General features: G+C 38.2%; 6 protein-coding genes across 9 annotated transcripts; 3 read left to right on the forward strand and 3 right to left on the reverse strand.

The window, feature by feature from the left end:
- Nucleotides 1–194: 194 nt before the first annotated feature.
- Nucleotides 195–5,196, forward strand: LOC140934590 (peroxidasin homolog). Its single transcript, XM_073384191.1, has 4 exons — nt 195–270; nt 2,010–2,263; nt 3,559–3,670; nt 4,076–5,196. Exons 1-4 carry the CDS (start codon nt 195–197, stop codon nt 5,194–5,196), a joined length of 1,563 nt encoding a protein of 520 aa, XP_073240292.1.
- A 10,417-nt stretch (nt 5,197–15,613) lies between these two features.
- LOC140933420 (uncharacterized) lies at nt 15,614–30,821 on the forward strand. Its single transcript, XM_073382970.1, has 8 exons — nt 15,614–17,691; nt 21,733–22,020; nt 22,553–22,597; nt 24,679–24,736; nt 24,848–24,910; nt 25,388–25,525; nt 26,135–26,272; nt 29,777–30,821. Exons 1-8 carry the CDS (start codon nt 15,711–15,713, stop codon nt 30,330–30,332), a joined length of 3,267 nt encoding a protein of 1,088 aa, XP_073239071.1. The 5' UTR covers nt 15,614–15,710; the 3' UTR covers nt 30,333–30,821.
- Nucleotides 30,822–32,159: 1,338 nt separating this feature from the next.
- On the reverse strand, nt 32,160–36,131 carry LOC140935489 (nucleolar protein 16-like). The gene is made up of 5 exons (XM_073385031.1): nt 36,005–36,131; nt 35,461–35,575; nt 34,526–34,589; nt 33,606–33,712; nt 32,160–32,383 (listed from the first exon to the last, which is right to left on the reverse strand). The coding sequence occupies exons 1-5, from the start codon at nt 36,106–36,108 to the stop codon at nt 32,264–32,266; spliced, it is 510 nt and encodes a 169-aa protein (XP_073241132.1). The 5' UTR covers nt 36,109–36,131; the 3' UTR covers nt 32,160–32,263.
- An 89-nt stretch (nt 36,132–36,220) lies between these two features.
- LOC140933421 (nuclear pore complex protein Nup107-like) lies at nt 36,221–67,559 on the forward strand. Its single transcript, XM_073382971.1, has 42 exons — nt 36,221–36,403; nt 37,630–37,715; nt 38,975–39,032; nt 39,595–39,640; nt 40,308–40,439; nt 41,267–41,316; nt 41,564–41,644; nt 41,897–41,974; nt 42,870–42,954; nt 43,978–44,069; nt 44,231–44,295; nt 45,140–45,217; nt 45,799–45,853; nt 46,068–46,139; nt 46,823–46,917; nt 47,166–47,235; nt 47,517–47,567; nt 48,318–48,380; nt 48,671–48,761; nt 49,817–49,902; nt 50,698–50,757; nt 51,936–52,013; nt 52,653–52,720; nt 52,823–52,871; nt 53,795–53,864; nt 53,972–54,042; nt 54,571–54,615; nt 55,352–55,396; nt 55,531–55,627; nt 55,766–55,819; nt 56,303–56,355; nt 56,745–56,801; nt 59,145–59,247; nt 59,722–59,810; nt 60,831–60,902; nt 61,394–61,447; nt 62,104–62,178; nt 62,409–62,453; nt 63,083–63,151; nt 64,093–64,215; nt 65,045–65,095; nt 65,962–67,559. The coding sequence occupies exons 1-42, from the start codon at nt 36,302–36,304 to the stop codon at nt 66,073–66,075; spliced, it is 3,078 nt and encodes a 1,025-aa protein (XP_073239072.1). The 5' UTR covers nt 36,221–36,301; the 3' UTR covers nt 66,076–67,559.
- A 1,718-nt stretch (nt 67,560–69,277) lies between these two features.
- Nucleotides 69,278–81,719, reverse strand: LOC140933422 (alpha-1A adrenergic receptor-like). Of its 2 annotated transcripts, XM_073382972.1 has the most exons (3): nt 81,513–81,719; nt 76,067–76,138; nt 69,278–71,847 (listed from the first exon to the last, which is right to left on the reverse strand). In XM_073382972.1, the coding sequence occupies exon 3, from the start codon at nt 71,843–71,845 to the stop codon at nt 70,760–70,762; it is 1,086 nt and encodes a 361-aa protein (XP_073239073.1). In that variant the 5' UTR covers nt 71,846–71,847; nt 76,067–76,138; nt 81,513–81,719; the 3' UTR covers nt 69,278–70,759. The 2 variants fall into 2 exon arrangements, with proteins under 2 accessions (XP_073239073.1, XP_073239074.1); XM_073382973.1 differs by lacking the exon at nt 81,513–81,719 and having other exon boundaries at nt 76,067–76,660.
- A 22,937-nt stretch (nt 81,720–104,656) lies between these two features.
- On the reverse strand, nt 104,657–121,328 carry LOC140933423 (histamine H2 receptor-like). Of its 3 annotated transcripts, XM_073382976.1 has the most exons (4): nt 121,253–121,328; nt 119,635–119,822; nt 114,225–114,334; nt 104,657–106,493 (listed from the first exon to the last, which is right to left on the reverse strand). In XM_073382976.1, exon 4 carries the CDS (start codon nt 106,471–106,473, stop codon nt 105,403–105,405), a length of 1,071 nt encoding a protein of 356 aa, XP_073239077.1. In that variant the 5' UTR covers nt 106,474–106,493; nt 114,225–114,334; nt 119,635–119,822; nt 121,253–121,328; the 3' UTR covers nt 104,657–105,402. The 3 variants fall into 3 exon arrangements, with proteins under 3 accessions (XP_073239077.1, XP_073239076.1, XP_073239075.1); XM_073382975.1 differs by lacking the exon at nt 121,253–121,328 and having other exon boundaries at nt 119,635–119,928; XM_073382974.1 differs by lacking the exons at nt 114,225–114,334; nt 119,635–119,822; nt 121,253–121,328 and adding an exon at nt 110,466–110,813.
- Between the last annotated feature and the right edge of the window lie 568 nt (nt 121,329–121,896).

Consider the following 121,896-nt stretch of genomic DNA (forward strand, 5'->3'; position numbering starts at 1 on the left):
CAAATTAATACTCTTTTTTTTTTACATAAGAATGCTGTTTTTTCCAGCCCAGGCTGAATATTCGTATTTTTCTATCAAAGGCAGCATTGCTAATCGCTTGACGTTGCCAGGTTACTCTTATGTCGAAACCTCACTTTAATTAATTAGCTCTGATACTGGTGAAATAACGGCTGAGATAAAGGATACATATAGATATGGGATTCGCAGTAGCAAAGTTGTTAGTTGTGATTCTTGCTTATAAATTCATGCTTTTTTGCAAAGGGCAGGATGGTAAGTTTTGTTGAATGATGCACTTGTGGCTGAAATTTTGCTAGTTTTATTCTGTTGAATTCCTCATTAGGTTGTTGTGGTTTTATCTCTACTAGGGCTTGTAATACAGTGTTCGTTGGCCGGACTGAAAATTGGCCAACAAAAATTTGCTTTTGGGGGCAGGGCGAGAATTAAATAGTTGAAAACTTAAAATCTTAAAACGTTTAATAAACAAAGTGGTTCTTCAAAAGATATCTTGTTTATTCAAATTTTGCGATTTTCTCTGACAGATGATCACTTTTAAAAAGCTAGTTTCGAAAGAAGGGCGTTTCGACCGTCAAACTGTCACGGCCGTTTTTTTTTTTTACAATATTGTGGAAAGTTGCAAATTAAAATGCGCCCAATATAATGTATATGTTTTACAGATAAACACAGCGTAACATTGCGGTTGACAGCATCAACAACTACCAGACGTCGCATTTTTCAAAATTTTGAGATCCTAATAAAGATGATTGCGCTGCCTACAGTTGAACAAAGATCTTTAAACAAAGATCTTAGAGCCCGAAACGTAGCAGCAGTCAGAGTGCTCCGTTCAGGGCAAAATTATTTGACTAACTAGAGTATAGGCGTTGTATTTAAGATATATTTTACATTTTATTCAACCTTATGTTATCTTAAATAATGCATGTACTAACTTATGTCTACGATCCACTCAAAGCCATATTTGTTTAACAATAAACATGTGTTTCGCCTGAATCTACATTAGTTATTTTAAGTGCCTTCTTCTATCTTTTTCAAAATATCGATCATCGACTATCAACGTTATTCGGGCCCCCGTGTGGACGCCTTTTATTTTTGAAACTCTTGGGGCCTCTCAAATTTGCGCCAAACTTCCTGAACGTGAAAAAACATAGAATCGTGAATTAATCAGTTTTTTAAAAGGGCGACTCAGGGGCTGCGTAACACTAATACTACCACTACTACTAATAGTAGTCATCACGGCGCGCGCTTAAATGGCTTTTTTCACTGCTAGAAAAGCAAATCTTGGAATTTCTTGTCTTTCTATTTAAAACTGAGAACCCTCTATATCACGAATTTTGTTAAAGTTATGATTAATTGGTAACAGAACTTCGCGTCGTCCAATTCGTAATGGTAACAGGACTGAGTGGAGTCCAATTCAGTCTGTAATCATACGAGTGATTAACAAAATCGGACGACCGCGTAGCGGGAGTCCGATTTGTTCAATTACGAGTGTGATTACAGACCTTATTACATCCACTTTGAAATCACTGGCTATCCGTGCAATCTGATTGGCTCTCAGCGGTGTGATTTATTCCTAAATCGCACCATTTTTTGCTCTATATCGCATCTGTTCCAAATCGCGTCATTCTAAATCGCATCATTTCTGTTTTAAATCGCACCATTTTTGTTCTATATCGCATCATTTCTGTTTGGAATACAAAATGAGATATAAAAGCCTTTTTGTTTCGGCTTTTTAACAAACCGGCTACTTGATCGATGAAATGTTAGTACTGACTAAATCTTGCGATTTCGAAATGGAAGTAATAAAGTGGTAATTGAACTTCGTGTCGTGCAATTTTGGTCTGAAATCATACTTGTGATTTCAAATCGAACTCGCGCTGCACGCTCGTTCGATTTTGAAATCACGCGTATGATTTCAGACCAAATTGCACTCCACTCAGTTCAATTACCATTATTTAACGTATCTTAAGTATGGTAGTTTCTTGTGCTTTTAACAGAAAGCTGTCCTCGAGTGCTGGAGTACAGTGGTTCAATGGAAGGCCGCACTCTTGTAGGTCACGTGTTCAAAGGAGTTGAAATCACATCCCCAGATGTTTGCGAGATAAATTGTTTTTTGGAAGCTGACTGCGTGTCTTTTAATGTTATACATCGAGAAGATGGAAAGTACTGGTGTGAACTAAGTAATTCTGATCACACAGCACACCCTGATGATCTTGTGTATGGAGTCAACACCAACTATCAGCCATACCTGGTGAGAGCAGAGAATAATCTGCTTGGCGTAATAAATGAAATTTTTAACAACCGGTGCGGGAAGATAAAATGAAAGATATACAAATTCGCAGAAAGCAGAAGCATATCTGATCATATGACCTCGAAGCGTCCATCTTCCTCTTACTTGTTGAAAACAAGTTTTTTCAGCCGTCCAATCAGAAGCAAGGAAATCTTTATGCCCAAATATGGAATAAGAGGGTTATATGATTTTGGACTCAGAAAATTAAAATAAAGTGCGAATTTTAGAAACTAGATAAGGGGAGAATCGATTGCATTTATTAGCTTTAACATATTTTCAAGGCGGAAGACTTGGTTTTTTAATATCTTTAAACTGAGATGAACGGATCCGAAGCGCCTAAATATGCAGTCTGTGCCAGATAGTGGGGACGTCGTCAAAACAAGGTCAAGCAAAATTAAGACACGCGTTTGTGAACTGGTGAAGAGGGCGGATCCCCTTTTCCCAGTCCACGCGCTTTTTACAATCTCTGCACTATTATCTTGGACCCTGAAATAGACCTCTTTAACTTGTAGATTTTGTTTTCGCAATGCAAGTCGTGTGATGATACTCTAGAGAACTGTTTCTTTCAAATTTCGTCTTATTCTCCTGCATACGTTCGCTTAATTTATGAAGAGACAAAGGATCAAATTCCCTTGGGGCCTTATTCGGGAAAACAAAACGGACAAGCTAAAGAGGTCTATAGCTGAAGTATCATGCTGAAAACAGTTCAATCCCTCAAATGCGTTCACTAGTCCTAATACATCTTAAATGCCATCCGACTGATTTGTCAGTCACACCTATCCAGTTTACCAACTGAACTAGGCACCGATACTGACATAATTTGTTTCCCTTGTAACCGGTGGCCTTTGAATGACTTAAGCGACCGATAATCCCTATACATTTATACCCTTCCACTACCCAAAAAGGATGGACCAGTTACAAAACAGAACAGTTTTTACTCAATCCTTGGCTATTCTATGTTCAGTCATGGGCGTCAGTTATATTTGTTCATGTCATTCTGCAACATTTTCTTTAACGCATCTTTTCCTTTCTGCATCTCATCCTCTTTATAAATAATGAGTGGTTATTTAAGTTTGCTTCGCAAGAAACAAGGGTCCACTCTGACCCTAATATGCATGTGAACTGAGGCAAGGCATTGCGCGCTCTGTGGACCTATTTGTTGCTGGGGTAACTGAGTAGCGGGTGATTGGTTCACTTCTCTAAATATATAACTTAAATAGTTCACCGCTAACGTGATTGAATCTTCCTTTTTGTAGAACCCGTGTGCAAGCAATCCCTGTCCTCTAAACAGTCGTTGTCAAATAGGCTTCACTGAGAAAGGTTACCGCTGTCTGTGCTCTGCTGGATTCACTGGCTCAGACTGCAAAGGTTGTTGCCTTTTAATGAGTTTGTGCCCCTTGAAACTGGGCTTATTAAAAAGTTCCAATCAAAAGAACTCCTTGTTGTTGATTCGAATTTTTCAATAGCTTGGTGGTCTGTCTGAGTATGGGGTCTTTGACTCTTTTACGGGACCATCCTTATGGCATTTTTCTTTTGTCTTTAATCATGTTCTTTAAACTGCCATTAAATTTAGATAAATAAATAAATAAATGAGTAAACATAAACAGATTAGCATGTTAAGAGTGAACCGCAGAGTTTAGGTAGTAGAACAATATATGTTGAGACACTGTTGTGACATGTTGACACATTGTTGTGAAAAAGACTGTGTCGAGACTGACCAGAGCTTAAAGACAATATTTAACTTAGCTTCTTGGTCTATTTTTGTCTCCGCAGAAATTCCAGTTGTTATCGCGTCTCCAACGGTTATTTCTACACGAGCAGGACAACACGTGACTTTCACGTGCAGTGCGACTGGTTCATTGCCCCCTATTATTACATGGAGTAAGTCTCAAGGAAGTCTGCCTGCTTCAAGAACTCTTACCACGGAAGAACAACTAACTATACTCAATGTTACGATAGGTGACAGTGGTTTCTATGTGTGCAATGCTACGGGTGCTACATGGACAAATTCCTCCTCAGTCGAACTTAAAGTGTTTTGTAGTCTTGTCAACATAATTAAACCATCTTCTTCTGTTACCCTGTTTGCTGGTCAAGCTTTGAAATTTTTATGTCCTACTTCAAGTGGAACGGAGTTGTGGATGTACGATGGAAGTACTTCATTACCTCAGGACGTAGTTATCGAGACACCAGGCATATTACTCATTCCTTCACTTAGGAAAGATCACGTGGGTAACTACTCTTGTCTATCCGGAGATTCCCTTCATTGGAATGTAAGTCTTCGTGTTAAATTTCCAGAAACATGCAGCATAGTAAAGCAGAGCATTTGTGATGCCAGCGGTGATTACGTCATAGATCCTGATGGTGAAGTAGGCGAAGCTCCATTCACCGTTTATTGTAACATGACCGACAAGGGAGGGGTTGGGGTAACCGTTGTCAGCCATGACAGCGAGGATACGATCCATGTAATAGGATTCGATGGTCGGGGTAGTTACAGACGCGACATTCACTACATCAGTGCCAGTCTCTCCCAGATCGAGGGTCTGACGCAGGTCTCCACAAATTGTCAGCAATTCATCAAATACGAGTGCAAGGGAGCCGTGATGAGATTAGATAGAAATGATAAATATGCTTGGTGGGTGTCACGTGACGGTGTGGCTATGACGTATTGGGGTGGAGCTACCAACGGTTGCGCATGCGGGATGACCAATTCCTGTGCTAACCCATCGTGGTCGTGTAACTGTGATAAAAATGACAAAGTCTGGCGAGAAGACAGCGGTATTCTCGAAAACAAATTGGATCTTCCTGTCTCACAGCTAAGGTTTGGAGACGCTGGAGAGCCTGGCGAGGAAGGATATCACACTCTTGGGAAATTAGAATGTTATGGAATGAATTAAAAGCAGACTCACTGGCTGGGAAAACCGAAATCCCGAAAATGGAATGAACTAGCCTGTGTGCAGGCTCACCGTGCGATTTTGGTGGCGGAGCCGTCATTCCGCGAGGAGAATAGATTCCAGTGCCAAACATTTTCCCCGAACTGGCGCTGAGTGAGCCTGCTAGCCGGCTGGGAATGAACTAATGGTTGACAATTTACATATCAGAGAGAAAAATTTATTGAAATATTATAAATGCTATGAATCATTTACTTATATTAAGCCAGGGATTTAGCTGAATTTTTAAAGAATTTTCCTGGTCTAAACATTGCCTTAAGACCCAGTTACATTATCCCAATATGACAGTCCTAGACAATGTGTAAGAAAACAAAAGCAATTCCTTCTAGGGACTCGGCCTGGACACTGATCTTTAGCCAATGCTCACACTTTAGCAGAAGTTATAAGTTTTGTATTATCTCTTTTCGTTGAACCATTCAGAAAGTTTGAAATTTTGTGACCAACACCAGTTAGTCTTTTCATTTGGTAGTCAAGAGTAGAATTCTACCTAAAAACGACCCCTGCGTTCAAACAAACCGCCTCGTTAATACTACTTCTAGTTCTCTAGGCCGCAACAGAGACATTACGGACTTGTTCCCAGTCTCTTTCTGTATTCGTGCTGTAATTTACGGGAAGGATGTAGTGAGTTCGCGGTGCATCAAGGGAAGAAAGGAAGAAAACGCGAAACATCGTCATTTTTTCTCTCCAGTCCATCCCAAGCGCTTTTGCGCGCGTCTATGCTCCTTTCCATTTTCTTTTGCAAGAATAAAGAAGCGAGTCGAGTCGACAAGTCTGATCACGTCCATCCTTTTTCGGCCCAAAATATAGGAACATAGACTTAAGATTGGAAATAAAATTGGCCAGCACAATAACTTACTGGTACACAAGGAGGGAAGAGGTCTTGTTAACAATTTTGATTTAATTCTCAGTTTTGGACCACTTTATCAGAAAAGCACTCTAAAGGCCTCAGAGTAGCAAAAACAATAAATATTACAGATTTGAATATTTTCTAATTAATTCTTCTTTTTAAGACCTTCCATCTACTGTGTTTATGATCAACTGCCAAACTCAGTTATCAGCAACGACATGTTTTTTCGTTTAACTTTCTGTGAAAATAAGTTTCTATCTTGTAGACAGTGTGTCTCATTCTTAGAACAAAAATTATAGTGTTTTCTTTCTTCATTTGCATTGTGGAGCGGTTTGCATAAAAAAAGTCTTTTAGATGCTTTAGCCAGGCACGAAAATGTTAAGAACAGGTGTCTTAAATCGCTTTAAGGAGATGTAAATTATACATAAAATATAAAATATCTGATCAGGGATCAGTGATGTATAAAAGTTATCTTCTGTTATCTTATTGTTATCTCAATTAGTATTGAATATTCTTGATACTACATCATCATGCATAGCTAGATGACTGTTGAGATGACTGGCGCAATTGTGTTGACACTAACTTGCCTACAATCGTTGTATTGAGCATACCACGAAAGCAAACCGAATAGGATATTTGGCCATTGTGGACCTATGTGCGGAAGGTATAGCAACTGAGTAACAAGCGGTTCGCAACTCATGACGAGCAACGACAAGGCAAGACGCTTTATTCTGTTGGCGAAATTCACAGGTCGCAAGGCCAGTAACGAGGAAAAGCTTGCCAAACTTTTGCAAAATTCGTCCTATAGAAAAGAACTAGAGGGACTACATCGCAAGGATTCATTGCGTCATAAAAATCAAGCAATCTCAAATATACTGTTTCAAATTCTTCAAGTACAAGAAGTTGGAAGTACAAAAGAGTATGACCTAAGCGGAAGCATTTTTAAGGTTCATGTTGTAGAGGATACAGAACTATGAAAGAATATTAACAGCATCAGTTCAGCGTAAATTCTTCATTTACCCACAAAACTCAGTGTCAATTTCAGATCCTATAACGTTGTGATTGTCATGTAGCTTGTTATCAACCTATTAGTAGCAATTCTAAAACTGTTAATGGACAAGATCACCTTGAAAACCGCTATTTCCGTTACCTAGTTCTGCTATTATCCATAAAGAAAGTGATAACAGTAAAAGGAAGCTTTCAGCGAACATGTATACATATCTTCGACTTCCAAGCACTGTCCTTTTAATCGGCGAGGGCAGCAAAAATCATAAGCTATAAACTTTAACTCTCTAAATCCAAAGTCAAGTGTCTGGTCAAGTGCTAACTTACACAAGGCATCTAAGAATACTGTAAAAACTGTAAGTATATCATGCAACTGTTCATTTCACGGGGAAAAAAAAAACATTACTGTGCGCAGTGTGTTGCAAGAATTATACAGGAATTAGTCGTTATAAATTAAAAAGGCCATTGAAGCATAAGCATTAGTATTTTGTTTACCACCATAAGTAATTGAACTGTATAAAGCCGGATGCCATAAAGTGAATATGTCTAAAAGAATAATTTCCAATTATAATCTGTAGAGGTTATTTAACGGTGTTCAATTCAGAAGCTGTGGGTGGATTAAGTAAATATTCCAGAAGAAATAAATTATCAGATCTCCACAAATTGGCAACATGTTTTCCATTCTTAATGATTGATTGAGCATTGAGGCGTTTTCACACTGATGCCCATTAGACATCATCGTTTATGTCTTTGTCATAATAAACAAAGGCAAAATGATAAATCAAACAGACGTTTACAGATCCAAGACAAGTAGAATTATAACAACAGACCACTATTTTAACCACCATTTCATTCGTTATCAAGGGCGTTGTATCATTATATCGATGCGAAAGCGGCAACATGTCACCCTCTCCACTGTTTAGTTGTTATAAGCGCCATGTTAATTGCTGTTGATTGTCAATACATCAATGATACTTTCGTCATCAATCATGGATACGTTCGTCAACAACGTCAACTTACACATGAGTGAGCCACAGGTTACATTAAAAACCCGCGACTAAGAACCTGTTAGGCTAAGATTTGCCACGGTTAGGTCCACTCTATACAGGAACTTGTTTAGACAAGAACTTAGATAAGAACTTGTTTAAACAAGTTCTTATCTTTTAAAATCTACAAAAAATTTTGTACACTTGGGCAAATTTCTCTTTGAGACATGTGCTTTATTACTTCAACTGCAATTGTAATGGTATACAGGTTTTAGCTAAGGAATGGGTTGAATACAACTAAATACTCTTAGCTACAATGTATTCCTTCTTCAGGAGATAAGAACCTACTTAGAAACCTACATAGCCTTAAGTTATGCTAATTGACATTTATGTAAGAGCCTCTTTAGGCCAACTTGGAAAAATGCAGGTTCTTAGTCGCGGGTTTTTACTGTATCTTTGTTCAACTCAGAAAAAAAGACCCTATTTCTCAAAGCATTACCTAAACTGAACACATAACAGGCAAATAATACAAGAAAAAAGTTTACACAATAAGCTATTCGTGATGGTGAATGGAAAAAGGTTGATTCATGCAAGTTGATTAATGGAACAGAGAAGTTTCACAATTGTTCGTTCTAACACTCACCTTTTGTTAAAATTTGAAAAAGGTGGTCACGAGACCAAGGAGTTCAACAAAAGGACCCCCATGGATGCAAATGAGTCAAATGACAAAACTGACACACATTTTAATCCTATATGAAGTAATGGGCTTTTTTGCAACTAAATGGTCACGTGGCACAAAAAAGCCTTGATTGGATGCAAGTAATTGACGCAGTGGGGCAAGAAAAAAAAAATGCTAATATTTTTCTTCCTATTCAACAATGGAGGTCAAAAGAACTTTGAACCGCTCGAAAAAGCAGTCCCAAGTAATTGTAAATTGTAAATTTTTTTCATTGGCTTTAGGTTCGTCGCTTCGTTCCCTCACTCCTCCCCAGCAAAGTTTCACCCAAAAAAGGACTCATTTTCAACCATTTTGCTCAAAATTCAATGTTGTTTGGTTTGGAGGGGGGAGGTTCCAAGACACTTTTGACACTCATTGGGGGTTCCTTTTCGTCGTTTGCATTCCAGCAAGATGTTTTTGAACCACTGGGGCATCTTATCCTCCTTCCGATTTCTTATTTCTAACTAACTACGTGAACAAAAGCAAGACTAACCTTGGCCCACTAAATGATTAAAAGATCAGACAAATAAATCTTAAAAGTAACTTTCAAAATACTTCACAACACCCATCATATTCGTACTTCCCTTATTTATTTGTTCCCCGATCGTCGTCCTTTTCGTTACCTAGTCCTACTCACTCCCAGCCTCGTACCCAGGCCAGTTCGCGCCATCCGAGTGACCAGAGGCAACCAGAGGCACCAGAGGGGGCTTGGAACCTTAACAGGTGACGTCACATCCGAAATCACTGAGGACGACTGGGAACGAGGCTGATCCACTCCCACATCCCACGACAGATGGGCATTAGGGATGGTCAGAGAATGCAACGTTCCTTGGGGCTAAGTTTAGGAAAAAGGTTCTTTGGGATGGAGTCTGTCGTTTTACTCCTTATCCGGGAAAACTAGAATGTCTAACTTACTTTCTTCTGGAAACAAAGGCAGGACCTTCTTCTCAGTTGTCTTAAGACCCTATACTACTAATAGTTGACACTACAGCTTTCCCCGCTGTGTATATTGTTGGTCAATAGCATTCTTGGTCGTTGTGTAGCTCTTTGAAATACTGTCTACCGATTCATAATGAAGATTTTCACACATTCTCCATACAATAAGTGAGATAAAAACAGGAAACTCGCAAGGTTCTATACACTGATTCAGTTCGATTTACACAGCTTTGATCAAAACATGTACATTCTCTGTTTAGAGAAAAGTCTATTCTAAACCATAAGAAAAGATTTAATTAGAATTTGGAGTTTTTCGCTATTTCTCTTTCACTTTTTACATATGTACAGTTCATTTTATTTGCCAGAAAGTAAGCCTTAGAAATTCAAAGATTTGATCAATTCACGCCCACGCCTTCTAGTCTTTTTTTTAAAAATTCAGAAGAGCAGGGAATAAGTCAGCACAGAATTTAATTGTCGGCTAATTTCTGTATTCGTCCAGCGTTCTGTTAGTGATAAGCTGGCCGTTGATTCACTCGTCTTGCTTGTTTGTGGACTGAGTCTTATTCCCCCAAAGAAAGAGAAAGAGTGTCTGGCAAATTATTTCCAATCAAAGATTTGTGAACTCGTTTTTGGCAAACTCTCCAAGTGTTTAAGTTATACGCACCTTATAACTTCATCTGCGCTTAACAAGTGACTTTTGATCCCTAACTTTCAAAACAGCTGCTCCACAGAACGTTACTGGTAACACGTAACGCAAAGGAGTATCGAAGTATGACTGTACAATAAATGTCACAAAATGGTCCCTTCGGGACTTTGTGTCTTTACGTTATTCTTGTTTCGGTATAACACGAAATTCATGCGTGATATAATCACGACTAATGACATGACGTAACAATCGTTGATTAGTAAGATCATTAATTACTACTAGTTGCGAAACTTGAGAGACACCAACGGGTACGTGAATCTTATTCTTATTTACGGTTTTCTTTAACATTTCTTGACTGATTGTAGTTCCTGTTGATATCTCTACGTAGATTTCGAATTTCTTTATATCTTCTGTATTTCTGTACATTTTGGACGAAATAAACCATGTGCAGTATTTGAAACCTTGGCGACTCGCAGCTAGCAGTACAATCCTAACCATTTCGTTCTAGCGGGCACGAACAATAGAAACGTCATCATTACCCAACGATTCCATGCGGTCCCTGTTCAAGCAAATCGAGATTTTTTTCTGGCATACTGACTGTATATTTCAACTGTAATTACTCTCCTAAATATACGCGCGAGCTACCAGAGTGCCTCCTCGGGATTTCGCTTTCTGGGCGAAATCCCTTCGGGGGCAACTAAAAGCTGGTTGTGGCTGAATGAATGAATGAATAAATGAAAGATATAAATTTATTAATTTAGTATTCATCAACTCTGCCAAGAGCCAGCTCGAACTGCCTACGTGCTGTTCATAATTATAACTCTTCCATTATTATGTGTCTGATTTTAAACGGCAGCCAGCCAAACATATGCTGAAGTACGTTTTGCACGGCGTCGAGCTTTTTGCACTTTCTCAGATTTTTTATTCTCCTTTTACTATTATGTGCGTATATAACGTTTATGGTGGAATTACAAGGTTAGCGATTGTTGTTTTGCTATCGACCAAAATGAAATCCTCTTAAATCAATTTTTGCAGCCGCAAAGGTTAGGAGGTAATGGACAAAGTTAGCTTAAAACGGTAAGACAAAACAAAGCTCTGACAAAGTCATCGTGCTACTGAATTATGAATCACTGAACACTTTCTGACTTTTATCATGTTTTATGAGGACCGCACCTGCTGCCATTGTTCATCAACCAATCAACACCGACTCTAACCGTGCAATTTTTATGCACAGAAAGTAATTGACATTAATGAAGTTTAACATAACAAAAGTCAGTTTGTTTGTACCATGGAAACCTTCTCATGGTGAATTATAAGTAAAATGTCGGGTTTTTCTAATGCTAGCCAAAGTGATGGATGTTTCCAGCAGTGGTTTGCTTGTAAGTTCCTCTGTTTGTTTAAATTTTTTGATAGCTTTCTAGGTGTTAGTCACTTAAGAGTCTTTAAAGCCTTTTTACGATGAGAACCCGGCAATTTTGCGTTTTACCGAACGCAAGACTACGCAGAGGCTGTGTCCACTTCATATATCTTGATCCATTGTCTTTTAGGCTAAAACCTGCATGCAGGAGATACCTATTTTTACCCATTGTTCAAAGACGTTATATGTTATAAATGCTGGATATATTTTATACCATGTTTTCCCGAAGGTTAGTCACTTAGCAAATTTATTACTTATTGATTTCGCAAGCTCTTTAAGTGAATCGAAACAATTATAATTTCTTTAGATGAGCTATCTTATAATAAATCTACAAGTTCTCTCAGAGTTTTTTTTAGAAGTTACTTAGACTGACACAATCTATTTCAAGTGACAGAAAGTTATTTGACGTATTCCCATTACAATTCATCACAATAAAAACGCACGAAACATTTCCAGACAAGAAACATTAACATCCCATTGCTTTTTTAAAATTTTAAAATTTTCAAGAACTATCGTTTCTCAAATATCTTTGCGCACTGAGCTATGTAAACCAGTTAACTAAACGCGGCTGGCCAAAAATAATATATATTTTTACTTTACTTTACGTTGTTTGCATTAGCAAATGTAAACACGCTTTTCCAAGATAAATTTACCATTTGCACACGGGGGGAAAGTCAGTTTATTAATATACTTTTCAAGAGAGGCAGCCAGATTTCGATTTCGATTCAGTTTCTGACACTTCGCCTCACATGGTCAAATTGTAACAAGAGACAATTTTTTCTTCTATTTAGATAAGCCGAATGCTAAAAAAACTTCACAGTACAAGTGGAGTTTCCTATTTATTTAAAAGATATGTGTTTTATCTGTTTATGTACAATGCCAATTTACTAAGCCTGTTGTTAACTCTCGTTCAAGAGGCTTACTGAACGCTGGAAACCAAAAATTTGGCAGGTTTATAGCTAAAAAAGAACCTGCCAGGTGTTCGATATCACTTTATGCATTATTATTGCTAAAATGTATTCAGCAAATTACACGTCAATTTTAGTTGCACCAATAATATAAGTTTTTTATTTCAGTCTAAGTGCTTTTGCTATTAAATTACCCGGTTACTTTGTGTTCTTATCTAATGGTTATAAGCTATCTTACACTCTACTTAGTCATGATAATAACTTGAAATGTGACGGGCAAGATCATTTGTATTCTGAACACGCGAAGAATTTGTCTCTTTTGGTTAACTTCTGAGGAGGAAAGCAATATTTTGACCGGTATGAATTTCATTCTAACGGAAAGACGACATTCAGTCACGTAAGCTGGATATAATGCTTTTAATGCATTTGTGAAGATAAGCAATAACTTAGTATGGAAATGTTTGTGGCATATTGTTCTAATTTCCCTCGCCTCAAACGTACACAAACACATAAAAACTAAATAAAAGATATTCTGCGACCTCATGGCCGTTATTAAGGGATTAGTAAATAAAGCCGAGTTCAAGAGAAGTTCAAATAATATAGATTAAATAAACAGGAAGCTAAGTTACTCATTTTTTAATAATGGCGTCATGAGGTTCCCGAAACGTGGGAACATTATATCATTCTTTAGTTTTTATTTGTTTATGAATCTAAAAATCTTCTTAAAAATTAGACAGTATTTCTGCAGACTCATCGATAACAAAACTGTTGCTTTCAACTTAGTTTTAGTTCCTGCGGATTAAAAGGTAACTTGACAACTCTGTTTATGAAGTGAAGAGTCGAGAGAGAAAATAAGGCCCGGTTCAGATGCCGAACTTTTCATGAGCCGAACCTAATAATACATTGAATTGAGTACATGAAACGTTCGGCGTCTGAATCAATTAGGAACGCCTGTTTCAATTCGGAACGGCTCAGCCGTTCTTTTCGCCTAGCCTGGCCGGGAATTTCGTCTTAGGAGCGACTTTGGAACGGCTTTGATTCAGACGCCGAACTTTTCATGTACCTAACCTAATGCATAAATTATGATAACGTATTTTCTAAGCAGTTTGACCGAAATGAGCATATTTCTTCTCCTGAATTTAGTTCGGCTGGAATTAAGATCGGCGTCTGAATCAATTCAACCGGTCCAAATAATTTGGGTCGGTCTTAATTCGAATTAGTTTCTGCTCATGAAAAGTACGGCGTCTGAACTGGGCCTAAGAGCGCCGTGAGAAAGGCAAACACTGAGAGAATGAGCAGGTTGAAGGATAAAGCTCTATTTGTCCTGCTATGAAGCTAACACGTCAGCAGTCTTGTATTAGTAACAAGTTAAAGTAAACTCTTTCTGCAACTTGTTTTCAGATCTCAATACAGAGTTAAAATAATCCAGGAGAGAAAAATGGCAGCTGTTATTTAGGCAATAACTTCCATATTGTATTTGTTCAAGTCAAGTATTGCCACCACGCTGTGTTGAACTTATCATGACTTCGTTTTCCTCTGTGATTCATTTTCAGGCGATTTAAAGTGTTATTGCCCCTGTGCCGACTCGACTTTTAATTGTGTTTAAACAAAGAGACTATAGATGTTGTAGCCCGCGTACGTAGCTAGTGGAATTGTCATGCGTGGGGTACAGTTTCGTGGCGGACTTGCTACTCAAAGCAGGCGGAGAAGCCAGAGAACGAAATTTCCAATGAGTTGATCACAATCTTCTCACGGCTCTTCTACAAAATTAAAACAAATAAAAAACACAAACACAAACAAACAAACAAACAAGAGCACTCGTCGGCTAATCCCGCCAGCTACGAGTGAGAGCATCGGCAAATAGAAAATTTGAAAAAAAACTAAAAAGACCTTATTGATTTCCCGGCTTAAGAATTGACATTGCCAGATGGATATAAATTAATGTTGAGCGGCCCTCCAAGAAGGAACCAGTATAAATTCATCAAAAAGGTCTAGATAGCAGCAACAATATAATAGAGATTGTCAAAGAAACAAGTACAAAACAAACAACTTTCTTTAATTTACCAGCATGTTTCCACCGCTGTACATCCGTCATCATCAGAGTTACATATTTTACAATCTTCGTTGAATTTAGAGCTCCGTCCACATTAATGCGTTTTCCTTTTAAAAACGTATACATTTCGATGCGTTTAGGCTTTCCATCCACATTAATACGATGAGCGTTTTCGTAAAAAATGCTTCGATTTGAAAACACTGTTGGAAGTGGATAAAAATGAAAACGCATACATATCGTATTCGTGTGGATGGTCGAAAAGGGTCGAAAACGCATCAAAATGAACACGATGTTCGGGAAAATATCGCAGAAGCGTGCATTTTAGCATGCGCATAGAGTTCCACTTACGTCATAATACGCAATTCTATCCTTTTCCCACGTTTTAGTTTGAACAGCCGGAAAACGCATCAAAACGGTAGTGTGGACGCCAATCAATTGTTGCGTTTTCGATGACAACGAAAGTGCATACTTTTGAAAACGCATTAGTGTGGACAAAGGGCCTAAATCGCGCGCATTGTTACAAAGTTCTTTAAACTGATTTAACATAATTGCGTACTAGGAGTTTAAATAAGCGATGCCAAAGGACTTAGAAAGCGAGAGTCAGGTTCACGTGTTTCCCCTGTTGATTAAGGTTGGGCTTTGTACGTGTGTTCTTTAGGCTCAACTTGGAACTTAGTATGCACAGAATCCATATTTGGTAGGAAAATTTTAAATCACAAAATAAGTGCTTTAATAAGGAATCCAAATGGTATGGGGTAAACAACAGCGTCGATGGAATCACACTTCCCTCGCGCAAACGGTTTCTTGGTAGTTTTACGGTAGTATTTTCGTGTCTAAAAAGTTTTTTTCTTTTATTTTTATAGCGACAATTTCTCTGGAATGTGAAGTTAAAAAAAGAATTCTAGCAGCATGAATGTTAACAACGGAGAAAACAACGTCACGTCATGTCCACCGTGAAACAGTTTTCGCTTACCAGTGAAAACCTTAAGAGGTTTGAGAAAGAACTACAAGAGAAAAAAAGGAAAAGCAAGTCCCTTACGAGAAAAATATACAATGAAAGAACAGAAGGTGATGGTAGAAGCTCAGGAATTCAGTCTTATGGCTCACAACTTAGTGCATTTAAAGACAGCCTCAATACCAAGTCGCATCATGTAGAGGCTAAAAAAGCTGTCAATTCTCATAATCCCTCGCAAGTTAGTAGAAAGATTTCTTTGCCTATACACCGACCAGGACCCGAATCAGTCCGAAGGAACCCCGATGGACAAAGTCGGAACGAAAGCAACCCTACTCCACATATTGTGAGGATTGATTATGACGATGAAAGTGACCGCATTGACTACAAAACTAATAGCGAAGATGAGGATCCAAGGCTCGCCTCTGACGATGAGGAAGAAAGTAGTGATGATGACGATGATGACGAAGATGATGACGACGATGACGACAGTGATGATGACGAGGATAGTGATGATGAAAGTGTCGAGAGTGAAAGTGAAGATGAGAGTGACGACAGTGATGATGATGATGATGATGATGATGATGATGTTAAAGTTGAGGATGAAGTCGAGGATGATACCAATGGAACTGAAACAGACTCTAAAAGACTACAAGAGACTCCTGTCAGTGTTCGAACTCACTACTCCAGCAGTTTAAATGCGAGCACAAGCAGTATTCCAACCATTGCTTCAGTCCGGAGCAGACCGGAATCTATAAAAACGACCAAGACAGAGAGAAGAGCTAGCGTCAAGTCCACTGTTAGTTCTGCACCGTCTTACATTCTGAACATCAATCAGTTCCGCATGAAAAAAATGGCAGTAAAACAGGAAAAAGAAAGAGAGAAACTTGGAATTGAAGTCAATGAATCGGAACTTTCTGAATCGAGTCGCAACCGTTCAGCGCTTAGTAGAATGAGCATGCGCGAAAAAGGCACCACGAGCGTGCAAAGCAAAGGCTCTTATGTGACAGTGAGGAATTGGACACGATGGAGCACATTCAGTGCAGCTGGTTACACTATTAGCGAAGGGCCTGACAATAACAAATTTAAAAGAAAACGGAAAACAACGCGAGGAAAAACTCCCACAAAAACACAATCTCGCTCTCAAGTGCCACATTTGCCTGCAATTTCTAATAAAACCTTAAGTAAATCCCAACCTGACCTTCAAAAAGCTAGGAAGCGCCGCGTTACATTAACAATACTTCCTGGACTCTCGAATGCGCGACCAGTAAGTCGCAGTCAGATGGCTTCGCGAATGAGTACTCGTTCGATTATAAAGACACCAACCATGCCGCGTGTCAAATCTGTCCCTGACTTGAATAGGGAAGCGGTGATGTCATTTTTCGAGATAGAAAGAGGAGCGAATCGATCTGAAAGCAGGTCTGGTCGTAGGGGCAAAAGTAGCAGAGCAGAAATGTCATCTAAAAGTAAGCAACGAAAAAGACAAGAAACAGATAATGACGATTTATATGATTTTAAGAATCGACGTAAAAGAGTTTTGAAACGCAAGGAACGTAGTCGGAGAGAGAGAAATGATACGTATCTTAGTTCTGCGTCGACTATTCGACCGATTACTAGTCATCACAAGAAACCTTCAATCGATGGTGGAGTTTCTTTAACGAGTGCATTGTCCGTGTCCACTGTAAAATCAAGTAAATCTGACAAAAGTAGAAAAACTTCCTCTAGTGCTTCAAGCAAAGTAAGCAAAATTTCAAGAAAGCCCAGGATGCAACCACTCCGAGCTTATGCTGGTTACCAAAGCAACGCATCCAGTCGAGGCTCATTATTCCCACCAGGGACACCTATCAGTCTGATCCTTCAACGCAGCCCGAGCCTGCGGTCTGCCATAACAGAGTACAGCAGTTATCTTAGCTTAGCAGCTTCTAGTATTAAGTCTGCCCGAGCCACTTCTGTGTCGAGTCTATCAAGTACCGGTAAGTATTTACTTTTACATTGACTTTTTTAATAGAAGTTTAGTTTTAATTGAAAATCTCTATATTGTTTAGTGTCTACTCGAAATCGGCCAGTCAACCTGCCATCGCCTTCTCACTAACAAATAAAGTCAGTAGATAAGTTACTAACTCCCTTTGTGATATAAACACAGAATGAAATATACGTTTAGCGGTCATCTTTTAGAAAAGACCAGCCTAAATATGAAACATGAAGGAAAAATGGTGATGATAAGAAGAAATATAGAAGAACAACAAGAAGAAGTATCCATCTAAGAGAAAATAATGGAACAGAGAGGGAATCTTAGGGCGTTGACGCATTGTCCCGTCATAGATCCAACGACGCGACGGCGACGAGAACGTCGCTTAAAAAGTGAATTTACGTTCTTTTCGTCTTTACAGCGATTATTCCTACCCACTTACTTTGTCAAATGTATGCGAACCCTCCGGAAGCTGACTTTAATGTGACCATATTCAAGCTCAGAAAGAGAAATAAACTTTCGTCGTTGTTGTTTACGTCCTGCTTAAAGCGCGACATTAGACATTTTTACGTCGTAGAAGTGTAAAACAGGAAAGACATGTACAAAAAAGGGTGATACACGTGCAAAGTTGTTGTTTTGCTTATTAAACCGTTGGTTTTTTGACGTTCTCATAGCCGTCCGCGTCTTTTTGGATCTTCAAGTCTCTAATGTCCCATTATTCAACACCGAATAAAAGTTTGCGGACCTCTCCGAAAACCAGCTTCTAATTAATTTCAAGCGATTAATTGGTCTAAAAATAACTTTCGGTGAAATTCACATATCCCAACGGCAAGACTGGGTGTTTCCCTCTCTCTCTCCTTATTCTCTCATGATCCATCAGATGACGAATTAGACTGAGAAAACAATCGACAACCAATCAGAAACACTACTGAGATCTTAGTAGCGACACGTCATCAGTATGCAATTTCTGCCCTTGTTTCTCAGACGTGATTTCGCAGGGAAACCAGTGGTGGGGACGCGTAATGTCGGCTATTTCCCCAGGCTAACAATCAATTAACTTCAATTCCCCATTCCGGAAGCCATAAGGGGAATGGGTACAAGCTTTCGGCGCAAAGATTTCTGGGGTCGTTTGGGTGAAAAGCTTTACGTATGATTGGTTAATGGATCATCCACCAATCATAACTAACGTTCGTCCACCTAAAACAATCTCAGACTGATCACTACACCCAAAGCTTGCATCCATTCTTCCTAGAGTTTCTGGAGTGGAGAATTTTCTCTGTCAATTCATGTACTCTTTGTATCTAAAAAAAAACAATCAAAGACCATCAACCGTACACAAATGTAATAAATGAACTGGCGTCAAGAATTCTTGCCGGTATTTATTAGAGCTACAGACAATAAGAACCACTCAAAGCGATGGGCCAAAAGGTGACGATGGCCTCTCAATGGAGGCCAGGCTTACACCAGCAATGGTGAAAGAATTGCGGACTTGTCAACAACTTTTTAAAACAATTAAAGTTCAAATATATTTGTCGTTTGTTTATACGCCTAATTCTTTAATATCCTTCATACCAGAAGCAGAAAACTCTTTCCCAGTAACGAAACAGGTGTATAGTGAAGCTTTTTTCGCAGTTATACTCCGGTTACCATAGAGATAGTTTTTTTGATGGTCTTGAATTTGTTATTACTTCCAAGAACTTTTTCTTCATTACTTGAACACTTATTTGCCTAATTTGTTTTTTCAGTAGCCTTCAAAAATAAAAAATCATAGAGGCAACTACCTCAGTCGGCAGCCTCTGCAAAAATTTGAAGATTTTTGCAGGTGCCTTGTTAACCATACAGCCTAATATACAAAACAAGATAAACGTTTTTCTAATGCTACCTTGTTAAGGCTTTCGTCTGCCTCACAGCCCTGTTTTAGTACCCAAAGATGTGCAGTAATAATTTTTCTAGAATATATTGAAAAATAGTGTCTCTTTTATATTTCAAAGACTAAAAAGGGGAAATTTGTATTAAGAAGAGAAGTGTCACTGATGCAAATTCATAATTTACGACAAGTTATTTAACAAGGGGTAACGTTTAGGGCTGAATTGACATGCAAATGTTAAAACGCCAGTCATTAAAGATTTATTGGTCAAGAACAGTTAATCTTTGCAATTAGCGGTTTCTAAGACATCAAATCGTAGAAAGTTAAACACACTTTATAACAAAGTAAAGTTGAGGCCAAGCAAGGCCAGCATCTACGGCTGACAAAACTATCGTCAATGGATGAAAAAGGCCCCCAAATTAGAGTTGAGGATGTTGAAAATGACCATGGTAAGTTACACGCAAATTATAATGAGAACCTCATGAATTTATTCGAAATAATTTGAGCGGAGTTCAATTTGGCAGAAAAAAAATCAGCGAGAAGATAGTAGATTGTCGAAGTGCAATAAGCGTTTTTTCCAAGTCAAAAAAACGTGTTTGAATGCTTTCAAGCGACAGACATTGCCATCTCCACCATCATTTACTGCAACGATAAGTTATAGATTAAATTGTTTACTTTTGAACTTAGCCACTCTGCATGCTGATTTCATAAACCACAAATAGTTCCACGGAATATGCGCACGGCAGGGGAAGATGCATGACCGGTAGGATTCCAGAGTTGTGGTGGTTAGAGGACTATTCTTCTAGGCTCTCACGCCTAAACGAAACCTCAGTATTGTAGAACTAATTCTCACTTTTAAAAGATCTAAGAGAACAAAAATCACTCTATCTAACCATCAAACCATCGCCAAGCATCGCTTCTTCTTGCCCAAATGAAGTTCTTGAACTCCACGTACTTTCTCCAATTACAACATCCGAATCGCTGTTACCATGGAATCGCCTGAGAAAATACATAGGTCGACACTAAATGTTTAAACGTTATTCCCGAGAGGCAAAACTCAACTGCCTTCGGTTGGTTTTATTGAAGAGTACTCGTCACCCGTTAAACAGCTGAACAGCTGTCTACATCAAGGAAAATATTTAGTTGACTAAAACCAGAGAAATGCTCTCAATTACAAGAGGAACGGAAGGTAATTTTAAACTGGAAAGATGTAATGTGTTGTATATTATTATGCCAACTGTACAATTGCAACCGTAAGTTAAGGCATGATGCACGAATTCAAAGAAGTATCCTTTGCAAAAACTGACTAGATTGGAGAAGATTCGCCTAACAAACCAAGAGTAATCTTCTCACCTTTGATCATATAAACTGGAAGACTATAAACCCTTTTAAATGGAACAGACGACTAAAAACGTTGCCAAGGAAAAAGCTACCAAGATACTAGAAAATCGGTAAATTCCTGAGTGTTTTGGTATATTGACAAGAAGAGTTCAAATGATCTGAAAGAGAAATTTCGATTTTTGTAAGAGCAATGTAATGATTTATTTGTTTGTTTAGTGAACAGAGGCACCCAACGATTAGAAAACTCTAAACAAGTCATAAATGTTTAAAATGGATTTAGCTATGCTTTAGAAGTCTGTTTCGTCAATTTGGAGCTGCTCTAATCACTATCTATCTGTTCGGATTTTTACTGAAGGGAAACTTTGACCGTCTCGAAAGTTTAAGCTACCCCGGCAGGTCTTGTCACTGCAAGGACACGCGGAGTAACCATACTTTCATAAGAAAATTTTAGAGGACGACCTTTGTCTATACCTAAATTTTCAAGTACTAGCCTTTTTTTTTACCAATAATCGCCAAATATTGGGAATAAAATGTAAAAAATCCACTCCCGAAAATCTTAGGGAGGTTAATATTAAAACTCCGAATATCTTAGACGATCGAAACGGTTATCCGAAAAATTCTAGCCTTTCGTCTGCAATAGAAGTTTCTAGACAATTTTTACTCCTTTGACAGACATTTTACCGAAACTAGTCGTTGGGTGCCCCGGAGTAAAGAGAACTTAGGAAACATGATTCTCGATAGTGCGCTGTCGCTTAGTTAAACTGTGTTGCCAGGGACACCAGACTCGCTGAGAAACGAGCCAGTCTTAAGCTGATTTGAGTCACTACTGTTTCTTAGAGGGAGAGAGCACAGCTGTCGGTCCACAGGCTACCAGCCCTGATAAGGAAGAAGTTAAACCATCGCCATTTAAACAGGCTACACCAGTGCAAAAGGAGCCAACACCGGTGAACAGGGAGCCAAGAAAGTCTTCATCAAAGGCAAAGAGAAATACACCTGCGACGCGGGAGGAGAAACAGAGTGATTCTGAAAGCGAAGGAATGCATTTACCGTTAATTCGGCCGCAGACGGTGACTTCTGGTGCAACCTCTCCTTACGCTTTATCTGTGAGAGCTGAAACGCCAAAAGGTAAGGAACTCCGGGAGTAACAAAGTTTAATGCGGGGATGCTCCTCCCAGATTTCAGAGCCCTTTCCCTTTGAAGATACCTTTTGAAAAGCGCACTACATTAAAAACACTGTTACAGTATCCCTTTTCTACCCTTGAAGAAGGATTTTGACTAATAACTTCGTTATTCTATGATGCTACTTTTTCTTCTCGTGATTGACCGCAGCAAAATTCTCGAGTGGATCAACCTCAGGGTGTGGCCGTCTCTCCCTGCTGATACCTTGAGTCAACTCGTGAAATCCCTGCACCTTTTTTAAATAAGAGATAACTTTTTATAATTAGCAAATTGTCGAGACCTTGAAGCTTTACATCTGCAACTACAAAATAAGCAATAATGTTTAAGTGTGAAACAACATCAGTTAGTAGTCAGTCCTGCTGATACAGATTGAATGCTAGATATCAATGTAGCAGTATAAAGTGCTTCAGTCGCGCGGTTACACCGCTTTGTCATTGTGGCTAATGCGGTGACTCGTTTTTTTTCCCTTCACTGGCAGAAATAAAGAAAGCAAAGAAGCAGCAGAAACTCAAGTTACCACACAGTGAGTGTTTCTTCAGTGAAATAATTCAAACCGCGGCAGAGTATACTTATTACTGTTGTCGTGGACGACAAGCTTGGGGGAATTATGGTTTAAAGCCTTGCTTTTCCTTCATTACTGTCCTAAATCTAGCTAAGATTTCATTCAATGAAAAAATTGAGTCTGAGTCATTATTTCAATAAATTTTTCGGAATGTTTGGGTTATTTTTCGAATGTTATGATAAATTAAAGATTAAAAATTTGAGGGAAGGATGTTTAGAATTATGGAAAATTGTAAACAAACAAAAAAACAACCAGACTTCCCCCCTTAAGAAGAGTGACTAGGCGGAGAAGGTGTGTCACTTTTGTCAAGAAAAGTTGAGAGAGAGTTTAAACCCACCCTTGCATCATTTAGGCCCGTTTCAAACGTTGTGCTACTGCCGTGCTGAACTCAATTCATAAATCATAAATACATTAGAATATATTCAAAAGTTTGCTAAACCGTTTCTTTAATTTTGCGTTTTGTATTCGGCAACAGCCGTTCTAATCGACTGAATTAAATTCGAAGTCTGAAACCAAGTCGTGCTAGTGTGTAGCTACAGTCGAGCCAGCCTAGCACGGCAGTAGCACTACGTTTGAAACAGGCCTTAGGTTTTTTCTATGCAATGTTAGACTCATGTTAATCATCGGACATCAAAACTGCAGAATCGATCGTTGCCTATAGCAACAGTGTTACGATAACTCGAGCTCATCATTCTTTATAAATTAGGAGTTTAAGAAGCAGGGTACCTGGTACCTCTTATTTTCTAATTACTTTACGCTTTTGAATTTTCGAAGTGATTTGAAGCTTGATTAAATGATGAGTATAAGCTTAAAAGGCAAAACCGACGTTAACACTCTCAACTGGCTTTTGTGCGTGTTCTGCTGGTCTCTTCGACTATGCTTTTAGCATCTTGTGGTCTATTAGAATAGAATAGACTGGGTATTCTGTAGCCACAAGTGAATTCCTTAACGAAGTAGCCCGGGCTCACTTGTGCTAGTTCTGGGAAAATTTTGGCGCGCGAGGAAAGTGACTTCCTCGCGCGCCAAAAGTTTCCCAGAACTAGCTAGCAGAAGTGAGCCCGCTCGTAGGCTATTCAAGAAGAAGTTTTGTTTGATACGGAATCACTAGTAGCGAACTTGCTATCTGCATAATAATGATGACTATTTCTTACAGTAAACTAGTTCTTTCCAAGCAAGAGACTGAGGTACTTGCGTCCTCTCCAATTGTTCTAAGTCATTACTGAAACATTTACATCAACATCATATTAAAACTTGTGCATTAAGTCATTCAAATTTCATTTTCTCTAAATTCTATTGCCTAAACAGAATAAAATATGCATTAGAATTTGTCTCGTTGGAGTTAATGGTAGCTAATGTTGAAGCCGAGTACCAGTAGTTAATTTCGTCTTGCATTATTTTATCTTTTGTTTATTGCTCAAGGATGCAAAACCTCAATCACTATAGTAGGAAGCCTGTCTTTTGCGTGCACAAATTCACCTATCTTAACAAATTTATGTTTGTAGGACTGTTTGAATAACAATTTCCAGGATCAACATACAATTACCGCCCTTTGTTATTGTGGCTTACTTAAAACAAAGACAATACAATTGAGATATTGAAACCTCACAGGACTAATGGTTGTCCAATCACAATCCAGATAGCAATGCAAAGTCGGACAACGTTAATGAGCACCACGTTTTAAATGTGGTGTCTCTATGGAAACACAGCAGGACGTTGTGTTAAATATAGACAACCCCGGCACAAAGCTGACGAATAGAAATAACCAAAGCGAAATTGACTCTAAGCAAACTACGCTCCTTACAACTTTTAACTTACGACAGCGACTGCTCTTGTCACAAGCCTTAACACCCGGTATCACACGGTTTTTGTTTACAATCTGTTTAAAAGTTCTCTGTTGCTGCAACTGCTGCTGTAAACATGACAGAAGTGGCATGTAAGTATGAATGGATGCCCCAAGAACTAAGTGCTGAACTAGCTACTTAATCTTGATTTTACCAGGAATACCGAGATCTTCAATGTCTCGTGTTTTCCTTTCTTTGCAGTTGTTAGAGTGAATCACCCGCTACCCGACTTCACGGAGGCCACTCGAGATGCCGGCATGTAAGTAACTATTTGCTTTGGTTTCTAGTTCAATTTGATCTTATTTGTCTCAAACAATCCGATCAGTTTTCCTTTTTTCTGAAGATATATTTTATTTTTTTGTTTTAACAGCACTCGCCTGGTCAAACTTGCAAAACCCAAGGAGTCCAAGGCTGTATGGATGACAAGCTTTTGGTAAGGGAAACTACATAAAAGGCGTACTCAGTGGTGTTTATAATGCAAAAATCTAGTATAATTAGAAAAGTTCCTGCAAAGGCTTAGTTAAATATGTAACCTATAAGTAGATAACTAACTTATTCTAGATTTAGCACTTTGCCCTTAGAAATTTCTGCTTAGCTTTTCTTCATGATTATTGAAATGTATGAAACACATTTTATCTGAAAACAAGGGTATTCTCTCCTTTTTTCAATATCAAGCGGTGTTGTTCGTTGCCTGGTTGAATAAAGGATAACTTTTGAAAAAAATGACAAAATTTAGTGTATACTGTTAAAAATGCCTTGCACTTAAGTTAAAGTTTTACTTTTATTTTTAATGCAGTGATATCGCGCTAATGACATTTTTTGTGAAAAGGCTAAAGACACTGTTTAATAGAGTGCTAATTGGCTTGATTGTTTAGCCAACATATATTGAAGAATAGAATTTGCCTTTTAGGCCTCTCGTTTGGGGAAACCAAGAAACGATGTGGCCTTTATCTAGAGCAGCGCTATCAGCGAATGCTTCAGAGAGATTAATGGCCTTAGCAACGCCGAAGAAAGATTTCCAACAAGATCATCCACTCAAGTGTAACAGGTACTATACAAAGCCGGTAAATTTAGGGATTAATTCTAACAATGTACCATGCAAAAAGCAACTAGTCTATACGGTATCGAGCACGCCATGATCGTAGCTAGTCTGCCAGAGTGTGTTATGTTGTCACTTAATCAATTTCAAGTAAGGAAAGAAGCCCCTGGAAATGAGCCAAACGTTTTAATTATTAATTCTAAAAAAAACCAATCTCTTTGAAGAAGAATCAAGTAGCAATTTAAAGTAGTTTCATTTTAGCCTGCGCGCCCTTTTTAGGTGCTGAATTCCGCTCATTTCCTATTTCCATAGCCTTTCCTTTGAGGAAGTCAACGAGAGCGTGAGTGAATGCGAAGCCCGAGGTTTTATTTTATTCATGTTTTTCTCATTTACCCATCCCAACCACCTGCGCGAGAAGTCAATAAATTCCCCGCTGTTTTAATTTTTATACACGCGCTCAAAAAAGAAGGTCTGTTAAAAGGCACTTCACCCATTCGCACTTCACCCGTGTGGCAAGTTTTTGAAAAGAGGTTTCAAGAAAGTTTGTAATTATCTTTTTTAAAACACGCACTCGAGCTTACCATACCTAGCCTCATGATCTACTTTCCCCGTTTTTAGGGAACAATACACGTTTAGCTGCGGTCGCAATTCTGTTCTGTGGGAGGTTAAACCGCTGGCTTTGAAAGCAAACATTTCCGCAAGACTTGAGCAGTTGGCCGAGCCTAAGCCGGTGCCAGAGGGACACAGAGAACCAAGGTAACTTAACATTTACCAACGTACACGTGCGACTAAAGCATACTCCCTGCACAAGGCGCTAGCGCTCGCGTTCATTCCTCTGCCTACGCAACAACACAGTTTCTTTTGATACAGGTAACTCCGCCAGGCTTCATTCTGCATTGATCCATGTTGCACGTCAGACTGTGAACTGTTTCCATTCCAGAGATAAAAAAAAACGCTGAACAATACCTGAACAAATGTTTCCGCAGACTGTCTGTCCACTACGATGCTTATAACATTTTCGTGATACCCTTCACTGATTATTGGGATCAATGGTTCGAAAGGCTACTGTAATTTGATGACTTTGTTGAAGGCCTGTGTTTAGTAAAGATTGCGCACTAGTTATAGATCCTTTCTGGTAAAACAAAAAGTTTTTCTCTAACTTCAAATTTCGTCTCAAGGTTTTTTCGTTTTTTTTTGGCACGAATATTATTCTGTTTTCATTCTTTGGGGTTGAAAAATGAAGTACCGTTTAGGAAACCGAGTTAAGACGGTGTTCGAACAAACCGACGTTCCAACTCATTTTCAATTTTGCTAACAGTTTATGACTTAATTAAATAATATTTTAAGGCCACTGATTATTTTTAACCCGGGATTTAAGTCAGATGTTCACTACCATAAAGGATCGATTAAACGCCGCTCTCGAATAAGCGCCGCGGTGCTAATACAGGTATTTAAAAATTAACGCCCCACCTTTGTTACGGCGCTAGATATAACTTGAGAAATAAGACCTCGACCAATTCGTGAGTTCTAAAGTTAATGTAGGGAAACTCTTGAAACCGGGTTCATATAACTGTTCAAGGTGTACATATTTCATACTATTGTGCACACCAAGTACGCACCCAGTCTCTTAATTCTCTCTATATTCCCCTCAGTGTTTTACCCGTAGTTGAAATAAGCGCTGCTCTCAGATGAGCGCCGCACCTATAAAAATGAAATAAGCGCCGCGGCGCTTAATCGATCATTTTCAGTATACTTTCATCACCGAACCAACATTTTTGTTCATAATATTTTTCACGAGGTGAAAATTTGAATCACGTCAACGTTTCATGAATCTACTCTTATTGGACTCATTTCCTGAACAGCGGCTTTTATATGGAGCCTACAAGATTAGCCGGGGGCAGGGGCTTATTTTATGTAGAGGATTGGATTTGAGGAGAGGAAACTTAGAAAACTAAATGTTACAATCCTCTTCCCATAATGTCAGAATCACTCAGTTAAAAACAAAACAAACAAAAAACGCGGTTGGCAAAGCTTGATCTGTAAGGTTGTAATGCAAATGAAAACAAAAAATAAACTCATTATATAAAGGAATGTTTTCAAGCTTTTTGAAATAAAACATTTATTCAAGAGAAAAGAGTGATATTCAAGAGCATACAGGCGGTATTTCATAGCAATTTGCTTCATATAGTGTGAAATATATTACCAATACCACCAGGGAACCACTGTGTCAAATTCACTGTTGTCTGTTTTTTTGTCTCATTTCCATAAAAAATATGTAGTGTTGTCTTTTAAAATGTACTTCTGAAAACGTTCTGTAGCTTCTGGTTCATGCACCCCTATACCATGACCTTTGATTACCAATTGTTGACAACTACAAAATTAATTATTTTTGACATAAAAATTCCTGTTTTTATATCAAACTGATCAGATTTTAAACTAACGTTCTTCTAAACAGTCTCTTCACAATAGCTCATACACGCTTGGTTTCATAGTAATTTCAAAACACTTGAATTTGGTGATAATTAGCTCTTTGTAAAAAGCAAAACAATTAAAAACCTGTTAACAAAATTTCATTATCAAAAAACGTGAGGCCTAACTTACAGTAGAACTTTTTTTGAAGTTTAAAGCCGTCTTCTGAAAGTGGACATGAAAAAGAGGCATTAATATTCTGCTCTGATTCTGCTCTGTGTCTGACGCGGAGCCCAGTAAGAGTACATTGTGACATCAGTTCTGTGTGCGCGCGTGACATTCCAGAATTATTCAATTGTTAGTGATCGTTCAGTTGCCATGGAGTACTTGACCCGGCTACTGTGTTAGTTATTGTCGGAGGGGACCATCGAGTATTGTGAAGTTTATGAGGCGAAGTTAACATCTTTCCCCAAGATCAACCGCAAAGGTAAAGTTTCAAAATGTAGTTTGTCTAAGGGAATATTACACAGTATACCCGACAAGAATTATAACGTGGTGTGTAAGAAAATTGTCATTCAAACAGTACACAGGCGATTGGATTTTTTTGACTTCGATTCGTTTCGTTACTATGACATGGAACGCTAGCTCTAACTAAGGCTTATCTAACTGGAATTTTTTAGCCATTTCAGTAAGAACTTTGGCGAGGCAATTTAGTAAACCATTCTGCCTGCAGACACTAAAATAACATCAACCAGAACAACGAGAGTAGCTCTATAAAAACAAAATCTATCTCCGAGTCTATGGTCCTGTATCATCTAGCTAGGGCCTGGACTTCTATGTTCAGCCTTTTTTAATTTCACTGATTTATGTAATGACGAATTTTATAGAACCAAGAGAGAAGCTCATTCTCTATTGATAGAACACCGTCGCTTACCAACTCAATAGCAGTCCAGAGATAGCAGTCTATAACACAAAACTAAACCTATTATCCAAATAAGTCTTCCGGTTATGTCATGCCGAGCTCCCACGCCATGCAGGTCACGTTTAATTTTGGACAATAAATGAATCAAAAATACCCTACTCAGTTTAGGACAACATTTTCCTTTTTTAGAACCCTATTTAGGAGAAAATACGCGCTGTCTTGTTCCTTTATTAAAATTAATTTATAGGGACAAAGTCGCAAATTAGAGACGGGATTTTATGAAGTGCCTAGAGAGTACCCTGTGTAGTCAGTTCAAGAACTATCCAATCTATCATAACTATTCAGCATATCAATACTTAACACATTGAACAAAGTATGTCACTAAAACAGAGACTCGTGGAACTTCCTTTCAACAAAAATGGCCTCAAAAATGCTGATGAAATGAGAGTATTGATGACCTCTGCGTACTGACTGTAAGGATCATTTTGTCCGGTAGACGCCTTTCACTTTGTTGAGAGATGCATGGCCATTATAGAGCGGTTAAAAAAAATTGAGTAAATGGATTTCTGTCCGTTAATTGTGACAAGAACAAGTGGCCGATGTGTTGGGCCATAGTGAAGAGTTCGAGAGAGTATACAGTCGAATCTCTCTTCACGTACACCTCAATAAGACGGACACCTCTTAACATTGTCTTAAAAACGGACACTTAGAGCTAGTCCCTGCCTTTCTTTACTCCCTTTAATTGACTCTCTATAAGACGGACATCTCCCTGACACGGACACTTATAGTGCCTGGCGGTCCCAAGACTCTCCCAAAGGTTTCCGTCTTAGAGAAAACTGACTGTATACAATGTATATAGGTCGTCGTTCAGTGAAAAATACTTATTCATTTTCCCATTTTGAACTCATTTGACTTTCTTTTTTTTCCAGGGAGGCTTACATCTTCAGCTGCGGAAGAAGTTCTCCTATCTGGCACGTTAGCGAGGCAGCCAAAACGGCCGAAGAGCGGGAGAGATCGTTAAGACTGGCTACTCCAAAGAAAACTCATCACCAGTATCAACCCGAGCGCGTGGTGCCTTGGATTGTCAGTGAGCCAGCTAAGAGAGCTGTGTCCTCGGCGCGCGTGGAGCAACTCGCGCGACCCAAAACACGACAAGATGGGCCTGTTAGAGAACCTACATGGCGCGTTTCCTCGGCAAGCAGACGGACTGTGGCATCTGCAAGAGTGCAGGAGTTGGCAAAAGCGAAGCAGACGGTTGAGGGATATTTACCTTGTAGAGATGTGGAGTGGCCGGTTAGCAGGAACACGCTTAGAGCAATAGCCTCAGAGAGGACCCAAACTTTGTCCAAGCCTATCATTCGAGAGACCATGGACCACGTTCAATTTAATCCTGATGCGTTTACTGTGAGCGAATCGGCAAAAAAGGCAAATGCTTCCCAAAGGATCGTGGAATTAGCGCAACCTTTAACGCGCGGACATAAATAATAAAAAGTGTTATCAGGTTTACTGTTTAACACGCATGGAACGATCGAGAATTACTGTAGGTCAGCATTAGGAACGTGAGTAATAATCGACTCTCCTCCTATGTGCTGCTTTGGAAAAAATTTTTGAAAGATTCCATGAAATACAAAAAAACTATTTATTGAAGTTACACTTTAATTGACCCCAGGTTTTCCTTCAAAGCGTTGTTATTTCTCTTGCTTCTGTCTCCTGTGCATGCTTAGAGCGATTTAATTTACCAATTTTCAAACGTAAAGAATGTGGTACGTTCAAACGAAAGTTAAGTTTTTATCCATTTGTTATTTGTCAAGTAAATTTGATAAATTAATCGATTGTGTGACAAAGTACGGTACATAAACGATGTTTTATAGAAATAGGACTAATTTTGAAATTATTTTTTATACGTTGCAAGGCATCTTGACAAAAAATAAACAAACTTATGTTTGTAATCGACCTGGTTTTTTGTTTGCTGGTTTTACCTCAAGTTCTTTACTGGAGAGGATTGTCTTGTCTGGGTCTGACTTTTGGCGTCTTCCCAGGCCTTCTCGGTCAATGCATTTCGGTGACGTATCGGAGACGAACGGCCAGAAAAAAACTCGCTCTGACCACGCGGCCTGAAACGCATAGGCCGCGCGCAATAATGACGCCCCAGCGGGGAAGTGGGGTGGGAACACTTCCCTCTTTTGGCCTAAACGGGCATGTGCCACCTAACAGGGTATGGTTTGGGGGAGTCTTAAACAATACTGGTGGGTGAGCGTTTGCGGTTCAGGGGCCCGTTTCTCGAACGTCCCAGTAATTTTTCGGGCCCGAAATCAAATATTCAAACCGAAAAATAAAGAATAAGAGCGCGGGTCCTGGCCAGCAAACAACTGCTTTTTGTTTCATTGACTCATAGTTTTATCATGTTAGATGCAAAACTATTGAAACCTCGATCTTCAATGTAAACGGAGACAGCTTACCGGGCCCGTTAATTATCGGGACTTTCGAGAAACGGGCCCCTGGTCTTTACGTGATGTACCAACAATCTTTTTTTGGAGTTTGGTTGGGCCGGGGGAGGGGAAAAAACAGGATTGGTCCCAATTGCTCAAAAGGTGGATAGGGAAGCCCTTTTAGAGGGGTTACGTATGTCCCAAGTCTGAATTTCAAAACCTGTCGTTTTGCGAATTGAGGAGAAAGCCATGTCGCTGTTGGCATTTTCCCATTTGCGCTTTTGTCTGTTGCTGTCGCAGTATCAACCCATCTTCGAGTCGTTTGTCGCCATTCCTGCTGTCCCATGTCACTTTTTCAAGCCCATGTCGCTTGTCGGAATTTTACCCTAAAAGAGCCTCGATGGTGCTATCTACTAGCTAAATCTCTGTCTACTGGATAACACATTGGTTTCCCTAATACATACTCACTGGATATGAGTTATTCGGTGGATAGTGCTGTCCAATTTTGGAACAACTGGAGGCTGGAGGGTAATCTCCCAGAGCAACAATGAAAGAGCCCAAGCCAAAGTGAACCCGCTTATTATAGCCTTGCCCTGGTGGCGAAACACAGAAGCCTGCATGGGTCATGAAAGGGGTGCTGTGGAGCAAAAAACTTGGACATTATCTCAATATCTTTCTCAGTCTTTTGATGTTGCTTATCAGTCATGTGATGGTCTATCTAGCCTGATTTTCAGACGTCCAAGGTTGTTTGTGGCCCCTTCACTAGGGAGATAAGCAAAGGGGCTGCGGACAACCTCTGATATCTGAGAATCGGGCTATGGTCTATCAGTCTTACGATATTTACAGCCATTGAGTGATTTTAGTTTAATAAAAATTGGAAATTTCTGTTAATAACATTTGTCTTAAATTAAGTAAGAAGGCCAGCAATGGAGTTTCAAGGTTAACTTTCAAGTCACTTTTGTCCCTATTTACAATATTTCATTGGCCCTAACCAACATTTTCCAAACATCCACTGAAGTCTTGTTTTGAACTTAAGAATGCCTCACATTTCCTCTTCAGCTGCTTTGGTGTGTGTTGGTAGTAATTTCTCTTGTCTCTTGACATAGCCTGTAAGGAGGAAGGATTAGCGCAGTTGGTTAATTCCCTGCCTTCTGCGCGATAGGTCCTGAGTTCATTGCCAGGTGTGAGCACAAATCCTTCTTAAGACTTCTTCCCTTTCTGTGTAGCTTTAAGTAGATTTAAGAACCCATAAAACAGAGCACTGATGGAGAGAGGGGGGTAGTATGAGCCCATTGTTGGCCTCAGGTTTGTTAATTAGATGACTATTTTGAGCTATTGATGGAAAAAAAAGGACTCCTTATTTTTTACCTTTAAAAAAGAAAGTCAGTTAGGCAAATATGATATATATGAAAGCCTTCAAGATGCTGATTCTGAAACCTCATACATTGCACTCAGGGCAATGATGCCAAGTCTGTCAAATTATCTGGAGGTGTCCTGGATTGAGGGCAAACCACCACATACATGTACAGGGTCACCATATCTTCCCACTAAACATGGCTTTTGAAAAATTAACTTCAAAGCCAGAATCAAAATATAGTATTTACAGAGTGTCTGCAATGTCAAAATACGGTGTACTTTTGTCTTGAGATCTTTTATGACAGAAGCGATTTGACAACTGCAAATTTGTGTGTGTGAGAGGGGTATAGGATGGTTCTTCGAAAAATGTGGTTCTCGGAAAACTTTGGCCTGATCTCAAAATCTCGGAAGCGTTTGTGATAGCTCTCAAAGTCTCCTTTTTGGGTGATTTTGCATCTTGGACTCTCGATTTTTCCTAAGTCTTGGTCTCGAATTTTGAAACCCAGGTTACGCAGTCTTGCAAAGTCTTGAATTTACCATTCTCTACCCCTTGTGAGGGGTAAGGCTGGTTGATTATGGGGGGAGGGGGTGGAGGATGGTGAAAAAGAGAAAGTTTTGAGATTTCAGGCCCCAGTTGTTCAATGGGTGGATAGCACTACCCACTGGTTAAATCTCTGTCTCTGTCCAGAGGACAATGCAATAATTGCAATAATTGCATTTTCCGTGATACTTATCTATTGGGTTGTGCCAATTCTCTCTTTTTTAACAACAGAGGCCAGACTTCCAGAGTTTGGCATATATCAGGGTGGGGCTTAAATAAAAGTAACCAACAATCACCCTGATCTTTTTTACATGGAGTCCCCACGAATGAAGCAGATGCAGCTATTTTATCATAAAGAAATAATTTTATGACTTATGAATTTAAATGCAACTTCAGGAAAACCATCCTTGCTGTCTTTATCAAATTTCATACCTTGTAGTTTGTTCCATGGTCTTGAATAAGTTGCCAAAGAAACTGTGCTTCACCCGGGGAAATATGTCTTTCACCTTTGACTTCATTTGCAGCTATTTGTTCAAATTCTAGCATTGGTAAAAATAACAGCGATGACTAAAAATTGGTTTTCCTGACCTTTCCATTTTGTTTTAATCAATAGACCTCTTTAGCTTGTATGTTTTGTTTTTTCCAATAGAGGTCCCAGGGGAAATTAACCCTTTACCTTTTTGTAAATTATGCATAGATATGCACGTGACTAAGACAAAATCTGAAAGAAACTGTTCTCTGGAGTATTATCACGTGACCTGTACTGGGAGAACAAAACATGTATACAAGCTAAAGAGGTCTATTGTGGTTTGCTCACAACTTTAATAATTCATGGCAACAAAATTCAATGCTTGTGTGCTATGGATGCTGCTTTTTATAAATTAATAAAAAAATAGCAGGTTAATAATATTTTATTAATTTTGGAAGGTTTCAGATATGCTTGTGCTCTTGACAGTAACACAAAAAGGTTTACATCAATATGAAAAAATAGAGTGGTTTTCGTTTGAGTGTCGTAAAACCAAAACCAAAGTAATTACTCTGGCCAATCACATAGGACACAGACAATACATTGAACCAATCAAAACTCAAAGTAATTACATGTGGCTGACGCAAAGCGCGGGAAAATGCATGCGAGCGCGTCACAATTGGCTTTGGTTTTACTTCTGATTGGATGAAAAGGTGGCGCGAATCTTTTAAGCCAATCGCATCGTGTAGAAAGTGCAAAACCAATTACTTTTCGACACTCAAATGAAAACCGCTCTAAGCAATAAAATGTAATCAACACTGAACTACCTGTGGTTAACAAATGAAATATTGCTTGAACAAAATGGAGACATTTTTTTCAACATTACCTTTAATCACAGGTGTTGGCTCTTTATCTATTTCCATTTTTTCAGTTTCCTCCAACTGCTGACTCTAAAAATATCATAGAAAATGTAAAAACATTCTTCAAAGTATTTTTAATGTACCTTTAGAGTGATGACATTAGGGTGCGAAGGTGGGGTGATAATAATCCTGTTTTCAAAGAAAAACTGCTTGTCAATGCTAGATGCATATACACATTTTACATTACATATCATCAACCCCTCTAAGAAACAGATGGATCATAAATGCTTAAAATCTGGACTTACTTATTTAATCTAATGAATCCCCTGTTGGTGCAGATGTTTTAGATTAAAAATATAGATTTGGATTTCCACCAAGAAACACACAATCAGAGGAAAGAATAATACAGTGGAAACCCGCTATAACGAAGTGCCACGGTACCAAAAAAATTGTTTGTTAGAGTGGGGTCTTCATTACATATAGCAAAGACCCCATTATAATGAATTATCTGGTTAACAGCAATAATATTTGTTACAGCAGGGTAATTTATTAAATAACAATTACCAAAAATTCAATACTGCACGTGGAGAACATTATTTTTATTCATTTGATACTGTACAATGTAAGTGTAAAGTGCTGACAATCAAGACATCAAATTCAAAAACACTTTCAATTAAATCAAGCTGTGATTTCTACTCAAATCTGTTTTTTTTACTGACTGCTGTGAGCGACCGGACAAAATATTTGTTACAGCAGGGTAATTGTGTGTTGGGACTGACAAAATCTATTCGTTATAAAGGGGATTTTGTTATAGCAGGCTTCGTTTCCACATATTTTACTGTAATTCTGCCGGGCTTTCAGATGTTTTTCATTATAACTGGGTCTTTGTTATAGCAGGGTTCCGCTGTATCACACACATTAATAAAACTTAATATTATATCTAATAATGCCGATAACTCACCTTAACTTTTAATTTTGGAAGTGGCACTGCTTTGTTGGCATCAAAAGCCAAACCAAGATCTTGGAGATTCTGCTTCAGCGTTTTCTTCTGATCCCAGTTCTTACGCAACGTTTGGCTGCAGTGCAATTATAGGACATGGAATAAAAATTTAATACATGAATGTCTCCAGAAGCCGAGATAAAACTTCCTATATTTCAGTGCGTACATGTCAAACTCACAGCATCATCCGAAATTTCCAGTCTTATCTTGTAACAGGTTCAGAAAAGATACTGTATACAGTATGTGTAAAAACCTCAAAACCAGATCCAACATCGACGAGAAAACTCTCGAGTATTTGATTTAAAGAGCACAGTAGAGGTTTTGAGCTGTTTGATACTCAGTTTTTCCAGAAATAGGCAGTAAGAAATTGCAGTCACAAGAAAACTATCCAAAAGACAAAATGTTGAAAATTATCTGTTGGGACACGCGTGCGTGCAAGGCGACCATCTTGAACTACAAAATACCCTGGCCAATTGTCTTTTTTTAGGACAGAAAATTGACTTACTTTAACACCTTCACCTTTTTGTCTTTCTTCTTTCTCTTTGATCCGACTTTAGTGGTATTTACTCGCCTTTTTCGCTGTGCTTTCTTTCTTCTTACGCCAGTCATGTCTACCACAAAACACGAGGAGATAAAAATCACCAGGCGTTCTTTGCGGAATTGATTACGGAAAACTACTGAGCACAAGTCGGTCCAGACTCCCACGTTTTCACCAGACAGACGAAAATGGCGGCAAGGATCGCTTTTGCATGGGAAGGAAATTGATTTAAAATCTTTGAATTTTTGGTGCAAAGCAATCAAAATGGAATCGAGAGATGGGAAAGGAAGTAGGTCGTCATCTGGCTCACAACGTCAAAGTTCAGAATTCTACGCTGGCGATTCAACAATCAACTATATTTGGCAGGTATTTTGACGAAATCACGTTTTTTGGTTTTTTGACACATGTGTGTGGCCTTATGTGGCTTACATTTGCACGAGTATTTCGCGCCTAAGCTAACGTGAAAAATGATAAGTCACGTTGTGAGTTTGTGGATAATTTGGCTTAGAACAGCGGTGGAAAAGTGGACATGTGCGCGAACTCGAGTTCTCTCTCGATCAGTGAAATAGCAGCGTTAACTTCTATGCGGCAAACCACCCCTTTAGTTCTTGTTCACCCAAAACTATTTTCAATTCTTCGCGTTTGAAAGGTAAATCTATATTTTAACGGTAGTTATATTGTTAATTTTTTGTTTAAGCCTGAATAGTATTGCTGAGTAGAAACCTCATATCCAGGGCTGGGTAGATAAGAGTGAGATCAGAGAATGCTTCTTCACTTAAACCCCATTTCACTATCATAGTTGTATTAACATAATGTTAGACCAATTTAGGGAAGCTTTAGACCATGCCCACACTAATGCGTTCTCAAAAGTATGCATTTTGGTTGTCATTGTAAACTCATTGATCGATTCGCATCCACACAACTGTTTTAATCCTTTTGACTGTTCACACTAACATGTTTGAAAACAAAAGAATTGCACAGTATGATGTAACTTGAACTCTATGCATTTGCTGCAAACACACCTACCTGTGATATTGGTGGTCATCGTTTTCATTTTGATGTGTTTTCGAATGTTTTTGACCATCCACACGAATATGATATGTACATGTGTGTCAGTGTTTATGCATTTTTGTTTTGATCCACTTTCAAGAGCATTTTCAAATTGATGCATTTTCAATGAAAACACTCAGCATATTAGTGTGGACAGAAGGCCTAAACTCATAAGTGTGGACAGGGGCCTTTCAGCACTATACGTATACATTTATTATACATTCCTGTTTTGACTCTGTTCATGGCTTCAACTTCTGATTCTCTACCTGCTACACAAGTTTAAATTATGCATGTTTGGATGGTTGTAATAAATTAGGTCAAGAGATCTATGTAAACATTTCTCCTAAAATAACACTAGGGTTGTCTAAGTGTTGATTGAAATACTTCCCCATAAAACATTTCTTAACTTTTGCCTTTGCAATTTTTACTCTTTCAGATTTCAAATTAACACTTTACTGTATACAAAAATGTATGTGCACTGTTCTTTGAAGAAAGTTTTCCATGCTTCTCTGAAACTTGCTTCCGTATTCTTAAATTATTAGTACTCCCAGCAAGGACACAATTTTGATCCAGAAGCAATGAACAAAGCAGTAGACACACAAAGAGAAGCTAGAGGGCAATCTCAAAGGTTTGAATAATATTGTACATTTTGTATTTCTGACTTAAGTACTATTCACGCTTCCAACGAAGCATGTTTAGTTAAAGCTTTGGTAAAATGGGCGACAAAAACATCCAACTAAACTTGATCTCTGCCACTCTCTCAGGGAGGAGTGTGTGCTCATTTCCTGGACAGCGGCTGGTAGTTGAGCCTAACATTCAACTTGTTTTGCAACACTGCTGCAAATCGATGTTGTGCGTTTTATCGCCCACGTTCAAATCTGTTAACAACTTGATTTATTGCAAGACAGGTTTGACGTGGGTGGTAAAATGTGCAGCATCGCTATTCAACTCATTTTGCAGCAATGTTGCAGGACAAGTTGTGTGTTTTCTTGTTGCTCGTTTTTTAGCACCTTAAATTAAGAACTACGTGTACAGGCTTTCACATACATTGTAGGATTTAATTCACTTGTGGTTTGTTTGTGCTTATTTGTTGTTGACAAAAATTTGTAAACAGCTTTTATGAAGGAAATAATATTATTTTTAAACCATGTTTTTTATCTAAACAGTTTTTAAATATGGTTCCACTTTGGTGTAAACTGACTATTTTTGGATCATACATGAATTATTCATGTACACTCTATTTTCACCCCAAATTTGGCATCAGTAATTGTTTTCGAATGCTCTTGGTTTATGCAAAGTTTAGGAGGCAAACAGAGTGTTTTATGTCTCGCAAGGAGGAACGTCTGCGACTCAGCGACAGAAATTCCATACTAATGACGCAAAATCCGTCCAGAATCCGGTCAGAAGCGCTAATTGGTTGACGGAGTTGTTTCATTGTTCTAGCCTACTATTGTTTACGAATGACAGACAAAGTACAAAACGTGGCAAAGGTCAAATGTAAACGCGATGAATCCCTAACAAAACAGTCCATATTTGTGGAATATAGTCTCCTCTAGAAGAAGCATTTGAGTTTTGCTAGAGCTCATTTGCAGATGAACACAACACTTTTCTAAAATTGACCAGAAGAAACATAAAATTGAACAAATCTGCATTTGGAACCCCATGACTACTGGATTTATTAAGTAAACATTGATTTACGTCACCAGTATGGAATTTCTGTCGCTAAGTCGCAGACGTTCCTCCTTGTGAAAAGTCCCTCAGCGGCGATGAGCGAGGAGAAACGTCTGCCGTTTGCAGGCTAAAATTTTTAATATTATTTTAGAAAAGTTTTGAAGTACAACTTACATTAAAAGGCATTTTATCATGTTTTGATTTTTGTGTTGGCAGATCAGACATTAGACAGATATTTGGTCCTATGCCAGCTGAAGTAACAAAAGTTAGAGAGGTAAACAAATTTTTTGCCATTAATTAGCTTTATGATGCAAAATCATCATTTAGATTTTGTTTTCCTGTTGTTACTGTGACAGGGAATACTAACAATAGCATTTTACGGTGATATTGTTACCTCTGTGTCCTGCATCCCTGATGCATAAAAATTCTCAAAAATGCAAATTAATTCATTGCATGTATCCCATAGGATGCTGAGATCAGTTGTTTGATATGAAGATTAGTTTTTGGAGAATATCCTGTTAATGTTATTTCTGTGGCAGTTATTTTGGTTCTGGTTTAATAATGTATATTTCATTTAGCTTTGTTATGCTTTAAATAGAAGGACTATGCATGTATCTTAATTTCAGTATACTGTAATACGGAGTCTTGGAGTCTGTCTTCAGATTAACTGTCTGGTTACATAAAAGCTCAAGCATTTTCAATGTAGGATTCATTGTTTTTTGAACTGGGACTCATTGGTTCTGGACTGGATGATTTTTCGCAAGATACGTATGTAAGTCCCAGGACTCACCATAACTGTAACAAAATAACAGATTTATTTTTATCACTTGTTGTAGGAAAATGTTAGCAGCACATTAAAACGGAGAAGCCATATCAAAAGATGTATCCTTGTTGCAATGAAAAATAGTTTTATTTATAACAACTGAAACAGTAGTTCATGTACAGACTGTTTTCTGTTTCTGTATCCCGTAAGAAGTGGTGTCTCAACCAGTTGCAATTTTAAACCCTTTTTGGCATAGTGTCTGGTGGAGAAACAGCTGCTTGCTGGGTAGAGTGAGTTTTTTGTTGTTTGTGTCTTGTTTGTGTTGTCAGCTGGTTTCTTCTTCCTTTGTTTGAGTAGCCTTATTTTTACAGTTTTGAAGGTGTTTATGTTACAGGTCAGAATTAAATTCAGGTTAAAATTTTTCAGTCTAGGTTGATTCTCAATTTCTTCAGTCTCGTGACAAATGAAATTGAGGATCAACCTAGGTTAAAAAATTTTAACCTGGACTTAATTTTGACCTCTAACATGACTTTTGTATGTCATGGTTTTTTGTTCATTACCTTGAACAACCATTATCTCTCTCTCTTTCTTGGTGATGTAAATTCATCCAATGCCTAAAAAAATTACATGACAAATTGTGTGTTTGTACATTGATAACATAATAATAATTATTATACTGGTAATTTGCAGTGAATTTTATAACCTCCTCATGTTGAAAAGGTAAAAGGAGCAATTGCTTGAAAATATTGCAAGGCTATGTTTTCATTTTCCTTAATGCCGAACCAGCTCTTCACTTATTGGATGAGGCTATTGCCACCCCACGACAGCCATTACACACGGCATCATCACTTTTAAGGACTGTTGGCACTCCAACACCACTGCGCCAGCAGCCCATATCAGCACTCAGGCACAGTGCATGTAAGTACGCCTACACGCTGTATTATTCATGTACATGTGTGGTAATGATGTACAAGCTAATTAAGAGTTATTATTATTCATTCAAAATATTTCCCCGATTCTGATTGGCTAAAAGCACACGTTTAATTCACCATAACCAGTTACTGATGACCAAATTTGGAAGAATTTTGTGTTTAGCGAGGAAATGACGTCAAAAATGCAGCGTTCTTGCAGGTTAATGCACCATTAACCGAGAAGACCTGGGTTGAGTTAAGTTGTTTTGGTTGTGAACATGAAAAATGGCGGACATTTCACTCGTTTCAAGAGTAAGAACTAGGCGAAAAAATAGCTAAAAACGTGGAAAGAACAGCAAGAAGACAACTCGAAGGGCGACATCTGCTGTTTGGAGAATATTTGCAGAGCTGAACAACCCTAAACATGCACAATCGAAGATGAACTTAACATCGGTGGATCGATGGAGGTAAGCATGTTTTAGCCATGTTTTTAAACTATGAATTATTTTGAATGAATAATAAAACAATTATTGAATTCAGCTTTCGTATCATATGAAGAATTATGGAGATCTCGGAGGGTGTTATTCGCCTCGGCCTACGGCCTCGACAGATAACATCCTCCTGGATCTCCATAATTCTTCATATGATACTCAGCCTCATTCATTAATTGTTAAGTAATTTACATGTATTAATTATCAGATGCACACAGCATTTTTTTAATTATTTTCATGATACAGTCGGTGACAAATTCTTTGTATATGTAAACCCTTTTATTCAAAATTAGTTTTATATTATGAACCAATGGAATAAATCTTGTCTTCTTGTTAAATTTAGATACCCCAAGTGGTACTTCTTCAATTGCAGAAACAGATGTTACTAATCAGGTACAATACTATAAAAATAATACTAAACACATTTGGAGATGTTATGTTCCTCATTGATCATCTCAACTCTTTTACTGAACTTAAATAAATTTTGTTGTAAGAAAAAAAGGAAAGAAAAAGATGTTCATGCCATTTGTTTGTACATGTATTCTGTCTCACAAGTTACTTCTAGACCTTAAGGATTATATTGTTGTTGGATCTTGTACATGCAGGTTTACAGTTCTAAGAGTGTATATTCTTGTTGTAGGAGATTTCATTCATTAGTGAAGGAATTCCACACGGACCCGTGTCTTCTCGAGTACCGCCAATGTCAGCCTACTCCACACTGGTACTTTGTAGTTTTTATTAATATATTAAATTTAATGTTTTTTTCTTTAAACTTACAACTGTCAATAATGATTTTTAAAGTTTCATATCCTCTTCTGGTTTAAAATCTTGTGTTTATGTTTCTGTTTTTAGGGTATGTTTAAAAATTAGTATTAATGTCTGGTCAGTTACTCATTGTATTGCTTCACTTGATGAAGCATGAAACAAGGCATAAAGTTATAAATGATTCCCGTATTACTTATTTGTATAACAGGGATCACTGTCATTCATGGAGGACAGTGGATTGAGCCAACCTTTAACTCCCAGTAAGCCCATTGCTCCAGCTGTTGAGGTAATTATTGTTATCAGGGATACAGCAGTAACTTTTATGTGTTGTGGATGTCTCTAAACTTTTTTACATACCGGTATTATAAATGGGTAAACTCTGAAAAATAGGGAAGGACTAGCAATGAAGATGACGTCAGCAATGAAAATGTAAAAAAAGCAATAGGTTTATTGAGCAAAATGTAGTAACATTGCAGGTGCAGCATACTTTTTTGTACATTTCTTTCCTGTCACTGCATGACTACGACATGAAAATGCCTAATTTCACGTTTTGTGGAGGAAGAAAACAATCGACAACAAATTTTTCTTTCTCTTTCTAAACTTGAGTGCAGTCCTCAAGAAATCGATTCAAGGGGAACTTGCCAACATCTGACATTTTCAGTGAATTGAAATAAACATGACAAAGTTAAAAAAAACACAAATTCGTTTTAGAAATGACATTTTTGCTGATGTCACCATCACTGATGCTAAAGCTCCCTAATTTTTCACTCAACAGTTCTTCAGACTTGTGCAATTATAACAGAATGGTTTTCTTAAATGGTAACTTGACATAAAAGAGTTGCATACATGCCAGAGAACTGCACTGCCTAGTTAAAGTGTATGTGTTCTGGCTGGCACATGTATATTATGTTCCAGGTGTGAGAAAGTATTACATTGTGACATTTGCAAAGATATAGTCCTGGCCAAATAAACTTGTATAAACCTGTCTAAATTGGCTGAGGAGTTGAACTTTAAAGTGCTGTTAAATGACCCCAGCCAGTGGTGAGAGAAGGACTAAGCAGTAATTACCTCCCCCAAGTCTAAACTTTTGACCAAACTTAACCTTGTTATGTTATAAAATTGCTGTACTTGTGCACTTAACTTGGTCTATTTTTGTTTTGTTCACCTCATATATTTTTTAGGATTATTCTCCTGGAAGTGCTGTAGAATTATCACAGCTGACAGAAAATGTCAGCATCGTAACAGAAAAGGATCCTGTTATTGCTGGTAGGTCAGGCAACTGAGGCGATCTATACATTTGTATGTATCAGTTAGAGCCACTTGCCATATTAACTTGATCTAAGAGTGAACAGATTGATACCTTTCTCTTTTCTCTGGTAAAAGATGGGGCTCTCATTTAGGTTAGGGTTCAGTTGGGGCTATAACGGGGGTGGCGGGGTTTATTATACAACTGTTAGATTGGAAGAGGAGGGGGGGCGCTTTAACATACAGCTGTAAATTGAGCGGCAGTTTATGGTATTTTCTCAATCAGTATCACCAGGCCAGGCCAGGGGGTGGATCAATGAGCATAAGTTTCAAACGCAAAGAGAGTATGGAAAAGAAAAATTCACACTCAATCTCAAGTTCCGAACAAAGTGTATATATTGTATACATGTTTACAACTGGTCCCTGGTGAGGTATCAGGTATCTTGCTCAGGTTTTATATGACTACCTGGTTAGACTACAATTTACCTATTTAATTAACTCTAGATTAACTTCTAGAAAATTCTAGATTCCATGGCTACTATTTCCATTTCTTTGGTACATTGTACTTCAAAAATTAACCACAGCCCAGAAGAGAACATGAACTTCTCTTATGTGAAGACAGATGGCATAATATTTGCAGGCCAATTGTGCTCTAAAGATGTCAGTTGTTCTTTGAAAGAACTGATCAGCATTATTAGAATATCTTAAAATTCTCAAAATAAGCTCCAGGGCTTATATTTTTCAAAGGCCCTTTTTGAGGGGCTTATTTTTGGAGGGGCTTATGTACGGAAGGAAATTTGCATTTCAAATTTGATTGGGCTAGCTTGTAGGGGGAAGGAAATTTCCCATTTTTGCATTTTCGAGGGCAACTTCCAGAAGTACAAGCCCCCCAGGGGGCTTATATTTGGAGGGGTGATTTAATGGAGGGTTTTTTTGCGTTACGATTTTGGGGGGCTTATATTTGGAGGGGCTTGTACATGGAGGGGCTTATTTTTGCAGTTTCATGGTATCTTTATAGATATGGCCATTTTCTTTCTCTTGCAGCCAGTTCAAGCTTGTTTGAAGAATTCATGAGTGCCTTGACATCGTTTCCTGATACAAGGCATATCTTTGATGTCATTGCTAGATATGAAAAGGTGAGAGTTGTAAAATTAACGACATAATGTATACGTTAACATATCAATATACAGCTGAAAGCTATATACTTACAATGAAAGAAGTTTTGAAAGTTTATCTGCTTATAGCTACCTTTGAGATGGAAAAGTCATGAAAACTTGAATTAAATTCTTTTATTCAGGCATGCAGACAGCAACTCCGTGTCCTCAATGGTTTAATTCGACAGTCAACACCTGGAAAAACCAAGTGAGTACACAACTTTATATATGTATACATGTGGAATTAAGGCTGATAATATTATTTTAAAACTGAAGAAGTAGACAGTTCCACGTACATATAGAGCCTATGCTTTTGGAGAATGTAATGGCTTCTGATGACTCACTTTTGCCTTTGGACGACCAGGAAATCTTGAATTTTGCAGAAAAGATTATGCTGGGAAGCTATTTATTTTCTTCGTGGGTTTTGCTTGCAAACACGAACAAAAACCAAACCAAAAAAGTAGCCTGGGACCAGGCTCTGCATTGGAGAAAAGGGAAAAATGGGGTGAGGGAGGGGGAAAGGGCAGTGGAGCCTGGAGACATGCCTTTGATGGTCCGCTATCCATGATACCAGACTACCTGGCTCTCCAATTTTTCTGTCTTTGTTGAATTTTTTTCACCTTTTCCCCCACTGTGGAGACTGGTTCCAGGCTACCAAAAAAGCTGACAGTATGATTATGTTACAGCTCAAAATTAAATTCAGGTAACTAAAATTTTTTAACCCACATTAGGTTGATTCCCCATTTTCTTTGTCTTCTAGCCCTGATTATTCATGAATTTGGGCTAGGAGACAAAGGAAATTGAGAATAAACCTACATCTTTAGGTAACATACTTGTACAGTTGTGGTTTATGGCTAGCACTCACAAGCTTGGGGTAGTGTCCGATTATCTTATTGTATAGGATATTGGTTAATGAATGAGGTACTTTTATTAATGTCATGTGAGTTTTGATGTCTACAGTAGGCATTAAATAATATGCATTGCATGCATAAGGCACATACAGTATTTCCTTGATGCAAATAAGTAGTATAATAAAAATTTTTGTTCTTAAGATTTACCAGGCAAGTTGATATAGTAGATCTCATTTCTCAAGAAAGTTACACTTGGAGACTTGTTGGCTCATTGTACAGGTTAGTGATATAACTATTGTACTGTAGTTACAGCAAGCCTCGAAGCCCAAATTGACCCATGCATGCTAATAGCGAAATTGAAAATGCTTGTTTGAATGAGTCTCCTGTATTCAGGCCGCAAATATGTGGAATCATTGCCACTGTATTTGTGATATTATACAATGTAGATCGAACTAGCTATACTGATATGCCATAATAAAGTTAATCTATTTGTGAATATAATTACATATATATATATAGCGAACTAGACTGTCATGTCATAATAATTGTGAAGCCCACAATCCTATAGGAGGTTAACATTTTCACAACTTAAAGTGATAAATTTTTTGAGCTTCTAAATAAACTCAGGATGCTGCTCTTCCACTAGTGTTTAGGGTATATTGTTCAAATTTCTTTTTTGTGAAATCCTATTTTAAAACAGATAGTACTATGAAAAAGTTATGCCAGAGAGATTTCATTTGAATAGTAACTCTAGAGGATTTACTCCACAGATTTAAAAGAAATTATAGTGACAAATAGTTTTGTATTAATTTTACATTGATCTTGTTCCACTCACATTGTAATGTTTCAATTTATTATAGTGATAGACTTCAAAATGGAATGTTTGATGACGAAGCCATGCTTACAAATTTTGTGGTATGTAAAGTGTTCTGATTTAATTTGATATGAAAAAAGTTAACTCAATCTCTAACTTAATGGATCAACAAGGTCTGTATCAATAATAGTAATAGTGGATTGTTGACCTGTTTTCAGTTGTGACTAAAATGTAGCTGATCCTGTAATTATGCATTAGAAGTAAATTCTACTAACAGTGAGATTATCATTTTTTCACAATCTATTCATTATCCAGGGACGAAATTGGAGTGAAAAGACCATTACAAATAATCTGTATGAAAGGGAAGCCTCTACCAGGCAAAACCAGGTAAACTATGTAATCTTGCTGGGTATTTTGTGGGTATTAAATTCCAGTGCAGTGTACATACAATATCATTTCCTAAAAGAAGTGCCACCCTTGAATAGTCACAGTGCTTTGTTGCTTTTAAGATCAAGGTTTCAACAGTGTGTTTACAGATAATGTGGTAAAACTACCAGCTAACAATAATCGACTGGTTTGTTGTCTAGGATGTGCACTCTTTAGATTTTTTATTCCAATACTTGGTGTAGGGCTCCAATGATACTGGGATGCCCAAGTACTTCTTTGAAACTTTGCCAGTTATTATAAAATTTTCAGCAAAGAACTAGAAGCCATGCTCATGTTATTTCAACGGCGCAAGCTCATGAACATGTGTCATTCCACACTCTATGTTTGGTTATAAGTCTCAGGGAGACTGTTTCTTTCTTTTTGACTTGTAAAGTGTACAGTATGCTATTTTTATGATAAATAATCTTTTTAAGGTATAAGTTACAATAATTATATGAACTTACAGCAATGTAGATTAATAATGTATAAATTTTGTATTATGTCTAGAGTGATTTGTCCATGGTTTTCATTGAAAATGATAAAATGTACATGTATGTACATCAACCTTTTGTTTTTTAAAAGCATTCTTTTGGAAACTATGTGCTTTTTTCTCATTTTTGACATGTTAACTGTATCCTCTTTAGATTGTTATTGACTGGCTAGAAAAGAATGCAGAAGACTGGCTGGAATTGTTTCTAGAGTCTGATAAAGTGGAGTATTTTTCTGAGTCAGTGTGTTGGTAGGTTTCTTTATGATTACAATGATAATGATAATAACAATAATAATAATGATAATTATGATAGTACTAATAGGGCTCTGAGGTCTTAAAACAGAAATTGTACCCGTAGTGATGGGGGCACTTGGCCCACAGCAGGGTGTACATGTAATTTAAAAGGCGTGGAAAATACATTGAACTTATCTTTGCATGGGAACATCATTATTGGAGTATTCTCCGTAAAAAAGTAATTCCATCGTTGAATGTTTTAGGGAGAATACTCTTCATGCATTGCAACAGGAAGGAAGCATAGGAATGAGAAGACCACAAGTTACAGAGATGGTAAGTGAAGCTTCATGGCACCTATTTTTTTTTTATTGTAACATGGAAGACAGTGATTTGTTAAGTGCTAGTGTTGTAACTGAGGACCATACCACGATTTCCCCTCAAAAAGCATGAGCTGCGGCAAAGTGCAGTGTGAAATGCACAAGTAACTAAGTGAAAATTATAGTTTATAATAAAAAACCCTGCACTCTGTTAACATATTGCTGTCTACCAATGTTCAGTGTACTTGAAAATTTAGTGATAGCCAGGGCTCAGGTTGGTCTCTTTTATCAACATAGGACCCTGATGCTCCGGTAAGACAGAACAGACCCCTTGCTGATTTAGACCAGGTATGTGAAAAAAAAAGAGCCGCGTGTGCGTGGAATAAAAAGTAATGGCATGACATTTAGTGTTGTTTAAGAGGGGCACCACAGTGCATTCATTTCTGGTAATCAATAAAATAAGACAGTGTATCACTTGATTTGATCAATGGTAGGTAATTTTTCAGAGCTTCTGACAGGGTATAGGACTGACAATACAATTTGATCAAGCCCTCACAATTCCTAAAATCTGCACAGTTCTGCGAGCGAGTTGCACAGGCAGGTGGGTGGGTGCGCCGGTGAATAGGCAAACGAAAAGATGGATGGCTGGATGGACTTTTTCTGCATTTTATCAGATTGAACTGGACTCTAGTAAAGTTTGTTTTGATGAGAGGCTACCATCAGTAAACCCTTTCAGGCCAGGGGAGAGAGTCAACAGCAACCTCATTCTCCATGATGGTTTTACCTCCAACAACAACAACAACAACAACAACAACAACAATACCTTTATTCGCCTTGTACTTAATTACATACATTAAAGAGAGAAAAATATATATATATTTATTTGTACTTAATAAGGCCTGGAGCTGAAATAATCCTAAGTGTACAAGGGTGGTGCACCACTACACCGCCCTTTCTCCCTCTGCATGAGTTGTTTATTACACCTCGACCATTGATGATAATATTATGAGTAATTTCTATATAACCCTGGTCTAGCAATATCAATTCATAAATTACATAAACACCAACTTAATGCATTTACTAATGCCTTCATTTCAGGAAGATGAAGCCAGATTGCTGCGACATTTATTCTGTTTGATCAGGGCAGGCAAACTCGAGGAGGTAAATAAGTGAGCGGTAATAATGATGATTGGTTGGGGGCGGGGGGGGGGGGGGAGGTTGAGCTTTTAGCTAACCACCTGCTGTCATAAAATCATGAAGGTTACAGAAATGTGTCAAGTAATGAAATCAATGTTTCAGGTTTAGCCAAAAGAAAACTTGATTGGAGAACTTTTGTTTGTGCCCTATGTGCTGCTAGGTGCAGAAAGGAGTGATAGAAATTGTTGAATTATTTTGAAATTTTCTGGTATTTCAATTTTCAACTGATGTTTTCTTTTTTTATTGTTTTCAAGGCTCAACATTTGTGTGAAAAATGTGGTCAGTCCTGGAGGGCAGCAACTCTTGAAGGCTGGAAACTCTGGCATGATCCTAATGTGGAGGGAGGTACATGTTCACCTTGTTACTACCTAACTTCTTTTCACAAAATTTGTAGAACACTGGTTGACAAAAAAAATATAGAGATATGCTAACATTGTTGATGAAAAAACATTGCAGCTCTTATTGGTTACTTATTGCAACTTGTTGAATGTAAGGAATAGACCCTCTCTCTATTAACAACTTCAACATGGTACATGTATGATACACTGTTCAACATTTGTTGAACAAGCAGCAACATTTATTGATCAATAAATGTTGAACTGGGTGTCTGTCTGAAAATTTAACATGTGACGATCCATGAGGGTAAATTGCAAAACAGATTTCCTGTTTATCAATATAAAATAATAAAACAACAATGGAGAGTTTCAGAAATGCTGTATTTAACTAACCATTGCCCTGTCTCGGTCACCCTAAGTTCAAATGTGTTCTTTCAGAAAATATCCATACCCTCCACAGAGAGCACCCCCCCTGCCACCTTGCCTTGTTGAATGTTGTACTTGTCATACCCCCACCCCCTGGAATATCAGTGATTTTCTCACTTTGTTTGGTAATGAGAGGAGTGTTGTGAAGCGAGACAAAAACATCTGTGTGGGGGGCTAGAGTACAACGCCTTGGTAATTTCTGGTAGTTAACAGCCAACTAACTTGCATCCATCCACTGTGATTTCTTGCTTATTTAAATCTTCATTAACCCTTTAAGTCCCAATATCCGCATGCAAATTCTTGATGCTGATCTTCATACATTTCCTTAAAGGATTACCGTAGTTGAGAGAGTTTGATAACAGATCAAAGCATTTTCCCTTCATTGATCATTTTATAAACTCTCATAACCATTTCTCTTGGCAACATATGAATATTGTTAGGAAAAAATTGATGTTGGTCACCATTGGGACTTAGAGGGTTAAGAATATTATTTTGTTTTAGTCCTCACGTGTGGGACATACATGTAATATAAACTAAAGTGCTGTATCTTGTCCAAATCGTGACATATAGAATTTTTATGCCAATACTCAAGGTCATTTCAAAATAGTGTGCAGTTAATAATGGTTCCATTTTTTCCAGTATCAAACAATGAAGCTCTTGCTCCGATGGAAGGAAACCCATTCAGAGATGTGTGGAAAGCAGCCTGTTGGAAAATGTCCCAAGAGGTATGCAGTTTTGTATTCTTGCTTTTCACATGACATTGCCAAAATTCAAAAATGAAGACATCAATTTTGCTGAGTTTTTACTTTCATGAAGTTGTTAGAGAAGCTAAAACTTATATTTTTCAAATTTCGTCTTCGAGAGGGTTCTTTTTTTTGTGATAGATTATGCTTGAATGTCTAACCTTTTACGTGACACATCATTTGTGTGGCGGCCGTGAGAGCTGTCATGTAGATTAAAAAATTGACTTATTGGATGGGGGGGTGGGGGGTGGATTTTGCTTTCTCAACAGTCCTTGCATTAGAAAAGTGGGTAAGATTTCCGTATTACCCCATACATTTATTATGCATGCAGCAATTTCATATTTTTGCACACAAATAGTTTAATATGAGTAGAGTCGAAACATTTATGCATTAATGTATGGGGTTATATGGGAATCTCACCGAAAAGTATTACTTTCAGGGTTATGAGTTTCTCAAGGGATAAATGATATTTACGCTTTGGTAGCAAAACTAGGTAACAGATGTTTCTGTTGGTTTCCGGCCACCATATTGGTGCCCCTCTCTATAAATAATTTGTATCTCTCATATGAAAAATTGTACTGTATGGAGAGAAGGAAAGAATGATGATGATGATGATGATGATGATGATGATGTTGAGTCCATGTTTGTTTTATGCCCCTTGATCAGTACAGTTACAGAGTTCTCTTGTAATGAGTAACCTAAACTTCTGTGTTATGAAGAATGACTTGTTTTCTTAGGGTTATGTGAAAGAATTATACTTTCTTTCTTATTTATCAGACCAAGTTTAGCACGTACGAGAGAGCCATTTATGCTGCACTTAGTGGAAACCTTAGCCAGGTATGTAGGTATTGGATGGACTTGGTTATAGCTTTGTTAAATCTTACATGTACATACATCTTAGTTTGTACAGCTTTAGATGCCGGTAATATTACAATGCTTACACTTGTCATGTACTTGGATAATTAACCTGTGTACAGACTCCCCTTCCCCTGAAAAAAAAATTGGAAAGAGAGATGACAAGTAATAAAAATATATTTTTTGTATATGTTGTAGTTAATTATTTTGTAAATTTTATTTTATTTTTATTTTTATTTTTCCTTTATGTCAACTTCATTAGCATACATTACCATACCCAAAAACAAAAGAAAAATATAAATTACCTGAGATAAAAAATTAATTGCAACTTATATAACACAGTAGAAACTTACAGAATTTTGTATAATTAAATTGGCTGACGATGCGCTTATTTACCCCCCCCCCCCCCCTTCTTCATCAATGCTTAGTTTTAGGGGTATTTTAAACTACTTCAAGCTACACGGAAGTGAAAGAAGTCGAACAAGGCTTTCAGATCACACCTGGGAATCGAAACCACCAAGAAGGCAGCCGCGCACTTGCCAACTGTGCCAATCCTAATTCTTGCTTCTACTGCTTGCTTTTGTGCATAGGAAAGACAGTCTGGTCTTCAGCTCTGTATTAGGTGGCATTTTAATGCTAGTGGCAGGGGCATAGCCAGCCCGTAGACCTGAAGGCCTGGGCCTACAAATTTTTGGTTTGATCACTCCACTGCTTGTAATAAATTATGCGTTGTTGGAGTGAGGTAAAAAGCTTAAGAACTCAAAGTGTTGGTGAGGCCAGTGCGTACTAGTAATGCGTCCAATTTTTAGAATATGTGGAAATGAAAGTCAACCAAGGCCTACAACAAGTGAAAAAGCTGGCTACACTCCTGGCTGGTAGTATTCGCAGGGCTAGGTTGTGGAGTGGCATGTTAAGGGTACCAAGATGGAGACAGCATACTCTAGCATACTCTTGAATATTTTTAGACAACTGGTCACATACTGACTGTACAGGCCTTTTGTTGATCTTTTTGGGGCCCCGCTGTACACAGTTACATTGTAATTACACTTAACATTACATGGACACTGAATCGTGACTAACGAAATCAGTGCAGGTTGCATAATAACATGCACATACACTGGCATAATTACTAAGTCAAGCACGTTGTATTTTCTTTTTAGCTTCTACCAGTCTGCAGGTCATGGGAAGACTATTTATGGGCATTTTACAGAGTTATGGTTGACGTTAGAGTGGAACAGGTAAGTGTTAAAATTAAAATAGCAACTAAACAGTATAAAAGAGGATTTGGCTTAAGGAATTGAATCAAAGTGTTCCAAAATAGTTCCTTATATTTTAGGGTCGTGTTTCTACAAGTATGTTGTGAATGCCTGTTGACCTTAAAGTTGTAACACTGCTGTTTACCCTTTAGTGTAATTGTCATTGCTTTTGTTTCTTTTAAAATAATTAGCGACAAAAGCGAACATGTGAATTATTTATTAGATAATCACGATGTTGCAATGCGGCAAAATATCTTGTTTTAATTTTATCATTCACCATTTTTACATAGACCATAATGCACCTTGTTTACCCCCGCCCCCCCGCCCCCCCCCCCCCGCCAAATTTTGCGTAACCATTGTTTCCAGTTTCTCCTGGGTATTATAGTCGTCCTAAGGGAAATCTAAGACAATGGTGATGCAAAATTTTGGGTGCTTAACAAGCTGCTTCATTGTCTATATGAAAATGGTGAATTCTTATTCTTTATATATGCATTTACATCTTAGTGTTAGCTTTTTAGAAGAATAAATTCTTTTAATTTTTATTACGTGATTGGAAATAATTTGAGATATCCTGAGGTGATAGAATAAAGTTATCTTATCTTATGTTATCTTTTTTAAAAGGAAATTCGCCTTCATCCTAGACCTGACAGAGATCTGGCAAACCTGTCACCAAAATTCTGGGATCAAACGTAAGTGAAAGTATATGACTGGTAAATTGTAAGTAATCGTTGAAGTACCAGAATTTTACATTGACACACAAATCCTTATGTATGCTATATGTCTCTTCATAGGCTCAATCCTGAGAAAATATTCGAAGAACTTCGGGCTTGTCCAAAAGAGGTATGTCTACTGAACTGAAATGCAGTGGTTTTGGTTGGCTAGTTCGATTATACATGACAGAACGATTTCATCGTGAATATCATTATAAGACATCCGTTGATGAAGATCAAAAACCTTGTATTTTACTAATCGTCACTAGTATAGTCATAATTGATTACCTTCAGGCTGAAATGGTCTATCTCAAATTTGGGATCATTTTTTTTCCTTTAATTTACGCTTCGGTTTTGGAGAACTGTAACGAGTGCACAAAAGTTGCTTCTGTGACAACAGAACAACCATTTACATTCTATATCAAGACCTTTGTTTCTGCATGCATTGAGTCAGTGTTCTCCCTAAATTTTAGCTGAGCATGTAAGGGACCACTCATAGCCGGTAAGGGAAAAAAATATGCACCAGAGGTGCACTTTCCTGGGGGCAGGGGGTTAGTGGAGTGCGGGACATGGCCCCGCCCTTGCTGGGAAATTTAGGAGCTAAGTTCTCTGAAACGTCATTTCCTCATTTTAAGACCTATTTTACGCAAATCAGCGGTCCATATATTCATTTATTTCCTTGTGGCATGTGAGAGTCGGATCGGATCACAATTTTTGTAAGAAGTGTTTCTTCAGGCGGTAAATGTTACCAGTTATCGCCTGATAAGGACAACACTGTGAGTGCAAGGAAGTAAGCTTTTCTCCAGTTCTTCTGTTTTCCAAACGGTGCTGCGATATCACTTTTGGGCCTTTCACTAATAATCAGCAACAGAAAACAGCTCTGGGCAGTGGTTTTTTTTATTTTTTCAAGAATGCACATGTAAGGTTATGTTCAAAATCCAAGCAATTTCGAGGCAATTTGTAAAACGGTCCATAACTTGCCATATATGTAGGCCTATTCTTTACACAGGCATTAACTTACTATTTGATCACGAATTTTTTATGATCCATTAGTCCATCAGACAGCAAGCGGAGGAATTCCATCATGTCATACAGAGACACATCATACTTAACGACACAAATTGTAAGTTGCAGTAGATGAGGACAAGCTTCAAGCCTATTGTAGTTTGTTGACTAAGGTGAAGTGTTTCTGTATGGTGATAAATGCCTTTTTCTGTTTGTTTTACTCAGCTTTAATAGAAAAGATGCACAGTTGGCTGGAAAAGGAAAAGAAACCAATAACGCAAATATTACGATTCATGGCAAGTCAACAACTTGTTTGTAATAAATTTATCGTGATGCTGCTTATAATACAGCAACCCCTTCCCTTTTTTTTCATTTCATTAGGGGATCGACTGGTCCGCCGATATCATCCTCGTCCTTACCTTTCTCCTCTTTTGGAGAAAGTCTACTATTTTGATGATATGATCTTTACCATTTGCCACTTTAAAAATGAGAGGGACACTGGGCCTAATTAACTTTCGCAAAGACTTCTGGGACTTTTTTAAAGGCGGGAAAAATTGGCCAATAGCTGACCGGGGCGTCCCTAGTAACGATTCCAGAAACAATTGTGGGACGTAATTCGGCTCCAGTTCCCTTCTGGTCTCTACAGTGGCGGATGGATTTAAATCCTTTTGTCGTTAAAGTCGCAAAATTCTCCTCTTGTCATACTGACTGATCCATTTAAAGAGGATTTAGAATCGTTGCCCATATACTTGAGGTCGACCACAGTCAGATCGAGTTTGGAGCCGGCAAACAAAACCTCTAATCTTTCTGTGACGTTCGTGTAGGCTCATCTTGTTCTGTTCCTGAGATCAGCTGGAACTGAATCTGAGGTGAGTGGCTTTCCATACTGTACGAAAAATGAGTGCAACACAAGGGCGATACAGGGCAAATCTGCCCTCCTAACTTAGGTTAAACACTGTTAACGCTACAGGGACGTTAAGATCATCTAGTCAAATTATGTTGTAGGTGCCATTAGAATCAGTTGCCTTCCAAGACAGCACAGCCATTGTTTTCAATGCGCTACCATACCATATCAGGAACTCCACAGAATTTAGTCATTTCAAGAGTCAGTTGGCCAATCACCTTAAAACTAAGGCGAGGGCAAGGCTGCGTTCTTATTGACCTTGTCACTAGTTTTTCTTGAATTTTTGAACTTATCGTTCTATTATCATTTCACTGTCCATAGTTTTTCTTTTCACTAGTTTTTCCTGAATTTTTGAACTTATCTTTTTATTAGCATTTTCCTGTTTATAGTTTTGTAGTAATAATTTATAACCTATTCAGTGATCAGTAAGTTAGGTACTGTAGTTGTTAGTCAAAGATCAAGAGCCATAGTTTTAGTTTATGGATATACTGTAAATAAACCATTATAAGTATTAGGTGGCTCATTCCCTCCCCCACCCCCACCCCCCCCCCCCCCCCTCGCAACAACGGCATCAACTTGTGGAGGACTTGAACACACGATCGGGATTTTTATTTCTCGTTTTGAGCTCGGCGTCGGCAATTCATCTCAAGTAATGTGCGCAGAATGTTGTTTTTATTTAATACCTTGGCGTTGTATTGCAGACCGATCCAGAGCTTTGTGTGTCTATACTGAAGGCATACGTTCAGGTATAGATGTAACGATTGTTATCACTTTAAAGTAAAGCTTTAAAAATGGACTTTTTAAACTCATTGTGACAGACTTCAAACTGATCATTTGAGGTGTATAATCAAAATATAATTGCAATTCTTATTTTTTTCAGGCCCTAATTGACGAGAAACAGATTGACCTTGTGGCAACTTACACCGCCACTCTTCCCCCAGAGATTCAAACACAGACTTACGCCTACTTCTTGGAAGGTAACTTATAACGAAAAAAAATATTCTTTGTTTGCTGTTTTGTGCTGTTTTGTTTTAAAACAGTCTATTGGTTTATCAATTCTGTCCTATTGAATTATAAATTCTACACAAAAAGTAAATCTGTGTATTTTTCCTCAGACATTGTGGATATGAAGCAAAGACAAAAATGCTTGGACCTAGCGAGGAATGCTGGTTCGTATTTTTCTTTTGGTTGTATGGCGAGGTTACCGTAGGACTGCAGCATTTTCTGGAAGACGTGAACAGACGATAATGAATTTTCATTTTTCTCTCTGAACTTGGATACGAATTAAGAGTTTAACCCCAAGAAAATTCGCCTTACATTTGACAAACTGAGCGGGGCTAAATAAACGCGATGAAGTCACTTTGTCGTCGTTTTTGTTGCTTAAACTCTTTGATATTTGTCCCTTAAACTCCGTAGAGTGGGCTTCCTGTAATTTCAGCTTAAAATGTTACTGCTGAATCAGTCGGACAGTCATGACAATAAAAGAAATGATGGCCATGGACTAAGAGCTCTTGTTTGTTAAAAAAGTTCTCCTCAGTCATTATTAACAAAGGAAATGTATGGAGAACAGCTTGGAGAATTCCGCGCATGCTGATATTAGGGTTTAAAGGGTTAATGAGGAGCTTTGACTTCTTTATCCTAATTTTATCCAGGTCTTGACGTTCCGCTGATAACCAAGACTGTAGTGGAGAATATCCGAGGAAAGGTAGGATGCTTTTTAATCTCTAGTGCGTGTAACGCTCTTAAGCGTAGCGCATGGTATTGGCTAGGCTAGAGTGATCTGACCATTACCCGAGACTTGAAATGAGGATGATGATGATGATGATGATCTGAATACTATCGACAGTGCACACTCCATAAGCGTTGGACTGTACATATATATTTATATCCTAGTTATGCAATGATTTCGAATTGTATACCGCGAAATACTAGATTTTTCTTTGTATACAGACGAACTGCTTTAGAAGCCTTGCGTCTTTGCTAAATATTCAGCTTCTGAACGGTCTGTTAGTGACGCCTTTATTCTCCGATGTGCCAGCCGCCGGAAAAGGTATATTTACTATCTGTTTTACGTCCTCTTTTTCCTCTTTACAGGAAGACTTCAAAATTGACCGAGATATTTCGCCTGCTTTGGAAGCTGCCACCTCAAACGTAGGTCGAGGACTAAACCCTATTTACAACCTCGTTGCCAGACTCTCTCTCCTTGTTCTCCCTTGTTGTCGAGTAGAGAGACCTGTCCCTCGACTCGTCGACGCAGTTGTCCCTTTCGTAAATGGTCGCTGCCTTTTTCAAGACACTTAGAAAATTTTGCCTGTTATTGAGAGTGTTTCTAGTTGTAAAAAAAGAAAATCGCAACGCAGGGTCAAACCCGGACGTTTCGTATCCTAATCTCTTTCCCTTACCACCACACTACCACACCGACCCCCAAAATTCCGAAAAATTTAACTACATAACCTCGCAAACTGCCTTTCTTAACTGTTATATCAATAACAGGTGACCCCAGGCCTTTCCTTAACTTTTAATGAAAATTCAACCTGGGCTTCAACGTCGTTCTTTCTAACACTATTCAAAAACGTATTATTTGCCTTATTGTGAGATAATCCCGGGAATATATATTACATAGATAGATAGATAGATAGATAGATAGATAGATAGATAGATAGATAGATAGATAGATAGATAGATAGATAGATAGATAGATAGATAGATAGATATTCTGTTTATTTCACCCACTTGCAGCAATAACTGAATTGTTGGGGAAGGTCATTGTCACATACAATTAACCATTTACATACATTCACTGAAATTTATAAGTTACAAAGTCATTAATTCTTCTGGTATGACCATGTTGACGTCTTGGAAGTTGGACCCTCATACTGTAGTGAGACTCAAAAGCGGCAGGACAGGGGATGATGTTCTTAAGGGGGGACATTTTGCGTGCAGTAGCCATAAACCGCTTACAAGCTCCTACTCTCCTGTCACTAAGAGACTCCAGGCCGGCCAAGACCAAGGCTTCCGCATAGTCTACCCGGCCAAATAGTATTTTGAGGGCTTTCCGCTGTACAGACTCAATTAACTCATCACGATATAAAGGGATCGCAGCCCAAACTGGCGAGGCGTACTCAACAATGGATCTAACAATACTACAGTAGACTAACACGAGATCGTTAGTGCCAAGTCCAACTCTCCTGAGGGTCCGCAGCACAAACAATCGCTTAGTAGCTTTTTTATGGATACTGTCACAGTGTTCGTTCCAAGAGAGGTCATTAGAGATAATAACCCCTAAGAGTTTATAACTAGATACTCTATCAATGACTATACCATTAAGCTGAATCGGCGTTATAACAGTGGGTTGGTACTTCAAAAAATTGATAACCATATCTTTACATTTTTTCTCATTAAGCCGCATGTTACGCATGGAAGCGTAGGTGTTAATATTTGCGGCGATAAATGGAAGGTAGCTAGGCGAACATCGAGGAATAGATTCAAATACCGAGGTGTCATCAACGTATTTAACCCTATATCTCCAGTCCCTACACAGATTATTCACTAATATGGCGAACAGCAATGGCGCGAGTTTTTTGTTCCTTGTGGTATTCCCCCATTCGGTGTAACTGGATGCGAATAAACCTGACCGATTCGCACTCTTCGTGAACGGTCGGTTAAAAACGAGCCGATCCATCTGATAGTGGCCTCATGCACGCCCAGCAGCTCCATTTCTTGGATAAGGATATTGTGATCGACTAAATCAAAACCTTTACTGAAATCAGTAAAGAAGATGCGTGCATAAGTGTCACCTTGGTCAAGGGCCTCAAGGATGACTTGGAGGAAGAAAACAAGAGCGTGGGTTGTGGACTTCCCAGCCAGGGCAAACTGGTGGGTGTCGAGCTTGTCACAGACTTGCTTGAAGAGGGAATCCAGCGTAAGCCCTTCCATGACCTTTGCAACATGGGGCGTGAGAGAAATAGGCCGAAGATCTTGTTCAACTACTTTGGGTGGCGAACATTTTGGTACAGGGATCACTTCGGATTGCTTAAGAAACACAGGGACGTATCCTTGTACCATCGAGGCATTATAGATATTAGTGATGACTGGTGAAAGTTCAAAAGCAAACTCTTTCCAGACTTTCCCCGGAATGGGATCAGGCCCCCCTGACTTGTTCGATTTAATACCTCTCAGGGCCTTGTATACCATATGTGTGTCAACCAATAGGTGTTTACATCCATCATGACTGAAGGCTTGGTTACCAATGGTGGCATTGACCGTTAAAAACGGCAAAGATCGTTTACGAAAGGGAAACAGGCTTCCACGGCACTCAATAACAAGAGAGGAAAAGGAGAGAGAGCCTGCAATCATATCACCTAGAAGAGCCGTATGAAAAGTTAATGCAGAATGTTACCAAATAAGACAATTATCACAGAGTTGATTTTTAGCTATAAAGAGTACAGTTGGTGACGGGGTTTCCCTTGATGGTAGATATATTTTCTTCTCCAGGAGGATCGCAAGAAGATAGAAGCCATTGAGTGGTTGGTGTTTGATCCTTCTCAGCGAAGTGAAGCCCTAAAACAGAGCAACGCCATCATGCGCTGCTTTATCGGTAAGTTTATCAACATACAATTTCTTCTGTATCATCTCTATGGTGCTCACTAGGGATATATGCTGACAAGAGAATAACTGCCTATTGTAAGCAGTGCTTTGTGCTCTTACTCTGCTATCAGACCTGATGGCGATCAGTTTCATATTTATGAGTCCTCGCATGTTGTTTATGTCGTTGCCACACACTGTGCTCGTTTATCTAGTTTTAAGTCAACAAGACGCTGTCGCTGCTTATTTTGGACTTCGTTATCTGCTCAAGGCCTTTTTTCATTCCTTTCAGCGACAGTTCGTACGCATATCTAGATCACTTAGCTACATCGTGAGTAGACAAATAAGGTCCCGGTTAAACGTCGAACGTGCTTTTGCACTATGCCGCCTACACACTTCGTTTTTGTTTTAAAAAATGCTGTGAGGTCTTCGTGGTGTCTTAAATTCTGAGTGTGCAGTTTCATGGTGTTGTTATTGTTCTGTGCAGCTACCAGGAAGCACGCAGCAGCCCGCGAAGTTTTTCAAAAGATTCCAGCAGACTCTGTTCACGTGATTCACAAAGAGTGGCAACTGAGGGTGAGTGCTATTAATCAATAGGCCACTTACACGATGACGTCATATTTCTACTACGACCAGAGTCCTTCACAGTTTTGCTTCTTGTTTTTCTCTCTTGTTCAGAGTTTTGTTTTCTAATCCTGGGAGTTCCAAATGACGCCATCGTGCAAATGGCCTATTACTTGAGATATCAGTTTTGTTGTTTTTATAAACGAGTTCTCAGCGATCAAACGTTTTGATCTGGCGTCTTTCTGGCACACCTCTTTTAGGGGTGGCTAAGTACTTTCAAAAATATTGTTTTTTAAAAAAACTCATTGAACCCATTATTCGTTGTTAGAACCAATGATGCAATATTTCTACCTAAAGTTGGCCTAGCTTCTTTTTTTCGCTAAAGTTGCTACGCAGATTTGCTAGGAAAGTTTTACTACAAAGTGGAATCCTGGACATAGAGAAAAATAAAGAAAAAAAGAAAAATAGTGATTTAGACGCTGTTAATTTAGAAATGATTCTTTACCTAACTACGAACTCTGCGGAGAACACGTTTTTTTCTTTTCCCTTTTCTTTCTTACTCGTTACGAAAGGAAGTAAGTCTTGTTGGATGAAAGGAGTTAAGACTGTTGAGTGAGGTTGCATTGCTAGTGAGGCAGAAGATGTTGGATTAAAAAAAAAAAAAAACGTTTGAAAGATGGAAAAGGTCTTGGCTAAAAGGGATTGTTTTGTCATCAGAAACGTTCGTTACAAAAATGTTTGATCTTTTTGCCAAGCTTGAGGGCAAGAAGCTTAAACCCCTTCTTCGACTTTGACAGGAAAAGGGTCGTGTATAAATTTTGTTCTAACGCCTTTAGAACGTCGCTCATTTAAACCATTTTCGCTAACATCTCGTTATTATGTTATTTAGGTTTATATTTTAAGTTATGGCTATTAGTTAACCTAGGTCTCGAGAATCGGGATTCAGGGCAGTCTCGGCTTCTTACGTGAACGTTTAAACTTTACGTTCGATTTCTTATTCAGATATTGATGTTTTAAAATCTCTGTTTTCAGGGCGGTTCCAGTGCTTTACCCGCTGGAGATGATAATGCTATCAGAGAATACTTGTGTATTAGAGCTTATTTGGTGAGTTGTCAGCCCAGCCATCTGTCTATTTTATCATATTCAGCTAGACTAAGTACTCTTTATTCACTCATAATGTAATAACTTCCGGTTCTTGTAATCTGATTGGCTCTCATTGATTAAGTGTGATTTATTCACGAATCGAACCATTTTTTTTTTGCTCTTAATCGCATCATTTCCGTTCTAAATCGCAAAATTACTCCTCTAAATTACACTCCACTTAGTCCGAAATGAATTTTTATAAGGATAAAAACGGTCAGTCAAAAAGACAACGTTAACAGGTACAGCGTCTTGCGGCTTCACACTACCGTTTTCTGTCTTTTTTCGTATTTTGTTCTCGTGTTGTGTTGTGATGTTGTTTTCATAAAATATATATTCGGCGATGCACAGTCTGTTACCGTTAAGCAATTTTAAGTGATTTTGAGAAGTTTTTTATTCAAGCATTTGTAGCTGATATAGTTTGATGGATTCTTGACTAATTGTCCTGTTTGTAGGAAGCACTGGATGCATTCAATGATTGGTTTCAACATTTTCACCACAGTGTACCAGTAAGTGAAAAAATATTAAGAGAATGACTTTAACTAACATTGATCCTCTAATCCCCACTTCAGAAACTCCAGGGAGAATGGGTACAAGCTTTGAGCGCAGTGATCTCTGGGATCGTTTTGGTGGACAAGCGTTGTTAGTGTGCAAGTCAACCCTTAACCAAACATAAATAAAACTTGTTCGTCCAAACTACCCAGAAATCGTTTCGTCGAAAGCTTGTACCTATTCCTCTTATAGTTTCTGGAGTGGAGAATAACCGCCGGGCCTTTCTATCCCAATAAAAGGGACGGTTTAATTAACAAATAGACCACAATTTTCCATGGTCTGTCACTCTTATAGACCATAGAAATGACGTCATAAAATGTTCAAAGCTCAAGTGGAACCACGATCCGCAGGCGAGTGGTTTCACTGCAAAGGTTTGAAAATTTTATTGCGTCATTTCTATGGTCTATAAGAGTGTGGACCATGGAAAATTGTGGTAGATTAATTTTTTTGCGAAAAACAAAACAACCGGCACTGCGTGACATGTTACGTCATTTCCATGGTCTATACTCCATTCATAGACCATAGCTCGCGACCAATCAGCGCTAAGAATTTGCTCAGTTGTTGTAAATATTTTTTAGTCTTGACTATTTTTTTATGTGTTTGTGTATTTTAGTTAAAGCCACGCCACGAAGCTCATGCTAACTTCACGGAAAAGGTGGCGTTTGAACAGCGCCTTAAGCAGTATGAGGTAATGAAGCTTCTCTTCCTCGTATGTCAGTAAGTCATTTCTTAGACCAATCTAAATTTGCCCGAATTTTACTATTTACAGACCGGTCAACCATGAAACTTTTCGGCCTGTTGCCTCTTTTCAGTGTGCATGCCGGATAACGAAATGTTGTGTCATGTATAACGAGTTATCATTTAGCTTTACGTTGTCTGATTGTTTTAAAACTGGAATTTTTTTGTCATTTCTCTTAGGTTGAGTTTGGAAGATGGAAGAACTCACTAGATATTCATACAAAGGTCGGTAGTTCTAGTGTAAACACACTCTGGTAGTTTTTTTTTTTTTTTAATGCATGTTCATTATTTTGTAGTAAAAAAAAAGAGAGGTTCCAAGATTAAAGTTTGCAACGGTTTTGTCTGGGTGGGGGGTGGGGAGGGGGATGACTGTCTTCCTTCAAGAGACGTTCCTGTATATACTTACCTTCTTTCAGCATGTTGAGGTAGGAAGAGACTTTTTTATTCTAAACTGCTGTAATTTAACCCATGCTGATTCCCAGTTCGTACCTCATAAGTGCTGTTTAAGTGACGTCATCCAGAAATTTGCTACCATGGCAACGTGACGTAACGACTTCTCTCTATAGCCTGAAAAATTAACCAACCACTACTCTAAGTTTTGCTGTTGTTTACGACCCACTTCAGTTAAGCATTGATACTATAGAATCCGAAAGCATTCTGGACGGAGAGTGTCACCGCCTTATGTATGCACCAACTCGTACAATAACGATGACGACGACGATTTATTTATCGTCAGTTGGTAAATGAAATGTTTATGTTTCACCCCAGTCCTTTAAGGGCCACCCGCTATCGTTTAAAAACCACCCCTTAATTCACCTGTCAAATTGAACACTTCTATGATATATGCTTTTCAGGCCACAGTTGAGAAGATTTATAATGTCCTTTTGTTCCCTGATGGAGGATGGATGGTAGACCAAAGGCCGGTAAGCGTGTAGTCCCAGTCATCCAAACACAAAGGGCCGGTCATTTAAACAGGGCTTAGCCAGTGTTTAACAAAACCGCGGTCTAAGCCATTTTCAGGTTGCCCAACGCTTTTATCTTAACACCATTTATCGTGAAAAGGTTCATGAAAGCGTAAGGCGTAGACTGGAAAAGCACTTATTTTCTTAAAATAACCCAATATGGAAGATATCTGGAGGTCCAAAGATTTGCTAAACCGCGGCCTAAGTTAGACTTCGTTTAAATAACCGACCAAAATCTCTTTTCGTTTGTTCGCTTAGCTTTGTGAATAAAAGAAATGCTAGTCCGTGATGGATTGTGCGTGGCGGAGAAAAAAGGCGACTTTTAAAATGTACTACATGTATTCTCAGCTTTTTTTCGTTATTTACGTAGTCCGCTAACTTTCAGGCATGATAAGTACGCTAAAAGAGAAAAAAGTGGTATTAAAAGTAGTAGAAAGTGGTATTAAAAGTGGTATTAAAAGTATCGACGGCCTAGTTCGTATAATTTAGTTTTTAGAATTGTCACTTCTGTAATCGATATCATTAGTATTGGCTTATTTTTTTTTTAAAAAAAGAAAAACCTTTCTGTGCGTCGAAAGAATTCTTGTATGACAACTGCATTATGCGGCTTTGTTTGGTCTGAACTGATGGGGCTTGTGCATGCAGTGGATTCAGTCAGGTTAACCATGTAATTTAACAGGGACTAGTGTCCAATTTCTCCTTATAGTAAGACTCAGTGTGACTTGTCAATCAAAACAAAGGTTATGACAACAAAGAAAATGATCAATAAGTAAAAAAAGGTCTTAATTGTTAAACAAATTCTCCTCAGAAATCTCATAAGATTAGTGTGGAGAGTATGGAAGTTGATATTAGGACTTACAGGAATAAAGTGTTAAAGCCGGGGTGTGTTTGTATACCGACAGGAAGAGGACAAGGTGGAGGGGTCGAGCCGTAGTCATCAGCTGGAGCTGTTAAGACAGCTTTGTCTTCCGCTGATATGTGTTTTGCTTCATAACGTGTTACACTCCACGGAACAATACAAACAGGTTAGTTTGTCCGTACTTCTACCTGCCGCATCGCCGTCGAACGTCCCTTAAGCATTCACCAAAAATGCCAAAGATTTGTTAGTCTCTTGCAAGAGTAGAGCCACAGACCCTAGCCCTTCGTCTGAGCGAATCAAGGGATCGTGGGTTGTGTTTGGTATAATATCGGGGGTTAGAGCTATGTTATTTGTGGAAACATGGTCACGTGAAAATCAAGACTAAATTAATGAAAAGTGTTCATTCATTCCGTGGGGTTTAAGAGTACGACGATAGGGAACGTTAAAAAGCAAAAAGTTTTAATAGCAAGACATCAACTCTGCGCGTGTATCACACTATTTCGTACGTAATTTCTTTGCCGTCATTGCACGACAACGACTTGAAATAAACACAAGACGACGATATCATTTTTCTTTTTATTGTCTTGGATATGGTCCTGAGGAATGCAACAATACTAAAAAAATTCGTCTTCATCTCACCGTCTTGGTTGCTTAAGCTCCGTACAGTCCCATTGGCACCAATAGGAGCCTATCAAAACAATATAAAAGCCTATAAAACAATATAAGAGCCTATAAAACAACGGGAAATGTTGAATGATTGCCTGCAAAGGTAGTCGCGGTCGCTTGGCATTTTATAGAGGTGGTCGTACATGGCGGTTTCCTCTGGTTGTCTTTTGTGAAAACTTTTGTGGAATATATCTTGTGACCAGAGTAACGCTGGTGCTTGCATACTCTCATTACTGTTGTTTATAATCATTGTGAAGCTGCAATAGTTAGCGGTAGCGACGTCTACCATTCCTTTTTTTCTTACGTAGTTTTGTAAATTTTTGTTGCAGTGTTTGCAGTTAGCGGATGTTATTTCCTCTGAACAGTATCAGCTTTACAAGGTATCGTTCTACTCTTCCATGTTCCATGTTTTGAGGTTATAAGTTTTAAAATGTCGACCTCGCTTTGTTTTTTTCTTGTTTTGTCCTATGTTAGCTTAGCATGCAAGAAGACCTTTATAGAGCCGATCGTGAAGCTGTACGATCGGTTAATTTTAAAACACCTTTCCCGCAAGCAAACTTTACAGGTGAAGGGTTGGTTCCTTTAGAGACTGTTATGTCGCGTTTAACGCCAAATTTTGACGTTGCTAACTTAGTTCATAATAAAAGTTGGCAGACCGTAACTGAAGAGATTCAGGCGAAGGAAAACGTCTCGACAGAGTCCTCCTTAATTTAGATATTCCGTCGTTGCTCGCTTGTGTCCAGTTCGAGCAATTTGCTCGTTAAAAACTGTTACCGAGTGAATTTGGCGGATACTTTGCGCCCCGGATGCTGTTATCGTTTTGTTTTGGTTCACTGGATCTGCGTAAGGATAAGCGCGTGCGCCAGGATTCCTCGTGCGCTTGGACCGACGCTTTAGCATTTTTTCTTTAGCGTAGGGGTTCTTCTCTTCTGCTGTTCCCCTTTTTTCTTCCCTCCCTCTTTCTCCTGTTTATCAATTCGACGTGTCTTCTCTCTTTCTCTCCCATGTGAGAGCTCATGGCTGTGTGTTGCCAGGATTTGGCAGCCATGGAAACTGGTCTTCATTTATGAGCTGATTACCAATAGTGGAAGCTCCCGGATGTCTTGTGATGCCGTTGTTAAGCTTTGATTTTTGCCCAAACCTTAAATAACTATTCGCAAGTGGCATGATGTGAACTCTTAATAGCTATTTAAATAAAGTTGGAGTTGACATCGTTTGTAAAGCGCTATACTCCGCCCTCCCACAGGTGTTCAGGAAAGACGAGCTACAGAAGATGCTTTCACTATTCCGTGACACCTCGCTAGCTTTGCTGGGAAGTAATCTGGATCCCCTGGGTTACGACATGACCCAAAAGTCTTGATATCACAACACAAGATCGGTTTTGAACCGTGCGAACGTACATAACTCATTGCCAAGGTCATATTTATCAGCTCAAACGTTGGCTTGACGAAGTGATCACACTTAAGCCATGAACAGCAGGGTTTTTGAAGCCGAATTTCACAATATCTTGGACTGGTTAATACCTGTCACTTCCTTGTTGAAATTTTTTCAAGAGTGGTCTTTTAAAAGGTCACCTGATGTCTGTAAAGGGCTACCGGAGATCATGAACAACTTACCGAATGTTACAACTGTTCGGTAAAATGTGCTAAACCTTTTTCATTTAAGTCGAGAACTCGTGAATAAAACAAGACTTGGCGCTTACAATGTAATAAGACGTTTGTAGTTTGTATACTGTAGTAGAGGAAATTAACGCGAAATAGAGGGTAAAATTTAAAAATAAAGGAAATCAACGCGACGTTTACAAAGAAAAAAATACTTGTCGACAAAAACAGGAACAAAGTTAAACGTATTCAAAATGAAAACTTTTTTCTTCGTACTTGCCCTAAACGTAGGAAGGAGGTCAAGTAAAGAAATCTGGCCATGACCAGGGTTCTGCAGTTTCACTGTTACTGGCGGATCTCCACCGTGATAAAATACTCCTCTTTCTTAGCTAGAAAGAAGTGTATCGAGAATTTTGGGCCAAAATAATGGAAATTAAGGTCGTGGAAATTAACGCTACGCTTAATTAACTGCGCGGAAATTAACATTCACAAAAAAAATCGTGTTAATTTCATGGAGCTTTAATTTACAATAATAAGGTACTTTATTTGAATTTCTGGCAAATAAGAGTGTTCCTTTACTTTGAAAAGCGTGGCTGTATTAGCAAACAAACAGTACAGTGGCAAGTCTTTGCATCGTGAAAATGAGATTTTTATTCTATTAAGTTGTTTGTCCGAGGCCAGCCCCTTGTGCCTTAATGTATTCGGCCCGTAATTTAATCCACACCTACATGAGAAGTTTTCCATAACAAGTTCGAGAAAAACCCGTCTTTTATTTGTACATAAAAAGCCTGTCCGGTTTGTTCCCCATTTACACGAGCAAGATGTTCGAGCGAGATGTTCCCGTCAGAATTGTCTAACCTTTCAAAGACCAGAAATCAGCGAACGCGGTTAAAGACACCAACTCAGTGACTTCAGTCGAAAGATTGATGCTAATGTTCAGGCTGTTTATACAAATCAGAAGATCAAAGGGCAATTCAAACCAAAGGAACGTAAACTTCCAATTGTGGATCAAAAAAACGTTTATTATTTCAAGTGTGGTCTGTGCGGTGCAGACTGGCTTCACGAATCGACACTTACATCAACATGTGGAGGAACACAAGCGATCAACAATCGGCAACCAAGTAAGGGATGCGCATGGAAAGGATCCGGAGACCATCCAGACACCATTCAGACACCATTACCAGTGCCGGATCCACACACCATTACCAGTGCCGAATCCAGACATTGAGATAAGGGAGGGGCCCGGTCTCTCCCAAAAATGTTTTCGGCCCTTCGGGCCTCAGTTTGGTCCAAAAAAAGGGGGGGGGGGGGGGGGCAGCCACCCCGCCCCTCCCCTGGATCCGCCACTGATTACAACGATTCAAAATCTTAAAAAAGTGTCAGAGCAAACTCGACTGTTTGATTTTTGAATGCTTTGACTCGATCCCCGCGAAGCTATTTTATTTTACTTTAAATATCTTTTATTATCTTATCGTTTTTATCGCCTTAGCGTTTCGAGTTTTTAGTCAGTATCTCATTAGCCTTTTCACAGTTATATATAAGTACATGCTAATTTTTTACTTCTCAACTTGAAAATGACCGTGGAACGATCGAAACGTCGTCAATTTTTATAGTGAAAGCTGATCCTAAAACGTGCCATTTTTTCCCAAAGTAAGCATGCTACGAAGAGTTGAGCAATTTTCTGAGGGCGTCGAAAGATTCCCTTACAGGACAAATCGGATTAATATTGATCGGATTAATATTAATCCTAATGATTATTATAATCCAGTAATAGATTATTATAATCCATTACTGAGGTTTGAGCCGTGCCTTGATCAATTAGGATTACTATTAATCTTATGTAGGATTAATATTAATCTGTCCTAATATTAGATCCAGTAATAGATTATTATAATCCATAACTGAGCTTTGAGCCGTACCTTAAACGATTAGGATTAATATTAATCTGATAAATATAATCCCACATAGCTCAAATTTGTACAAATCTCTCAATAAAGGCGCTTGTTCCTTTTCATTTACTTCTAGGCTCAACATCGCTATATACCAGCTCTAACATATGCAAGTGATCGTGTGACTGATGTGATCAGTGTTATGTCCCGTCAGTCCCTTGTTCAGCGTGTAATGTCTGCAGTTTGTCTGTCATAGCTCTGATCTGGATTATAATAGAGATTAATATTAATCCGGATGATTATTATTAATAATTATCTAATCCTTCCAATTTTTGCCGTGCCTTAATCTATTACTGGATTATAATACTCTATTGCTGGATTATAATAATCTATTACTGGATTATAATAATCTATCACCGGATTATAATAACCATGTTATAATCTATTATTATTATAATCCACGGATTAATATTAATCCGAGTTGTCCTGCCCTTAGGACAAAACCATATCGATCGTTTCTGACGCGCCCAGTGTATGGTGGGATTTTCTTGAGATCCCAGTGTACTTTATTGAGTTTTTTACATTTGGACTGAAAGAATGTGTTTTGGCCAGGCTCCACAGCAGCCGACGTTGATCTTCACATTAATTACTTATTAATCATTTTTAGATGCTGATTAGCATATCTATTGTTACTGTATTGTCTCCCTTTAACCTGCCTGGCCAGTGGCTTATAAACAATATTTTAAGAAAAAAGAATGCGCGATGCATGAACAAGCAGGGGACCCAATGATGTTCTGCAGAGTCAAACCCTTTCTAGTTCTGTCAGTGTCGATTTAGTCGGACACAGGTATTCAACGAACATTCGTTACCCATTAATATTTCGTTTGCATAAATAAATGTGCGGGTAATAAAACGTAGATGTGCATGCATTGTAAGGCCTGTCTCTCATGATATCAAAAGTAATTGAAAAGGCGGTGTTAGCCTCAGGCGGCGGCTTTTGGAGGTAACGAGCAGCCCATATCGACCGTGCATCTATTCTAATAATTGTCATCATCAATCAATACGTGTTATCTGCCCGAGCGGGTGGTCTTTGTTTCGGGTGTGAACAATATGAGCTGAAACGTAGCGCTTTTGCCAGAGGCTGTAGAGTGGGCGTAACTTGCTAATACAACGGGTCTTCTTGCTCGGATAATTGCATCCGACTCTACTTCGGCCGCTTTTGCGAAGTTTTCCTAAGGTAAATGAACATACTAGAAAAATTCAAGCGTTTCTATGTGTAAGAAGATTGCACACCTTCTTGTTAAATACCTTCGCGGTCCGTTTGCTTTTATTATTCTAGTGTTCTTAGCCTTCTAATTATAACATAACCTTCTTTAAATTGTTGATAAAATCTTTTACGTTTTTATTTTACCTTTGTTCATTTCGCTGTTACAATATAATTAATATGCGATGGACTTCGACGGCCACTATGCATTCCTAACTCGTAGAGTATTCCGCCGGTTTTTGTTTACATTGGTAATACTCTTGATTTAGACTCTTCGGCATTTCAAGTTTTATTTCCAGTCGTCCTTACTAATTTGTTAAAGTTTCTTTATATGAACCAATTTGTTCTCAGCGAGCTCTGCAGCTTATCTGTACAAATAATTTGTCTTGAGTTAAATAACAGTTATAAATTATCACTGCCTTCATGAAGCTTGCTTCACAGCGGGAAAGTCTACACGAACTCTGATCCAGACGTTGTTATTTGGAGTTATTTCTACTCCGTTCCATCGTGAAACCATTTTTTTTATCCAAGTCAGCGATGTTTTTGACACGCGGCTTTATCTTGCGACTTAATTTTTGTACGTTTTTCCTTTCTATAACATTCTGCAGAACTTAGACATTTGGCTTGAAAATTCTTGAAAGACCTAAAAAATTATAGAAAACTTTGCGCTTTTAGTGTTTTTGCCCTTAGGTTATTGACAGTTCTTATGGTAAACGAGAAAGTTAAGAATAAAGTTAATACTTTTTGCTAAATTTTCGAGACATTTTTGCGTTGTTACATTTCCTCTTTGTGTTTTCACTCTTTATTTACAACGTCCTTAAAAAAAGTTTCTCAAAAGTTTCAAACATGTGAATAACGATAGAAATTCTCGTGCTGAAGTCAAACACCTATCTGTATAGACAGTGTTTTACTTTTCCCAGTGATGTTTATCTTTCTATCAGCAAATTCATTGTTTTAGAACTAAGCTCGTGTCCATGGGCCGCTTGCAAAAAACGAAGCGAACTTAGCTTGTGGTTTGAGACAATTGTTAGATCTCCAGTATTGCTATGAAGTTGATTACCGATTTTCCAGTCCGCACTTGATACTTTCTTCATTGATATTGTTTCCGGTTAACAATGTTTAGACGGGCCAAATTGGAAATAGCTCAAACACAGTTTTGTTTATCAACCGTAATACTCGTTTAAGCAACCGGCTTCTAAGTGTAAGGATCAGATTTTCTATAAATAATAAATTATTTAACAGACGGCATTCAGATGCAAAATCAATCTTTAGATAACACTGTTAGCAATCTCATAACGCATCTTTAAGAGGCAAGTTCTCATTAACATCCTCGATTGCCCCTCCGTTAGAAATCATAGGTCCGTTGGCGTCGGATGACAATTCGCGCCCTGCCTGCGTTATGGCGTGTGTTTCGGCCATGCTCATCCACGTTGTACCTGAAGTAGGGTCTCTGTTGTCTCTCATAATTTTGGACCGGCATCGACGAAACAGTTTCCTGAAAGCGTTTCGGTAGGTTCGGTTTAAGCACGTGTAGATAATTGGGTTCAGACAACTATTCAAATATTCGAGCCATTTTGCTATGTTGAAGAAAGTGGTTGGTAGAGGAGCTAAGGAAGGGCTTGCCCATGATAGCACAACCATGAAAAACGGAAGCCAGCAGATGACAAAGCTTCCTATAACCACTGCGATTGTCTTTGCGGCTTTAATATCAGACGCGTAGTTTCTCCCGATGCGTTTAGCTTGATATCTAGCCACAAGGTAGATACGAGTGTACATAACAAGCATCGCGAGCAAAGGTAGAAAGAAGCTTACAATGGAGACGAAGTAAAGATAGTTCGGATATGGCCAGTCCAGATCAGGCGCGTTGATCAACCTTAAACATGATATAGCCGCAGCGTATAACCAGACGAAACCTATTATATAAATTACGCGCCGAGTTGTTAGGATCTTGGGATAGCTAAACGGAGAGGTGATAGCCAGCTGGCGGTCGAAGCTTACTGCTGTTAGGTTCATTATAGATGCCGTTCCACACAAAATATCCGTGTTGTCCCAAAATTGTTTCAGCTCCTGACTGTAAATCCATTTGTTATCGGTTAGTTGTATTGTGAACCAGAATGGCATAGCGATGAAAGCCACCAAAATATCACTGACTGCTAAAGAGATGATGAAAAAATTGCACTTTGTCCGTAGATCCCGGAATGTGTAAAAGCTTGCCACTACGAGAAAATTTCCTCCCAAAGCCACAACGATTTGCATGGCGACGAACACTGCTAGAACAATATTTGTTATTCCTGGGTTTATCTTGGCCAGTTGAGTAGGCAGAGCTTCTGTAAGTGCACTTGACGTCGAGTTTGTAAGTTTGGCTCCTGTAGCCATTCCTGTTTCAAAGAAACAACAATATACAGCCCAAATGTTAACAATTGTTAATCCCAGGCGATAAAACAAACAATGTCCTTGAGTGAGTTCTAAGATGATCGGGTCCAGCGAAACTCTTTTCGCCAGGTTTCTTTGTTAAGTAAAACCTGCCGCCTAAAATCTACTCTCGACATCCTGCGGAAAATGATGTCAAATCTTGTTTCTCTGCATGGGCAAGTAAAAAGCACGCATCGATGTGAAACAAATGGGTGCCTCTAGCTAATAACATGAAATCACCGTGAATTTGCATGATCTTGCAAACTACATTTACGGGTAATTTGCTCTTGAACAAAGCTACGTAATGTGCGGTAACTGATAAACAAAAGGACGCTTAAAGCCAAACGGGAACCTCTGTTAAATTGCTATTTGGCAGAAAAGTAATATTATAGATCTCAACTCTTGAGATTATTATTGCGAAGCACACAACAGGGTATTAAGAGATTGGGTCCTGGAGTGCATACCAAGAACAGCTTTATTTAATAAAGGTGAAAATATTCATTTTTATGCACGACAAGTGCACAGCTGTTGGTTCTGAAATATCCACTTACACGGTATAAGTTTCTTGCTTAAATGTATTTCTAACAATTCCGGCCAACCAAGCCGTTGAGATTAAGTGCTTTGTCAGGTTGTTTGAGGTTAACGCAAAGTTTTCACCAGATTACTATCATGCAATTTAGAAGCCCTCCGATCCGATGACTCTTTAATTTTATTGCAATAAAACTGATCAAATTGTGTTTTTTTCCCCTTTTCTTTAGTGATACTTCTCGGGTGATAAGTAGTCGCACGGTTATAAACAAGGAAAAAAATACTAGATGTACCAGATGAATAATTGAAAAAAAAAATAGCATGCTTACACGGCCGGAATATACCACTTCAAAGAGGGGGCAGTATAATTAGAAAAGGACGTAAAAATTTAGGAGGTCAAGTGTGTAGCTCCTGTCCAAATATTGAATAGCGTTCCATTAAATATATTTGCATACAAACAGAACATTTGATCGTAATTTGTAATGGATTGTTCATCGAAGGCGGGCGGCGTCGATGAAACATGCATTAGAGGTTGCATTGATCACTCAAATCGCCATTTCCGGAGCTAGCTATTTTTTTCATTGTTGCTCAAACAGAGGACCACAGGAGCCATTAAGTGATCATTGTCGTAAATTTGTTTGGTTGTGTATTGTTTTTATCACCTGGGTTCCTTTGACTCGTTCAAACTATTCAATCTACACGGAACACCCAGTTTATGTCAAGCGAAATAGATCATTCACAGAAGTCTATTTTCTCTTAATCTTTTTTATAAGCGCTATTTCTGCTCTTCAGTGCTGTTTGTTGAGCTGGGTTAAGGAGGTCGGACACCTTATGACGGCTACACAATGTACCACAACCTTGTAGTGAAGTTCAGAAAAGCAAGTGAATGATGTGTTGTATAGGCTACACAAGGCGTCCGGCTTAGCGCAGTTTGTCGTGTTCGTTCCAACCTCTACAGAGGCTGTAAACAACCAACCTACCCAGGAGTCCATCCCCGTCTCTGACCAAAAGGATCGCCGCCTCTAGGAACGAGATTGTGTAAACAACCTAAAACGAGAATACCCGGAAGCATGCACAGAACGTGCAGTTCTGCATTTTCACGGGTCACTGTATTTGTAAATGCGACAAAGTATTGATGAAGTGACATTTCAATCGTTTTCTTCTCCAACACACATTTTAATACTATCGTTCAGTAACCCAAACCACTTTAATGCCGGTCCCATGATCGAAAACGCAGAATACAGATACAGATACAGATGGTAGTTTGTTAATGAAATTGTGGTACGCCAATAATATATATCAGTGCTTTATTGAATTACCTTCAACTGGAGTTTAAATTAAGAAAAAAAAATACCCTAACATGTGACCAAAGAGAAGAAAAGGGAAAGTGTTTGTGTAGGTAACTGAGATGTACAGTCTATTAATTATTATTATTAAAAACTGAATCATTGGATAATGCAATTCTAGAGCTCTGATTTGCTAAGCCATCATGGTACATGAGCCATAATACCATGGTCTCCGAATATGGTAACTGTGCGCGTTGTCTCAAAATTAAAAACAAACTGAAAAGTCGGTTGTTTTTACAAATAAAGTCGGGAAGAATTCTCCATATTTTGTGGGCGTTTTTAACAAACAATGATTCCACTCGCGCTTGTTGGGTGTGAGATAATTATAGCCAACGTGGCGCTACGCACACTCGTGGAATAATTGTTAAATAGTACGTTATTGCGTTACTGATAGACAGAGACCTTTAGTGACCTTAAGTTTTATGTATATTCTCAAAAAAATATACACCCGGGAAAACTTCATTGTGCTTTTTTGTTACCAGAAGAGTTAGCAAAGTTATTTTTATTGAAAGGGTTAAGCCCGCTCCCGGTCGCATATCGATAAAATTTCTAAAAGTAAATAACTTGCTTGACAGTACTACGACGGCTATCATGTTTTCCCGCCAAAATGACGCTGATTCAAGCGCGCGCACTATTCAGTATTGAGAAAATCCTTGTTCTCGTAGTCGTACTCGTCTTAGAATCTGAAGCTCTCTATTAATCAGTTTAAATACACTTGAAAGAAAAATGTGGACCTGTGTTTAGTCACTGAACTGTTAAAACTGAAGTCATTGTGGTGACGGGTGCCTCTCTAATACGGGCATTTTGCTCTGTGCCTTCGGTGTTCGTAAAAAACAGGTTCGACTGTACATTATTTTGTGCAGGTCTCTTAAACAGTCTAAATAAAAGCCAAATTCTCTAAACTGACGAACTCGTACCGGTAGTGAGTGAAGTAGCCCGTGAACGAATATATGTCCTGTGGCCTTCTTTATGTCATGAAATTAAGCGGCCTCATGCCGAAGCACTAGATGTTGCGTTCATGCGTTGAGTTCATGTGTGTGTGCGTGTTGGGGGGAGGGGGGGGGGGGGGGGGGGGTTGGGAAGAGGAGTGGAAAAAATCTCGGTCCGTTGAGGAACAGGATGGTGTCGATAGTGTAAGTGCAAGAGAGAAGAGGAAGAGAACGACGGGCGATCTGTGTACTTTATTTACAGTAACAACGTAAACTCGCCATGGGACAGAAAAAAGTCCACACCAAATTACGTAATATTTAAGAAAGAGAAACGTTTCAGCTCCAGCGGCGAGCGTTCGTGAAAAACCTTAGGCTTTCAGAATTTGCACAGTAATCAATAAGGTACTAGAATACTTCGCGAAAGAAAACCTGCGCGATCCCGTGAATAACAACAGAAACCGATTTAAATTGACATTTCATGGCAATCAACTTGAGATTTTTGTGAATGGCCGATAAATGGCATTTGCTTTCAGCGCAATCAACTTGAGATGGAATTTAGTCTAACTACTGTTGTTTGAATGGGCCATGATCTAAATTGTGGCCCATCGAAACTGCGAGATTAGTAGTTTGAAAAGTAAAAGTTTGTTCCGTCCTTTGTGTATGTTTGAAATTGTTTATTCATATGTGCGTCTTTCATAAATAAAATCACTCTGAGAGCGAGCGAAAATAAATCTCTCGCACGTCTTCAAAGAGGGAGGAGTAGACTACCACAAAAATATTAGCAAGTGCAAAGCTGTTTGCTTAGTATTATGTCTTGCCTAGTGTTGTGGGTGTCATATATTTACTTTTCATTAATTTTCATACGACGTGTTTTTACTAAAGATTTTTCTATCGTCTTTTACTATTACATCTAACACAATAATTATGGAAGACAAGTCTACATTGCCCGCATGGCATGATAGGGAGTCGCTTTCGAGTATCTGTGATATTTCTGGAGACTAAAGGGCCGAAGCTGAAATCTATGCCGGCAATTATGTTAGCTTTCTATCCTCGTTTTGTTTTCATTCAGATGTACTTTGTTAATGCCAGAGAAAATTCATTAAAGGCAATAGTTGACAAAGGACGAACCACGAGCTAGAGACTGACTTAACTTTGCTTGGTTTAAAAGACGTTTTTAATAACAGATAACCAATCTTACAATTTGACGGGAGCCTTGTGTGTAAGGCCGACAGTCAAAGTTTTTCAGTGTATGAAACCTTGCCTAATGACGAAACCGAAGAATTGAGTTAGGTTCATTTTTGGGCTCGTCTTTCTCCTCTAGCGGCCTAAGATGGGCAGTAGAAATGTAATGTAAGCAAATTATGTCCAATCTATATACTCACCAGTACGAGACGATAGTAAAGATTCTCTTCAGTGATCCTGAGTTTTGGTTCTTGCTTTGTATTCAGTGGCAGCTGCAACATAAAAATCATCTGATAATTGATCAACACATTAATTCACTTTGTTGACACGGGGAAACAGGGAAACCTTCGTTATTCGCAATCCAAATGTACGTCAGAAATTCCAATCAAAACACTCGTGGTACAGATACTAATCCCGATCACTTGTGACGCCTTACAGTAGTCGTGATCTGATTCCACTGCCATTGCCGAGCGCCAAAGGGGTATAATTGCTGATAATATATTCACGGTAAAATAGCTGGTTCACGTGACACGGCATGAAGCCTGTAGGTGATATAATGCCACTTTCGACTGTGCTCACTTACAGTGAGCATGCTGTGTTTCATGAAACAGAAAGATAATTCTAGAGTCTTGACAACAAGGCCCGGTTAAGTGCAAACAAGAAAAAATTTAATTTGGTGTCATATTGCTTCCGACGGGTCCCGCTTACGATAAGCAATTAACGAATTGCAATCAATAGACTTAGTCGTTTGACAGGTGCCGGGAAAGAAAGTAACCATGGCAGCATATCACGAGAAAAAGGAAAATCAGATCGTTTCAGATGATCTCTTTCATAGCTTATGAGAAAAAAGGACTTAATTCTTTAATCTTCCAAAAAATATTTCTTTAAAAAGGCAAACCAACTAGCATCTCCTGGTGTCTCGTTCATTTGTGTTAATTTACAGTTCTTTATGCGTTTAATTACGTATCATTTTGCACGGTAAAATGAAGAGAAAAGACTACAAAGTGAAATACCTTACTCTTATAAATTTGTTTCGAGATAAAACCACAAATAATAATAACAAATTCTAGTGATACTAAGACTTTGGCGCGTTTTGCAGGTGATGGGTTCTGGATCTTTTTCCCCCAAATGTACTTTTTTGTTTACAAAAAAGCTTAACTGTAATAATTTCTTAACTCAGACGGAATATTAGAAACGCTGGTTTCCCCCATATTTTGGGGAAATACAATAGTTATGGTTCCGAAGTTCAAACACAGAGAATACAGAAGTTGTCTTTATATGTATTTACGAGAAGTTAATTGTTTTTAGAAAGTCTAACCAGAGTAGACTCAGAGTGCAAATTTGCGTCTTATTCAATTTTTTCCTTCATTTTTTCGTCTCTTGTAATTTTCTTGCGCTGTTGAATAACCCGACTGGGAGACAAGAAGCCGGGGCTTGTCTCAATAAGCGTAACTATTCTCAAAAATTGCGGGGGATGCAAGATATGTATAAATATCGTTTAAAACAAGGCTGGCGACAGACTCAAATTTGCCGAAACCAAATATCACAATGATGATAAATTTGGCTTTCTTCTGTGATACGTTTTGGAAGCGGCTGTCACGCTGACAGTGCCAGTATATAAACGGCTTGAAACATTGCTCTGTCATTTATTAGCAAACAGTTGTGACTGAAATACGAAAGTGACACCAGACAAATCAAGACAATAGACATCTTTCGGCTTTGTTTTTTGAAAAACACACAAACAGCGACACCCACGTTAAACAAAGACAATGTTTATTGTATTTGTAAACTGAAAGAGGTAGATTTGAATAAATCTACACACTCTGGGTTCGGATTTTCAGAGACTTCCATATTTAAGATCTGTAAAATTCCGAAAGTAACGACTCCTAGAAGTAGCGTCAGTATTCCACTGTCTTTGGCAAAAATCCTAAAGTTGCGACTCTCAAAAAGTGGCGAGCTCAAAAGTTATTTACCTACTCAACATATCTAGAAAGATACAACGAAAATGATAGATAAAATAAGCTTATGCGACTTTCATTTTTAATGATTTTTATGTGATTTGACGCTTTTTTTTTTCAAAGATAGGATCATACATAACTCTTTAAGTACAAGTTGCAGGCGAAATGCACTGGAAATACGGATGCGTAGAAGAGGTGTACGTTTTAGTCCATGTATACCTTACACATTTTAACAACCCTTTCGACCCCCGCACCGAAAATGTGCGACCCTCCAAATGTACCAATAGGAAAAGACTGCTAAATCCGAAGGCCTTAACTTTCGGAGCTTTACTTGGCATGCGCAAAGTATTAGACTAGTCTGGGGTAGCAAATGAGAGTTAAGATCTTATCATAGGGCTTAAAGTTTTAAAAACGCTGTTTTTCCCGTACTCGTGTGGACTGATGCAAACGGACATTTAGGAAAACGGTGACGTAATAGTATATATTATCTCGCTCGAAAAAAAATAACAGTTTGGCAAAATTTTTTGTTAGGACTGATAATAATTCTTAAGTCAACTTTTCTTTTATAACGCTTCAATGTTCAGTAAAGACGACGATTCTCATAAACAACAGGATTCGATTCCTAAGAGTGACCTCCAACCCTTGTTTCGTCTGACTTACTTCCTTTCCTCGTAGCTTTAAATACTGGTAAAACGGAGCACTGAGAGAGAGGGGGTCAAATGAGCCGCACATCGTTGGCCTCAGATTTGTGAGTCTAAGGGTACTGTTACGAGCTATTTAGAAGTCTACATGCAAAACCTTTTGTGGTTTAGATTAGGATCTCTACCAAGCACTGAGTTACCGTAAAATTCCGAAAATAAGCCCCGGGGCTTACATTTTTCAAAGGCCCTTTTTGAGGGGCTTATGTTCGGAGGGGCTTACCTACGGAGGGAAATTTGAGTTTCAAAGTCGATTGGGCTAGCCTTATGGTTGAAAGGAAATTTACCCTTTTTGCCTTGTTTTACTTTGTATTTGAGGGCAATTTCCAAGTACAAGCCCCCCGGGAGGGGCTTATATTTGGAGGGGCGATTTAACCGAGGGCTTTTTGCGTTACGAGTTTGGGTGCTTACATTTGGAGGGGCTTATACATGGAGGGGCTTATTTTCGGAATTTTACGGTATTTCAGAGGAGGAAGTAGAGATTTTAGGAATGATTTAGGTCAATCCGGATTAAAAGGTTTCCGTTTTCAAACAGGAGCCGATAAATGTCTACGGATGAAAACAATTCGAAAACGCTACGTGCGGCCGAGTATGTTTTTGAAAAAAAAAAAAGAAAAGATATACGTTTTCAAATAAAAATGAATACGTGTGAACCACCCCTCCCCCAAGTCATCATTGACACTTACTGCTCACTTAGGGCAAAATTGTGCCTGAGGGGAGTGGGTAAATGACTAAAAAGTGTGCGATCGGCTGGGTCTTTCTCACGGCCTAAATAATAATATTAAGGTCACATGCCTTATTACGCATTCAAAACCTTGATGAAAAAAGAATTTTTCTTTGAATTCTCTTCAGGAAGTGATCGAAATTAGCTGACTCGAGTTACACTAGGCTCGCGATTGGAGGCGTAATTTTGAATTTTTTTGGCGGTTGACAGTTGTTACGAGTAAACTACAGGTAAAGGATCTGGATTATCTATTGCAGGGGTAATCTAGATCTTGTTTTTACCACAGATCATACTGACGTCCCATGTAAGAGAATCCGGATTCCCGATTCCGGAATCCGAGAAATTTTTGCTTGTAGAATATGGAATCCTGGGCTTTGGAGTCCGGAATGTAGCTCAAGGAATCCGGAATCCAAGTTCCACCGACAAAGAATCTGAAACTGGCCAGTGCCTGGAATCCGGAATCCACCGTGTGGAATCCAGAATCCAAGACTGTCTTGGATAACCCTAGATGGAGAGAATACTGTCTGAAGTGGGTTGTAAAGTTTTGCATATACTCTGAAAAAGCTACGTGGTTTTTGGTACGAGGACGAATCCAAGACTGAAGGCACTTCTCGGTAACTCCTATCAGCCAACTGCGGAGTACAGCAGAAGTGTAAAAGACACAGAAGGGTTCAAGTCAGCATGTTTGGTACCGTGCGTGCGGAATGCAGCAGGCGGGATCGAATCAATTGAAGTCAGTGAAAGACTTCAGATCACGGCAGTCAATTACTTCCGTCTAAAATTATCTATCCTTCTCTGACTTAGTTAAATGACCAAACTGATAATTCTTTTTAAAACGTTTTTTCATGTAATCTTCTGAGAAATAGGTCAGAGGCCCACCGCTAACACTGAAGCTTCACGAATTCGTGCAGTGGAAAAAACTTCAACGCAGAGGCTGAATTTGGCTCCATTACTTATGAAATGAATCGAGTCAAGAATAGGAAAGGGAAGAAGGAATTACCCGGTTAATTCACCTGCCAATGAATATGAAAGGTCAAAAATAGATTCTATTTTGAGCAAAATAAATGATATTGAACCAACCTAGATGCGCACATCAACGTCACTTGGTTCTGGGTTCGAACGTTCAAACGGGCAACCTTAAGGCGTCAGTAATGCTTCTGTTATTTAAAGCTGCATCATGCGACAGTGTTTTCAAATTAACCGGTACTTCCTCCGTCCTTGAACTGATCATTATTATTGCTAAAAAATTTTAAGTGCCAAGCGTTAATGAGTTTTAAGAGCGCAAAACAATTATGCCTAATGGAAAACCTGTTAACAATAGTCATTATAAAGTGAATACCTTGCCATTAGGAGCAATTTTTACAAAGAAAGACTCGATGCTTAAATAGCACTGTAGGCATGAAAAGAAATACCTAACACGAAAATCATTGGAAAATAAATATGATTCTCATTAGCGTCGCCCTTTATCTTAATCTTTCAGTTCTTTGAAAACAGATTCTTGATCCTAACTGTATTTTTGTTTCATAGAAGTGATGTAGGAATTTCACTGAAGTTAAAGACATCATTAAATCATTACTAACTTCATTCCAGTAAATGTTTTGGTCGCTAGCGAAAGATGTTGTGATTTAGGGAGAAAACCTGTTTTTTTTTCTTTTCTCGTATGGTTTCAGCTGGTTTACAAAAAGAAAAACATGCCTAGGGCTCCACGCTGTGCTACGCAGACAAGAAACTTCGAGGAGATAGTTTTTATTTATTCGCGAAAGCCAATAACAATTTGCTACCGAACAAAATCCAGAAAGAAAGTTTATTCGAGTTAAGGAAAAAGGCTATCCATGATCTTCAACAACCGTGATTAGCACCAGTTCGGAGTAACAAGTGACTAGTAGCAGACTAATAAATAAATTCTATGAAACAGAACTGTTTAAAATGAAATCATGAATGAGCGCAAAAGTGCAAGTTGATTAGACGACTGAGGAAAAGTCGACAACTATTCATTTTTAATAACATATAGAAATGAACTTGCAGATAAAGGGCCGGGGAAAACGCGCGCCTATAGCAAAAGGGTGGATTCGTTTCGCAGAAAAGCTCAGTTCTTTGTCATTAGCAGTGTCAAATTTGCCAGTTGTCTAAATCTACAGAACAATTTAAAATAGTTTAGGGAAATAAAATACATACCTAATTTCTTTTCTAAAGCTAAGTGTTAATAGTTTTCTTAACGGTTGAGGGTTAAGATTACAGATAATCAAACTACAAACTTTGCACTTACGTTGTTCTTGACTTGTTATCGACAACTCGGCACCTCTGTTTCCGCTGATCCGTCTAGTTATTCAGTCTATAAACAAAAAAGGCTCTGTTGAACCACATGTAGATGTTTAATTATTTATTTGATGACTAGTGACCATACAACTTTTAATTTCACTATTTGCGTTAATTTTCAATTAATGTTTGGGAAGACTACAGTCTTGTAAAGGTCTATGATCTTCCCATAAAACCAAATTGATGATGATTTGCGGCCAGATCTGCGTTCGTATGTTTAGTGCTACTATAGTTATGATATAATGCATGTGCTCTTGACCTTAAAATTGTACCTTTTTCCCTTAAACGAATTAGTATGCCAGCCAGTAAGTCTGCAAAGACAAAATAATGTCTTTTGTAGCTATGTATAAATAGTTTTTCCGTTTCAGATATTATTCTGAAGTTGCACTCCTCGTTTATTTCTAACAAAACCAAACAAGGATAACTTAATTACAATAATCATGATGTTATGATGCTCCGAACATTGGACTTTTCTTCTGATATAAAATTTAAAATACTACTTGTTTTAGTACATTGCGAAAACGTAGGCAAAAAATCTTCGAGTCAACCGCTGGCCCTGCTGCGACCGTCGCGCGTTTAATCGACGATCTTAACGCTCTCGGGGTCCTCTTCAAATGATGTTTCTCGTTTTTCCCCAAAACCAACGTCAGATAGGAAAAACATTTTCCTCTGACAAGCGCAAAAAAAAGAAAGACCGCCTTTGCTTGTTTTCAAATGCTACAGTTTGTGACCATCTTACTGTAATTATTATTTACGCCAAATCACTAAAAAAGTGAAATTAATGCACCCATTGTATGTTTTTTTTTTTTAAGAAAATAACTGTTATCCAACGGTAGGGAAAATATCGAGAAAAGCGAGTACTGTTTTAACGATTATAAAAGGCGGTTTTTAGTTACCTCCAGCCTTGTAAAACTACTTCATTCCTTTTCCGAAATGGAAATAAACGCAGAGAAGATTATTACAGTTAACCGTGCCATGCAGGTGCGAAAGAAAGCCTGCAAAAATTCAGGTTTACCGGGAGTTGAACCCTGAACACTGTGATACCAGTGTTGCAGTGGTCTAACTATTGAGCTACAATTGTAGCAAGCTAACTGGGAGTTGGAAAATTGGTTCGTAATATACCTGAAAAACATGAGGATGAAATGATGAATATAGAGGTGGATTGTTCAATACCCCTTCCAAGCTGGTTTTAGTCTATCTGATGAAACCAACTGAAGATAGCCAGACGTGTCTCACTTAACACAATCCGGATTTTCTGGTTGCACGCAGCTTCTGATCGAGAAATTAGGGAAATATTGATCAGTGATTTTAGTTTTAGAGGTTTTCGCTTGGAAATTCAATACAACTTGCATAACAGTTGCCCTGGACTGGATAATTTTGACTGAGACGACTTGTATCACGGCACAACTGTAACTTTTTTAAAACTTAATATATTTCTATTCATCCTCTAAGAAATTCACGGAAATTAGTTTGGTATAGATGCAGTATTTTACGTTTTTGGGGGGCACATTAGAAGAAACTATGTAACACTTACGAGCTCTTTAGCCATTTAGTTTCTGTTTTTCTTACCCTGTAAGATAGCCGCATTCTATCTTTTGTTGAAGCTTCTTATTAATAATAAATGACTAGCCTCAGTGAATCAGTAAAGGAGCTGCCGGGCTAGTAGTTTTAAAACGTACAAAATGGACTTTGGCGGCATAGGAAAATTGTTGACTTTATTTTTTGTAGTCGTCCTTCGTTTTGCCAAATTCATAAGAAGTCGATGTTTAATCTTTATAATGATAAGAAATTCCAATTAAAATGACTTTACGACCTCCGCCCCTTTGCAATTTTGTAAGAGCTCTCGGCAAAGAAAACTGCTCTAGAAAATTAAAATTATCAATCAATTCCAAAACAAGCTTTAAGGGAAAATGTTAAAATGAAATTTTGCCGTAATAATGAGGCGGTTAGCCTTTTGATCAATTCTGTAATTACATTTGTCATGTGTACTTATCGCGTTTAATTTAAAAGGCGATGAACGAGATCTTTAGCATGAGATTGTCAGTACTTGTAACAAAAGATTGTGTGGGACTATTTCGAGTCTTTCTTTGTGATGGCCTCACTATCTCTGAAGTTTAATTTCTTTATTACAATTGTTATTTGTTTGTTTGTGCTTTTCCGTTTAATTCCGGGTTTAAATTATTTTCCATAGTTGGGTTTCCAGTTTTCAAATATGCGATATGTTTTGCACAATCTAGGTACAGAGATAATTACTTGATTTTCTGTATTTATATCCCGGGGGGGGGTACTCTCTTATATAAGCCATAAAGGTATGTGCCACCCCAAAGAGTGTGGGTTCTTCGCAGTTTTGCTCTGAAAACGGGTATGGTTTTCGAGGAAGTGTACAGTGAAGGTATTTGCCGGCGTTTCAATTCGAAAGGGATGAGAAAGAAAGAGTAATAGGGAAATTCGAAAAGGATTTTTTAAAGAAATTTTTTTGTTAGCGTTCTTTCTTATCTAAGAATAATGATATAATTTCTTAGAGGGCAGGTCTGGAAACTGGTGTAGAAAATAGGATTATTTGGTCTGAAATAGGGTCAGGATTTCAAGATCTGGGCGGCACATTCCCAACAAGAATTCCCAGGTTTACCTCCCCCCCCCCCCCCCCCACCCACACACAAGATGTACATTAACAGTAAAAGCGTCTCGTACTGTTTTCACATTAACACTGCAATAAAGATAATCAGTACGTATGGAAGTTGATTTACCCGTAATTCCAGGTTCTATCTCTCGTTGCACCTTGCTGAAGCCTTATCAGTTAACCATGCACACTACACCTCCCACGCCCATGCAAGAAAGAATATTTCTTTAGATCGGTCTTTTCTCTAATTTTTTTTTTCACACTGGTCAAGTTCGTCTTAGCTCGTTTGCCCACCAGGCTGACGTTCATTAATTGCGTGCTTTGATTTACGGTTTACTATTGAGCAAATATTTCACCGACATAAATAAGTCGAGTGTGATTTCGATTCTCGTATTTATTAACTTACTTCCCTGAAGATTTTGAAAATCGAGGATAACTTAGTAACGTGGGGGCACAACTCGCGAACGTTGCACCAGAGCTGAACTTGATGTACCATAATACATAACTGTGTAGTATAAAGTGTATTGCACATTTAGTGTCATAGCCATCAACAACTAAAATACGGATGGTTCATTTTCAACTCCATATTGAGGACTGGTCACACATCAGTCAAGGAATGATCACCGTACGTTTTCGCTACTCTATTATGAACTGCAGCATTGAAAATATGGCATTTTAGACTATTTTATCTTGGAAAAAAAAAACTACGAAAAAATAGAGATGCTGTTATAATTTTTCATACAAATGCGTTAGTTTAGTATAGTAGTATGTTACCTCTGATAAGTAAAAGTTAAATTTAGGCCTCGTGGCTTAGGAGTCCTGTTAGAAACAAGATTTTGTGCTGCTTCTGCACTAGATGTCACCTTTAAACACATCTCTCTCTTTATTCACTCCCTGGCGGGGACATGCGCGGAACCGGGTTTGCAGGTTCTTTGCGGAAATATATTGCATGCACGCATGCTTGTATAGGTTTGCCCTTTCTCTTGTAAGAGACGTTATTACAAAAATCTTGAAATAATCGAAGAAAAAAGCTATTTCAGGAACGCTCTCAAAAATCCTACTGGTAGCTCAGTGAATGCCGCCTTGACATGTAACGTAATTAGCGCATTTACACGTTTCACTCCCCCTCGGTAAGTGATAGAAACTTATTTCGAAGGTTTTTGTATGAAAAGAGTAGTCACTTGAATGACTTTAACAGGATTTAAAAGATGAAAATACATTATGGTTCACCGGGGGTTACTCAAGACAAGCTGGAGTAAACAAAGCAATCATAACACTGATAAGCATTTAATATCGTTATACTAAAAGTTGTTAGTCCTTTACATCTGTGCAGTCGATCCAGGATTTGTAGTGCACGAAAAAGAACCTCCAAGTTTACCAGAAACGAGCTACGCTATGAGGTGTTATTTGAGTGCGTTCATCTTCTTAACCATTTTGGTTTCTTGCAGATAAAAGAGTTTAATTGTTACAAATTATAAGAAATTCCTTTTATTACATCGTGTGATCTCGAATCGTCCACTTTCTGAGCAACCCGGCATCAAGTTAAAAAAGTTCTAGTGTGCGTATCTTCGAAGAAACTTGTTTATTTTGAATTTTGAATTTCTTCTTTTTAGTGCAGTTCCCAGCTAAAAAGACTTGGTAAATTCCTCTGGTATGGGACTACTATGCTATTACCTTAGTAATAGGTGTTGAACTGCGCTATATTATACTGTTACGTATACCTTAGGTCGAAGGGTTTCTGCATATTTTGAACTTAGTAGTTATTTATAAACTAAGATTTTGAAAGGATCAGTTGTTGATACACGGTTACTTCTAAAGTTAAGTTCTTAAAATACGAACTGAAGCCATTACCGCCATTCTCAAAATCAAACAACACGTCAGCCTACGTCGGATTATTTTGTTATTTTTTAGGTCACCAGTAAGTTGTAATGGCACTTACTGAGCGTTTGTTCAATTAAAAGCGCCATTAGATATATACCCCAAGAAAAATAAAATCAATCCCTACCTGAGTTTACAAGTCTAGAGTTGTAGAGTGCTTCTTTCCTTAATAAAATACCGTAGCGTGTTTTCCCTTCTACAGTTACAGCGAACAAAACGCATGCTTTCTAAGATAAGCGGGTAATTTAATTCAATTTGTAAATAAAAATGCTCAGGTGATAACCATTTGACCTTAATTTTTTTTTGGCAAATTGTTATGTTGCTTCAACTTGTCTTAATCAAATGATTTTACCGGCGCGCATTCATCAGTCAGTTTAGAACTATTGCACACTAAGTTTACTCATACTTACAATACTTACACGCGAGGGTTTTAATTTCTTTATAATGGACTGAATTTAGTTTGCCGGCACATTCCGTTGATACCTAGTGAAAGGCTCTTTTATCGTAGTTTATTGACCTTTTGATCTGTCCTTTCATTTAATTGAGATACTTCAGATACTTTGCGAGTGCACTTAACACTCTTGCATGCGGTGGTGAATTTATAATGGAGCACTAAATCTTGGAACACAATCCCTCTGTGTTGTATCACTGCTATCTTCTTGAAGCCCTTAATACCAAACTATAAATTTTAAAACAGTAAACTGATCCTTGCGGCAGGAGGAGTGAGAGAACAAATAAAGAAAAAGAAAATCAAATGGTGAATTATATTTGCCCTTTGCAAACCGAAATATCGGGCAAATATAATCAGTTTACTGTTTTAATTCATAGGTTGATACTGATCTCGGTCTACTAAAGATCTGGCGACCCTCACTATTTTGTTGCTGCGGTTTTGCCTTCACAAGTGTTTTAGGTCCTTGCCTAGTCATCGTTAAAATGCTCGGCTTGATGCCAACACAAAAACAAAAGAAAAACAAACAAACAAACAAACAAACAAACTGACTGAAAAGAGCCTTCGCCGTGCTTGGCGGAGACTACGTTTACACTATTCTGGATCGATTTTTGGCCAGCACAGAAATCTTTTGGTTATAGCGTGAACAACAGAACGGTTCATGAGCCAAACGTCGCATGATGCTCTGGAACAAACAACGTGTCTCGCAATAGTGCTATGCGCTTACAAGTTACAACAGGCCAACCTGTACTTGTCATGAGACGCTATAAATGAAAGCTTCCCAGTATTGTGTGAATGTGGCAAAAACTGAAAGCCTAAGAGGCTATGTGAAAAACAATGGGCTGTCTTGGCTGTTGTGTTAAGGAAGAAATAAAAAGATGAAGGACATCCCATCAGCTATTTCATTCTTATCTCCGCTACGAATTTCATAAACGTCATAAACTAGCCCCGCTAGGATGCAAAATGAGGTAAATGAGCAACAGTGCTATCATATTATGTAATCTTAAGTGGCTTGACAGTAGCCGAAAATGACCTATCAAGTATTTCCTGATGACCTAAGGACATCTGTATATACTAAAAGTAATGCAGTTGTTTGCATCCAGAAGAAAATTTTAATGGATCCGACTCCAAAGAAAGCTGAGTGAACGAAGCCATGTTAATACTCAGCACCGACAGGCCTAATGAGACTGACGAGGAGGTATTTAGTCGGCCATTCAGTCTGGCGAACCCCTTTTCTCCCAAAGTTAAAGATAGCCTGCGCTTGGAAGTAGTGGGCACAAGAAAAAACGGGCGCGCGAGAAGAAGCCACGCGAGGGGACACCCTTCGCGTGTCTCCCTCGCGTGCGCCTGTTCTCTCTTTCGCCCACTACTTCCAAGCGCGTACTACACAGGCTAAGTTAAAGATGGGGTCTTGTTAGGTGGTCTTAACCTTTTACTCTGCGAATGATATCCTGTGGTGTGACCATTCAAAAAAATGTCTCTCCCGCAACACTATTTTTTAATTGCTTTTTTTTTCAGCGTTTAATTTTACCCAATGATATTTGAAAATTTTGCCAGGTTTCGACTTTCGACTTTATCTTCTTACCTCAGTTTTGCCCTAAACGTCCTATCGTAACCTTATGTAGAAAATTCTTGTAATTATAGTACAATTTAGTGTTTGAATGTCACATAATAGTCACGATCGATTTAGCTTTAAGGGAAAGTCTTATATGTAGCCGGACTGTTCCTGGGATTCAATCACCACCTGTGCTACAGTAAAAACTTTACCCTCAAATAAGGACCTACAATTTCTCCGAGTTAACCTTAACAGGTTCTTATACATGAATGCATGGTAATTAGAACAAATTTAGGCTACATGGGTTCTAAATAGTTTCTCATTTTCTGAAGAAAAGGTACATTAGAACTTACATTGCAGTAGCTAAGAGCATTTACTGGTATTGAGCTTATTCAGTCCTTCTATAATCTGCATACCGTTACATTGCAGTTGGAGTGACAAGGCACCTATGTCTCCAAAGAGGATCCTGAATGTTGACTTACTTATTTGCCCAGTTGTACAGAATTTTTATAGATTTTGCAATATAGATAGATTTTTATAATATAGAGAGATCTTTAATTTACAATATAGATTTTTTACAGTATAGATTTTTTATAGATTTTACAATAAAGAACCTGTTTCAAATTTTAGGCTTAACAGGTTCTTGTATGGTCCTAACTGGCAAATTTTAGCTTAACAGGTTCTTAAAAACCAGATTCTTAGTGGCGGGTTTCTACTGTAGAACCACCCAAGCCATGCTTCTTTCTGGTAATTCGCTGAATTCGCTGAAAACGGCATGACCGCATCAATCGATTATGTGACTGCGGGATTAACCTCTCGTATATCACTCTGGGTGGACCACAGTGGTTAATGAATTTGTTCCTCCCGCCTAAGGAATTACCCCTCGACACAAAGGATTCTGGGTCTTGTTATAGAAATGATGAAATCTCACATAAATCACCTGCTGGTAAAAGGCGCGCCACCAAATCCCTGAAGATGGACTATCTTAAGAATGATTTGATCCATTCTGTTTTGTGTCTCTGAGTTTCTTTTGCGCACACAACAAATCTCTATTACTGAAAAGAGGCGCTCATGACGCGAAAAGTGACCAGAAATGTGTTTGTATTTTTTCTTTTCGTTTTTAATGCAAAGTGTCTGCTAGTTTTCGAATATTGACGGCGATATTACGCACATTGAACCCAACGTTGGTTAAATCAGTGAGATAAGAAAAATCACTATGTCAGTCTGAGAATTATCGAAGCCAATAGAATAGGTAATCGAATTATTGTAAAACGAGTAAAAATTGGAATTCTAAATGGAATTCTGATTCTCGTTCCAAAAGGATTTTTGTATGAAACGAAAGTTGTCAGCTCCAATGTATGCAACACAGAGTTAAAAATTCCTTGATTATTAGTTTTATGTGTTTGTTTATATTTCATCGGCCTCAAAGAAGCAATTAGCAAACTTAACCGGTCTACTGTCCCTCGTGAACATTGTAATATCGCCCTTCATTGAGTTGGGCGTCTAAACACTCAAGATCTGAAATTGATAGTAACTCTGATTCGGGAAAACTCACGCGGGATATATTTGAATGTTGATGTAAATCGCCGTTGACAAAAGCTAAGAATTAATTCTTCCCGCCTGTCGCGATAAATATTACTTTAAACCAAAATTCTTCGTAGCCAAAACATGTTTCAATAAATAGTGATACATTTTTATAATTAGGACCTTTTAATGAGGAGCGCGAGGCGAAAAAATTCGCGATAACTATATCAAATACATCATTTGAAAGAGACGCATTTTTTTTAAGTAGATCGCAGGGATGTGCAATATATCAAGGTTAAAATTGTAGCAGTAGTAATATCATTTGCCTGAAAAAAAAAAACTGATTTTTTGGTAAATACGTTGCTTTTGGGTTCAAGCAATCCCATATGAAAATAGACTCTATTTGGGAAACAGCTAATCACTACGGGCCATTCGGATTTTGATTCACATAATGTAATATTTGCGAGCCTTATTTACTAGCTAGTACGAGCGCTTCAACGATGACGAAGTCACGGTACATGAAGGAAAGAGTTCTAAAGTGTGCTAAAATTAATCGCTGTAATTCAAGCCAGTAATTACAAATTATGACTTAAATTACCGTATACTGTAGCTTCACCGGTGGAGTAGTTTGAATAACAAAAAATGTCGGCGTCCATTGAACGTATTGTAAGGTGGCATTCGATTGCGTTTATTGTGGAATATACGAAGCACAACAATTTTTGGCAATTATAGATTCTCTGAGAAGATGAATGTTTTGTTGTGAACCATGGAGAAGACGAGCAAAATTGCCACGAGAAAATAGAACGAGATCTTTGCTAAGCGCATTATAGCAAATTAAAAGCTATTCGATGTAGTTTGCAAATAACCCTGCAGCGTCTTAGAATAAGCTACAAGAAAAAAAGAAATAAATAAATTAAATGGAACCTTTGGTTTTAAGGCGACGATTAAACTGCTGGAAGCGATGAGATACTTGCGTTCGATTTTCTCCAAAGAAAGCTCGACTCAGTATTTAACATAAGAGTGTTAAATTTAAAGGAACAAACCTCTAATTAAAGATTGCTTGCCTCTTTAGCTACAGCTTGTAATCCTGTCCACCGGCGACTGAGAAAAGTCCAGAGCACACTGGTTGTCAAAGTGTAAATGTTAAATGTACGCATTAGAATATTATTTTATACCGTTGCTTATCTGACAGTTTTATCATTTTATGCTTTTCCTAAGAGTTTCATTTTCGAGGCTATCTGATACACTTGGCTGAAAGATAACTCTGCCCAACTAGAATTGGGCAACTCATTGGACAGAAGGCAATAACCTGGAAATGCAGTCACTTAACTGCACAGCAGTGGAAGTAAGGAAACCGCTTATTCTTATGAGATACATATACATGCGATAAAGATCATTACCAACAACACCTTAAGCAGGTGAGGAATAAATGTGTTTTTTTCCAGTTGAATGGGGTGTACATCACCTCTTTTGTAAAATTGAGCGCTCGGAAATGAAGCACTCTGCTCAGCCAATGAAGCGCCGAGTCGGCGAGCCGGTTTTTGAACTGTATAATCCATCAATGGCTTACTTTACAAGAACATGTTAATAACATAGAAATAGACATGAATGCTTTAGCGGAGATGTTCCGCAATTAATGGAGAATTTTAGACGATGGATTATTAGAATGCCTCGTTTGGGTTCAAGAGAATGGCCGCAAAAATAGCATAGTTAATCAACGGAAATGAGCCCAAAAAATGCCCCAGAAAGTGCTCATTTAAGTAACGACGTAAGCTTTGACTTTTCTTCTAGCAAGCTGAAAATAATTAAAGTAAGTCTCCTTTGGTGGCTCATTGTTTTCGCCTTTGGTTGTCTTTGTGGTCCAGTGGACGGCAATTTAACAACGTCGTTAAAATATACGGCCGGTTGTAAGGATTTATATAATATGTTTTCATTTGCAACATTTTTACGGGCTCAACTTTGATAAAAAAATAATATACTTTAGCTGAGATATCACACGTTTATCTAATTTTCCAACACTCTGTAAATGTAGTTTCTGAGAAATAAGTAAATAAAAGATAAAAGGCTATGCTGGAGGAAGAAAGTCTTAGCCGTGCATTAAAAAGAAGGCGACATTAGCGCTTATCTGTTTACATTAACGTTATCCCGAAACAACAACTTTGTTAAACCTGTACCATTTTGCGGAAAGAGATTTAATCTTTTTCATTATCGCTCAGTTTCTTATGCATTCATTCTGCTCTCAACTTTCAGTGATGAATATAATTGGAAAGCAGCGGTGCAGAATCCGAGAGAATATTTTGAGTTTTATACTGAAAAGAAAATTTCAAAAATTACTGTTCTTCAGTACCGACCGGTTTAACAACTAAAAAAATGAGGTGCGTGCATAGTGTTGGCTGGCACTATGAGTAATGCCGAATAGCAACTCCGGTGCGGTTTAATCTGTTTACATTGCGATAAAAGGTAAAATGCTGTTAAAAGGCGGAATCAGTTAACCAAGTAAAATGATGCTAAGTCATATCTTAGAGGGATTAATGAGAGAAAAATGTTGTTGTTCAGATTAAAGAGCATGGTGGGACTCCATAACAAGAAATTTTTCCAGTTTTTTTAGAAACATATACCACATCTTTCACTCTACTTTTTTTTGTTGAAATACAAAGTGAATCTGTGGCAAGCTCCGGCTTGCTATTTAGTCGCAAAGGGCCAAAATTTATATCTAATAAATTTATTATAGATAATGGTGAAACGGCTTAATATTTATTTGCCATGATATCGCCATTGGCAAAAGTTTTAGCAATGAAGTTGTAAGCTGAATGTTATGTAAGACGATCAGAAGTTATAGCGTTAAGGCTCACTCTGAACTGAAATACGCAAAGCCTGATTTTAAAGTCAAATTTGAATTACATGATTTTACCCTACTTCCTAAACTTATTGCATTAATTATAATTATTAGGATTTTTTTCTACTTGCTTTGTAAAATGAAAATGCTTGTTCATCTCTTAAACGATGTTGAAAATATAGAAGAATGATTAACCGACAATTCTCGAAGTACAATTTATTGAAGTCCTCGTTTTTTGTAACGCCTAGTAGGCGAATCTTTGATGACGTCATTGTTTACATACAGTGCAAATCTTTTTGAAATTTCGAGTTTTTAAAGGAGATTTCCTCCAAAACTATTTACTATATCGGGCTCAAATTTTCAGTGATTACTAATATCGTTTTTTCTTACAATTTTTGCAGGTGTTATTTTTCAAAATAGCTTGAACAGAAAATGAAAAGGTTCGTTAATGAGGCGAAAAATTGATAAAAGATCCGCCTATAGGGACGTCAGCATTTCCGTGTGTGAACACTAGTGGTCGTCATAATCATCAGTCTCCATTTTCTGGGAGAAACCACGACTACATTGTTTTGAAAACAATTTATACTGTGCCTATTTTTTCTAGTTTGATGCTGTTTCAGCATGTTATGATCTTATCCGCTATTTCAAATGTGTATTTGTAGTATTTAATCTCTGAATAAGTTTATCTAAAGTGGAGTCCCATTTTTCGAACCAACTTGAGAAAAGCCGGAAATTGGTTCGAAATATTGAGTTGTTTGAAAAAGTGTGTTGCTTAGTAATAGTGTGTTACTCAGTTACTGAAGGTTGTAGAAATTGGGATTCTACTGAATATTCTGCACTCGTTACCTTTTATTTCAGTTTTTTCAGCATATGATTTGTCGGCATATAACTAGGGAAGTCGTTAATTCCTAGCTTTTATCTGGCTTCCTTAAACACCTTTTTATTCACTCTTCTTTTTTTTTCATGTTGTTATTGCAAGCAAAGCATTCAACTTAAACTTTAATACGAAAAGTCTAATCGAATGGAACATATATTTCCGGCAAGAAAGCTACGAAAATATTTTAATAGTCATACCCAATAAGGTTATTGCCGGACGTCCAAATGATCTCTCGCTCATTTGGTCAAGATCCTCTTAATAAAAATATTTAAGAAAATGGTAATTTTGTCGCCAGTAAATATAGTGCCCTCTGGAAAAATAACATTTATGTCACCGAAGAGATATAAAAGATGTTGCTGTTAAATGAAGAAATTTCCAATCGATGACAATCTAATATTTCTTCTTCGATGTCTTATCTTTTATCTCAAATGTTATCCTTTTTTCCTTGGAGGTGTATTTTATAAATATCCAAAACTTTATCTATGTTTTTTCCTGTATACATTTTAATTCAAATTTCTTTTACAGAGCTCTGATAAGTTCTTTGCAATAAAGATATTAGACAATTAATGGACGAGGCTGAGCATGATATAAAGAATTATGCTGGTCGAGAAGTGTTTTATCTTGCGAAAGCCGAATCCGATAAATGTTTTTTTGTTCATTCAAAATATTTCCAACTATAAAACAACCTTACCTCGATCATGAAAGTTTCTGTCTTCATGACGGTATTGCCTTTTCCTCGTCAGTTTCGGGTTATGGCTCGGTTCACGATTATAAAATCTTTGCAAAGGGATGTTCACTCTAAAAGATATTCTTCAGATAACAGTTCAGTCATCCGTCGAGTGGTATTTTTGTTTTTCTTGCTACGTTTTTGAGCCGGACAATAGTTCGGCCATAACGCGTGAAATCGTGCTTAATGTTCTCCAGCTTTGCGGCCAAAACAAGTGAGACCGTCTATTCCGCTTTTTTCTTTTCTGTGAATTATCCGTAAACGTGTGTCACTTCAACATAGTTGACAGGGGAAGTTTGTTTTTCTTTACAAGAAAATCTAAGGGTTTGTTCGATTGAAAGTCCGGAATAAAAGTACACTGTAAATGGAAAAAAACTGTAGGTATCATTTGTTCGGGCATTCATTGCATTGTAATGTTTAAAAATTTGCTTGAAATAACATATTCGAATGTACGTATCGTTTAAGTATTCCAAAAACCACGGTACAAGAGATTTGTAACAAAACGTTTGCGTATTCTTATTTCGGAATACGCCCAAGTGAACGCACTCTTCGCATGCACCCGAAAGGAAATTGGTTGTATAAAGTAAATTTGTGCGTTTGTGTTTTGCAGAATAACCATTTAAAGGACAACTTACCTCGATTGAGCAATTCGTTGGCTTCTTCGGTTTCTTTATCTAAGGAAATATGCTACAGAGTTGATCCAGTGATTACGGGAGTGCCTCGTTTTCTCGGTAATTTTATAAAATGCCTTTCATTGTCACCGACTACATACGCTATTTCATTTTTTGAGTTTCCCTGCTGCTTCTCTGGCGGCAACGCGAGGAAACTGACATCATTAATCCGTTTTACCCCGAGCCGTTCAAGCCCGTCATCCCCGGAGCTTAATGTTTGGAATATCTTTCAGTTATTCTGGAATTCATTTAAATGATTTCTCCGTTTCTGACTGGCTGTTATCCCGCGGTAAGGAGTAGTTTAAGTTTAGCAATGGTGAGCCAATAGTATGGATACACTGCCAAACATTAAGCCTGGCTTCCATATAAAATGTGCTTCAGCGGTGATCGAGGCAATAATACGGAAACACCGATTCTAATGTCTGATGCAGGACGATTAAAATGGATGGTTCACATATAATCTTACCACATCTGGGCTTTGATATATTGTGCCAGCATAAATTTCTGCAAAATTCGTCATTACGAGCATAATCGTCAATTATTTTCCGAAAAAAAAAGCAATGTTAGGATAATTTGCCCTTTTGGCTAGTTCTACGGTACAAAATTGTCATTTAACGATCATGCAGCCAATTTTTTGGCTCGACATCCGGTGCCACAGGCAAATTTAAGTGGCAAAATCATTTTTTGTCTCCTTACTGTCTCATTCATGGGACCTGCGTCCCACACGAAGTGACCCACAGGACTCAACGCATGCGCATCTCGGTTACCCAAGATGGTGTTGCAAGATTGTTAGCTTAGGGAATTTAAAATAAATTCAAGTTTCTATTTGATGACTATAGTCCAGTCAATATAGGCATTTTTAAAGCTCAACATTAAACTAATTGCAACAGAATGGTTTTCAACGCCATTTAAGTAAGGGTGGCCTATCTAGCAACATACTAAAAATCTGCCAAAATCCGCTTGCTGGAACATGTCAAAAGTAAGCGTTAAACATTTTGAGCTTTTAACACAGGGAACCCACGTTAGTTGAAATTATACGTTCAAACAAAAAATGCGCAAAATGTGTTTGTTACTTTTATGGAAAAGTGAAAGAAGAAAGAACAACTGCTACCTAGTTTTCGCTGATAAAAACGACGTGTTTCTTTTTTTCAAAAAAGATAAATATTTAACAGGGTTGGCTTTTGCACAGGAAGCCCACGCTTCGCTCAAGGAACCACAAAATAACAGGAATTATTCTCGAAGTGAGAATTTTTTCTTCAAAGCTGTGTTAATCAAACTGAAACAGTGCATGGAACCTTGCGTTTCCTGCTTTTATCTCACCTATTGGAATACGTGTGAAAATCTTCATTATGAATCCCGGATATACTTCAAAGAGCTACACAACGACCAAGAAAACCATTGACCGACAATATACAGAGCGGAGGCAGCTGTAGTGTCAGCTATTACTACTTCATAAAAACTAGCATAATCATTGACATAATTTTAGAAATATACGAGCACTGCGTGTGGCATATTATTATGCTACTTTTGCGAGTACAATCTATCAAAGCGGATTTTCTCGATCATTCCAGTCATCTTGAAGCGATCGAGATGAACAATCCATAACATTTGATCTTACGTTATTAACTAAACATGCTGTACTCGACTTTCTGACTTTACTGTCACAGATGGAATAAACTGTTCTCTGTTAAATGCTAATCATCTGCTTACGTATATTATAGTAAGACTAATCGAGGGCTGATCGTTGATATGGAAATTACGGTATTATGACTCGCCAAGTCAAAATTCATATTACTTTACAGCTCAACTGAACATAAATTCATAAACTAAGGAAGAACAAGTAGATTTACGTTTGTGTGACATGCATATTGCCAGAAGAGATGTTTTGTAACGTTGGAACCTATAGGAACGTCCCTTAAAGGAACCTGTTCTTGAACATGTCGGAATAGTTTCAGTTGTTTAGTTTTTCGCTTTTATTTACCGATCTTACAACACGGTGCAAGAATTGGGATGAGAGTGGATATCCGAAAATTTTAGATCTACAAGGGAAATATAAGGCAGGTCATCTCAGATCCAAATAATCGTCCCATGACTCCAAGCCACTTCTTGACTCCCCTATGAGTACACTGGCACCTGAATTCGAGAAGCCAGTGCCAAGTCCAGTGAAATTTGCAGAGAGACAGACAGAAACAATTTAATACACTCCCATTACAACCAGATCTGCCCGCCAAGTTAAAGGACACAAAGACTCATTGAATCCTACAAGGGGAAAGTTGTTGTGACATTAGGTAACATTAGAACCTGTGGGTACGCATCTTAAGTATAGGAGCCCCTGACTGTCTTGCATGCACGCCCCGAAAACGGGCGACTATGTGCGTTGTGTTTCTGACTTGCTTAGCGTGACCGGCTCTTGAACATGTCAGAGTAGTTTCAGTTGTGTAGTTTTTTACTTTCATTTACTGATCTTGCAACAGGGTGCAACGGAAATTGGAAATTTCGAAAAATACCATAATAATATGAAAAGTGCAGTCTAAGCCTGGCAGGAGCATAATTACTCTCGTTTTCCTTGTTTGGACGACAGCTTTCTCTACAACGTAGCTTTTTTGCTATGATTAAGAAATTATCTAAGGTGAATTTACATTCAGTTGGGAAGCAGGCTTCTGAAGCCAACGATCTCAAAAACTAATTAATAAATTATAGCTAACGCGCGCCGTTAACTTGTCCCCGTTGGTATGCAAATGCTGACTGAGTATGCAAATATTTGAGTGGAAGAGTGACACAAAGCAAGTGCAGTTCGTGCAAACAACAAAGACGTAATGCAGTAGCCTTAGATGAAGCACTACTTAAAGGCTACTGATATTGCTTATATTATTACAGTGTAGCTTCAGCTTTCCAAATTCCGGTTCGCGATACCTTCAAGGAAAATTCTTTTTTTCTTTTGTTAGTGGGGAAATTCTTGAGACGCCTTAAGTGGTGTTGCTCTGTTTAAGTAGAGCAGTCATCATCGCGTTTTATTCCGAACTAAAATTAACCACCCATCAGTTGAAATTAGATAATGGATCGCCAAGGGTTGAAAGTCGTTTCTTTTTACAGTGATCGCTAATTTCTGTGCTCCACACCGCCCTATTCGTTTATAAATTTTTAAACACCTATTTTAACCAACTATCTATAGTTAAAAGCACTCCAGGCGTCAATACGTCCACAAGGAGAAATATAGATACACCGCACGTTTTGCAATAACTCAAAGTTGAAAATCAAGAAGTGGTTATGTATATAACTTTCACCTGTATATTTTAAATTTGTTGCAGACTGATTCACTGTTACACGAAATTCCAGGGCCGAGAAACAACTAAACAGTAACTCCTTGTCTATTGATCACTATGCTAACAAGTCTTTCTTGTCAGTTTGAGGTTATTAATCCGATCATGGATATGAAAAAAAAAAGAAGAAATGTTTTGGTTGGGAATTGTTATCCTAATGGAAATTTAACAACGCAATTTTATTTTATTTTTTCTGTCGATTCCAGTTGAGCGGAATGAAAAACCCAGTTTCCCAAACTTGCCATTCTGATATCGGCTTTGCCAGTTTAATTTTTGCAAAAATTTTGCCTAGAAGCACTTTGAGATACCTAATGGTAATGTCCGTTAAGCTCTTTCCCAGCTAGTAACATTCAAGACCGGCGATTCTCCAACCGACGCCACCCGCATACTCTTTTGCACAATTCAAGATAATCCATAAATGTACGGAAAGTGTACATACAAAAAGCTCATCATAACCACCCTATTTTTAAACAACATAAATTCCGGACGAATTGTGTTGCTTACTTGACTGGAGCACGAGCAGCCATATTCTTGGTATACGGCGTCAATGCGGCCACCTGATGACAAGTTCAGTCGGTGCCCGTCATAATACAAAATGTTGTGATTAGGCTGTGTCAAAGCTCTTAGAAATAAGCTCAAGCGATTAAACTTACCCTTTCTTTCTAAAGTTTGACTAATGTCATGGTCCTTGTGGGTCGCGTAGTTTTGAAAACAGCAGCAAGAAAATTCTCCACAAGGAAAAGTATGTGGCATATGACTATTTTAAACGCTTTCTTGCTTGGTAATGAAGGCAAATTAGCGATGAACTATTTCACACCCTGGATACCTCTTAACTTAGCCTGCGCGCAGACACTTTAATACACTATATCCGATACGTGGGCCGGCTACACCGCAGGCTACTCTTAACTCCACCGCAGTCAAACTTCTAAGGCGTTTTCTTTTGTTGGTTTTCTAGGGTTTTATTCATCATTAGATGGAAACATGCACAGGGATGTTAAAATTCATCTATCATTTCTTTTGTTATCAAAATGGTAAGCCCGAGTAAAATTATGCAGGCAGATGGTACGGACGATAGCACCTGTTTCAGTTTTAACACAATAACAACTTTTTTTAGTAAACTAACAAAAAAAAATTACTAAATTAACAGCGCATTGGTAATATAGTAAGTTTCCAATAGTGAAAGTAACAACCTTACCTTGGAAATAGTTCGTTTAGCTTTTCGACGTTTGACTTGTTACGTTTTCGCCCATTTACTTTCTTGCACTTACCTTTAAAGCGATTAATGATACAATGCAGCTAATTCTAATAAGAGTCTGATTACAAGATGATTAGATATTTTTATGCCACGTGATGTGTTTTATTCAACAAACTGCTTCCAGATGATAATTAAATTTCCCCAACAGAATTAAAATTTAAAGAGATACGACATTGAAGGCCGGAAAATGAATATACAACCACATACATGTCTTGAAGATATGGTTGGAATACGTGTATATAGCCATTAAGGCAGTTGAATAGACTAATGTCTTCCAACAACATTTCGCTGTTATATTTTCAGCAAGGAAAAGAAACGAATCTTCGGGACCTCATAAAGTTAAACTATGAAAGGGAACCCAGAAAATTTGAAACAATAATAGCTAGACGATAAATTGCTCGGTTTGTCACGAGAACTGTAAATAATGTTCAACTACATCGGACACTGCGTTGCACTCGTGTTGATGACTTTCAGTCTGGCTGTATTTTTGGCTTTCTTCACTGAACAAAAACGTTTCTTCACGAATAGGAGAAATTTGAAAACAGTTTCGTGAAGTATAAGAGTAAAAAGTAAAGCTTTCGATCGAGACTCCTAACCGTGATCATTAGGTAACCTCGCCTCTGGAGGCGAGGTTTCAAAATGCGTGCGTGAAAGGGTCCCAGAGTCTCTCTGGGAATAGTAGAGTTCCTGGGACCGAGGTCGATGGTGTCACATCAATTTAAGTTGAACGAGAGGAAAAATTTTCAGCTAAATCATGGATGACTGATATTGTTTGAAATTCATGTCTATGTCCTGCAAATAAGAGATTGTATTGAGCAATGTGGCAAACACCTAAACAAAAACCGATCAGGAAATGAAAGGCTAAGCTCTGAAAAATGCAAATAATTTTTAGTGACATTCCCTGAAACGTCATAGTAAAAGACACAGTGTGCTTTGGTTTTCATAGATTATTAATCTGCTCTCGAAGCAATCGTATTTAGAAGTGATAGTTACGCATAAAGTATTTTGTGAGTTGTCTCGTACTAAGTAAATCCGTAGCGAAACTGAAGTACCCAGATTAGTTCATTGATTATCTAAAATAAACACGAGCTAATAAATTCTTGCCACCGAATCTGAAAACGTTTAACTAATCGATGGCACTGATGACATTATAAGTCAAGGATAATACACTTATACTTACCGAATTTTGATTTCAAGGGGAGCCTCCCCGCAGTTTAATTGCAAGGCGAAATCCTACATCTGCCTCTTTGTTACCTAAACTTTAAAGTTTAGAACAAACGGTGTATTTATGTGCGTGATTTAAGTCACTCTATAAAAAAGTATGTAAATCAACACATCTGATGTAGTTAGATTAACCGAACACATACTAACGAGAATATCTTACCGAAACAAAAACAATATGTGTTTTCAGTAAGGGATCTGATAAAAAAAAACTTGTACGCTTGCATAAACATGTACAGTTGGTTTAGTAAGAATCCATTTGGACCACTATCTCAGGTGACCTGCGTGTTTGCGGAAATGTCACATTCTGTTTACCCAAGAAAACTCAACCAAGGTCTTCCCCTCTTTATTTAGTTTTCGCAATCCTGTGTTTCCGTCCGAACACATATTTAGGCTAGACCGCCATGCAACAGTTTTCTTGCAGGCGAATATAATAGAACTCAAAAAGAATGGTCGAGGGTGCATTTTGTAAATTTACACTTATAAAAAAACGCGGGCAGTGCCTGTGGAAAATTGTTCGCTGCTTAAGTATGCATTACTTTTCAGAGACAGTTTAAGCTCACAAAATAGATGTACATGTACAGCTACTGTTATATTCTGAAATTGTTATTAAATTGAGAAAATGTGATTGTTGTCAGGCGTTGGGAATCAGTTATCAACAAATATTTACTCAATCAATGGTTATTGTATGACTATTAATAGACCTTTTTACCAATACGGCGGCCATATTGAATTTATTATATTTATGGAGTATTATGGGATGCCCAGGGGGCACTCGCTCAGCATTTACGCTCGCTTTTCGGGCAAAAAGAGAACTTCAATATATATTTCTCGGCAAAATACCCTTGGGTATAAAGTGAGGCTTTCTAGCTCATTGGCATTGGCGAGAAATTCGTGGTATTGAAGATAAATCTCTGTGCAAGTGACGAGAAGAAATCCATGGCACTGGAATGGAGAATAGAGGAGGCAGAGTGCCGAGTGGTCAGCGCGTCGGACTCGCAATCCGGCGGTCCCGGGTTCGATTCTCGCTCTAGCCACTCGCTGGATTGCTCTCGGTCGTCCTGAGTTCAAATCCTCGGCCACGCTTGTAAATAACCAACTAGTGCAGCCTCCAGCCAGGTGGGGTTTTTAATCCTGTTATGTTCTATTTGGATCATTTTTTTTCAGATTATTTAAGTGGAGTGCCTGTAAACTAGCTGGACAGTGAAGTTAAGTGCATTTTCCACCATAACAAACCCTATATAGTTATGGAAATCTGTGGTAAATACCGTCCATGGGATTGAAAATAGGAGTTTATGTACAATTCGCCTGAAATCCTTGGAAATGAGAAAAGACATTCCTGTGCAAGTGACAAAAAACTCAGGGAATTGTACCAGTGCAAATGACAATAAGCCATGTTAGGGACGTAAGGGAGTCAGTATTCAATAAAAATGAAATAAAGGAGCATCGGGGCAAATCAAAGGAATGGTGTCAAAAGAGAACCGGGCAATATTATTAAATACAAGAGCAAATCGAAATGGAACTGGGGTGGCAGTCTTGCCAACAAACTTGACCACTGATTCTTCAACGGTGTCGGTTAAATATGAACATTATGTCTGGCTCAATGATATGTGGCTAAAGTAGTCTCTAGCGGAAGGTACGGCTGCAAACACTTTTGGTTTATCAACTAAAAGTCATTCGTCATTAACCTCTTATTGACATATGACAATGATTGGGGCCCCTTCTACGGATGCCATTGTCAACCGCTGTGATTTTACCCCCGATTTTCCACCTCCCGATAACTCGAATGAATTTGCTTTGCCCACTGTAGTACTTTTAAAGTTAAAGCTGAAATGAAGCCCTCCTCACCCCCCGTCTGTTTTCGCCTTTCTAGAGGTGATAAAACGGTAACGTTACAGTTATAGAACATGCAGAGTTTCAAACACCCACTAAATTTTCTTTGACGTTAGCAACTTAGTAGAAGAAATCCTTTTTCAGAAACTGAGTACCTAGCACTGGATTAAAAATGGCTTTTCACTTGCTCTTGTCAAATGTGTCCCAAAACTGTGAAGACAAGGACTAAATTTGGAGCAAAGATAGTAGATGACACATTTGCCTCCTTATTTACAAACCGTGCTTATTGGTGTGCAAAAGTGGCATTTACCATTTTTTGCCCTAGATTTACTCCTCAGTTTTTACTTTTTTACGACATATTCGCCAAGAGCAAGTTTGTGCAAATCCATCTTTTCGTCCAGTAAGCAAATTTAGAGTCAGTTAGCACTTTGGGAGACGCATATCCAATAACAAAGACATGCATCAAACCCTACAACGGAGGTCAAAAGAACTTGGGAAATTGCGAAGAAACCCACCGGGGAGGGGAGGTACTTTAGGAATTTCTGATTGGGGATGTGCCGCTGGAACCCTGGAACCCTTAACCTATACCAGAGCTAATTCAGCTGAATTTTGCTACCCTATACTACTATACTATCCCTCCTATCCTAGAGTAGCTGTTTTCCACAAACTAGTGAGGTCACTAGCACAGTCTAGCCAAAACAAAACCTTATAGCACAATCCCTAGTCTAGATAAAATCTTCAACCAACTGATCAGTTTCCTGAAAAATGATACCCTATTCTGGACCCAAACGCTCTGATTTATATACCCTATCCTAGAGTAAACTGCGTGAAAATCATACCCTTCACAGCGGCACATACCTATATAGCCCATACACGGCAATACCCCCCACCCCCGCAGGGAAGAAACCCTTTCATGTAACTACTACATAAGACTGCTCCAAATGACAATTTTTTAATTGGCTTTGGGCCCATCCCACCCAGCAATGTTGCGACCCCGAAAAGATCCCTTCCTCCCATTTTTTCCCCAAAATTCAAGATTGTTTGGTGTGGGAGAAGGAAGGTCGCCAGTAGAAATGTCCCAACAATTTTGACCTCCATTGTAAATGTACGTTTCGCACTTTTGGTGCGACCATTAAAATAAAACTGCTTTGGCAGTACTTATAACAGTACAATCAGACCTCCTCGTGCGTCCACCGCTGGTAAGTGCCCACTTATCAAAAAAATACCGCAGTCAGCTTTTGTCCTTCAAGGTCTCTCGTAAACCTTTCCTTGAGCATAAGAGAACGCCAAATCTTGATTTTAGGGGTGGCAGCTCAGGGAAGGTTCCGCCGTATTCCTTCCTGCCCATAGTTACTAAATGCGCGTACTTCCTTTATTCGTCTTTAAAATTTCAAGGTAGATGCCTAATAAAAGGCCAAGGCAAAAGACCTGAGATGGGACAACTATGTTATAGAAAAGGCGTATTACGGATCATTCTTTTTTAGTTGCGTAATAAAAGAAAAACAAAATAAAACTGCTTCTAAGTAGTTTAGAAAAGTGTGAATTTTCTATTTTCAAGTGAAATTCTTGTTTTCTTTGGCATTGCTGTCCTAGTTTTCTTAAGTTTTTAATGTGGCATGCTACGGGGAAGAACCCGCTTAAATTTTGCCAAGAGACATGCCCGGTGTTGGTTTTCTGAAGCTCAGGGGAGACGAATTTCCTCCAATTAGCTTGACCGCCAGTAAAAAGGTCTGTGAGGAAAAAAAGACCCAATGTTCCATACATACCTACGACGCAAGGATAAAAGCGAGGCGTAAGGGCAAACTTCAAAAAAAGTAAATAGGGCGGCGAAAACAATAACGATTAGTGATTTAGAGATTGAAAATTAGCCCAAAAGATATTCGTGGACCGGGGAGTTACTTGACCAATATATGGGTAGAGGTGAGCCGCTGAGGGGTTGAAACCTTGAACCTGTTTAGGACAACACCCTCAATTTTATTACCCAGTTTAGGACAGAGGAGAAAAAGCACGCGGGGTTGTTTTAGAGCCATTTATAGGCAAGAGCAAATTTTACGTTGTAGGCTCTTGTGTACTTGGAGGACAAACAAAATATATCTTGCAAATCAAATCTTTCGTGCAGGCAATACCCTCTTGACAGACTCACACGAAGTGATATACCCTGTTTAGGACAGAGCCAGGTAAAAAACCATACCCTGTCCAGCGGCACATCCCCGAATAGGCCATTCAATTGAGTAACCACTCCCCCGGATTGCTGGAGCAGTTATAGTAAATGAACGTGAGTTGGAAAGTGGTGAGTGGAGAAACTAACCTTCTGAGAGGATCACTCGGAAATAAATGAAACGTCAAGTCTCTCCTATTATCGGAACAATTATCACAAAGCGCAGCAGGGCAGCATTTGTGAGAACTATTTTTTGTCGTAGTTGCAGGATGCACTTCTACCACTTATTATAATTTAATTGCGATGCCTCACTTTCATGCTTTCGTCGTAAGTTTGTATGGAGAAATAATGATAGTTATATCCATGATCTTGTTCGAGAGTGAGGTTGGTTAGGCTTCCTTTTGTATGGAAGCCTACAAAAGCCTAGAAAGGCTTCCTTTTTGTAAATTGTAAGACACATTAACAGTACATTTGCTGACTGTAGGTACTTCCTAAACAACAACAACAACAACACGAAAGGCATTTGTCAATATGTCGCCTTCCTTCCTATCACCTTAGATCTTTATTGGAATTAGAAGTCAGAAGCTAGAAGTTGCAACTATTTCTTTATTTATATTTTTTTAACGAATAATGTAAGTCTTTTTGTCCGCGTCTATGGGTGATCAATTTTTCGTTTCTGTTATTAAAATTGATTAATAAGATTATAAATTATTGCACTGAACCGAATAATGTCGCAGATGTCTATTTATCTAGTTCCCACAGACAGCTCGGTTGTACTTGTATAAAAAATTTAGGAATAGCCGTCATAATCTCTACAAAATGTTATTGACTTATCTATTATTATCATACAATTTTGATAAGACGAACATTGTTCTAATACGGCCACTTAAGATGCAACGGAGGAGCTTGTGTGGCTCTCAGACACGACAAGCATGAGTGTTGTTTCCAGTATCTGCACTGTCTTTTCTGTGGAGACAAACATTTCCATTCTCAGAAATAGAAGAAGAACTGTGTGACAGTGACTCTCCTTTTGTTTTATGAAATGACATCTTAGTGGAGTGAGCGCAACTGAGAGGTTCGGAACCTGGGCCAAGCCTTTTACAACAGGTGGAACGAATAAGAAGTTTCTTGAAGGCTCGACGATACGTACGGTTTAAGCATGTGTAAATGATTGGGTTCAAGAAGGAGTTCAGGTACTCCATCCACTTGATTGCCTTATAAAAGTCAATGGGTACGTAATAAAGAGGATTAAACGCGTATATGGTAACAATGACGAAGAAAGGCATCCAACAAACAACAAACGCGCCAATAACAATGGCTACAGTCTTGGTTGCCTTCATGTCTTTCGCGAAGTTTCGTCCAATGCGGAGCGCTTGATTCCTTGCCACAAAGTAAATTTTCATGTACATAACGGTCATGAGCAACAGAGGAACTACAAAACTGACGGCTACGACGACAAGTTGATATGGAAGGAGGAACGATCTTGTACTGGCCATTGGAAGACCTCGAAGACTACACAGTACCAGAGAGAACACCCATAGAGCAACTATCATGGCTGTAGCTCTAGAGGAAGTCATTACTTCGTTGTAGGAAAAAGGGGATGTTATCGCCAGGTGACGGTCAAAGCTTACGGCAACAAGATTCATAATGGAGGCTGAACCAACCAAGATGTCTATAATGGCCCAGAACAAGTACAGCTCCGCTGAAAACACACCCTTGGATTTCTCATCCATGTCTGTTAACTGTAATACCAGCCAGAATGGCATGGCTAGTAGCGCTACCAGGATGTCCGCCGCACTTAAACTGATGATGAAGTAATTGCATATTGTTCTTAGGTCGTGGTAATAATAAAAGCAGGCGCATACCATGACATTTCCTACCAAAGTCAGCAGCATTAAAACGGCAACGAAAAATGCTGCGGTAATATTGCCTGCGCTGGTGTTATAAGTGAAGCCCGAATCCACTTGCTCGGCTGTGGAATTGTTCATCTTTGTGAAATTCTTGAAGACTAAAATATAAAAAATATATATATACAAACAAATTATGGGTCTAGTTAATTTTTTTTTACCTAATACTATATAGTATTGAAAATTACGACAGGTATCCGCAGTCTTGGCAAATATTAGAAGGCCCAAGTGACACAGTAATATGCCTCAAAATTACACCATCGACCCAAATGAGCGGATAACATGTCAAGGGAGTTTATATCTTCTATATCTATTTACTTTGAACTAAACACTGTTCAAATTGCGTCTCTGTAAATAGGAAGGAATGCAAAAGTATTTATTGTCAAAATAATATGAAAAAAGTAACAATCTGCCACTTGGGATCTTTTTGCCGACACGCATGACTCAGGCGATCGGGAACAAATAGGCTCTTTGACAATCCTGTCGTTGTGTTTGGAGCTGTTCCCCTGTCGTTTACTTTACTGACACCAACATATCGTCAACATTTAATCACGATGATAGCAAACGTAATAAAGTAAACTTCACAAGCACGACAGATCGTCAGCAAAGCCCAAACCCGACTAACTGTTAAGTGCAAATGAATCTGCTCCTAACTTCAACTGAAGTTATCAGTACGCTAACCTTACACTAGAACCCAGCTGTTTCAAGGAAATATTTTATCGCGGGAATTACCTTTTTGGCAACAAATCATTCAAAGGACGAAAACGCTTGACAACAAAAATGATTTATCGATGAAGGAAAGGTTCATGACAGCTTACTTTGATTGTGGTTTCGGAAGCAAAATACCTTGAAACGGTGTCATTAACATTTACTCATAACAAACCAAGACGTAGTTTTCTCAATACAGTATAGGTGGAAACGTTCGTTGCATTTTAACAGACAGATGCTTAACAATTCTAGACAAATACCATCGAAATACCTTTAAGGGGTAGAATTTTTCTCTTAAGCGGTGTTTTCCAGTGTTCCCAGAAACGCATTGGTTCATAGAGCGATCTACAGTGAATGACCCGAGAGCCTGAGAATTAAACTCCTCCGAATCTTTCCCGTCTGCTCAAAGAATCCGGAGCAACTCATGCTAAACGCTTTGTTTTCAATAACTAACGATCAACGCATACATTAATCTGGTCTTAAAGTGAAAGACAGCAGCTTATTAAGGGGCTTATTAAAAATGTGATCACAATCGACCGCACGAGTGGGTTTTGACTCTCGAAAAAACGAATCACGTGCTCACCGTTTGCCAAATATACTCTTGACAAGAAATGTAGGCGGCTAACGAAAATAAAGAATTGTTTTTTGTTTGATATAGGCTAGCAAAACTGTACGAAGCGGAAAGAAATAAAAAATGACTTGTCGACTTTGTAAATTGGTTCCGGTGCTTATGTTGAAGGTTCCGAAAAGACTTGCAATTAGTATACTTCTTGAAAACTCTAAGCCGGTGTAATTTATTTTAAAGCGAAACGCGCAGTTTAGTCAGACACGCTCAGGAAATAACCCTCTGCGGAATGCTAAGCTGGAATGTTTCTGCTGTTATTTTTCCACGGTCGTGGCTTTTTTGTTAGTAAACATCGAGGATGCCGTGTTCAAATAAAGCATTGCTAAGAATTCGATCTGTCAATGTTTGCAGAATTAAATCAGTCGCCTTTATGAATTATGGAAATTCTTTTATCTAGAAGCAAAACTACTTTTCGGCGGTGTTTCTCTTTTTCTCTAACTGAATAACAACATGGGATTAGTTGTGAGCATAACTTGGCTTATGGAAGATCAGCGATTGTAATATTAAAATTTTAAGAGTAAGAAAGAATTTTAGGCAGCTTTTAAATCCTTAACCAGTGATATGAGACCTTTGAAATATTGATCAGATGGCAGTATCGGGTCCTTGTAGCCAAATGTTTCGAGATTGTAGTATTAGACCAATTTTGTGACACTTTGTAAAATTAGCGAGAATTGACCGAATTAAACACGCCCAATAAGAACGCCTGAGCGTAATTAATGGAATATAATTATATTAGGGTCTGGAAATGCTATTTTATAACATCCTTAGGCGGTAAGTTAAAACCTGAACTAAAATAAAAGAGAATAAAAGAAACGACAACAGTTAAACTTTTTATGTAATCCCGCAATGGCCGAAAATAGAGTTCTTCATAATAACTTTTTGGAAAACGTTGTCTTTCCTTGGAATTGGTAGAGAAGAATTAATATGATGTATAATCATGTTTTTGTAAAGGTTCTTGTGCTGATGTTAATTTAAACAGAGATAATATATAGAAAATGGCTATTTTGAATGATAAAACCGCAAAGATTTTGAAATTGAGCAGAATGAACAAGTTAAAGTGATTGAATTAATCATTCAAAAGAATCGAAAACTGATTACAGAAAGCAATCTAAAACGTGTGAAAATGTACCGCACCATATTTCCTTATTATTAGGCTGTTAGGTGCAGCAGTTTTCCGCCGCTAACTCATCGAAAATAGATAAATATTTTTCATCGTTTGTGTGCCCAGACACCTGCATTACCATAAATTTACAAATTTCTTTTAAAATTGTTGTCCAGCGCCTTTGGCGTTACTTTTGATTTCGCTTCATTCATGAGGTGTAACAAGAAGTAAACTTCAATCAAAATACTAGAACTTGTTTCAATTATATTTGAAAAGTGTCTTTTGCCTGCTGTACTCAGTTACATTCAGCTGATTACAACATCGGAAGGCTTTACCAGGTGAAAATCTTTCCTACAAATAGGTCGGTTTTAACCAAATTAGCTTCCACGGTTGATGTAAATATGCACCTTTTGTTGGAACTTACGACAAATCGTAAAATCAGTCTTAATTTCTGGTGAAACTGTTTTGAACTGTTCGGTGATTTTGAAATTCATTTAGCGATCTCCGCGATTACACTGTGGGTAATTTCCGAGGGCAAAAACAGTTAATTGATTTATATGCTTTTCAATCAAATTGTCTTAGTTCCTGCTTTGTTTGCAAGCAGTATTTCTATAGCCCTGGGCTGTGACGATTCTATTAAATTCAAGTCAAATGTGTTTACGCTATTCAAATTTTAGCAAACGACAATTCCCTATGAATAAATACCGAAATAAATAGATATGTAAGAAGATCGGATTATCCAAACTTGTATAACAAGAATAGTCATGAAAAATTCATCCACACTTAAATAGGGAGGAGAAAACAACAAAAACAGCAAAACAAGGAAATAGTGACCGACAGTGCTGATGTTTATTTGTTGTTATTTTTCTTTCAGTGAGCAATTTCTTTATGCTGGGTTGTAAATTATTTTCGGATATGGATACCTTAAAAAAAAAAGTTGTCATGCAGAGTGCTTACTTTTACTTAAAATTGCCACCGGTTACAAAAAACTGTTTTTCATCATTTTGCTTGCCAAAGTTTCCAACGTTAACGTGCACCAAAGAATACTAAGAAAACATACAAAAAGAAAAAAATTATTCTTGTTGTCCGGCGCCGAGTTTTTTTTTTTTTTTTCTGTATTGGCCCAGTATAGTCTTCGCCTGTACTAATTACGGAATGGTTTTGTACAAATGCAAATACTTGTAGAGGCCCGTGTACGATTAACAACTGCCAATTACACTTCAGGAATTTCTTCCATTTAAACACTGTGAACTACACGAGTCTTGGCTGTATCTATGGAGGAACACTGACGTCCGACGTTTGTTGGGACTTTAAAAATGCCTGAATCCGGAAACCACTCAACAGCGTTAGAGATCACTGTTTTTGTTATACTGGTAAAATAACCAAGTACGTGGTTGGCGATGAGGATAATAAAACTAAAATGCTGAGAAAGCCCAAGAAAATCGTACTGCAATGGAAAGAACTAGTAGGCTGATTTAGGCAAATGAACTGAGAAAAAAGCTTTTAAACTGATCTGGGATTGTTATTGAATCTTAATACGACTATACCTAAACATGTTCTGGGTCCTTCTGCCCAAAATAATTAAGCACTGTCTTCGTTTTGATTTGTCAGTTAACGGACTGTTATAATTTTACTTACTTTGAGTGTCGAGTTTTAAAATCAGCTCATCTTTAAAAATTTGTTGGTTGATTTGTAGGTCTCGGTCGTCAGCATAAACGCTTATTTTTCGTTGACAGTATAACTTCCAGCAGCTGGGAAAATATGTAAATGTGCGTGCTGGGAAATTAAACACAATTTGCCACATCGCAAGCTTATTGGTCATAAAGATGGCTTAACATGAGGGTGTGAATTGGTTTATTTCCCAAGCTTGTACCAAGCGTCCTTTATTTGGTAATTGCTCGCGATTAAGCCCCTTACATGACAGTAGTGTTATGTACAATAACGGTTACTTCGAGAAAATCGACAAATAGAAATTAAGTCATAAGGAAATAAAAAAACCATTTTTTGGTGGAAATTTGGATGAAGATGCTCACTAAAAATATAACTTCCTTCCTTCTCGGTTCGTTATCTATGAAAGATAACGTAAACAAGCCACATGCCCGCAGCCATATTGTTTCCTATCGGAGATGGCAGTAGAGTAAGAGTATAATATATGAAACAAGTTTAGGATCAAAACAGCCTCTGTTAAAGAAAAAAGCAAAATAAAATGGAGATTTCTAGGTTCGACCAAAGAAGAAAATACTCACGTAAGTTTCACAAGTAAATACATCATGCTACAATATTAATATACGGAAAGTTCTTGCTGACTGTTCCTAGTGCCTATTATAGCTACCCAGGGTATATGCATGCGATCGTGTTGATTCTAAGCAAACTGCAGCTGCAAACATTGATAATATATTATACAAGTTGGGCATCAAAACAGCCCTGTAACAATAACAAAACTTTACACTATTTTGTTACTTTTTTGTGCCTACAATTTAACTGCCATAATTCTGAGGAAATTCTCACTAGAAATATGTTTGTTTCACCAAACAAGCTCATCAAAGAGCCATTTCACTGCTCTGGACCATAAATAGCGAAAATGGAAACCTTATAATTTCCTTTTTACCGATATAAACTAAAATAAAACATTTATGTTAAGTTAATATACAGACAATTTAAAATGTAACCCAATATGTGGCAGGTAAACCAACAGGTTAATTAGCAGGGAGGTAAAGATGACTTCCTTTAGGCTGTGTATAAAACTGGGAAGGGGACAAGGGGACGGGGACATTGGGACGCGTATGTGGGGACTTGTGACTCGGGGACGCGAGACGAGGGCCTTGGGGACATCAAGTATAGGACGCGGGGACTTGTGGGACGGGGACGCGGGAGGTCAAATACAGGGACGCGGGGGCCGCCGGATGTGAATGATTATTGCGATAAATGCGATTTCAGTCACTTTCCTCGTGAATATGTTTTGGTGAAGGCAGCCCGCCCTACCCTTCTTACGGTTCCTCCATGCCTGTTTACGAAGCAAAGACTCTGCGAAGACCTCCTGCATTGAAGAAAGTGAAACCACTGTCCTGGTCTTCCTATTGATGGAATATTGGAGCCCTAGGTAGGGTAGGGTAGGTTGCGGTCGCCAAAATTTATATAGAATAACAGCATTCGATTCCAAATAAATAAGAAAAGGAAACTAAATTAAGTAGCATAAGAGAGAGCTTCGATCCCGAAGTGTTAGCTCCGAAATCTATCGCCTGTACCACTACACCACGGGGGGTTCAACTATTGTAACAATATTTATTTTGTTTCAAATATTTTTAGCGGCAAACCTAACAGTAAATGCCTGCCAACAGTACTTAAAGGTTGATTTCCGCTAACACATTTTTGGCTACGCACGTTAACGCACGTAAATTTTAATCACGTTAATAAAATCGAGGCAAGACATAAAGTGTCGAGATTAAACGTGAAGTTGAGCGAGGTTCTACTTTTACACTTACGTGCGACCTTTCATACATTGCCTCTATTTAATTTGCCTCTATTTAATTTGCGAACCTAACAGTAAATGCCTGCCAACAGTACTTAAAGGTTGATTTCCGCTAACGCATTTTTGGCTACGCACGTTAACGCACGTAAATTTTAATCACGTTAATAAAATCGAGGCAAGACATAAAGTGTCGAGATTAAACGTGAAGTTGAGCGAGGTTCTACTTTTACACTTACGTGCGACCTTTCATACATTGCCTCTATTTAATTTGCGAACGTAAATTTGACGTACGTACGCACGGGAAAATTACGCGACACTGGAAATCAACCCTAATCAGGATAGTTAACGCGACGAAATATTTTGTGTAAACATCATAAGGTGTCCAATGTGGTTCTGGACGATAGAATCTAATGTTGACCATAAATAACACCTTTTCACGAAGAAAGAGATATCACATTTACCTCCGATTTTTGCAATATTCATTAACGTCCCCGCGTCCTTGTATTTGACCTCCTACGTCCCCGCGTCTCATACTTGATGTTCTCAAGTCCCTCGTCTCGAGTCCCCGAGTCACAAGTCCCCACTGACACACGCGTCCCAATGTCCCCGTCCCCTTGTCCCCGTCCCAGTATTATACACAGCCCTTCCTTTGACCTGTTAACACGCCTGCTAAGTAGGGTAAAAAAAAATGCTTGCTTTCCATCAATCACTGGGGTTGCAAATATTACCTTTATCATATAATGTCTAATGTATCACTGTAGTTTAGGTTTTGATTAGTCTGGTTGATAATAGTCTCGATCGCATCAGTAATGAAGACAGTATTTTTTAAGACTGGCGGTGAAACCTCTTGCCTTTGAATGTTAACAAACTTTGTATGACTTGAGATGAGATTTAAGAACATGTATAGCCGCTTTGCTTTATTTTGCGAAGCGATTAATAAGAGAAGACACTGACTCACAGGCATCCCGCCAAATGATTACCCCATTGCAATTATGACTGCCAAAGCATCGACTTTACATAACAGCTAGCTGAGAAAGTCAATCGAAAATTTCTGCTTGTCACTTATCTATCATCAATTAGTGTTGAGCTGCGAGTGAAGATCTTCGAGGGCCCAAACGTTTTGAATTTTAACAAAGTCTCGATGACTCAAGTGAAACAAATGGGTGATTTACAACTTTGAATTTATGGTGGTCGAATAATATTTCTTTCATTCATTTATTTAAGGGAGAGGGTTTTTTATTATTTCATGTATGGATTTTTTAGGCATCTTGATGCAGTTTAAAGAACGGTGCTGGAGTAAACCAAAGGCTAAAACAAAGAAGACGCGGGCTTCTCGTGATGGTGCTTAAACTTTGATTCAGAGCCCAGGCTCGGTCACGGCTCAACAAATCAGTCATTGAGGTAAAATACAACTTTTCTATGTCTGTCTTGGGGTCTCGAAAATGTAGAAGGTAAATGATGTTAAGATAACCGCAAAATGAAATGTGTGAGGACATATCAACAAATTATTTACTTGATAAGAAATGCTGAAGAGCCAGTATGATGCATTACGAAATTAGCACACAGTAGATAATCGTTTCTTCATGGCGAATATAATCACCTACGTACTGATGCATGAATATCGGTTCTTCATTTTTTGACAACTTGACATACTTTTGAAAATTTTAAACATAAAAATAAAAACTATGTACGTAGCAAATAAACCAAAACATGAGCTTTTAGGGAGTGAGCGGTACATAGGCATGCGTTCGAGCGTCGAAAAAAAAAACATCTGAAGACTAAATATGGTCATTGGTAAGATAAGACAAAGACTAGAAAATGCAATTGGCTTGGAGATCTTCAGTACAATAGGCGCTTACGAGAAAAAGGATTTTTTTGCCGGGCGTTTAAAATGTTTTAACTTGTTGCTTCCTATGAAAACACTTTACCTTTTTCTCAATGGTAGTAATTCAAACGACTGCAGCCTTTGTTTGAAAACACGTAAGCGTTTTTTTGGGTCGGGATCACTTGGCTTCAGAACACTCAAATATCGAGTAACCTGCAAATATAACACCAAGCACAAATATATTAATTCTCGATTAATCACAATAAATGAAAGAGAGCTGTATACCGTATTTATAAGCGATTTTAGCAGGAAAAAAGTAATAAATAGATAAACAATATATTGTATTTAAAATTTCACAGATGCGCTTATTCTGTTTCAACCAGGTGCCGAGTACTAAAAAGGGTTTCTAATACGATAATGGTTCAGGTTTTGCGTTGAATTTCAGGTCAGTCCACTCTTACTTGTTTGAGCTGAAGCAAGCTATGAGACAAGATAAATTCATTTGGTGAAATAAAGATGTTAATTTATCTTTTCTAAAACGCGTGCAAAATACAAAATCGCATATGGGAACCTGTCACTTAGCAATGGAGTCCTTGCCGCTATTGTTGTCCAATTTTCAGCCCTGTAAACTCCCGGGCTCGATACGATAACTTTGGAATATATTAGCGTTTTCACGTTTGGTTACATATGGACTTGTGAAAGCACTTTTGGAACAAGCAATCAAATAACACAGAGCTTGCATCCAATCAACGTAGTCGGAATAAGAAAGGCTAGTCATAATTTGATTGATATTGCTCTCAGTGCCTTTGTGATTTCGTCATGAAATAGTGCATGTCATCTCGTTAGGTTAGCTGTGGGGTACCGCAACACTCTATATGTGGCACTCCATGAAAAATCCATACTGGTTTTGTTCGTAAATCTACATGATTTTCGCATCCATGTTCACGAACTGATTTAAGGATTTTAATTACTTATTTTACCGCAAAAAAGGCACAATATATATAATGCTGTAAGTTCTATTAACCAGCAGGAAAAAATGGAAAAAATTTTTTCGTTGATTTTGTGTAGGAGTTGTAGTCTGTGAAAACTGTGTAAAATCTTCTATAGAAATTAGCTTAAATTAGCAAAATATCTCGGATGTTATGTATTTGCTTTCCCAAAGAAAGCTTCTGAGGAAAGTATGAAAATACTTCTTTCCAGTAGGGTGCATTTTAAAAAAATGTGTAAATCACCTGTCTGCCATTTAATTACAATTCTGACACCTCTAGTTCTTAAGGAGACCTTCCCCATGTTAGGTAATAGAGACTTTAAGATCCAACGACGCGACGACAATGAGAACGTCGCTTAAAAAGTGAATTTGCGTTCTTTCAGTCTATATCGCAATTATTCCTACACACTTACTTTGTCAAATGTAGGCGAACCCTCCTGGAACTGAATTCCTAGGCTCCATATCCAAGTACGGTAAGAGAAATAAAATTTCGTCATTGCTTGTTTATGTCCTCTGTAAAACGCGAAATAAGGCATGTTCACGTCGTAGTCGTGCGAGAACGGGCAGAGAAATGTAGAAAAAAGCATGGTGCACGTGGAAAGTTGTTGTTTTGCTTATCAAACCTATTGTTTTTTTTACGATCTCGTTACCGTCCTCGTCGTTGGATCTTAAAGTCCCTAATGGCGCGAAAGATGTCAAATATGATGACATTACTGTATAACTATGGCTTAGGTAGCTGATATTGTGATTGAAAAGCAAGATGGAAATAAAGCTTAAACAAAACATGGCATATACTGTATTTATTTACTTTAATCAGCTAAAAAATTAGTTAGAAAATGTTTGGTAAAAGTGGAGGCGATTTGAATAACACTAGGCATTTCTCCGCCAAATGATTTCAAGTTGAAACGACGCATTTTGGCGACTGAAGGACAAATAAGTTTTATAACGTATAGTCACATCAGATAAAAAATTAAAACTTCGACATATCGTGATGATCCGTTTCGGCAAAAATGAAAATGAAACAAAAAGTATTTGAAGTAAAATAACGATTTTCAATGGAAGCTCACTAGGATAATCGCAGTGAACATGAAACTCATTTCTCAGTAAAATTAATAAGTCCGTACAGTGCACAGCTGTACAGTATGGAGTCATGACAATTCATAACAAAATTTTAATTTCTTTTAAATTTTTTTTGGAAAAATATAACTCATAATTCTAAAACAATCGAAGAAGAATAAGAAAAACGACAGGTATAACGTTGAATGCTAAATTAACGAGCTAAAAGGTATCGCTAGTTAATGTTCTCTTACACTGTATCAACTAAAGGCAGTGTATAAAGGAATTTAAAACCCTTTTTAATTTTCGGCATTTTGTGTGTTGTTGTAGCAATATTTGCATTTTAACTGAATATTTAACAAACACTCGACCTTACATCATCCCAGTCTCTCGGATGATGTAATACACTACCAGTTTTCTCTACCTTGTTTTCAGTAAACCACTAAAACGGATAACTTGTGGATAAGAAATGAGATAAGGCAATTCTCCCCCGCTCAAGCCATCCAAATGGCTGGGGTATATATGTCTCACTGTTATAAAGGAGATGATGCTGCTTATGTGAGCCAAGCATGCATCACTGATAGGTAAAACTTGGGACAAAGGGTGTTGAGACACATCACAAATCTTTTCCTGTCATTCTGGCAAAAATGGAAACCATCGCTAAACGAATGACCGTTTTCCCCCTGAACAGGAGAATTTTATCCGTTGGTCGTTAGACCAAAGCAGCATTGATCAGGGGGACTGACAGGGAGAGAGTTAGGTTTTCGCTTTAGAAGAAATGGTGGAAGCGCAAAAGTTAGAAAACAGATGGAACTGTCCCAACAGTTATGTACGAGGTTGAAGTTATTACAAATTTGAAATCATTTACCAGAAAACTTTCAAAAAAATCAAACAAATCAGTCCTATTAAAAATTTAATTTTTAGCCGTAAACATGTCGCATATTTCTAACAATGTAGACAGCTACAATTAAATCAATGTATTACTTCTTATGTTTTTCAAAATTATAGGAAATATTTTTAATTTAAATTTTAGATGATGGAAAATATTAATTATTAATTGATTAATCAATTAACGAAAAGGGTATTGTCCTTGAAAAGCTCATCTTCACTGTATAGGTGCTTTTCATGCATCCTCGGGAGACACAAATAACAATGGTGAAATGAACAAATGCTGGTGTGGTGAACAAACAAAGCGAGCTAATGAGCGATCTTTTGTTTACCGTCCACCAGCATGGCGGCGATGACGTAACGTGAAAACCACCTATATAACCATACTTACTGATGTACGAATTGTATAATAACAATTACGGGCAAGTTAAAAAAAAATGGAAAGGGTGCCTTTGCCTGCCAGATGCCGTTTCAATGAAACATAGATCCACATTAATTTGTACAAAAGAGCGCCGAAAATCCTACGACGTACCTCGTACGTACATACGTTTTTCTCAAAGAGGTAGCGCCTCGGTTAATCCATGGAGAGTTAAAACTATTAATTAACGTTGCCGGATTTTGAGGCCTCAAGCCCTTCGAGACAAGACTTCAAAGTCATGAGGGTAGCTGTGAATCCCTTAAACTTTGGTCCTAACGCCGTTGTCAGTGTCATAAAATGGTACAAAACCTAAAACAAATGGTACCCCTTTCACATTCCTACTTTAGACCTTTGCATCTCTTTTGACTGCTGTAAATGCACTGGCTTTTAAGCATAAATAAATCACAAACCCAGAACGTTACAAGTATCGACTTTTTCTCAGCCATTTAACGGATCTATTAGCCCTTTTCGGACTTTTTACAGACTACAATGACAAACTTCCCTACCCACTAGGTCCCTTTCATACACCTTCAGTTTGAAAAAGTAGCCCTTTTGGGCGGAGCCTACCCGTATAGGCCATAATGGAAAGTACCCAGGATAAGGACCAGGCATGATTTCTCACTGCACCATTGAAATCCAGACAATTTCAGCCTTTGTATCTACTTATCCTAGTTAACTGTACTGGGTAACTTCAAGCATGATGGATTTGAGCCAAAGCAGAGAGTTCTTTGTCAGCTAATTATAATCTTATGGAACTTACTATTGTTACTGACAAGACACTGTTTTCGATCGAGAGCCAGTTGTTTTTGATTGGCAAGATCATGATCTTTTAGAAATAATGTAAGCTTATTTTTCATTCTCATCCTTTTTTGAGCAATTGTGGTCATTAAACTACACATTAGAAATCTTCAGGCTAGCTTTCATCAATGACAAGATTACAGCTCCCTGAAAGGACGTTGAAAGGCTTGGAGATGCTCTTGTTTAATCAAGGGAAGTGATTCAGGAATGCAGATTTTTGTGTATCTCTTAATGTTTTCAGAACGGAAAGCCAATATTTTTACCCATACAGCTATCGCTTCGCAGATGTCCTTCATATCGTAACCAAAAACAGCTGCATAGGAGACTTGTATAGCTTTAATCGTGCGTGAAGAAATTGTAGGAACGTAGAAGACGAAAAGAAGAAAGAAGAAAGCATTCAACGAAAACCAGTTCTTAATCGCAATTGAAATACCTAGAGCTCTTATTGGACTGTCTGTACATTTTAGAAGGGTATATCTTGCGGGTGAAATAAGGCTTGAGCCATTCCCAGAATCTCTCCTTTACGGGTTAATTTCGATATTCCGAGGAACCTCCCCGTCCCGTTAAATGAGAGCCACCCCCCACCGTGGGCGGCTACTTATTAATTATTCTCTTGGCATAAACAAGTGGAAAACCTTAGGTTACTGTCTGGCGGTATAACTGTAGCCCCGAGAAATCAGCACAGTATCAACACAGTTTCAGTGTTCACACTACTACATGAGAAATTTCTGCAATTTGATTGGCTTAGAGCAGTGGTATTTCAGCTTAATTTGAAATATCTACATGTGAAAATTACAAAACTATTGCGGGTAGTAGTATAAACAAATAATAGCATGATCTGTACGTGATATTTGGCTAAATACTACTACACTCGTGGTATTTATGCCAAATATCGCTATGAGTCATGGTATTACCTATACAAATCCAGTTATTAAAAAAAAAACTACCTTATATATTAATAACAAGTGTTCAAACTTAGTTTACAAACGGTGTTAGAGATATTGTTTTTTTCCAGAAACCGACAAAACACTTTGGAATTATACATTATATGCGCCTGGGCCATTTATTGGCGGCAGTATCTTAGTTTGGAGTGTAGCTAAAGGTAAAAGCAAAGTTGATGCAGCTTTCCGACGTAAAATCATACGATTTTCGTTATCAATCAATAAAATCAAAATCAAAGAAAATGTTGCATGGTCTTATTGGCACTCGTGCTAAAAGTTCTCCCCCTAGGAAACTAATTCTAACTGCGCTACGTAATCTAAGAGCCAAGGGAAACATGTTGATGTGAATTGTTGGATTAGCTTCAAATTTACCGATACATTATGGATTTACAGCAAAGGCATCAGTTTGGCATGATCCACCTACCTTAATACCGCTATAGCTTTCACTTCATCTCGCATTGAATGTGTTCAAAACAGCACAGCTCAATTCGTCGTTCAGAGAGGTGTTATATGAAGTCGAAGTCTGATTCTTCCGTATCAAAATTATCAGGTCACTCAGGGGCATGGGGGCTTGGCTTGTCTAAAAACGCACGATTCGATTTCCGTTAATACCTACAAAAGAGAAGATGATTACTGTTGCCGCATGCCATAAAATGTAACTGCGCAATGTAACTTGGTTGTCTCTTCCGATCCTCTGAGTTTTTGTAGGACAACTAAATGCAAAAACAATGGGGTAAAAAGCCTTTTGTTTTTCATATGTGTCGAAGTTCCTTCCAAAAATATTGACCGAAACATCTTTAAATCATTTTCTAATCCTATCATTTGAATAATGACAGATTATCGGACTGAGTAAACATTTGCATGGCATTATTATTGCTGTTTGCGGCGAGTAGGTTAATGTCTACGGACCACTTGCTTGATATTTATAATTAAAATTCCAGTACACAAAAGATCGCTTAAAAGCTTTCAATGGCCTGAAATGGAAATAATACGAATCTGCAGGCCTGTTTACTCTTCGGCAAGATCGTCAAAACAATGATTGATTTTTAAAGCAAGGCGCACCTTTTAATATTAAATTAATTTCTTGGTCTCTTGTTACCCAGAAACTAAGAACTTGATAAGCTAAATGGTGTTTGAAATGTGCCCTCTGAAATAAGATATTAAGTATTTTTTTTCCTTTGAGATTCTGCAAAACAAACTGACACAGAGAGAGACAGACAGACAGAAATATTCTGTAACACACATGTCACCACTCAAAGAGGAAAAGACTGGCCGAACTCACAGTCTCGTGGAAGCACTCTTGTATCTTAACCTTATCTTCTTGCAATTCTCCTAATAATAGCCCAGTCTTTTTGAGGCTTCTACGGGTCTAATATGCAACACTGACAACTGTTAGAAAATGCATTAAGAGTGACCAACATTAGTTCTCTCATGACAGCATCAACACACCATCAAGAGAAAAGGTTATCAGAATTAATAAATATGATTGTTAAACGAAAAAGGCTTTCATCTGATCTTTTATCAAACTCTTTCAAGTAATTCTTTAAGTATGGCGGCCAAGATGTAAAGCAAAGAACGGTAAGGGAAGAAGCCGATCAAAGGTAGATTTCCACGGTCGCGTATCTTTACCGACAAAACATAAAAAAACACAAAATAGAGTAGGTGATGGCATATATAGTTCGTGTTATTGTAGAATTGAACATTTCACTTCTTTTTTTCGGTTCCTGTTTTTTGGTTGCATAAAGCGTAGCAAACATGTCTTAAACTTGTTTTAAAAGCAGTTTTAAGCGCCGAGACGATTTGGATACTTAAGACTCGACATAAAATAAATTTTTCAAACAATCATTTAATAGGTGTTTGTGGAAAATTGATCACTCTGCGACAACTTAGTGTTAGTTTCCTAATGATGTAAGTAGGGCATGTGTGCCTTTTGTGGCCGAGTGTTGTAAAGAATGACTTCAATACGCAAATATTGAGCATGCGATTACCAGAACTTTGAGAGAACTTTTGTTTTAGAAAATTGAGAATAATAATTTGTTTACCTGCAGCCTTGCCTTTCAGTTCAGTTGGGACATTTAGAAAAACGTTACGTGTCTTCGCGCCTTTCACGTTACCTTCCAGGCTGGTCAATGTTGCTAAAATGCAAATGTCAAGATCGTTACTTCATTTGCCGCGCTGTGATGTCTGTTCGTTTACCACGCGGCATATAACACATCTTCAAAGAAGTTTTAACAAGAAAAATGGTTTCCTTGGAGTAACGATTGTTCTTACTCGTTATAAGGATATGAGTTATTCGTTGTATATTACCATTAGTGAAATCGGTTGCCTTTCATAAATGCTATTACAATGAAGGTTAATTTTGTTTTCGGCAGTTCACAGAAAACTGGTCATTCGCCGAATCTTCCAGTCTTTTGTCATGATAATTCACCGTTCAGTCAAAGAAGAACGTTTTCTCTTGTTAATTTTCTTAACGTTCAATTTTGGGGGACTATAAAATATCATTTGCGGTATAAAATATGGGCAGATTATAGCATTTCTTCATCGATATTTCAGTTGACAAACAAGTTTCGTTCCAAAGAATTATTGCAGACAAATCTCATATTTTGTACAAACTTTGGCTCAAACTAGAATCGATTTTCTTCCAATATTGACTCAACCTGATTCTCACAATTAAAATCATAATCGT

Source organism: Porites lutea, chromosome 4 (assembly GCF_958299795.1).
Source record: "Porites lutea chromosome 4, jaPorLute2.1, whole genome shotgun sequence".
Taxonomy (NCBI): domain Eukaryota; kingdom Metazoa; phylum Cnidaria; class Anthozoa; order Scleractinia; family Poritidae; genus Porites; species Porites lutea.

What these genes read in the sequence shown, in the direction of transcription:
- LOC140933420 (XM_073382970.1), top strand. Translation starts at nt 15,711, where the DNA reads ATGTCCACCGTGAAACAGTTTTCGCTTACCAGTGAAAACCTTAAGAGG. An exon ending in GTCGAGTCTATCAAGTACCG is followed by an intron (nt 17,692 to 21,732) that starts GTAAGTATTTAC and finishes ACTGTTTCTTAG; the next exon opens with AGGGAGAGAGCACAGCTGTC. An exon ending in GAGGGACACAGAGAACCAAG is followed by an intron (nt 26,273 to 29,776) that starts GTAACTTAACAT and finishes TTTTTTTTCCAG; the next exon opens with GGAGGCTTACATCTTCAGCT.
- LOC140934590 (XM_073384191.1), top strand. Translation starts at nt 195, where the DNA reads ATGGGATTCGCAGTAGCAAAGTTGTTAGTTGTGATTCTTGCTTATAAA. An exon ending in TTTTTGCAAAGGGCAGGATG is followed by an intron (nt 271 to 2,009) that starts GTAAGTTTTGTT and finishes TGCTTTTAACAG; the next exon opens with AAAGCTGTCCTCGAGTGCTG. An exon ending in CACTGGCTCAGACTGCAAAG is followed by an intron (nt 3,671 to 4,075) that starts GTTGTTGCCTTT and finishes TTGTCTCCGCAG; the next exon opens with AAATTCCAGTTGTTATCGCG.
- LOC140933423 (XM_073382974.1), bottom strand. Translation starts at nt 110,649, where the DNA reads ATGACCAATAAGCTTGCGATGTGGCAAATTGTGTTTAATTTCCCAGCA. An exon ending in TTTAAAACTCGACACTCAAA is followed by an intron (nt 106,494 to 110,465) that starts GTAAGTAAAATT and finishes TTTATATTTTAG; the next exon opens with TCTTCAAGAATTTCACAAAG.
- LOC140935489 (XM_073385031.1), bottom strand. Translation starts at nt 36,108, where the DNA reads ATGACTGGCGTAAGAAGAAAGAAAGCACAGCGAAAAAGGCGAGTAAAT. An exon ending in AAAAAGGTGAAGGTGTTAAA is followed by an intron (nt 35,576 to 36,004) that starts GTAAGTCAATTT and finishes ATTGCACTGCAG; the next exon opens with CCAAACGTTGCGTAAGAACT. An exon ending in TTCCAAAATTAAAAGTTAAG is followed by an intron (nt 34,590 to 35,460) that starts GTGAGTTATCGG and finishes TGATATTTTTAG; the next exon opens with AGTCAGCAGTTGGAGGAAAC.
- LOC140933422 (XM_073382972.1), bottom strand. Translation starts at nt 71,845, where the DNA reads ATGGCTACAGGAGCCAAACTTACAAACTCGACGTCAAGTGCACTTACA.
- LOC140933421 (XM_073382971.1), top strand. Translation starts at nt 36,302, where the DNA reads ATGGAATCGAGAGATGGGAAAGGAAGTAGGTCGTCATCTGGCTCACAA. An exon ending in TTTTCTGAGTCAGTGTGTTG is followed by an intron (nt 46,918 to 47,165) that starts GTAGGTTTCTTT and finishes TGAATGTTTTAG; the next exon opens with GGAGAATACTCTTCATGCAT. An exon ending in CGCAAATATTACGATTCATG is followed by an intron (nt 54,043 to 54,570) that starts GCAAGTCAACAA and finishes ACGTTCGTGTAG; the next exon opens with GCTCATCTTGTTCTGTTCCT.